Here is a 133476-nt window from a genome sequence, read left to right on the forward strand (position 1 = left end):
AACGCCAGCCGTGGCCATTGAGATAAGAACAATGTGACGAAGCCAGAGAGACGAGAAGCTTCAGCTCTAATGAAGATGTAGTGGGTGTCTTCTCCAGTTCTGCTGCAGTTCATTCAAACTGGGAATCCTCGCCATGTATTTCTCCATTACAGAATAAATGATCCAGTTGTTCTATTAAATGCTTTTTCTGATAATTGCTTTAGAGCTTCAGATATTTTAATTAAGATGCATAATATAAAAAATAATAGATGGCAGATAGTATAATGCCTGACAATTAGGTTTGGTTAGATATACTAATCTGTTATCCATGTACATTAATAACAATGAAATCTAATTTTCTTTAATAGCCTGAGTCACCTTGCTGCCATCATTATGAAGAATGTGGTGTGTATGTATATCAAACACCATATCCAATATATTTTTAAATGCTAGATATTTCTTTAACTTGGTTTGAGTGAAATAAAACACACCTCTTCGACAGGAAGTCGTATCAGCAGCACATTCCTAATCCCATTCTGCTAAACTGATGAGCAACATCAATATAATCAATGATGAACACAAAAATACGATTTTCACTTTTAAACGAGTGAAGAAAACCCCCCCCAAAAAACAGTTTGTAGGTGAAGAATGTGTTGGGCAAACATAACTCCCTCAGAGCGATCATTGCACTGATTGGGTGACAAAGATGAAAAAGGCCTTTTCAATAACTCAGACTAATGTTGTGCCTTTGCTCCGGCCGGCTGTTGCCCTGGGTGCGTGTGAAATGCTTAGAATGGACAAAGTAAACCACGGCCGGTGCCCATGCCCCATTGTCCCCAAAGCCTCCTAAAGAGGTCTCTTCACAGGTCCAGCAAACACACTCTCCAGACTCTTGGCATATCTCTGAAGATCCTCCTTTTGTGTGAGGAAACACATTACTCTCTCAAGGAGAGGAACAGGGGAAACAAGGCAGCACCAGTGAAAAGGCTTAAGTATCTCACCCCCACCCCGGTCGGGCCGCCTCTCCTCCTTGCCAGATGATAATTGGGACTGAAACACTTTTTTTTGGTCCGAGCCTAATTCAGTGAGTAAATTGCAACATGGGAAAAACATGAATGGGGCCCAAACTGTGTGGTGACTCAGCCACAGAGACGCTAAGAGTCGTTCTTTGTGGCCGGCCACAAAAGGGAAATGTTCTGTTAATCAGCATTGTTACAGACGTAAGTGTGCTTCCCTTCAAAACTATGTGATTGAACGCCCCCCCCCCCCCCCCCACCCTGCCCGACGGGACGAATGAGAAATATTGATACTGAGGGACGAGTATGAGCTCTGCAAGTAATCCACGGGCGTAACGTTGGGAAAGTAAACTTCAGGGAACTCCCAGTCGTCACAGCTGTACGTCGGTTCTGTCTCTCGCTCAACGAAAGTCTGTCAAGTTTCCTCGTTTCTCTCGTTTCGAACAGTTTCATGAGTGTGAGGTGCAATTGGATCAATTGGTGATTTCTCACGGCAGTTTAAATCCTTGCTGTTGGCACGGAAAACAAACCACAATGCTGACCTGACCAGCTTATGTTTCTGAATTGTTTCCCCTTTGCTTCTACGAAAAAAAAAAAAAAATGCAAAGCAGATTAAGATGCAACAAGGAATGCAAAAAATGCCTCATGCACGGATCAGCAGCGGTCGAGCCTGCGCTGCTCGGATGTTTACTTCACAACACGGACACACAGAGAGAAGTTAGAGCAACGGACTCACCTTTAGAAAAAGAGAATTTACAAAAGCCTCCACATGAGTCAGTCATATCCAGAGGATTTGGTTAATTTTTTTTTGCAGAGGTCTGACTTTAAATATCTGCACAAAAACATCCATGTGGACGTTTAATTTCATGTTTGGGTGGAAGTCGAGTGTCAGATGCATCGTCCGAGGAAGTGGGAACAGTTCCCATTGTCCAGGATGATTCCCCCCCCTGACACACTGCTGCACAAATTTAAGTTGTCTCCTAGAAACCAGGACAACAGATTTTTTCATGTTTAACTGTTAGAAGTAACCTCCTTTATGGAGAGTTATGGGATATATATCTATATTAAATAGAGTCTTGAAGTTTAAACCTAAAATCCCGGCAGAAAATTGCTGAATATTGTTCGGACAGGGTTTCTTAGCATAAAAAAACTAAATATGATATTCAATTTCAAGTTTTTGAGGACAAATTATATAAATACAGTATTAATAATGTTATAATATAAAAACAACAGTAATATAAAGAATTTTCTTATTCGGGGCCATAACAAATGCTCAATTATACCATTGGAATGAAAACTGAATTCTAGAGTGAATGTGTCAATGAGGCCAAATGATGATTACACAGGAAATCATGAATGAATCTGCCTCATCAGAGTGGAAACCAAACAGGTAAAACGAGCTGCTCATACCAGGAAATCGGTTGAAAATAAGAACACGAATATACAAAAGTGGAGCCTCAGGCAATCTCAGGGGATAATTTTCCAAATTGCTAGTCTCTTCTTTTCTTCTGTCTCACCGTACAAGTTCAAATCCCTCGCTCAGACAGACGACTCTCTCATTAACCGCTCTCGCTGTCCATGTGGTGTGCACGAGTGAACAGTGGCGCTGCGTCGGTGATGGAAAACTGGTGAAGTCACAGCGTTCGTTTGGGACACACAGGGCAGCAAAACTACAAATGTACATTTCCAGATTAACCTCATACCTGAGGCACTTAGCTGTGCCTTAGATTACATAACGTTCTGTTTATGTTTGTGGTTTTTACACAACCGAGGAACATCGGGAGAACACGGTGTTCGTGCAAAGGGGTCCCTGGGAACGTGAGCCGCATTTCCCGGCGCACTCTGTGTATCCTCCGCTCGCGGTGGGCAGCGAACCGAGGGACATAAAGGATGATAATCTCCTTGGAATTCGGCTGCATTTGCTTATAGAGAAGAGGGGAGTGCTGGACAGTGGGGTTGAGAGGTCAACGGGACCAGTTTGCTGAGGCCCATCTGTCGGCCCCTGCTCTGTTTACGCACCATCTCGGGAGTGAAAGGCGAGCGTCTCAAGAGCTATCCTGTTCTCATAACACCACCGTGCTTCATAGTGGTGGAGGAGACACAGAGGGGAGCTTGTGGCTAACGGCAGCGTTCCCCCCTCCTATTCATCATCTGCTCGTCCGAGGAGACCTGCAGACAAAAAGGCTTCGGCTCAAGAGGGCCTTTACTTCACCCATTTCTTTGATGCTGCAGGGTTTTTCGAAGATATTTTCTTTAGCAGCTGAAGGCAAGAAATGCACGAACGCTTTGAGTTTGTTTCCTGTAAAGGTTATTTTTAGCTAAATCATGTCAAAACAGGTGTATTTATAGATCACACTAAGAAACAGGCCTGACACGATTATCTATAGAAACAGAAAGATTAAACAACTCAGTAAATGCCAGGAAAGAGGGTGTGTGTGCGTGTGTGTGTGTGTGTGTGTGTCTGTACTTTTTCTATGTGCTGCTTCCAAAAAAGTAATTACAAATATCACCATCAAAATGAAATTAGCACCGGAGAAATATAAAACGTGGACGATGCAATTAGAGGGCAACGTCTTCCCATTAGCTTCACATCACTTTGTTTATCAACGAGTTTCTTCATATCACAGATCATGTTTCAAGCTCAGACGGCAAAGAGTTCATGCTTTTTAAAATCCACCACGAACACCCGGGGGCTTGCCGGGGTCGCACACACTCATACCTGCCATTTTGACTCCACACTAGAGTCGTTTCATTCACAAAATCTATGATTATGCGTTTTTAATAACACCGTGCCACTCGATGAGAGAAAGCACGGCGGACCATAATATCAAATGGTGATGTATGTGCGAAATGAGATGGTTGCCCCAGCCATTTGAAACTATGATACTGTATTTAGAGCACATTTTGCCTTAACTTGTAAAAAATTACAGCCCTGGCTATGTATTTAAGAAGAGCTGACTACAGTCGGAAGGCGATATATGAACAGCCCATGACCACATTAAACAGCACTTTAATATTTTACTTCAAAGGGGCAGAGTGAGAGCACCGGGAGCAAGAGCTGACGGCAAAAACAATAATTTCACACATCATTATAAATATTAGTTAAAATTCGAATCTACTTTTCGCTGGGATTTTGCTTCGTGCACTTCATGCAACGAGAGGTTTGGATGATGAATGTGTCTGACCAGGGTCTAGATGAGGATTTTGAATAATGAGAATTATATGTAGAATTCTACATTGTGTTTCATGTTACATAAAAAAGTTTTGGTCACAGTCTATCCTTTGGGTAATCTGGGCATCGCTGTCATAATTAATTAGTAAATTTTGCCTATTCTGGCATAAAAACTGTGTTCTGCATCTTTTGGAAAACTTTGACCCTGAAGGCTGAACCGAAATGAAACTGTTTCACTGAGGATTTCTTATATTTGTGTACCACTTGCTCTTAACATTGCTTTGTTAGCCATAAGATGTACAGTTAGGAGGGTTCAGAGGGCTCGAACTACTAACCTAACCAAGGCATTCGCTTTGCAGGCCGAGTCGACCACAAAGGCCAAACTGAAATGTGACAGTCTGGTCCCTCAGTTGTGGCCCACATAGCGAGCTTGAGCCAGCACAATGAATCCTGAGATAGATTGGCTGGAGAAGGACCAACCTGTTGGATCCTTTGTCAGTCCAGATTGGAAGGACGCATTGTTTGCCGTGGATGAAGGAGTCTTTGAATTGAGACGTAGCAAGTGACTGGAGTGTTTAGCCTCGTCCCCACCAACCAATCAACTGTACTCAGATCTGTTTCTACAGATAAACAAACATAATGTAATATCTTCATATAGTTTCCTGTCTGTATGCTAAACCCCGCTAACTGGCCTGTGCTGCTTCATATTCACTGTACAATCAAACTTCTCATCTTACTCATATCCGCATATTTCCCCAAAATGTAACAATTCCTTTGAAGTAGGAAAATTTTTTCTTTTTTTATAGGATCTTGATGGTAGGGTGTCATCTGGAGATTTGCTACATATGTTGTTTTTAAATGGCTGACAGACAAGGCCATAAACCTGTAGTAAAATATATGGCTCCTGTCAAACAAAAAAATTACATTTTCGCAGAATGCATTTCGTTTTTCTCATTCAGTTATTTTTAAATTGAGGCGCACATGAGCCACACCTCCGTACAATGCACAGTATATATTTAGTTTGATGGAGCAGCCCTGTGAGCAATGCTCATTACATTAATCACAGAAGATTAGGTCGTCTTAGCAAATAGATTCTGAAGCAACATCAGTCAAACGCTTCAGCGGCGTGAACCCTTCCAGAAAGGAAACAATGAGGCTGGATCTTCAGAGATAACCTCAGTTTGTGTTTGAGACGTGTAAACTGGGGGAATTCCTATTGTTGGCAGATGTACCAGCAGGCCTCGCACGTCCTCCAGGCATCTACCGTGCAAGTCTTGGCTACACAAGACACAGCCTGAGGAGCTCAGACAAAATATTGAAAAAAAATATGTAATACACAGGAGTGAGAACATAAATTGTCTTGTCACTACGTTTCCTGTAGAAAAAAAAAAAAGCATAATTATGCCACCTTCATTTTATGCCATTCAGTTAGTGGGTAATATGAAATGATAATGGAGATCGTGATAAATAGGAACATTAGAGTTCTGAAACATTTCAACTTAGCTTGGTGTGTCGACAGACTCAAACATGTGTGGACAGGCCTACAGGAACATTTAATAAATCTTACATTGAAGGAGGAAAACCCTTAACAGATTGATGAACTGCTGACAGCTTTACGACAAAATTACTATTGTTGCACTCGGAGCACTCATCATTAGTTAAATCAATGGTGAGGCATGATCATTTATACTGTACCGCACTTCTAGTGTCTCTGTCAGCCCCTTTCATTTGGGCCAAGTCTATCACCAGTCCTCTCCAGTACAACACAGACACTACTAATAACCAGTAGTTATGACAGCAGCTGCCAAGTGACACCTACCAGGCTAAAGGATGGTAAAATAACTTTATACAGGGATTTCAGTTTATTTCAATTAGGCATTCTTGCTTAATTTCGTGTTTTTGTGTGTATTTTATTTATTAACTTTCTATTTAAGTGTCTTGATCCTCTCCTGGTGTCTGGCTGCAGTGTAGGTCATAAGCCTCACCTCCTCCGTGTTGGTTGATGGGACATGGGACAACATAGAAAAACAGAAAGTCAACAAAGGCGTGAAATAAAATGTTCTCAAAGCTGTTTTATATAGTTCTAGTTCATTCAATTGCTCCTGTTTGAGTATGAGATATTATTATTCTCAAAAGTTTATTATTATATTATACTCAAAAGTTTGATGCTATGGGAGAAACTTCATGATTGACAGCTGAGCCTGACTCATTATTGGTCAACCGTGTGTATCGGCAGGTTCTTAATACTGCGGCTCCAAATCCACCATCACTACTGCGCAGATGCCTCCATCTCCATATACAGTCTGTGCTTCCTCTGCTCCTTGGTGCTGAGAAGGTAACTAACACTGCCGGGTAAGACACCGCGATGACAGTGACGAGACTCAACCAAAACAGGAAAGTTGTCGGCCCATGAAACCAAAACAACGACCTTCAAAGATTCAAACATGCTTCATAGAGATGTGGGATCCTTTTCCGTGAGTTCTCTGCCAAGAGTGACAACTTTCATATGTTGATCAAAAGAAATGATTTAAAGATATTGATGGGTGCATGTCAGTCATGTCAGTGTATTTGTGACTTGAGCATAAAGGTGATTGAATTTCCGAGCTGGGTTCAGTTCAGGTTGGCGTACATCAGCAGGTTTTAATGCTAATTATGCAAACCACAGAGTGGAAAAACACCCATAACAATACCAACTTGTTTGAGTGAAATTATTAGGCTTAATCACATTTGTTTGGCCAAAGCAGCTTAAAGCAAGAAACTCCTGGCAGCACAACAGTGACTGACCGGAACAACAAAGGTCTAATGGCCTTGTTGTGTCTTTGTTCAGCGAACTAATCTTTAATATCGGTGTGGAGTTCACATTTATCATTCTGCACAAAGCAATTTACTGATTTAAATATAAGGTTTGAATGAGATATCCAAACGCTGTGTTTTGAACATATACTCATTGCGATGTGACTTGATGTTTGTTATAAAATATCAACCTGCACCATAATTCTCTACCCTCCGCCTCTTATCGTTTGCTCCACCTGAAGTTTGACGACCTGTTGTGAGTGCTCACCTCGCTCGCTGGAACTCACTCCACATGTACCCCTCTTCAAGACGGGGCAATCCAATATGCCCTCAGCCCGGGGTCAGCCCCTTCCTTCAGCAGGCAGCCGCACTGCTCCAGCAGTTAGTAACTTCATCTCGTGCACATCATCTTTCACAAAAGGTGTGTCTGTTTACAAAACGCCGGCGAACGCAACACTTACCTCGTCGGCGGGTACAAAGCTCCAGTCGAGTGATCTGGGCCCGGCAAACGAAAGATGAAAGCTCGGGCCGAGACTGGCGCTCTGAAGCACGTGTCTGCATGATGCTCTCATCAGCCCTCAGATGGACAGGTGGAGGACAGAGACGGCTCCGAGACGAGGACGGGGAACATGGGGGAGGGGGGCTAAGCCGTGGCCAGGATTGGCCTAACTTCATTCCTGTTTGATACACTTTGATATGTGCACTCCACCTGAGCACAGACTGAGTGTGAGGGGCGATGAGCAGGGACTTGTCAGACGCTTTATGGGATGCACCGTTTGTTTATTAATCACTAGGTTCTGTGATGTGTCTCTCATCACCCCAACAGGTATAATTAAGCTTTAAAGGGCATGGGAGGCTTGATGTGTCTGCAATTCATTTTGTTTTATCTCCTTGTTCCTTTTGAAGTCACTTTTGCGTGGGTAAAGTGTGAGTGTACACTGAGTGTGTCTGTGTGTGTGTGTGTGTGCATGTACAGTAGGTGAGTGTGTCTAAATCTCTGTTTGGTCCGAGAGCTTCTCACTGAAGGATTTGTCTGTGGTTCCCATGTTGCATGACCTGAGATGTCTGCTCGCCTGTCAGCTCGTTCAGCCTGACACGTCTTGTTCAGCCTCAGCTGCTCGGAGGAGTGACAGTTCAAAGGTTGTCAGGTTGTGATGGCCAGGTATCGGGCTGCTTGAATGACATCTTGGTTTCCCAGCAGGCAGCTGTGTCGGCCTGTTTTTCAGCACAAGTGTGTGACAAATGTAAGGGGCAAAAATAAACATGGAGCCGTCACGTCAGGACTGATGGCCCGGTCCAAAGGTCAAGCGATTTGGAAAATACGTCAGAGAGATGTTTGAATTTCATGAGCGCCTTCCCACTTCATCTCTCCTAAAGCTGATTTGTGGTGTCAAATGAAAGAGTCGAGTGGGACATCATGTAGGAATGTAAACAAGGCAGAACCGATCCTTCAGATCCCAACGAGTGAACCTGCAAGATTTGACTTGAGAGAAAAAAAAAACTAGCAAACAATTTGACGTAATATTCCAAAGAAAATCGAATGTGTGTTTTGATAAAAGCAGTACAAGCAGTCAAAACCTTGGCTACCTGTAAGTAGGCCAAGCTGTCGTCCGCACTGACTGAAGAGCTTCTGCTTGATTCTCTGTCAGGAGCAGGCAGAGGTGTGAAGAGATGGGAAGTTCACCTGTTTGCTTTGGCAGCAACGCCCGAGCGGGCAGACAGCCAGCAGTCTGTCACTTGTGTCCCCTCAAATGTGAGTGAATCGATGCAACTCATGCAGAAATGTTACCCGGCATTGCACTTAACATGACGGGCACGGGTCAGGGGAGATATCCAGAATCGGTCCCGCCCGGAGGAGCTGACGTCAATTAGAGTCGGTTTTTCTCTGACATAAATCACGTTCATGTGCAATAACTCTAGCTGTCCGTTAGAGAAAACTTGAATTTGGCTTAGAAGTGGATTTAAATATACATTATCTACCACACCTTCTACCTATATTACACAGATTTGGATTTTTTTTTTCCCTTTTCTATAAATGTCCCTACCCTTTCCCATCCTCCTCCAGTTTGGGTACTATCCCTTTAAGTCTTTCTGTGCTCTGCAGAATGCACCATGGGAAATGCAATTAAGTGGTAACAATAAAACTTCAAGTTTACAAATTACAAATTCATTCTGTACCACAGGAAAAAACCTCACATTTACTCTTAAGTGTCCTGTTTACTTCTCATTACTGGAAGGAAACCTCGAAAATAAGTGAGTAGACGGTCGGTTGTTTCAGCTACAGAGGTTTGTGTTATTAGTGTATTGTTTTTTCAGACTCGGTGCCATTAAAGCCGAGAGTCATAAGCAAACATTCACCAGATGATCGGGGGGGGAATGGATCTGACGAGACAGATAGTGGAAACAAAAACATCTGCGGCTGCACCCTTGGCACATTGAGTAACATGTAAATAAGTGTTGCTGCTGCATCTTTCATCACGCACTAAAATTACAACAAGAAACCCAGGGACTGCGCTTGTTTGGCAGAACCTCAGCACGCTTTGAAGTACGCCAGTGATGGTGAATGACTTGCCCTCTGAATGCTGGAGGAACATGCGTCATCTACACGGCTGAGACGTGGTGTTTTTTCTTTTTAGTGATTGGCTCGTTTGGGGTTGTCCAACGTGAAAAAAGGTTTATAACTGAATGAGGTTGATGGTGGTGTATGGTATATCAGCATATGTTTTTTGCTATCATACTTTTGGGCACATTATACAATCATTACTCAATGGAAAGGAGAGAGCTAAATAAGGATTGATGCTGAAAGAATGACGCTATAAAACAAGCTGAAGCGTCATGATTGACAGTTGAGACCAACTCACGATTGCTTAACGTTCATATCTAGAAAAATTGTGGCTTGATTTCAGGATGATGGGAGAAAGTGTAAATGTGTTGTGTGTTATTCAATTCCCCTCACATCGACTCACCCTTTTAAATGTGGAGAATAATCTACGGGGGCCTTAAGGTGATGTAAAAACATGGTAGTGCAACGACTCTGTGGAAGAGGACCTGTCCCAGATGTAGATATATGGACTCATCAAAAATAATCCTCATAGTTTCAGGAGATTACACACTTATGAAGTGTGAACGCACAACATACGCAGATTCCACTTACTGTAGGATTAGCATATAGATTGGGAAACATCCTTTATTATGATCCCGCAGCATAATACCATAAAATGTGGAAATACATACAACATGGTTCCTTTAAAGATGTTTGCTTGTTTTTCTTTTTTTGATTACAGTCTTAAATTGTGTGCGTTGACATGCTAAATATGGCTCTTCCCACCGTTGCTCCCCCGTCATCACCTTAATATGGACTCATCCGTTATAGTACATGTATGGTAGGGGGGGAGGAGACAGCGGGGTCCTGTGCAGACACGGAAAGTCCCCAATTATATGGTAATTCTAGAGAGTGGTTGTGATATTTATTCTTATTGCCCAAAGAACTTGGCATTTATGAGACTCACCACAAACACATTCCCTACAGCAGAGGCAAACTTCAGGCTGTGCACTCGTTCAATCAGATGAAAAAGCTGCTGCGGCTGATTTATGGCAGAGTTTGGAAGGAAATCTCCGGCAGCTCTGCTTATTTAATTCAGGTGCCCCTTTAAAAAAATTAAAAAAGTTAATTGTGTTTACAGTAGCTCGTCTTTGAGGAGGTTGATGGAGTAAGTCTGTCAAACACAGCTCTGTATGTCAAGTCTAAGGACTATACTTCTAAATGTGTTGATTTTAGAAATATAATAAAAAATGTTTTTACCCATTTGAGGAATAACGGATTTGGAAATTACATAACTGCACCTACAAAGGTCAATTGGCTGCATTGTGTACTGAAAAGCTTTGATTTGAGTCTAGTGGATATGTATTGTATGTAATCAGCATGGAGTCAACGTGTGAGGTTGAAAGGTAGCAGGGGGGCGCCAAGATTCTCGGTGCTCATGGCTTCACAGGGAACACTTTATGGCCATTATGCTTTTCTATTTCCAGCTATGGAGACGGATTCTGTACAATTATTGTCCATTAAAGAGAAAGATGGCTGCACAACCACAGCAGAAATGATTGGTTCCTGCCGCAGTGGCCTTACACTGAGATCATCGCGGGAGCCCAAACTGAAATTCTCATATATTGAGAATCAATGTTTTCACCCTATCACAGGTTGTCTGCATGCCATCAGTCAATCAATCAACCAATCTATCTTATTTTTCTATTTATTTAGAAGAAAAACAAAATGTAAACATCTTCAAAAACATCTTAAAAATATAAGAGACTTTTTTGTGTTGGATTTTATTATTGGCTGAGTGATGGAGCCACTCTCATTAGTCTTGGGGTCTATTCTTTGTGTCCCAATAACCCCAAACTTTAGCATGGCTGCTTACTAGCTTAATAGCCTAACCAAGCATTAGTTCCCAAGCGAGGGCGTTTATCTTTTGTTAATAACATTTATTGTTGTTTCATCATGAGCCAGTAACAACAAGACGCCACAGTGTGTTACTTTCTCACTGCACTGACTGGATCAGTGGTCAGACTGACTTTAGCAGTTTACGCTCCGGATCTACGGCCAAACTGCGTTTAAGCTACGAGCCAAATAGGTTTATGTTAGAATGAAACATGAGTTTGAAATCCAATTTTTCTGCGACATATTTTTCATTAGCTTGTGCACCACTGTAATACAAGACCAGTGCTGTGTGTTAATTTCAGTAGGCTGCGTTTTATTTGAGTCATCAAAGTGATTGACACTTTTCCTTTTAATGTTTAGTTTTAACGTCTTTTTGCATGATATCATTTCAAAATGAGCCAAATGAATAAACTATAATCAGGTCCACCGCAGACATGTTTTTAGCCAACTCATTCAGCTAATGTTAGCTTTATTCGCTAGCTAAGTACAACAGATAAAATTTGACCTGGAAAAATGGTAGAAAAGGGAATCAGACTTTTATCTATTCTCTTAAATGGTGGATCCATCGTTTTGAAAACTAAACAACTTTTTTATGGTCAAACAGACAACATTATTGTTATTAATCGGAAATAATCAAACCATTTTCCTTCACGTTGGTGCTGACCGATGCATGTGCCGGCAAATACCGGGATGACTTTGTTTAACTCCTGGCGTCGGGACCAACGCTGCAGTGGCTGTCATCTTGCCAGCGCTCGGGCTGGCAGTCAGCACAAACTGGAGGTAATTGAAAGGGAGAACTCCCAGCCAGTCGCCCACTGGGGCCTCCACAGGTCTGTGAATGCCACCGTAGCCCCCAGTGGACATTAATCAAAATTCTCGATCAATAACTTCTCAAGTGCTAATAAGCGCTGGCACATTTTATGATATGTGAGCCCCTTCATCATTTCAAATACCCGGAGATTTATGGGAAATCCATTGTTAGGTCCAAAGTATGAGGTAATGTAGCACTTAGTAAATGAAGTAAAACCCAAAGCCTGGGGTGATCTGTATTTCATTTACAAAGGACATGTCTAATCATTAGGAGCTCCATCTCTCTGCAGAGCAGCCACACGGCTGTAATGATGGCTGTGTTCTTTTATAGCTTACTTACTCAGCAATGACGCAGGAGATAACAGCAAATAGTAAAGACCCGCTGTCCTCCACTCCCCACTGGTTCACTCCCAGATCGCCATGGGGGACGCCTGTCCGCCGCGGAGTGATTAGAGTCATGTTAGGGAAGCATTATGGGTCAAGTCATAAAATAATTGGATTTCTGTCCCCCTCCACTGTCTCCTATCAAAGTGATTGGTCTCCTGGTCATCTTGCTGGCTGACATAATTGTTAATTAACCATTAAGGGCTGCCCTCTCTCATCTATATCTCACGGCAATTACTCATTTGACAACAAAGCAATATACATCACAGGGTATGATGTAGGGACAAAGACCTGCATTAAGAGTATGAACTGACTCAGTCTCATGGAAGTGTTGTGCCTTTACTCACTTCTAGATGCTTTATTTACACAAGTATTGATTAGTGGCATGTTTGTTTTGCATGATACTAACCGTGGGTTGAGTCATTGCAGGTTGTGCATGAGTACAGAAGAACGCTTGAGTTTTATTCAAGAGGCAGTTCCTCTGCACATTTTCTTTTTTGTTGCACCTTTCATTTAAGTCATCATCTCTTTGCACGTCAAGGTGAGTTGTCTTTTCAGAAATACCTCAGATCAGGTAAAGAGGTCCAGGGGGAAGAAAGTTAAATAAAAAGCTCTTTAAAATGGTATTCATAGAGAAAAAGACAAACAGTGTCCCTGTTGAAAATAAAAGCGCACACTGGAATCCATTCTGATGACAGTTGGAAGAATGCAGGCTTTATGGGGGACTTGAGCCCCATCTTTGCCATATCTTTTAAGCATGATTATTTACTTAAAACAACAAACCAAAGCCCCAAGTCTGGCATTGTGGACGACAGGCCTTTGATTGAGCTCTGAGCTCGAATTCTTAACTAATAAATTGTTCCACGCCTTTGTCTGGGGCATTAACAGCAGTGGTCTGCGTTTTTCTTGCTCTAATCTCAAGAATGCAGCAGCCTCTTGAGAAGCTCAGGGGTTTCCTCCTCTCCCATAGCCAGGTCTTCACTTTGTTTTCTTAGAGGACTCCCTGGATTGACAGGCCTCACCGTTAGCCCTCTCTTCGGCCATCTGTTTTCACTGATTCTGAGTGAACACATCAAAGTCAATCAAGACTGCAAAGCATTTTAAAAGTTGCACCCCCCGCGCCCGGTGTGAGAAATAAAGCGAACTTTTCATCGCGCTCACAAAAAGAGAGACGGTTTGGACTGCGTGTGTTTGTGTGTATGGTTTTTCCATGTAAGGGTGACCTGTGAGGGATCCCTTAGCTCACAGCACAGGTATGAGCAGCTTAGCTTTGTTCAGCGCTACTCTGACGACAGCTCGATGAGTCACAGAGACACACAGACTAACCTCCTTTGGTCAGGTTCCAGCTCTTCACTGACATCCCCCTGACAATAAAATAATCATTAGTAAGATTGAAACATCACATATAGTTTTTCAAAGGGCAAATGTACCTGTGCATGGTGATAGGAGAGTAATAGACATTTTTTGTAAATTAAGTGGTGTTATAACTACAATGGAGTAGTGGAATAGAAGTATAATCAAGAAAATGTATATGCAATGATTGACTTGTACTGAATCACAATCAGTCCTATATTATTATGTGTAACATTATTTGATAAACAATTATATTAAAGATATGTTGGAGGTTTTTACTTTCAAGAGAAAGCAACTGTTGGTAGTTTACATCATATTATTTTAATGGCTTTATACATAATCGAATCTATTAATGGACAAAATAACCAAGAATTTAAGAACTGTAAAGAGTAGAATTCTTATTTTAGTAGTATACTCAAGTATAACATTGAATTTCTCAAGGTAATACTTTAAAATATAGGATTTGTGATTTTTATAATATTTAATATTAGTAAAGATTATATTTTAATTATGTATTTGTGAGTTAGTTGTATAATCATAAAGGTGAAATCCCAGCTCAATAAATCTCGAAATTAAATTAAAATAAAAGTAGGACAGCTTATTTACATTCAACCATTTAAGATCCTGTAAATAAGATTAATAATAATAAATAACATTTAAGCTTCAACATGATTCTTAATCGATACAGTTATTTGAATTGGATTGAATTAGATTCAATTAAAATATGATTGATTTATCTAAATATCACGCGAAGAAATCAAACTCAACTGATTCATTTGCAACCAATCAGCTAACCCAGAGGTGCCCGCTGAGCCAATCAGATGCGGTGCGGTGCGGTGCGGTGCGAGGGGGCGGGGACAACGTTACCAGGTAACCAGTCAAACAGTCCGTTGATAGGATGGCGATGCGGAAGGTTTGAACTTTAGCTTCTTTCTCACTTCTCTTCGCTCATTTACTCTTCAATGAAAACGCGCTCGAACGAGAGACTGAGGCAGAGACACCAGCTGTGTGTCTTCCTGTCTGGACCTCAGTGTTTAGACTGTGTCCTGCGTCGTGGCGCCGAAATGACGTTAAAATGCTCCTTGGTGTTGTTCTGCACCTGCTAGCTTAATGAGCTAGTAGCATAATGAGCCCTGCGTGTTTAGTTCACGGTGAAAACAACCTAAGATACACTTCCTGTTTTTAAAGATACATCAGGAGCAGTTATGTAGGTTTTTAAAAGTATCTAGTAACAAGCGGTGTACTTCATTAGTGGATTTTTAATGGTACTATTCTTTATTTGGCCAAACTAGGGGGTTTATAAAGTCTGGAAAAACTTCATCTATCTTAGTTCACTTGGTTAGTTTCCATCATGATCCACAAGGTTAGTTTCCATCATGATCCTACTGTTTGATCCCAACAATTAACCCAAGATAACCTAATATTTATTTTTGACATTACTCCTCCAAATAGATTAAAAAAAAACGTCAGTCCTATAACGCATTTATTCCAAAGAACTTTATTTGTCCCCAGAGGGATATTCTAAGGCACATAGCATGTCAAGACAGCCGGTAAAAACATGAAAGAAAACCACTATGACATCGGTGCAAATCAATGCAGTTTACTATGATTAATTAATGATAATAATAATAATAATATGATTTAATAAGTATAATTATAAAGTAAGAGTAGTTTGTATGACTGTAAAAGGACAGTGAACAGGAGAACGGCTGTCAAATTGTAGATAAATATAGGATGATTAAAGTAATCAGAGGTCTTTGAGGTGAGTAATGCACATGAATTATGTACAGTGAAGGTGAATGAAGAATTGATCAGATTCTGACTCAAGAGAAATGGGAAAAAATTCCTCCAAACAACTGCATCTCTAAGCTATCTCTGTAACCCACTCCTACAAATTCAGGCTATTAAAATAATTGTTTTCAATTCCATTCACTGAGCCTCTTTGAAAACCGCTTTTACAGGGCTTGAAGTCTAAAGCAAGCAACAAGCTGGTGGTCACCTCCGTTGCCTTTCAAGACCACCTCACAAGGAGCCTGCTGCAGTCAGACTTCTCACTTTCTGACCCTTTGCTGAGATGCAGAAGAAAAGCCGCCACAAACCCACATGCAAGAGGACAAGTGGAAGGTTTGCAGAGGCCGGGTGACTGGCGAGACGAGAGAGAATATGTTCTGGATCCGGCTCCTCCAGCTTTATCATTAGGTAGACAACAAATAACATCTAGGCTTTGGAATGTTTTTAATGTAAGAAAGTCTCAACAGTGTATATGTATATGTTTTAGCTCAGAAGATGGGTTTGGTGGCTTCCCCAGCAGAGAGGCTGATGGAGGACGAATGGATGCAGGTCAAGGCGAGGTCTGTTCACCAGGGGGAATCCGCTCAGCCCTGTGCGATATGCAGGGAGGAGTTCCGCCTGCAGCCTCAGGTATTCACCCACACAGTTCCTACTTTTAATACTTTGTGAGACACCTCTATATATATATATATATATATATCTTTAAGGTTGTTTTCAATGTTCTGTGTCCGTTCTCGAGGGAAACCCTGTGTTTCCACAGAAGCACACAAATACACACACAAGCCCCCACCCCCTCCCTTCCACCTGCAGTTCCTGTATGTTCTAATCTGTGTAGACAACTGTACAAATTTACCCATACTGCCTTGGAACTCAAGTGTGACGTGATGATGTAGCAATCAGTGTGTAACTGTGAGGGTCTTTCAGTCTTTTACACCTTTCCGATCCCCTTTTAAGATGCCAATCTCCTCAAGAATGCGGGACTAGAATAGGCGGCCTCACAAAGCACAGTTGCCATAGATGCGTGTGTAAATATTAGTTTGACTCAGGGGGAGAAAAAAAAAAGTTAATTAGAGGCTGCTAACAAGGGAAAGTGACAAGAGGGAATCTTTGTTGATTTGGCATTTTCATGGAAGCCTTCATATTGTGACAATGCCGCTGTGCCACAGTCTTTCAAGTGTTAAAGGGATTGAACAAATAATGCTTACAACAGCAGATGCTCTGAACCAGTTTGTGTGGACTGGGATCTTGTTATTTCAATATCAACCTGATTTTCTATGTAATAAATCAGGATGTAAACGCTGCTTTCTATTAGATTTCTATTCTATTTCTTTGTGGACCTTAGGCTGTAGCTCGTACCATTAGAATGTTGTGAGAAGTGAAATTTCTCTCTGGACTAATGGCTTGTGGAGCTCTTGGAAATTGTACACTGCAGGGGGCCCTTTCACCGGTGATGGAGTGTGTTGGTCAGGCCAAAAAACAATAGGAAATCAATATGCCTCCCCTCTGCCCTCGAGAGATCTGAGTAAACTGGTTTGTGTGCAAAGCCCCACAGCCGTGGCGGTCTCCTTTCAGACGATAAAAGAGCCCCTCTTGCAGGTAGAAGGAGAGTTTAGTCCAGGTCCCAATCGCCCCACTGGGGGTCATGCTGACTCCCTCTATCCCCTAGACAAATAACACTTAACATCAAATACACACATTCACATATTGGCATGAATACACACTGATTTAAAGTGGCTTAGAGCTCACATACACAGAGGCCGTATACTGTATGAGAGCCTTTCTAAGCACTTAAAGGTAAAACCAATACACATCCTCGGGAGACACGGTAACCTATATAGTCAGTCAACCCATGAAACCTTAACTCGCAGGATCAATTTAGATGCTGCTTCTTGATTTACAGCGTGTGGGATATTATTTTGTGTATTCACATAAACTGATTCATTTGGAGAACTGTCCCTTTGCAGGTGCTGCTGTCTTGCTCTCATGTTTTCCACAGAGCTTGTCTGAAGGCCTTTGAGAGGTTCTCTGGGATGAAGCGCTGCCCGATGTGCAGGAGGAGGCAGTATGAAACACGCGTGATACACGATGCAGCTCAGCTCTTCAGACACCGGAGTGCTACCAGGTAAATGCACTGAGCCAAATACAAAATTTAGGGTTATTGGTTTTAATGTGTCTCCATAAAGAAACGCAAACTAAGAATTGTCCTTCACGCTATCGCAGAAGTAGTTTCTATATATCTCTAGTTGAATTAAATTGAAGTCATCCTCTGATACAAAAACATGTTCTTTTGTTTCTTCTTTTGTGATTGTATTTTGTGCGTGTCCAGAATTCAAGCTTGCTGGCGAGGCTACGTCGCTCGAAAGTGGTACAAGCATACGAGGAAAACAATCTGCCCAAAAGACAAACGGCTGCGACGCAAATTCTTTGAGGCGAAGGTGAGTGTGGACTGTAACTCTGAAGTGATCACATCAGGACGTTGTAGATTAATATGCTTCCTCGGCCACACTGGACATACACAAGGTCACAATACCTAGTGTCTGCCACCTCAGGTCATAGCTGAGGCCACAGGGAGAGCGGGTCATGCTATATAATATAATATAATATCTATTTCCCAGTTCCTTCTGACATTCTTTGACCGTGTAGTCAGTCGAATAGAGGTATTGACGAACATCACATCTTCAGGGTTGAGAAATTGGTCTCAGGGACTTGCTGACCCCACCGCTAACACACACACAGTCACCTGCTGTCACCCTCTCCAGCCTCTTTGATGCTTTGTGAATCATACACTGTTTGTCCACTAATGTGAAGAGAGTTTTGTGTGTTCGTCAAACAGTCTGGACATTCCACGGTCAACACAAAAGCACAATGTCTCCCGGGCATGTTTGGGTCTGGTATTCCTTCATCGATCAGTGTGTGTGTGTGTGTGTGTGTGTGTAGCGTGTGTATGACTTGGCCGGACAGGAAAGGGTGAAGACGAGAAATCGGCCGTGCTGCTTGGATACCTGACGCAGTATCTGGCTTCAGGCTTTGTTCTCTTGTCCCATTTCAAAGCCATAAATCATAGAACCACTGGACACGATGAAGGGAATATTTCAGAGCGGCTGACCGATGGTCTCGAGACCAGCCGGTGGATGGGTCATGTGACTGTGAGGCGTGTTGCTTTCGTGGCGGCTCCCAGGAAAAGGGAACATTGCCACCTAGTGAACCTCCTCCGGCTGAGGCCTGAGATGACCAAAGATGTCGCGGATCATTTCTCACAGCAGGACGCAGATTTGTTTCTCCTACAAATTCATTCATTGGTTCTAATCTGAAATACTAGCGTGCTCTGTATGTCCAGTGTTTCTTAAAGAAGCAGGTATATTTATATTTCTGTGTGGAGTGTTGTAATCACGCAGAGTGCTCCCGTGCCTCAAAGAAGTTGTTTAAACCAAACTGACATATGTATGAGTACCACACTTATAATGTGTTGCAAGGGTCAGAGTGTCCTATGCATGCCCCCCCCCCCCCCCCCCCCGTCACTCTCCATCATCTCGCCTATAATCTCTGCCCCAACATGTCACGTAAACAAAGACACAGCCTTTACTGAACCAATTAACTCTGCTCTGACGCATTAGGCCATGTCCCGGTTCACATGCCCAGGACGGAGTCACCGCCGCTGTCAGACACTTTACATTCAGACTGTGCTTCGGTGGTCGTGGGTGGTCACGAGATTGTCTCATATCTTTTGTCACACCGAGGATGATCTTCAAGAGCTGCGAGCTGTGCAACACGGCGCTGACAGGTGTGATTGACTTGATTTTCAAGGGGAAGACTTATTTGCTTAGCTGACTGTAATGCAAACAGGCGTGTTAGCGCCGGGCTGGAACCTGTGTTAGACAGAGGAACCTTTTCTTTCAGGTTTCCTCATGATAGCAGGAGGCCATAAAGCATCTTTGTACCAGGTGTTGCCTGATGGGGAAAAAAAAGAAGAAAAACTCCAGTTTCTGAAATGTTATCAGCTGATCCCGATGCCCAGCTTTCAATTTTTACTCACTTCGGAGGTCCGACCCTGCGTCAACACATTAAGGGGTTCACTACCGACATCGAGATGGATTACCGTGAGATAACGCCTCTGCGCTCCACCTCCTCTTCCCCTTCTGTGTCCTCCCCTGTCCCCATACTGTGGAGCAATGCAAAGTTCACCAGAGGCTGTACTGTTTGCCCGGCCTGTCGAAAAGTCAGCCAGGCTCATAAAACCCTCCATCCGAATAGTTAACAGTTGTTTAATTAGTGATAAAAGCCGAGCTGTAAAGCAATTCTCATGTCACTGTGGCAGGCTAGGGGCTGTGTGTGTGAGTGTGTGTTTATGTGTGTGTGTGTGTGAGTGTGTGTTTATGTGTGTGTGTGTGTGTGTGTGCGTGTGCGAATGTGCGTGTGTTTTCCAGTAAATAGTTGATTGACAGAAAATTATCGGCAACTGTTTTAATCAACATTTACCTTATTGCCAGCCCCTAAATGATTTTGCTGATAGTGATACAGTTGTTAAAGTGATAGTAAACTATGCAGTATTTACACATTTTAGATCAATTGATTAATCCCGAAAATTATAAATCTGTTGACCTGCTTCAACAATGAATATTTTTTCTGTAATCTCAAGCAGTTATTGAACAAATGAAAAGCTTTGACCGACAAGGTCTGATCACATGACCCACGAGGTCGGTTCATCTCAGTCTAGTTTGTTCAGTTGTCATGGAGATGGTACAGGTCATGTGATCATCGCTGTCCTTCAGCGTCAGCACTCGAAAAATGACTGAACCGATTTCTTTGAAAAATGTGTTGAAGACTAAAGAGGCAAGGTAGAACTCAATGGATATTTGGAGCAGATGTGAATTAACAAGAGGGTTTACATCATTAACATGAAGATATGGGTCATTAGCCCAGTTGTTCGAGCCTCCCTGTTATTGTCATTTGTGTTACATGCAGAAATGTATTTTTATGGCCCTGCTGCACAGTACTGTTGAAAGTTGAAGTATATAAATAGCCTATTGAAATTGAGTTTGATTTTAAATGTTAATATGCATATTAAGGCATTAATTGTTGCCTAGCAACAGCTGTTGTAAATGGGAGCAGACAGATGAGTTATGGGAACACAGACACAGATCTGTAAAATGGTCAATTGAGAATGGAAGACTTGACGGGTTATATCAGATGGACTGTAGAGAGACAGAGATCAAGATCCAGCAATTCCACACATTATTTCACAGGAGAGAAAGTCAATAACTCTGTATTGATTAGTAATCCATTAGTTTTTCCTTCCAACCACTGTGTGCACGGCAGACGAGAGAGAATGCTAATGTGGCCATGTATGAAACAGGAAAACTGTCACAGATGTGTGTGTTTGCATGTTTCCCAGCACAGCCTCCCATTTTTTTCATTGGTTTCCATTAATTCTCCATGTTAGTGGGAGACGTAACTGTATTGATCTGGCTGTTTAACAACTGCACCCTGTCAGCGTGCCTCAGCCATTACAATACACACACACACACAAACACACACACACACAATTAGCCTTTGCCGAAAACACAACTCTATTGTGTCCCTGAATGAAACATGCCTCCTTTGTGCCAATAAAATGGTTTTTCTAATTAGTTGCAGGAGTTGAATGACAGCTTTGTCCGATACTGTCACACGGACACGGAGGCTTTTCTGAGTGATATCGACCGCTCCCTGTCATCAAGCAGACGAGTGTTCCAGCAGCTGGAGAGAAAGAGCGTCTCCGAACCACAGGACAACGACTGGGACCGAATTCAGAGCCAGGTCAGACACACTCTGCGGAATGACCAGGAGCCATTCGCGTCTTTGAATGTGGCCTTGAAATAAAAAAGAATCCCAGTCTGATTCTCCTTCACCCAGCCTTGTGTTTCCTCGACATGTTAACGCTTGCATGGGGACCGCAGCATCACAGCTGCAGTAGATAAAGTACTCCTCTCTCCTGAGGTGATCATTCAATTTAGCAAATGAATGGCAGCGGGCTAATAATCCTCTGTGTTCACAAAACCCTCGAGCTGGTCGGATAATGCACGACATGCTTTTCATCGCCTGGACGGCTGCGGAGGAAGTGAAAGGACGTTAAGATTTGCTTTTCCACAAGGCTCCATTGTTGGCTTTCATAGCAGCCAGTAGCATTTTCCATTGAGACGGAGAGGTGTGTGAGAAGGTTCAACACAATGCACGAGTGGCCCGGCCTTGACACCGGGCATCAAACAGTGAACACAAACCCTGCATCTTTTCCACAGGTGCAAGAGCTTGATATGAAACATGTTAAATCCAGGTAGCTGTGTTCTGTTGATCATTGGCGGAGCCGAGTGTGTTTTGCTTAGTTTTTATCAGGATCACTGGTAAACATGTTGTAAGTAGTTTCCAACAGATTTGGTCCAGGTGGATATCCGCCCATTGGTCTTTTGTTTTGAAGCCTGTAGTTTGGCATTTTGTCCAGCGCCATCTTGGTTGTTTGAAACCAGAATTAACCATATTTGGAAGAGAGGGGATGGAGGCTATGAGAGCTCAAGGACATTGCATGCCCACCTACACCTGCCACCTGCTTTATCATCTATGTAACTCTAAATGAGGCCATTATTTGCAACATGAACATCATGCTGTATTGAAGAAGACTTGAAACTAGTGATTGAGATTTTAAACATCTTATGCAAATGTTTTAAAACCAGTGGATTAGTCCCCTGCTGGTAATTGCAGAGAATACAGGTTTCAGGCACTTTAACATTGGGTTCCCTTTCCAGACCTGGAGTCTCTGTATATTTTTGTTTTCAGTCCATGGGAGGAACTGAAGGTTTTTACCTGCTACATATTCTGCATCTTCCTTTATCCATAGCATGACTAACAGGTGAATTAACATGTGTTGTTTGTTGTTACAGGTTATCCAGAGGGATGTGTGGGACTGTCCCATCTGCCTGACTGCACTGTGCAAACTGAACCTCCCGACACAAGCTGCTACTTCCAACCATCAGCCACCCAGGCGAACCGTGCTCCTGTCCTGTTCCCACGTCTTCCATCAGCTTTGTTTAGAGGCCTTTGAGTCGTTTACAGCCAACAGCAGACCTTCATGTCCCCTGTGCAGATCTGTCTACCACAAAAGACTCATCTAAAGCAGGTACACATTTATGCAAGCTGGCATTTTTGATTGTCCTGTACTTTAATATTTGTTGGGTAAAGTAATGTGTATTCAAAATAGTAGAGCATTGCCCCTGAGATGTTTGTATGAGGTCTGCTATGTGGTTAACTTGCCTGCTCCGTCATTGTGGATTTCCTGTTGACATTTTATTAGGGGGCTGGCAGGAAAAGTTCCAGAAAATGTCTCTGGAGCCACTGACTCGGACATTTGCCCTGCTACATTCAGCCCCTCTAGAAAATAACAGGACGACTTCTTTGTATGTCTGAAGCTGGAGCTGAGAGGCAGTTGTACTGAGATTGAATTTTTTGGTGCAGTGACTTCCTGTAATCATCTTATCACAGGGAGAGAAACCAGCATCCAGCATCCTGTTTGCCAAAACCTACTGCACGCACCTATGAAACCACAAGCTGTAATTTTTGCACCGTTTGTGTTTGGATTAAAGAAGTGAGATTTAATTTGTTAGCGGGATTAAGGGCTGCTGATTTATTTAACCTTTGGTCAGAGCTTCTCGTCTTTATGCTAAGCTAAGCTTATCAGGTCTTGGCTCTTGCACAAAAACACAAGATGTTTTGTTGTTCTTAGCAGCTCAGCAATGAAGTGGTAAATAAGGTGTAAAAATATAAATATTAATTCATAGTAATTTGTCAAGTACCACTAATGTCCTGGATGCTTCAATGAGAAAGGAACAGATGCTGAAGCATTTTCTACTTTTATTTTCAAACACAAACATCAAAAATAACAAAACTTAAATTTAGCAAACTGAGAAATTTGTAAAAAAATACATTCACAAGACATGTACCAAAAATGACATGCAGAGACTGACGGACATAGAGACAGAAATAAAAGCTGCGTCACTTACAGTACACACAAACTCTGGACTTTAGAAACCCCCACAGAAAACACAGATTGACGGTGAGGCCCACCAGTAACGCTGTAATCGAAAACAGACCTGTCGGCTCTCGGGTCAGAAGCGACTGTGAGGAGTGTGATTGTGATGCTTCCCTGCCAGAGTCCAACGCTACCACACTCTGCTGAATAGATGGGATCAAAGCAATTGTGGAAATGTAATAAAAAAAAAAAAATCCCAATAGAGCATTGTTTGTTATTGTAATTCGTCCGGATCAAGTCAGAAAAACCTTTAGTGCAAATTTTTTTTTTACCAATTTACTGTGTTACCAATGGTCAGTGTTGTCCTAAAATGAAAAGCTGACAACACAATATGAGCATGTTAAATGGAGTATTAGGGCCATAATGGAGAAAAGAAAAGAGAATATGGTTGTAATTTTACAAGAATGAGGTCCTAATTTAATGAGAATCCATGTTTCAGCTCCTTATGGATTCGAAACAATTCGATTTTATGAATATCATGCAGATGTACCCGATATTAACCTTCCAGTCGGTCATCACCTCTTCCAAAAAAGAAAATTTCTTCTAAGTCCATGTGGTTCTTTCTTCATATCTGACTCAGTTTATTGAACAAACTTACAATGACATGTTGCAGATGTGCAAAAAGGTTGATAGTTGATGGAAGAGTGATAAATTACCTGTGAACACTTAGCCTAAAGTTAAGACATAAGTTTCGTAATATTACGACCGCAATCACAAGATATTTGTCCCCCCTTAAGTGAGCCCAACACTCGACTGTATGCATGAGACAAACTACAACCTACTACAAAATCTACTGAATGTTGCTGCCAGGAAAGACTTTGTGTAACCTGGACTCCTGGATGGTAAACGCTGTTATATCTTTAAATCCCACTTTCAAAGACATTCTCCCGCCCGATTTACTAATTTGGGAAGCTGGCTTCAGTGTTGGAAATGAATCTTTGTAATGTAGCAACAAACATCGACAGTTTTGATGTAAAACATTTCCTGTCCTGAGAAACCCAAGTTTTAAATGCATATGTGAATTACATTTTTTTTTGCTTCCTCATCTTGTGTCATCATCATCGTGTCGTATCAGTCACGGTGGAAACCCCTGACATCTATAACACCATAAAAACCACACCTTTTGATCGCTCACCCCTTTTCAAACGAGTGCTCGTGTTGTTGAGGGGTCGAGATTCAGCCTCTCACGACACGAGAGCGTCTCACAACATTCGTGGCAAAAACAAAACAAAACGTACATTTCAACGGCGGCTTTGGACTAGAAACTCGGTTGTGTACAGCGGATCACAGTGGAACTGTCTAGAGACAACATGTAAATGTACACACACGTACACGTACACAAACAGACTACACAGAACAGGAAAACAACCTTAACATTAAGCCTGTGAGATGCTCGTCGTCTAAGGCATTTAAGGTGGTTCTGGAGACAGAACATCACAGTTCAGAAGATGATGCAGCAATACGACAACATGTAGACGGGGCCTGAGTCACCAAGTCTTTCGACCACCTGCAAACTCGTGCACTTTGTGTGTGAAGACTGTTACAGGTTTGCATTAGATTTAGGTGCTTTTTTTTTTTATAAACAAATAAAAGATGCTTAGCGAGTCCGACCCTCAGCGGACTCACAGAGAGTCAGGCAATTACATCCAAGTAACGTGGAAGAGGTATGAAACACAATATTATACCTTATGTACATGTCAATACAACATTTAACCAAAGGACAAATCGGATCCTTTCTTCGGTTCGTTTTTTTGGGGGATGAGCAAAATGTGACATATTCTTATCTTGTGCATAAATTTGAGGAAATACAACCAACAGCCTCAATCCTTCTCACTGGAACTGACGTGGATGAAACTCTATAATGTACTTTGCAATTTGTGGAGTAGCTCAAGTTGAATCTAGAGCCCTTAAAAACGTTCTCACCCTACTCCATACAAACTATAATGACATCATCGATAAAGTTAAAGCGCACTGGAATAAAGCCAAATTTATAAAAAAAAGATCAACGAAAGCACGAGTGCTAAAATCTAAGGCCCATCAGTAACGACAGCGCCGATGCATAACCCGTGAACTGTATTGATGCTGTGCACGTTCCCCCCCCCCGGCTGTGATGAGGGGGAACAATTGACTTCTTCTCATGCTTCAACACATTTTCTTATTTTTCACATTTCGAGTTTAAACAAAAAATTACAAATTGACACCGTAATCACGCCTGTATCAGTCCACACAGCGACGAGAGCCCAACGATTAGAGACCAGAAACTGCAACCAGGGACGTGCTGACATTAGAACATTGTGGGGGTCCATTTTAATACACTGAATACAGAGCAGGTTCAGGGTGAAGGTAAAAGAAGTGAGATGTAAGACTTAAAAAAAAAGAAAAAGACAGAAGGTGGCTTGTTTCACCTGCTGTAGCCTCTTGCTTCTGTCTAGTGCAGCTTGAGGAGGTTGTAGAAGAATACCAAGTAGCAATGATGGGGTGGGTTGGGAGGTGGGGTTGGGAGGTGGGGGAGCCTCCTGAAGCAAAGAGAGGGGTGGTTTAAAGTCACAGTCGCAGTTGAGGTCAACACCAAGGTCACTGCAGTGATGCCAGTCTGTTTCGCTCCTCAGTCGCATCCCTGGCTCTGTCCCAGCTTCCATCCGAGACGCAGAGGATGGAATGTCACGAAGCTAAATTGCTCTCAGCCTCCATTTGCAGCATCCGTCAGACACTGCCGGGGTTTATTAAGTTCCCTCCAATCCCTCTCACCTTTCAGCAGTCAGGCAGTACTGTTGAAATCTCCCTTTGGCTATGCTAAGGTTTGTGTGTGTGTGTCTATATATATATTTGTGTGTGTGTGTCTGTGTGTGTGTTGATCTGTCGTCCCTTTCACAGAGTTTTCTGATGCCCGTTGGCCGAGAGCTTCCCAGATTCAGGGTCCGTGGGGCTGTATGACAGTTGCAATTTATCCAGACCTGGGCAGGAGGAGATAAGGGAGAGAAATCTCATTACAAAGCCTCAGACTTTCACTTAGACAGATGTATTGATGTGCTTTTTTTCTCTCCCCCCTCAGTCTGACATTTTCTAACCCTATTCCACCCCGTGTATCAAAAACCCAGGGCCTGTCACCACAAGCCTTAGAGACGAGCCCCATCGTCTGTCACACATCTGTCCAGCAGCTCAGTGGCTCTCGCTGCAAATTCCTCCATTTTGTCACTGCAGGTCGTGATGTCAGAGAAATACACACAATCTCCCTCCAGAGCCACAGTGTAGGTTTGTACTGTCAGTTGAGACTGAAGATATCTGAATTCCAAATTAGGAGGAAATTGAGTAGTCAAATCTTAATACCTCAGAGTTTATGCTTTCAACCCTTTCCATTGGTTTGTTTGTCAGAGGAATTATGCAAAAACTGGGGAACAGATTTCCATGAAACTTGAAGAATGTGAAATTGGCCAAGAGAGAATCACTTTCTTTAACTTTGCGAGATAGGCCAGTTTTTACATTTCCACCAAGTTCTTAGGGCCTTAGTGGATGTATACAAACGTGGTGCACTCTGGAAACAGTGCATTTTAGTAGATTAAAACCCTCTGGATACATGAATATAAAATGATGAAGCAGATCAATTTACCTAAAGCCTTCAGGAGCTCTTCCCGTACTGCTGAGGTGAATTTCCTCACCAGACAAAGTGTTGTCACGACCGCAAACAACAGGTTGTACGAAACGACGATGTAAAAGTTTCCCAGCCAGTTGAATCTCCCAAAGTCTCCCAAGAGGTCGAACCTGGTGATACCTACAAAAAGAGAGAGATCCAAAAAATGATTTGGGTTAGAAAGGACATGGTCCAACTTGATCAACAAGTCAGAAGTTAAATCCAATTGAATTTCTATGTGAAAGAGGCTAAAAGTAATTTATTAAACCATTATTCTTTATGATTGTCAAAGACCAGCCCTGTGTGCTTCATGTCTAAAAAAAGAAAGCCACTCCCAAGTGGACTTTGATTCTTTGAGAGTCAAAGTCACCTGTGCACACATGCACCTGAGTCAGCAACTGAGCCAATGACACATCACATTCAAACAATGAACACATACCATCTTGCAAGTTTCTGTGAAGCTGAGTGTTTCACAATATCTTGCAGATTTTCACCCAGGAATAAAAACACGTCTCTTAAATGCAGATGTTCCCTGATATTGACAGAATATTTAAAAACCAGCTGAAGAAGAAAGGGCAATGCTCATCTTCATCACTTGACTACGTCTTATTAGGAGCTACTGTGTTGTGAGGCCTGCTCCCGGTGGACGGGGAAAGAAAGGGTGACTAAGTATAGCAGCCAAGTGGGTACAAGCTGCAGGTGGACTTCATTTCTCTCTGTCAGGACGGTGGGACAGAGATAAAGTAGCAGTTTCTCCTGCAGACTCCTCTTAGCTCCAACTCGATACAACAATTTCACAGCATCAGTCCAAGCTGATCACGTGAGGCCTGGAAAACCAGCAGCGCCATATTGGTTTCCGTTGTGAAAAATGTCTTACTCTCTAGTATCAGTAACGATATCTTGTCTCCAAAAATCCATATCAGTCCGGCTCTATTTACGTCTTTTTGAGATGTTAATTGCACATCAAACCCTGACCAACCTCATCGATGCATCAACATGTTAAACCCAGCAAAGATTTTCTAGTCACTCATCTAAATGTGGAAATGATATTAGGACGTGTCCGAGTGAAGAAGCCCTCGTCTCCGGACATTCTTCTTCTACTGTTACATCTTCACAACCTCCGTCGTCAATTAGATTGGGCGATCGATTCCGTGTCCTGAGTGATGTATTTACAGCCCCGGTAGGCAGTTCGCAAGCATCAAGGACCTTTAACAGAATTGCCTGCGAAGAGACGGCCAGCGAGATGATGGAGACCCCGGTCAATACAGCTGGCCACCGCGCTCCAGATACATTTATTTCTAATGCCAAAGGTTTTGAACTGCGTTTGGTAATTTGAGAAAATCTAATTGGGGATAAAGACATTCTTGTCATTTGAAATGTCAGGGACTCAGTGGCAGAGATTGAGACATTAGCATGCAGCCAGCAAATGCATCCCACATGCTCATGTCTAATTAATCAGGATTATATGGCACAGATATATTATTCTGTTTTGTTCCTGTAAGTGAATCAAGATGAATACTGTTTTCACAACCGAAGAAAACGATCATGCCTTGATTGCATTTCTTTGTCATAAGGATTAAAAAATTACATCTTAAGAATCATTGCCAGATTTATCGGCATTAGAATTATATTTTTTAAGACACATCGGTTGGTCTCTATTTTAAAAATCATTAGCTTGTTCCAGAAGTTGTGAAGTTCAGCGACTGTACAACATGAAACCACGTTGTCACTACATTGTTAAAACACACAGAATTCAGCTGACTGTTGTGTTGTAGTGTACAGTTCCTCATTCTCCTGTACATTTCCCACACTGACGCACACAAAAACCACCTCACATCCACACAAAACCTTTTCATGTCTCTTAACATCTCACTTCGTCACACTCAGCTCTCCGTGGCCTTTTTTTCTCCGACTCTGTCTCATGCATGTATTCCTTTTCATCTATTCAGCGTCACAAAGCAGAACCTGTTGATATTTTGTAAAGCTTCCAATGAGTCACTGTATGCTCGCTCCGTCCCATTCTCCCTCTCTGTTGGTCTCACACACACAGAGTAGTGCTATTTGAACAGCTGTGCTCTGCACTCTGCATGTTTATTAGTGCCATTGTGACGGCACTATTCCTGTCATTTTTACCCCTTCTCCCCGCGCTTGTTTCTAACGTCACTATGGGAAACTACAGGAGAATTCAACTTGCTAACCTCAATGGTCTGGTGATGGCGGTGGTGCTGAATACGCCGGTGTGGGGGAGGGGCATTTACTCTCTGGCTGTTTGTGGCAAGGTCATTTAAGCTGCTTTCAGACATGTTTTTTCATTAATCTGTGTTTTCTCCGGATGTTCACGTGTGAACGCAAATGTCCGGGTTCTACAGGATTCATCTGCCCGATCCCCTGGTATAAAGTCAGTAGAAATCCAGGGGAATGACATTTCTCACATGCGACAGATGCAAAAATACCCCAAAAATTGAGATAACAAATATCTTTGGGAAAAAGCAGTGTCGGGGTTTAGGCTGGCTGTTGTTTATGCTAAGCTAATCATGCTGACTGTGGATTGGTATTTAAACAGATACTAGCGTTATCAATCTTCTCTATAATCTCTGCAAGGAAGTGAAAATCCATATTTCCTAAAATATCGATCCATTGTCAGTTAATCTCTATCATCTTGCTCGCACTTTCGACATAAAGGCAGACAAACACACTCACCTAGAGTCCTGGACATCACTGGCAGGGCTGAACTCAGGACCAAGATCGACACACAGCAACCAATGATCTACAAAAATCAGAGCAAATAATTGGACTTCAGAACTTAACCTACAGTTTTTTCCTTAAGGAATAAAAACTGTGAGAATTGGGAGGAAAAAGCACCAATTGCACCGACATCCTCAGCCGTGAAATGCCCACACATGCACACACACACACACCACTTGATGTTAAATTAGTTCCACATATTGTACAATTATCTCTGAAGTTGCTCATTACCAGGTTCTCTCCATTGTCCGCTCAAGTCCTTTCACTGGAGCGTCATGGCTAGTTAACAAGCCTCACCACTCCCAAACTCATTACCAAGTGAATAGTTGCCACTGTGGGCCTAACAGAACACCCCCACCCCACCCACCCCAATCCCATACACACCAAAACTCCACTCTCCCTCTGATGTACAAGAAAGGAGCTTGCACTTTGCCAGTGTTTGCGCAACCCACAAACAAATATTGGACAGATCAACTAAAGCCATTGAGGGGCCCTGAAGAAAACATTAGTGAACAGTAGGAGACCGGAGTGGAGAGGAAGGCTGGAGAGATGAAACGCAGGGGGGTCCCAAACACATCAGCAGCTCAGGAGCCATCTCAGCACCCCTTTCCCTTCCTCTACCCCACCCCCTGTCCCTCCATCCCATCCTTACCGTTGTCATGGTTGTGTCATCCTTCCTGGGAGTGAGACCCTCAAAGACCCGCAGGCTATAGAAGCCAACCACAGACGACACCATCAAGTAGCTGTTCAGCAAATCAATCAAGGACCAGAAACACTTTTCTGCTGGGAGCAAAGCAGCTTCATTGAGTTGACGTTTTTGTTTTTAAGTATCCAAGTCTGCACCTTTTCACCTGTGATAAAAGGTGATGAAACAGCCCAACGTGTCTTCCGGGAGGTGTCTGGCTGAAGTATGTCCTGGATAAACAAAGCTGGCCGGACATTGTTGCTCTTTGCCATGGAGCATGCTACTTCGGCCACGGACAAAGAGCAGGGTGGAGGGGGTCACTGAAAGGATACAAGATGAGGAGGATTTCCAGCACCGCCTGAGCCACACCGAACGTGGATAGAGAGGTGGTCGCGATGCCTCGGTCCTGGAAGACGGAGATGCAGACAAAAAAAACTGGGTTACTCAGTGTCATCACACACCAATCTCATATCAACACATCCCAAACACAAAAAGAGGAGCACGAAAAACACATTCCGCGATTTCTATAATTGCGCGCGCGTGTGTGCGCGTGCTGCAGGCACAGTGCGAGCACACACACACACACAACTATAGAAATCCTGCAATGTGCATGAAGAATTTCCCCACTTGAGAAAGACAGAATCAAATTGGCAAAGTAATGAATGGAACAAGATGAAAGAGGCTCTTTTCAAATCACTGTCGATCATACAATATGTGAACAGGTGTTCAAACAAAAACAGCACATTGCTTACGGTAAGAAGAGTGTACAGGCTCAAAGCGCGGCAAAAACATAAAAAAACAACAAAACAAATACTTCAGCAAACATACTGGGCCGCCCCCACACCTCCCACCTGCTGCTGCCACTCACGCACTAACACTCACGCACACACACAATCCCTAACCCCTTTTTAAAAGTGGAGCAGGAGAACACATACCAAGGATCTGTGTTGTCAATTAAGTATTCGCTTTTGTTGTTCCTCTAAAGGACCAGTGTTGTATGGGGCACCTACAATACTGTAAATAATGTCCACAAATGAGAAGTGACCAGACTGTTTACTCTCTGCTGGCACTTATTTACAGCTCAGGGTTTCATGCTTATCACAATTGTTTTAGAAACAACTGTACAGTAATTGTCCAATCGCTATAGTCGACAATAACACTATATAGCCTAGAATACTGCTGTTTAAAATACAGCATATAACTGTCAGGTTGACACATGTTTATTGTTCTTGAAATACAAACATAACTTCACAGTGTATATTCAGATACTGTCGTATGGTCTGTAGTTTTAGTTTAGGATTACGTTTGATTTCTTCCTACACCTTTAGTTCCCTCGTCTTGATTTGTTTTGTAAAAGAACCTGAAGAAAAAAGGAAAGCCTGGCAGGTTGTTTCATGCCTTTTTATGCAACTGTCATCCCTGGGAGCTTACTGCAGAGCCATGGCGCAGTGCTCTTTCTCTCTTACACTGGCAATTAGCAGACAGCATCTGATGTCATTTATTAATGGAGGGCAGGCGAGCATGTATGCATGTATGTGCGCACTCAGGACAGCGAGCTTTCATAGTACACCTCCTTTCAACTCTTTCCTCCTTTTATTCCAGTTGCAGGAAGGGTGATGGAGAGTGTGTGTGTGTCAAAAAGAGACGAGGGGAGAGGGGGGGGGGGGGGGGGGGGGTGTATTCGTCTGTGTTGCCTGCCACGGCTCAGTCAGCAGACGCACTGCATTTGTTTCTTGTAAGATTAACACTGTGCAATACCTGCACATCTGCAAGGTTGTCAGCACCTCGCTTGCTCTCACACACAGAGCTAAGTCTTACGTCGTGAACATTTGACCTCAGGTGTGTCTTGTAAGTAACGCTACCTTTTAACTTGCTTCATTTTAACATACAACCCATACGTTTTTCTCAGCATACGCAGTTGGACATTACAAAAATTCTTCCAGCTGTCACATATATAACAAGCAAAATAGCATCATAAAGACATAATACAGATAAGATATCGGAGGTCTTTTTAACCTAAGGTTCCTCCTTCTGGATGTGCTTTTATGAATCCAGCCAATCTACAGAAATTGCATCCGTTCCAAACTGAATTCTTGCTGTGATGTGAAATTATTGAGTATTTGTCAAAGCAAGAGCAGAAACACAGATAGTCTGAACCTCTTCAATAGATATGTAATTTAAAGATATATATATTAATAGTCTTTTAGGAATGTGTTGCTCAATGTCTTACTTCACTCATGGGAGAGAATCCTACGGGACTTCATCACAAAACCCACAAGACTCATCATATACCGGCTAAACACTGTGATAAATATACTTAATATATTTAATTTTACTTTATCTTATAAAAATGTCATTGTCCTTTTTTTCCAATTCCTAGCTGTTAAGCCACAGACATTAATTGGCCGTCCCAGTGGTACATTCACTCTCACTGTCAGACCATCTTGTCTAATTGTTCTTTGATTTTAGAGTTTCCCATAATTAGAGACATTATCAGCGAGTGAGAACAAAAAGTCATCAGACACGAGTTGAGAAGCCGTAGTTAAGGTGCTTATGTGGAGGTATTTTTATGTGCATTTGAGTGTGTGGAGAGAAGGGCATCTTTAGTGAGGGGAAAATTACAGTCCAGTTGCAGCTAATTGTCCATTTTACAAAATAATGTGTCAAGTGTGGTGGCTGCCAAAGACGAGGGCCTGCAGTTACTATTTTATTGGTTCCTCTTAGTGCTTGTTCATCAAGCTGTAAAACACTGTGTCCTTTGACAGAGGCAGCTTCAGTTTCCCTAAACCTCCTCTTCCACCTTCGTCCTACAGCATCTTTCCATTCTCCTCCTTTACATCCACTCGCTTCTTCTCCCTACTCTTCATCTCTCATTGCCCCTCATCATCCTCCTCCATCCTTTGCTCTGTAAAGCTGAGCGGGGCACTGCTCAGTATGGTAAGAATTACAGAGGGATGCGTATTTGGAGAGGAAGACAAACATTGACAGGGCACTTCTATTGTGCTGCCCCCCCCCCACAACAATCAGCACATCAGGGCCTCATTTGACTTTCCCACAGTCTGAGTCTCCTCCAGACCTCAAACCAGCCGCTCTCTCTACTTCTTTATATTTCCCTCGCCTGTGCTTATCTCCTTTTAGACAGCAAGCAGGGAACTTAAAGGGCATTTCGAAGCTAGAGGGATGGACTTTGACAGCTAGAAGGGCAGGGTTAACAGGTGGATAGATGGATACCATATCAGTATCGATTGTTATGGAAGACGAGTCTCTCTCTCTCTCTCCCCCCCACACTCTTCCCACCCTTCTCCCTGTAGTGCTGTAAGATCAGAGGTGTGGCTTCCATTCGGCTTTACAAACGCATAAACCATTTAGTGGGGCCACACTGTCAGGGAGGACAGCTTCAAGCTGCATGACAAGTGTAATTTGGGGGATTTTCTGCGACGCGTCATGCCAAAGAAAACATCTCTGCTCAATAAAATAATTGGAATGTTGAGGGCAGCTCTGTTAGTTGCCCGCAAGACGTGAAATGAAATGAGGGAGAAATAGGATACATTATGTTGCCCCCTCTCAGACAAGAATGCAACCACAAATGCACACACGCGCATGCAAGCACACGCACCTCTGTCACTGCAGATGAGAAGAGATAGGGAAAGCTTAAAACACATTGCATGTTAGGCAGAGATGTGAATCTCTGGGAGTCGGTGCACACTCAGTTAGTGTGCCTCACAGTGAGAGCCCTTCACCTGGCCCTGTCTGCCTTTGCAGAGCGGCGGAAAAGCAGCTTATTCACCCAGTGTGGACTTGAGACACGTCGCTAGCTCACTGAATCTGCACGCTGCTGTGGAATGACTTTCAATGAGCTTCCAAAACAAAACCAGAGGCACAAGGTTGAGGCCTGATTAACATCTGGTCGGCCCTTTTCTTCCAGCGTGCACCTGAGCATATCCGGAATTTGACTTATGTCTCCACCAGGAACATGGCCTGCTGATAGGAGCGTGTGCGTGTGTGTGTGTGTGGTGATAAAAATAAAGTTCATTTAGACAGCGGGCTTACTGTGGATCCCTTGGGCATGGCAGTCTCATCCACCAGAAGGTAGAGGATGTTCAGCGCCACCATAATAACTGAGATTGTCTGCAGACAGAGAGGAAGATAAAAATTTGTTTACACATGGTATCATTATAAAAAAGATTGATCAAATCCTAAAAGTATCCAGCATCATGACATAATTGAATTGCAGGGCCTTGCTGATCCTTAAGTATGGCCATGCATAATAACCGTCTTGTGATTTTTAACCATTCCAACATTAAGCTTCTCAAAACTTGAACAATGTGGGGGTTGTGTGATGCACGTGCCATGCGTCTCACATGGCCTTTCTAACTTATCTAACAATATCAGGCGGCGTAAACAGTATTCCCACACTATAATCTATTGAAAATCACAGTTGTTGCAGGTGGCTATTCAGCATTGTCTTAAACAGCTATTAAACAAAATTGGTTCCCCCACCCAGACACTGTGGGAAAACTGTCAGAGGACGGAGTTTGAGGTGCAGTGTTATAACCAATGGCCACCAGCCAGGCTGTGTACGCCATGAGTAAACAGTTCAGGCTTAATGATAGGTCAGTCTCAGCACTCACCGTTCCTGCGAGCAGGATCAGCATCACTATGGGATACAACAAGTTCTTCTCCCAACCTGATGCTTTCTTTCTTCTCTCTGAAAAGAAATGAGAGTGAGACCAAGTGCAAGGTTGTTTCTCTTCAGTAATATACGTAGAACCGATTCTTTGGTAGCGAGATACCGTGATGAGCTCAAATCCTCCATTACAAACCACTTTCCACCACTGGTTAATTAATATGTTCATCAAAGACGACGACTGAAACCTCAAACCCCTTCGGCTTTGTTTACAGGGTTTGTACAGCTTGGTTTGATAAAACATATCATGTGTGTGCATATCAAACCTAATCTCAACTCTCATCGAAACCCCCTTTCCCCCTCCAGGTAATATATATATTTCATAACCTTCAAAAAAGATGCTGTTCCTCTTTAATTAGCCACAATCATCATTGCCTTAATTAGTGGAAACAATAATAAATCCTGGATAAAAAGAAATGCAGCAAAATTAATTTTTTGATTTATATTTTGGTCAGTGTGTGTGTATGTGTGTGTGTGTGTGTGAGCAACTAATTTTGAACCATTTCAAGGTTTATATGTTCCATCTTCCTCTTATTTCCACAGCTCATCAGTCATGTGTGTAGAAACAGATGACTGTCTGTACACCACATGGACTGTGTCTTCTGTTATGGACTTCCACAGTCCACTTACAGTATGCATCTTACATCTGACTGCCCTCTAGTTCTTACCATATTGACTTTCTTTCTCTACTTCCAACCTTGTTAGTCCTCCTTATTCTCAAAGTGCACCCACCCTGCCTGCCCGAGAAGTTTGCCAAGTGCACTTTATATGCACCATCCTTCTAAATTAATGACAACACTAAAAGGCTTGCTACAATATAAAGTTTGCATCTTGTCCAATATCCTAAGTGCCTTTGTGCTCACCCCCCCCCCTCTCCCCAAAAGGCTCAAGCCTCATTTATAATATCCTAAAATGGATGGAAAATTATCAGGCAGTTCTGGTCCAAGTCCAAATTAAGAAATTAAGGCAGATGGAGAGAAAGCGGCTGCCTGTCAGCAATAAGCCAAAAGCTAACTTCATTGACATCTACAGAGGGCCGAAAAACTCTGAGACTGGATCCCTCCATATTCCCATCAGCCGTATCTCATAACACAAATACTTACCCAATTTATTCCTTTGGTTTCTGACATTGTCCATTTCTTTGTTGAGCTGGTGAGTAAAGCTTCCTCGGGTGTAAGTGTAAGTGTGCGAGGACGATCCTGCAGAGACAGAAACATTTCAATCAATTACATTTGTTGCGTAATTAAGATTAAGATTAAGATGCATTTATTTGTCCCAAACACATGCACAGACATGCACAGGCACACTCATGCAGGTAGGGAAATTTAACCTCTGCTTTTGACCCATCTGGTGCAGAACACACAGAGCAGTGAGCGACCATGTACAGCGCCCGGGGAGCAGATGTTGGTGAAGTAAGGTGCCTTGCTCAGGGGCACTAGACAGGGTAGGGAGAATTCTCTTGGATTTTTTGGGCAGATCAATCCAGGTTCGTCTTTTGTTGTCTCTCCGTGGAGTCGAACCAGAGACGAACCAGAGACCTTTTTTGCCCATAGTCCAAGTTTCTGCCACTAGACCAGATGCAGCCTTGAGTTTTTTCTTTATTATTTCACTCAATTCAGGTTTAATACAGTATTTCCATACATTTCTCATGCATCAAATCAATCAAAAACCGTAGATGACGCCCTAATTAACTTCTCACTGTGCTCAACTTACCTCAGCTTTTGGTATTTGACTTTATTAAGCAATCCCATCAAAACAAGTAATCCTGCTCAGAACACAACAATGTGATCTCCAACAAGTAAAAATAATCTCTTGTGTCAAGAGCTGTCTAGCACATGCCACAACTGGTTGAGTGGGCTAGAGAAGACAGCTAGGGATTCTCCAGGAAAACCACAAGGCCGGCTCATTTAAGGCTAATTTATCTATTTTACTCTGTTTTCCTTCCAGCTTGACGCACTAGCGCAGAGGCCCCTCAGAGCCAAAGTGGAAGAGTATCCATTTGCATCCCCTGGGGTGACTGGCAGATCAAGACCAATTAGTTCAGTGTTACACTGTTACTAGCGTGCAATAAAAATACCATCTTTCATCTTTGTTACAAGAGTGAAGGACCAATCACTTTGATCAAACCTTTTTTTTCCCTCTGTCATTACGACACGCCCTGTCTGGATGGGTTGAAGTAGGCAAAAGAGGTGAGATAGACGGAGAGAGAGAGTCAACCGTCTTGTCTGTGCCCTTGATGATACCTGTCCTGGGATCTAAGCAGGGGAAAGTTTGAACCCTCCGAGCGAATGCAGTCACAACACAACAGGAAATGTCACGGACAGTTCAACAGCTCTTTTTCTATAGAGACGAACTGAACACTCAGCCTCGGGGAAGCCAAATATGCTCAGCCGCAAGCCAACTAATCTATCACCTATGTGCATAACATATCCAAACACAGCCTTACTCGTCACCCGGCACAGATAAATCATTGATCAAATGAAATCTAGATCCTTAACAAAGATTAAAAGTAGTAGATCTAACTTAAGACAAAGAACAATATCATTACTTGTTCCAAGCAGAAAGGTAAAATGGTGAGAAATTCCACTGCAGTATCTTCAATGACATCATTGCAACTTGAAGTTAAATAAATTCTTCTCCCTCAGCTGGCAGCATTGAGTAGAAGACTGAATTACAGCGAGGCAGAGATGCTGAGTGAGGCTTCTGGCAGCCAGGAAGGCCTGGAGTAATTCAACGTATCCTCTCCAACCTTCACCACAGCCGAAAATTACGTCACCTACAAATATGCTAAACACCATGCTGAGACAACAGAGGCGCTGGCAAGGTCATTGTGCCGCATAGCATCTGGACAGGCGCTCTGTTGCTCTGATATCAGCAGATCAGGGTCTTGAAAGGGCAGCGTGGACAGGAATGTGTGCCACACTGCCCGTGCTGCAGTGAATTTGTCGACTTGAGTTATTAGATTGTACTTTCAGAACACATTCTAAGCCAGAGTGCCTGTTGAAATCATACCTACAGTCATTTAACTAGGTGCAGCTTGCAGGAATTAGGTATGAGCCCCTTTTATCCCCACAGCCGGAATTATTTGAAACACGTACATAGGAAAGTTCTTTCAGTCGGGATAACTCATCTCAAAGATGCTTTACTGTGTTAAGATCAAGTCCCTGATACCATCTTTAGAAGAGGCTTTGAGTATTATTAATCTTCTTTAAGTATTGAGTAAAGACAGCGAGGTCATAAAGAAATGCATCAGATTAGAAACTAGTGCCCTTAAGTTTAATGAGAACTAACTAAAGCCATTTCATTTCTTTATAAATTATTGAGTTATCAAAGCTGTCGCCAGCTCATTTTATGTCAATCATTGCCGATCCAATGGCAACTCAGTGGAGCGCAAACCTCTGCCAAGGCCCAACAGTCCCTTTAAATCCATTTAATCAATGGCAATGTAAAAAAATTGTTTGTAAGTAAAATGTAAAAAAAAAAAAGGAGCTTATCTAGATGTTCGAGGAGCATGATTCTGAACAGTTCACTTTATTAAATTCATCGTGCTCTGCACAAAGAAAACAAACACATGTCCAGTCAGCCAGTTAAAACCACAAGCTTCTGATCAACACAACTAAAAACTGTGTCATTACAAATGGGCAACTGCACGTAGAGGCCGTACAACAAAGGCTCAGACGTGTAAATAAACAACTGCATCAACTGATGTGGCTCAACCGTCCGCATCTACAAACACAAACTGTGTGAGAGGATAATCTGTTCGGGGAGCTGGATGCAGAGAGAGAACACAGGTGAAGCAAGAAGACGGCATTGCTCACCTCTGGAGTGTGTCCTGTGAACTGTCCCTGAACTGCCTCCTAGTCAGTGTTCTCGGCAGATCAAAAGGAACACCACTCTAGCCTTCAGTTTCACCTATGTGTGAGCATGAACGTTGAGTGTGTGTGTGTAGACGTGCATACAGTGTGCGCATAAAAACATTCATGTCGACATCCTCCTTTGCCTTTAATTCCCACCTCTTTAAACGGGACAAAAATGAATTGCAGCTTGGCCTCGGTGCACACATGGACATGTTGACCACTTTTCTTTCTCTTTTTTTGCTGCCTCACAGTGACTTGTAAAGATCAAACAGACTTGCTGATGATAAGGAACAGATTACAATTATTCTATCATTTAGTTCAAAGCATTGCAGTGTGGAATGAGCCCTAAGGAACCATACGCTTAGGTGGCAGTCTATAGCGGTGGCCGGCGTAGCATTTGAAAACAAGCGTTATCAGCGAGGGATCTCCCTTACCTCCCTGGTTTGAAAGGACGCTCATCCTCTTCATTTACTCGCATCTGTACACTTGGTTGCGTGCTTGAGTTAATATTAAAGTAAGTTTTGGAACGTGGCCCAAGTACTTCCTGCTTTTTCAGTAATTCAACGTCAAACAAGGCATCTGGGAACGCGGAGGGGCGCGCATGAAGAGGAAATGCAGGCTGCGAAAATAAAAATCCTCACCATCCTTAAACTCTTTAAACCTTCCCTTTGTTCCCGGTCCAGAGAACAAACAGCACAAGGCTCCTGGTTTCTTTTCAAAAAGTCACCAAAAAAAAAAGTTGCTGCTCTTTAATGTCCACAGGACTGAGCCAAAACTTCTTGTAAAAGATTTAATTTCCATCCTATTACCCAGGCTACCATTCTGGGCCTGACATTAAATGAGGCAATCATTTCCCCGACAGTGACAGTAGCACGGTAATGTCTTAAATGGATGCTTAAAAACTTCCTTCACATAAAATATGGTCCCTGTCATGATGGCTGCTTCGCCCTTAATCAGAAAGTTATGAGAGTAAAACAGTGGTAGACAAAGGCTGGTGTCAAGTGTGTGTGGGTCTTTGTGAATGTCATTTTGTGGGTGTGTGTGTGTGCATGCCTGGCTGAATTTTCAATGCTAATTGATTCCAGTGTGGCATGCTCCATCACACCCAATAGGACAGTCAAACCCCCCCCTCCCTTCCCCTATAATGTGCCAACACGTCTCCCACAGACATACCGTTTAATCTCCTCTGAAGGGCTTCCTCCTGCAAATGGATGCAGTAAATCTGCTCATCCAGGTCCTCCAGGATCTGAAGGGGAGGGAGCAGAGGAGGAAGAGATGAAATGGGTAATAATTAGGCCCAAAGTGGGACTGGAGAGATGGCAGATGAGGGGATGAGTTGGTGATGTATTTGTAGTCGTCTGTCGCGGGTGTAAATGACCGTGAGGAGGAGTAAAGGATTTTCAAGTCGGAGTCATTGTGTTCAAGTTCAACTGGTCTTTTATAGTCCATAAAAAATGTAAAACTATTCAATGAAGTTTTTTTTCTGTTGAAAAAATATTTACACTGTATATTTAAATCTGTCATCAGAAGGATTACTTACTGTTGGCTTTACTAGTAACTGGCCCATGACTGTGAACATCCTGGACAATCCCACTGGAGTGCTCACTAGACACAGGCAGAAAACAGCGTGTTTATTCACAACAAACTGAACTCAATGATAAACACCAGAACAGCTCTGATATTGTCTTTGCTTAAGTATGTGCGTGATTACGTTAAATGACTTACTGAGTAAAAGCAATCCTCCCATTAGAGATATGCAGGAGTAGAGGTATGGAAGGTAGAATTCCCAAAGATCTGAAGAAAAAAATACATTGATTAATTAAAATATACACTATACAAGGACAGGTCAACATTTTGATAAATATGCTAGAAATTGTTCCAGCATGCATTTTTCATGTTTCTCACCCCTGCCACAGGGTTATGTTTTCATTTCTATTTGTCTGTTTTTCTATTAGCAGGATAATGCAAAAACTACTGAACCAATTTTATTGAAACCTGGTGGAGGGATGGGTTATGGGCCATTACCTTTTGGAGCAGATTTGGATATGGGGAAATATTTTTATCTTTCTTCAACATTACGAGATAGGGCGTTGTTTGACATTTTTGTTTATTTCTCTAGGAATAATGCAGAGACCTTGATTTTTATTGATTTAAGGGGATCATTAGGCCTTGGAGGTGGTAATCACTCTGAGCACTAAGCTATGCTCTAGTTAGATTTTCCTAATGGATTTAAGAAGCAAGATATTATTAGTAAATTTGCTAGAGGTGGGCATGTTTGTGAAGAAAGCTTGGCTCAATCCATTCTTCAGGCAGTCTTTTGAGGGACATACATCTTCACAACTAATTAAATAATCCAAATTGAACTATTCCCTTAAAAAAATTACAATAAAGACATTTACAGGCACACATGACTGAGAGACCATTAAAAACATACCATAGAGTGACTCCATACTGGCTGCATCATTGTCAATGAGTGCGGATGCCACCCACACTATACCCAGGATAAGTAGAGCCAGCAGGAAGAGCATCACAAAGGTCTCTAGAATACGTGCCTTGATTCCCTGACAATAAAAAGAAAACTATATTTAGATTTGGATGGTATAGTTGAAATCAGACACACAGAGTTTCATTTAATAAAAAAAACTTTAATCACACACATTTGGTTTTAATTTTACAAGACATCTCCCTCCTCACTCCATCGCTCATACTAAACCACATCATTTCCATTCACGGCACACAAACATGACATCCATGGATTTCTCTGTAAAACAGCTCTTTAATACACACATATTTAGGTCTATAAAGTGGGTCTAATAGGGCCTGTGGTCGCAGAGGTGAAATTAAAAAAGGAGGAGGGGGTGCTATAAGGAGCATAAAGCCTGGCTGGGTCAGCTACTGTCTGCGATCAAGAGCAGGCCTCCCATCTGGGGCTGATTAGGAGCTCCTTAAGCACCACGGTCGCGTCCCAGGCCGGGCAGACAAGAGGGTTTTGGGGTAATTTGGGTTTTCCGGGTCACAAACTGCTGAGTGGTTAATAAAGTCCGTCCTCTACCTGTTCACACAGTTTCCATTTCCCGCCCCGCTGGAGAGCCGAGCTGTCAAGCTCAGTAAGATGGATAGGTGTTCCCATACACATGTCAGGTTGGCAACCAGGCACAGCTAACAAGGGCGCGCTGCTTCTGGAGTGCGGTTTAAATTAGGTACATGTGAGCAATTTGTTACCAGCTAACATAATGTCTTTTGCGGTTGCTGTTCAGTATTTGCCAACAGGTAGATGAAGGGGGGGGGGGGGGGGGGGGGGGTCTGTTAGAAAGTTGCCCCTGTTAATCACGACGCCAGTTAACAGAATGGAATTTAGTTTAATCCTGTAGATTATATGCAGATTGTTTGTATTACAATGTTGGTCCCGGTTTGGCGGCTTTCAAACACCTCGCCGACAAATTCATGGGTAGAAGACATGTTTGATAAATGTAATGTCCACACGATATCTCCGTCCCAATCACTCCGTACGTCGGACATTTATAGACAGGCGTTGAAAATCCCCCTTGGCATCATTCTGCTGTCAGCGATCATTCGTCATGTACATCCCTCTTGGTGATGTTCTGGAAAAGCCTCAGTGAGTGAGGGTAGAATTTTCTAGCACAACAGAGAAGTGGGCAGGGTCTGGAGTGCCCCAGTGTGGCCAATGTGGACACTGCAGCTACTCGACAGGTAACGTTGGAGCAGGTAAATGAGGCCTATGGAACCTTTCATCAAATATTCATCTTTAAAATACAACAATTCTAGATATATCACAGTGATGACATATCTTAAGGGAACCAAGTAGGTGTAAGTGCCAATATGCCAAAAATAAAAAATTTCTCTCTGCCCCATGCCCTTTTTTCCATCTCCAATCAACCACCTCCCATCCCGACTCAACTGGGCAGTGGGGAAAACACTCAACACCCCTGGATTAGAAAAGAGGGATGGAGAACAACAGAGAGAGACTGATGGAGGAGAGGAGTCAACGGCTGAGCGCATCCCATTCCCCTGAGGTAAGAGAGGTGAGAGAGGAATGCTTTCAGGGACTTCAGCCACGTCCCACACGCGCTCTCTTAAGGATGCATCGGGATGAGCAGAAGTCACAGGCAGGACGTGCCTCTGCTCATGTGCACCGGTCCACCTTAACAGGCTGCCCATGCCATGCTGAAGGTGTATTCCCTTTAGATAGATCTCTCAATCATTTATAAGACTCAAATCATTACCCATTCAGATCATTTAGGGCAAAGGCAATGCTTGTCACCTCCCTTACTATCATCCCTGGCTCCTGCCTTGCTGGAGGAGCAATCCACAGTGTCAGACATGATTCGACGAGAGAAAGAGGACACTGCACCGATTGGTTTCACTGATCCATCCACATGCATGACACTGCACATTGAAATTCCTGTCTATCCTCATCTATTTGTGCATCATTTGTTCCTCATCACAAGGCTTTTGATAAAAAAAAAATGATGGTTTAAAAATAAAATAAATCCAAGTAAGCCATCACCATTGATCAAAGCTAAAACTGTCGACTGATGAAGAACGAGAGGGGAGAAAAAAAAGAAAAACGACCTGTGCTTTGGCATTGAGAGCGCCTGCTGAAAGTTTCTATTCTTGCCATTCTAAATGTGTAACTACCTCTAAATATAGCAGCTCTGAAATATTCAGCATCCCCCGATCCTCACACTGACATCGAGTGAGGGCCTGGTTAACTGCAGCTATGTTGTACAAGACTGGAGAGACTTCCAAGAAATGCATGTGGTGGCCAGAGAGGAAAGTAACCGCTTCATATGCACAAGCAAACAAACAAACATGCATGACTTCACACTGCTCCGACACACACACACACGCAGCTCGAAAGCTAGACACACAAGCGGTCAAATCCATCAACCTGCAAATCCAGCCGATTACACAAAGCCACAGAGGGCTTGGAAACAGTTCAAAAGCTTTGTGCCTGTCCTGTGCTGCAGAAAAACAAAAATACAATCTGTGATACAGAGTCAGGGGTGATACTTGGGAAGGTGCAAGGCTGTGCTGGATGAAGGGGGACTAATAGAACAAAAACCGACAAAGGAAGAGTTAGGTGGTGCAGGAGCTTCCTTGTTGCTGCCATCAATCCTTAGCAGGTCAGCAGGCGGTGGCAGGGATCATCCCGCGGCCCATCCTTCTGCTCACCGTCATGGACGTGTGGAACAAGGGCAGAGGATCTAATAAGCGAGGGAGGGGGGGCAGGGTCCTTTTTTCTTTTTTGCTCCCCAGCAGAAAAAAAGACTGCCCTCTCTGCTAAAGACATGCCAGATGCCCAGGACCTTATTAGTGTATCCTTCAACCGGTCGGCTGCAGCCGCGCAGTGACCGTGTCAAAGACAGAAAGCAGAGGAGAGGGACACTCCCCTGTAAAGCTGCAGAATGAACTTCTAAAGACTCTTAATAAGACTTAATAAGCACCAATGGCACGAGAGCATGGAAAATGATCGGCATCACGTCGTATTGTTCAAACCCTCGGGGTGTGGGGAAGGGAGGGGACGACTTTCAGTAATATTGTGATATGAATGAACTTTGAAAAGGCCGCTCTGTATTTTCAGTTAAGTTTTATTTGCCGTCCTACAATGGATGACGAAATGTTCCAACTACAGAAAAGTTAGTGGCCATCTACATAATCCTCTACCCTTCTTAGAGCGCTTGTGTTATTTTCACATGTATGATAGAAGACAAGCAGAGAAAACGGGGGGGGGGGGGGGGGGGGGGCTCATAAAAATCAGCAAAGACCACTAAGAACCTTGTGCAGAATCAGTCCAGCTTCAGAACTCATTCCTTAGTTTAGAAAAACTGAGTCACGAGAGGAGGGGAGAAATCCTGAGCAACTCGCTTGTTCTTTTTTAAATTCCCAGCTCGAACTAATATGTTGCCATGGAAACGAACATTGTAACAGGCAGCTTTAGGGAGACATTGTGACCTTAAAGGAAGGTATGTAAACACCACTTTATATTCTCCGGCCGGCCCTGCCCGAAAGAAGGCCTGGGAAAAATGTCTGCATGTGCAGGAGATTTGAAATAAATATCCAGGCCCCATTGTGGAGCTCCAACAAAGACGAGTATCTTAGTAACACCACGCGGGTTTGCTTGGCGAGACGTTTTCTCTCCCTCTCTCTCTCCCCTCTCCTCCCCCCCTCCTCCTCTCCCTCCACAATAAACACACTTCTCATCATCGGCGGGTTAGGGCTTAGGATGAGATTGATGAGGAGTTTCTTTAACTACCAGATGAAACCTGTTGGCCCTTCGCTGGGTCAGTCAGGGGGTCAGACTCGTTCCAACTCGTTTCAGGATCAAACACATTTCAATACTGTGGGTAAGACCAAGAGACTATTCACTGCAACGCATACTTTACGTAATTCACACATTTCTCCATGCAAAGATCTACGTCTGGGGTAAAATTAAACAGGCATTAAAACATGATCAGGATAACTTTACAATAGGTTAAATGGTCTGTATGTGCTAAGAAGATTGTAAATAAAAGAATAACTGTTTTTTCACTATGATCTCACTGTTAATAATAAAAATAATAAATTATAGCTTCAAAATATGAAACAAAACGTGTATAATTATGATAATCATTTAAGTGGCTTGCTTTACATTTTCAGTGATGTTATAGTCCTTGTAAAGAGAACTGTTATTAACATGATCAGAACACTGATCTTCTCAATAGCACAGATGGCTCTCATCAATATAATGCCATCTACTGGTGGTCCGGAGACACCAGAACAGACAAGTGACAGAAATGCTATAGTTGGAAATAAAAAGCCCCACAATTGGATACAGTCTGTCCCTATGTAGTCAAAACACCCCAACAACAAGAAGAGGTACTGCATGTGGAATACAGCTAATGTGCACAATTTAAAAAGGCAGAAATACTCCACAGCAGAGAGGAGTGATAAACCTGATCAGAACCTCAAACCCTGAACTACACAAGGACCTTTAGTGGCCTCAGTGATGCAGCTCTTCTGCAAAGATTTCAGAACCCAGCCGTAAAGTGGGAGACATTTTACAGCAACAAATAAAGCAAGATCATAACATCTGACATCAAAGCCCTAAGTCACTCCGATTCATCCACAATTTGGACAATTTGGCAAACTATTAATCATTCAGGTGACAGAGCCTCTGAAGAGCTGAACAGTTAACATTAAAAAAAAAAACATCCACATTTCCATCTTTATTCTGGTGGCGTCTTTTAGTACATCGTCAAACATAAACACAGCCACATGAAAAAGCCTGACTAACAACGTTAGTAGTGAAATTCATCATTCACTTCATTTCCGCAGTCAAAAAGACCTCGTAGTGCCATTACATTAGCCCAGGAGGTTAAAATACCACATTAAAACTTATGACATTGTGGTCTAATGCTGTTGTTGATGGGGAAAGGGATAATATCACATTATAAAACCTAGAATCTGTGTTTTACATTCTCCTCGCAGCTGGCCGCATGATTGACTCTGCAGGCGGCTCAGGCTTTTTCTTTTTAACCGCAACACGGGTGTCACCTCCACCCCTTCCTCTGCACACACGCAATATATACCTGGACGTGCAGCTCAACATTGAACAGCGATTCCTCTGCGCAAATTTATGGACGAGCAGAAGCAAGAAAACAGTCTCGCTAAAATAAAAAATTAAAAGAACAAAAAAAATGAGACACGTGAAAGAGGCCCTCGTCTTGGTGCCTACACATCAGGGCCGGCCCTCTGCTGAAGAAATCCAACCGAAACAAATTAGTGGAGCTGGGAAAGAAAAGAACTGCCTATACACTACAGTACAGACTAATTTTTATGTGCTTTAGCCAGGAGGGACATAAACCAGAGAGGTTTCAAACTGTGACACAGGATAGAGGTGTATTAAAAGTAAATCTTTCCCCCTCCATTTTGCGAGGCTCTATTGTGCTGTCATGTTGCTGCGACTTTATGGACTTTTGGAACACGAGCCCCCAGCCTCTTTTTTTGGGGGGTAATCAATTAAACGAGGAAGTTCGCTGAGCCTTACAACTCGATTATTAGCCTGTCCTTTTGAAGTTTTATTTTAGGGGGCTGGGGAGGGGGTGACAAGGAATCAGGCTTTAAATCAGTGGGGCCGATGCAGCCGTGTTGAAGCGTTTGCAGTCTATGGCCTTATTGGAAGGGTTTGTCAGGATGTGGCGCTGGGCGAAGACCAGATTCAGACTTTCCTGGTTAATGAGGTTTCTGCGGTGGCAGTTACGGTCAGTGGCATGAGTCAGGCAGAGGGCAAGGACTAGGCACCTGCTGCTGCTGCTGCTGACAGGGAAACTCTTGCTTGAATAGCAAAGCATTCGAATACAGAAGGAGATAAACTAATAAAAAAATGTCAGACCTTACATTTTCTTATATTTTGCAGTCTCATCATTTCTGGTATTTGGTAACCATGCATCCCATACAAGGAAATAAACAAATATAAGAACGATAGATATAAATATAACAAATAAGGCAAGTTACCTTTTTCGATCCCGCAAATCCCTCAGACTCCAGGAAGAAATAAGCGAAGGGCATCAGGACGAAGAGGCAGAGATTGGAGAACAGTGACACCAGATTCCACAGCCCTGTATAAACCAGAGTGTGTATGCATACAGTCATAAATCATACATCCAAAATCAATATTAAGTTCTATTTTTAATGTGACATTAGTGTTTTCCCTTGAATATTATTGTACAGTGGTTGTAAAGTGGGTCTGGCAAATGTCTCTTTGTCATGGTATAAGTCTCTGATGCCCTCTGGTGGCAATTGGAAGATCCAACAGCCTAAATTACACCGGTGGTGATACTGTCAATCTGCACTGGTGATTGTGACGCTAAAGACAAAACGTAATCTGATCAATTGTGATACCGCAAATGAAACAGACTTCTGGTTTTAAGGAGTTAAATAAATTCACTATCTATGTCCATCTACCAGAAAACAAAGTCAAATTTGTTGTATGCTTCATTTACCTTAATCACAACTAACATTCATTCTACAAGATTCTATATCTTTTCTACAAATTTTAGAAATCAGGAAAATCTGTTAAGTATAAAATCGATGGGTTAAGCAGACACATATAGTTATTTTATCTTTAAACATTTTTTTGTTGATTTCCCAAAATACTTACATAAATGTATTATGAATTAGTAATATTACCTCTACGAAGAAACCCTCAAGCTTGAAACTGCAACAATGCAGTTATTATGCAACTATTATTACAAGTTTTATATATTATTATCAGTTATAATGTAATTAGTATATGTTTACATACAACAGCAAGACAGACATAGGGGTTAGGGCTGGCATTTACACGTAACGTCTAATTTAAAACAATTTGGACATGTTAATCACAACATCTACTGAATTTGATAAAAGTGTATGAAGTTGATTATAATTGCAATGAATGTTAATGCAACTACGTTACAAGACATTTGCTTCATTTGCAAACAAATACATCATGCGTGACAGTAAAGTGAGAGAAGATGAGTTAATGAAACTGAAAAGACACGTGAACTGTGTGATCCACTGACCGTGGATGAGGGAGCCATTGAGCCACTCAATGTAATAGTTTTTGGGGAAGGAGAGGAGGATCTCGCTACTAATGATTGAGAAAGGCAGGAGAAAGACGGCACCACCCGACACTGCCAGGGTGAAGGTGCACAAGTACAATCTGCAAATAGAATCAAACACACACGTAAACAGACAAAAAACACACAAACACACACAGCATTAGGGCCAGTCGGGATAAAAACGAACATATGCAGAATAACAACACGGTAATAAAGTTTTTTTTCTTGTTAAAATCCGATTATATTTTAGAAGCTTGGTTACTTGGTTACTGAGGGATTACTTTTGGATTTTGTGTTATATTAAACAAGAGTCACTTGATTTACAGTGTGATAGGAATTAATAAGCTGAAGAAAAGTGCAGATTTAACTTATTTGTTGACCACTGTAATTGCACTAGATTTAACAGGCAGCAGGCTCATTGTCAATCTGTTCTTTCAATCATCCTTCTGCTCTTCACTTAATAAGCCCCTGCCCTGGTCCTGAAACAAAGGACATGGATTGGCTCTGATTTGTAGGCTCTAGGTTTCTACATTGGACCCAGGGGAGGGACCATCTGCTCAAAGGAACACATTTTTCTGAAATGCTTTGCATTATTTTGATGCACCTAGAGCACCTAATTATCTATTATAATTACTATACACTAATGTATACTTTCATTTATTTCAATTTTCCTTCTTCCATCAGCTCACTAACTTTCGTGGCTTATATGCATTTCCTTGCATACGTTCACTTTAATTAAACAGACCTAATTTACTTGTCTCTGCATTGAACAAAAATCTGCTTGTTCATCTGAAAAGTTATCAAATTTTCCAAATCACATGAAAAAGAAAGTTAACTCACGAGATTCTGTTGACCACAGCATCTTCATCCTCTTGGTCATCTGTGAAGGAACCAAACAGCTTTAATCACATAGTAGGACACTAACAAGGCTGAAACGCTGTGTACAGTCTGTAGTTTTATACCTTGCATCATATTTAAGATAGAAAAGAACACAGTATTTGAATTTTATTATTATTTGTTAGGGGCATACTGATGTGTCTGCACAATACAGGTTTCTTATATTTTCCCAGGCATACTATCTACTAACAATCTATTGCTAATTTGACAGATATATTGATAATTTCATTAAAATCAAAACCTAGAACCAACTAGTAGGTGTAAAAACAAGAGCAGCCTAGATTACTGCTGGACAAAACTCCAGAAGGAATTTGTGGTACAAAGTGTTCTACTTTCAAAATGAGACGAGGGAAGAACAGGTGACCTCCACATACTATATTTGTCCTGAGGAAATAGGATACAGTTCATAAAGCCTGCTTCATATCTTGGTTCAAAAGATCAAAACCTGCGTGAAAGGCATTCCAGAAGAATAAAAAAATACCATCTTACCCGGAGTCTCACCTCCCTTAAGTCTTGCATTAGTGATTTTCATTACAGAAGACAGGTTATATCACTATTAAGCCTCTCTGTCAGAATGAAGCCCATTGTGTCCATGCGGCCACAGCCCTAAAAGCAATTTTGGGCGTTTACAGTTTACTCTTTTACAGAGGTGACTTGTGGGTGAGGTCAATCCTACAAACACCTAATGCATTCTTGGTATTGACTCTCTTTCAGACCACGTACAATGACAGGCTCTGTCTCTGCACAAACAAGCAGTAACACTGATAACCAGACTTCTACAATGTTAACTGTGAAAATAGTTCCGCCACAGACACGCTGCATTAAACCGTTGTTATAAGACGTGTGACCGTCTCACGACAGAGACACTTGGGAAATAACTGTTCTCACAGAGCGGGAGATCGTATTCTGAGAGAGCACTTACCAGTCTTCCTCTTGTATCTGGTTATGATGCAGTAGGACACGATGTAAAGGACTGCAAACAGGAGGAAACAAATCTGAAACGACAACATAATTAGAATCTTAGTACGGGGTTTATTATGACTGACACCAACAGTATTTATGTTTGTGTCCCGTTGTGTGCCATTGTTTAATATAGCAAACATGTGCAGATTATTTATCCGTCCAATTATGTATCTGAAAGAATTTGGTTTAGCCCACAATCAATTACCAATTTATACTAATGAGAACTAAAATTGAGGTTCTGCATCATGTGAGCACATTGATGCCTCAGTACTTAACTTCCCCATGACTTACAGCGATCAGGTAGATTCAATGGCACTTGAGTGGAAAAGTAGTGTCTATAATGCATTTTCTACAGCATAGACAGCTGTGGAAAGTATACCATTTCCTCCATGCCCTACTCGATTGGTGTAGAACATGTTGTCTCTTGGTGTTTGTAAATAACCATATTGGAGCATAGATTTGTTATAACAACCTTAATAAGAAACATTTCCTCTCGCTGTAGCACTAATCTAATCAACGATACAGTTAACTATTAAGAGCAAAACATTGCGATGCGTCATTGTTTATCTAACATTCAATGACTGATTAAACCAAAGCTACAAGCAAAGTGGTGCCCATGTCACTGATGCAGTTTATTAAGTAACACCTGGCTCCAAACAAGATGGATAGTCTTACAGAAAGAATCCTGTTCCACATTCTCTGCTTCTACTATGACAGTGACTTGGATGCAACTAATGTTAGAACCTAGCACTTCAGCACTTTACACTCTGTCAACACCGCAAGACTCATCATGGCAAAGATCGGATCATGAAAATGACTCAGCCAGAAACCAGACAGCCAACACATTGCAGACAGACACAATATTATTAAAAAATAATAATAACAATAAAATCTGCTCCCTATCACTTGCAGTTCCATTTCAAGTGAAAAAGATGAATGCAAGGTACAAACTCTCTTTTGACATTGGCTCAAGCAAAACATGTGTGTCCACAAGGGGACAAACCCAGAATAACATGCATGTCAGGTGCACAGAGCTGATAAACTGGCACAGACACATAGACACAACACTCTGAGGGAAGATAACAGCAAGTTTCAAGCACACCAGTAAATGCTTCTTGTAAGTGCCTTCAACTTACTAAGCAATTCACACCTTTGTGACATATGAACTCAAACTGGAGGAAAGGTCAGATAATAACCCTTTTTCTGAGTGAGGTCCAGTCAGCACTAATGACTTGAATATCTCTTCAAGCATGTGCTGACCAGCATGTTTCACTGATAAGTCACTTTCAGCAGTAATTTAATTTTAAAGAAACCTGCTTGATCATGCAATATATCTCGGCTTAAGCTCATGGAAAAGGTGGATAGAACCAATACATTGATGTTTGGAAAGTTTGTATTTTAGTTTAGAAAACCATTGCACTGTCTGTATATTATAATCATTTCAACAGCACAGGGTGGCTGCCCAGGCTGCAACATAACACTTTACAATTTATCCAGCACAACATGTGAAAGGCTGATAAGCGTATTGGAGGCTTTTTGGAGATGGCATTGGTCAATGTTATTACTGAAAGTACCACATGTGTATACGCTGTGTTAACCTGGTAACTCACATAACACGGTTTTCTGTGTTCTATGTAATCAGGCATGGGATTCTTTAATCATTTTTCACAGTGTGGCCCTCTGTGGAAGAGAAACTCTCCCACATTGAAAAGTTCTATAAAAAGTGCACCGTCTTCCCACAGAGTCATGTTTACTCACTTTAAACTTGGCACAGAATAACATTGACTGCAAAAAGTAAACAACAAAAAACATGAATCCGCGAGTGCCAGTGGAAATCAATCCTTAAGCCGACTCATACACATTAAGTTTAAATGACACAGAGACATCAGAACATTATGCAAGGCTGAAGCCTGCTGATATGGGATACTGGGAGGCAGATGAAGAGAGACGCTGAGGACAAGATGTGCCAGCTCAAGCTGCGATCTGGAACTGGCCTACTTGTGAGACATTTGATAGTTTCTGTATTTCAAAGTGTCTGCCAGGAATAATCAACAAGACTAACTCCAGACAATACGCCCCCCTCTATCTAGTTGATCTATATGTGAAATCTGAATAAACACCAAGATGCTAACAATATAATGGTTTGTGGCAAAGGGAGATCAATGGCAATGTTCAGGGCTTTCCTTGGTTAGAGTTTGTTAAGTTGTTTACTTTATCACGGTTTTTCAAGTGGGCAGCCAACAAGGACCTGCTGTGTCTGACACCAGAAGTATAGCTGCAATGGATAAACACTTGTCTGACAAGAACACAACTTGTTAGTATTAAACAACAAATAAAGATTTGTATCCTGATATTATCAATATTATTCCAAAGACTCGAACCATTGAATCTATTAAAATGTATGAAAACCAACATTAAATTGAGTTCAAACGTCCATTGCAAACAAATCTCTTCATGTTTTCATGTTAGTGGTAGAAATGAGCACAAACAGACCTTTGACCTCAATATATAAATGTTCTTACATTGGATCTTAACCAGGCTTCAAGACAAAATGTCAATACACAATGTCAGTACAAATATAAAACAATTTGCAGGGAGAACTATTCACCAAGATGATATAAATCCCTCCAGATAAGTGTCGCCTCTCTCTATCTCATACACTTGTATTGCTGATTATTGGGACATGTTGTCAATGTATGATCTTATATAAAATATATACATACAAAACCAAGGTCTCCTATCTAGTATACCTGTATTACTGATAACTGGGACATTCAAAGTAAAGGTTATCTCTCTAGTACACTGAATATATGAAGGTCTCCTCTCTAGTACACTTGTATTACTGATTATCGGGACATGTTATCAATGCATGATGTAATAATACTACATATACATACAAGAGAAAGGTCTTCTCTCTAGTACACGTGCATTACTGAATACTGTTATCCATGCATGATGTTATAATACTATAAACACATACAAATTAAGGGTTTCCTCAGTGTAGTACATTTGTATTACTGATTGTGACATGTTATCTATGCAGGTTTTTACAATGCTATATACACATACACAACACAAGTCTACTCAGTGTAGTATTGATAACTACGCCATGTTATCTACGCCCCTGTCAAATATCTCCCTGGTGTATTTCTAAACGTCCCAGAAACAAACCATTAGCCCCAAGTTAAACCAGTGTTATCAACTGGTTCGTGGTAGCCAACGTTGTCGTCCGCTCACTTTTAAATTAACACGCTGGCTCGTCGCTTTCCACTTGACACCACAAGTGTGTCGCAGGTGAATTCGCGACCTAAGTCAAAACACCCGACATGTTTTCAGCCCCGGTCAATGTTGCCGGGTCAGACCCAACGAGCGATGCTAACGCTAGCTGCCCGTCAGCGTGCGGCGGCGGCGGAGGAAGAGGAGCAGGAGGAGGAGGAGGTCGTTAGCCTGCTGCTAGCCTCGACTAGCCGCTCCGTGCTACTACTTACGATGTACTCTCGAACTTGGCTGTGGAAATTCTGCTCTCGGATAGAAACATCGTCTTCTTCCATTCTTCATATTGCAAAATACGAAAAGGCGGCTTCAGACTCGCTACATGCTAACGCGGGCACCTGCGGCACCGTGGACAGCGACAACTCCAGCGTCTCCTCCGCTGGACCCTTCAGCCCGAGACGCTTCACATCCGAGAGCACAAGCACCGCTTCGTCCTGACAGAAAAAAAAAAAGAAAAAGACGCCCCAAAATAAAAAACGTCATTATCCGGCGTCAGCGGAGCAACGTGACCCGGAAGTAAACCGTCACGTGTCTGCGGGTCACAGCAACAACATTGTCCTCATGGAGACACATGTGCCGGTATTTGAATGTCTCCTGCTTCAGACTCTGAAGTTAGCTTAGCCGTGTGTTTTTAAACGCAGTTAGCCCGGTTGAGGTGACTTAGATAGCGGGTGTCTCCAGGTTGGCTTGCAGAGATGAAGGGGAAATGGAAGCCGAGAAGCAAGAGCAACCAGGCGACAGTGAAGAAGAAGAAGGGGAATATAGTGTTGCACAGATACATGCTGGCGGTGGATGAGTTTGTTCAGAGCAAGACTGGCACGGAAGAAACCGAGCCTGAGCCCGAGGCCGAGCCCGAGTTGAGATCCGTCAAGAGGAAAAGCCGGAAGGAGCTGCGCAAGGAGAAGAGGAAGATGAAAAAGGCAAAAATGAAAAGTCACTACGAGGGGAACAAGACGCTCATTTTGCCCGCAGGTGATGAGGACACCTCGGGGGAGAAACAGCCACCTGAGAAGGAGAAGAAAACCGAGAGAGCGGGTAAAGAGGTGTCAAAACCCAATGCAAGTCGACCTGCTGGAGCTGACAAGGGGAAATCAGGGAAGTCTGACAAGCCAGCGTCTTCCAAGAAAGGCAAGAAAGTGAATAAGCTCCAAGAATCGAGAAAGATGGCGCTCATGGAAGCAAATGAGCAAGAGGACAGAGAGATAAAGAAGCTGGAGAAACAACTGGGAATGAACAAGAGGAAGAACAAAAAAACTCTGCCTCAGTCCTTTGTCGCTGATGGACTTGATTACATCCTGGGTGTGCTTGACTCCAGCTCTTCGGCCATGGGGGTGTACGATGAAGACGTGGACGTGGACATGGCCAAAGCAAAATTTGAAAAGCTGGAAGAGAGTGACTCTGCTTCGTCGGATGAGGATGGGGAGCCTGGAGATGCGATGGCAAGTGAAGGCAGTGATGAAGACATGTCGTCCCTAGATGATGAGAAGGATGAGGATATTGAGGAGGAAGCAGAGGATGAGGAGGAGGTAGCAGAGGATGAGGAGGAGGAGGAGGAAGAAGAAATGGAGGAGGACGAAGAAGAGATGGATGAGAGTGATGAAAATGAAGGAGACGCAGAGGAAGAAGCAGTTGCTCCTGACACTGAGACATCAGCGTCCGTCCCAGAAAACGTGAGACCACAAACCTTGAATATATGTTTCTTACCCACTGACATTTTAAATACTATACAACAGATCTGATCCTATTTTTTACATCCTTTATTGTCCAGACTTCCTCCACAACCGGAAAGTACGTGCCGCCTCACTTACGCGTCATTGGAGATGACAAACGCAGAGCTGAGCTCGTGAAGCTAAAGAGGAATGTGAAAGGTCTGCTCAACAGGTACGTCTCACCACAGAGCTACATTTAAAACATATCCCACACACATTAAATCTTCTATTAGATGCCAACAAAATTAAGATCCTCATACAAACATTGATATATTTGACATATCTAAAGATTCCACCCTGTAAACTATGATCCATTTATCCCTTTGATGTGTTGTATACCAAATATTCTGTAGTTGGTTTCTCTATGTATTAGCGGTGAAGTTAATTAAAAAGTAATGATTCACCTGTAATTCACTGACTCTCTCAGGCTGAGTGAGGCCAACATGGCGTCTATCTGTGGTCAGCTGGAGGAGATCTACATGAACAGCAGCAGGAAGGACATGAATGACACCCTGACTGAGGTGCTACTAGCAGCCTGCGTCACCCCGGCCCTGATGCCCGACAGGCTGCTGATGGAGCACGTCATGCTGGTCAGCGTCCTCCATAACTCCGTCGGTATAGAGGTAAAGAACCCTTAATGTGGGGTTTATACACATTCAGAGTTTCTGGAGAGATTTCCCTTTAGTAGACCTTCATTTCATTGTCTCATATTTAACCTATATTCACCTCTCGCTGCACAAGAATCTGAATTGTTCACATTTCATCATTTTCCAGGTGGGGGCCCAATTTCTCGAGACAGTTGTGCGTAAGTTCGACGAGATGTACAAGAACCCCAGTGAAGGCAAAGAGTGTGACAACCTGGTGGCCATCGTGGCTCACCTCTACAACTTCCAGGTGGTGCACTCCGTCCTCATCTTCGACATCCTCAAACTTCTAGTGGGAGCTTTTACAGAGAAAGACATTGAACTAGTTCTGTTCGTGCTGAGAAACGTCGGCTTCGCCCTGAGGAAGGACGACGCCATGTCTTTGAAGGAGCTCATCACTGATGCCCAACGCAAGGCCAGCGATTTGGGGTCGAAGTTTCAGGATCAAACCAGGGTAGGGAATTCCTTTTACTTTATCCGTCATGAAACAGATATTCTTAAATATGTCAAATCAATCCTTAACGACTCTGTTGTGTATTGATTTCTCAGCTATGTGTCTGTTTTGGAAGCTTATCTTGAATTAAATGATGTGTAAACTTGTACTCAGGTGCGCTTCATGTTGGAGACCATGATGGCTCTGAAGAACAACGATATGCGGAAGATCCCGGGCTACGATCCTGAACCTCTGGAGAAGCTGAGGAAGTTACAGAGGACTCTGGTGGGTGATTTCTACAACATGACCATATTTGGTTTAAAATAATCTTATTTCCCTAGATTAGTGGAAATATTCAATTTTAAATGTGGACTGATAGTTAAACAGCAGCTTCCAGCCTTACCACTAGATGGCACCAGAGTACCACCTATACAGATTCCAAAGTGTTGCTAATTCCTTTCGCCTGATCAATAGCCTGACTGCCTTAATATCAGGATTGCAGGTATTTCTATTATAGAACCAGTGTTTTTACCTCCTGTGTGACTGATTTACCTGTGCATGTGTGAAACTCAGATCCAACGCAGTGCAGCAGGCAGTGACATGAAGCTGAGGGTCTCTCTGGACAACCTCCTGGCTGCAGAGCAAGTCGGCCGCTGGTGGATCGTCGGCTCCTCGTGGAGCGGAGCGCCCATGATAAGCGACCCAGGCAACACAAGCACAAAACAGAGTACTGCTGAAGGACAGGTAGAGATGTAACAGTTTCCAAAACAGCAACAAAAAAACTAGCACATCATAGAAATGTGTGTTTGGCTTCAGCAACATCTGTCACTTAACGTTGTGCTCTGTTTTATTTGTCTCAGTTTAGTGCCAAAGTCTTAGAACTGGCTCGGAAACAGCGAATGAACACTGAAGTCAGAAGAAACATCTTTTGTGTTATCATGACCAGCGAAGATTACCTGGATGCATTTGAGAAATTGCTGAGGTTTGTAATTGTTTTTGTTTTTTTTTCTACGTGGCCCAACTAGAAGATGTGTGTTTCAGTTGCTTTTCTCTGTTGTGTGTTGCAGGATGGGACTGAAGGACAAGCAGGAGAGAGAGATTGTTCATGTTCTGATGGACTGCTGTCTGCAGGAAAAAACCTTCAACGCCTTCTACGCTGTACTGGGAGAGAAATTCTGCTCTCACGATCGCCGCTTCCAGGTACCGCAGCTAAATCTCAACATGACACAAGTATCCGCTCTTCATTCACATGCAAGCTTAACTAAACAGAGCCTAATGCAATTCTCCTGCACTTAACATTATTAAATACACTTGTCCCTCAGGTCCACAAAAGCTTAATGAACTACCAACCCATACAGATTGGGATACTGAATAAACAACTAATTTCCCAAGTTTTTTTTAATTAAACATATTAAATTGTTACCTTGAAATCTGTTAGAAGATATATGCATAATATTACATGTGTTACATTTTAATTCTTTAAAAAACCTTTCAAGATATATTAAAGATACTTAAAATGTCAACTATAAATGTTGTTTCTTCAGTCTTTAAATCGATTAAAGGTTCGGTGTTTTCTTCTGTACTTCTCAGAATTATCATTTACATTTATGTACAAAACAATACAAATCTGAAATAAAAATAACTTTATATTAAATAATGCACACTTGTGTAATCTGTATTTTAATACAGCACATGAAGGGGTTGGGTGTCAACGTCACTGTACACAAGTTGTGAATTTGTGTTTTAATGTTAGATAAGTTAATGTAGATTGTATCAAGAGAAACTGAATAGGTTGATTAACCCATAGTGTGTGTGTGTGTGTGTGTGTGTGCGCGACCACCCAGTATCTTAAATCTCTGTGTGACCTGCCTGTGGCCTGCAGTTCACCTCTGCAGTGTGGGAGTCTCACACCTCTCTCACCTCTTACATTATTTGACCCAAACTGTGACGACAAACAATGGGGGGCAAGACCACACTTCCTACTTTGCTGCCATGTCGTCCCCCGGTGTCTGCATCAGAAACTGATGACCATTGTCCTCATCAAAGAGCTCGTACCCGGGCTGCTGGGAATGTTTGCTTTTCTCATGTAAACTGAATCGGGAGGAGATGATTACCTGTGCTCCTTACCTTGATGGTTAGAATAGAATTATCTCTGTGCTGGGTGTCCTTGAATGCTGTCATACTATCACTCAGATTGATGTCCTGTGTTCTCCTAGATGACTTTCCAGTTCAGCCTATGGGACAAGTTCAGGGAGATGCCCAACCTTCCCTCCAAAACCTTAAACAATCTGGTCCAACTGGTCTTCCTCTTTCTCCAGAGAAAGTGCCTCTCGCTCTCCATACTTAAAGTAAGAGACGTCCAGCCTTAGCTTTATTACTTTGATATATTTGATGATGTAGAGTGAATTTAATCATATTAATAAGTCACCTCTGTGGTTTTCTGTGTAGGTAATCGAGTTTGGGGAACTGGATAAGCCCACAGTGCGATTCTTACGTCAGGTTCTAACCAAACTACTAAAAGAATGTGAGCCGGAGGATCTAGCCATCATATTTGGAAGGTGAGATTCATTGTGCTTTCAGTTAACTCTTAGAAGTTCAAACCTGTAATTAATACAAAATAAGACCAATAGATAGAACGATCAACAAGCATTAATTATTCCCTGGGAATTTTTTGAAAAATCCCTTATCTTGCAATGTTTAAGAAAGTGAAAAATAATTTCCTGCTTTCCACCCTTTACTCCAAATCCTGCCCACAATGTTATGTGTTCTTTCTTGACTCATGTTCCATCCTTCCATCAAGTTTCATGGAACTCAGTTTGGTACTTTTTTAGTTATCCTGCTGAAAAGCACTCCTTGGTGGAGGTAGAGCCAAAACTGACATCCACAGAGCCACTGTGCTAACATGGCTGAAAAGTCCATTTAAACTTTTGAGCAATGTTAACCTCTACTAACCCACATCTAGTAAAAAGTCTCCTCTTGGTGCTTCGGACTATGTGAACGTCTGAAAATCAATGTCCCTCATTGTTTTCCATCTGCCAGGATCTCAGGAATTCCCAAACTCGGAATGCTGCGGGAGGGCTTGAAGCTTTTCATCAGCCACTTCTTGCTGAAGAATGCCCAGTCACAGGAACCAGCTGAGCAAGCAGCGATGCTGTCGGAGCGCGCTCAGGTCGCCACCAAGGCCATGGAGGCTAAAGAGGCCAAGCTCAAACTGTAAAACACACAACAGACTTACTTTCAAACCAGAACTGTGCAACACAAGACGGCTTGTTGCAGTGAAATGCATCCATATTCACAGACCAGGATCCTACACTTTATTTTACACAAGAAAAAAATATGATTTTGATATTAAATCAACGTTCTTGACGTTTTTTTTTCATGAAGGTTTTAAGTATGGTTGATCACAAATATACTTTTTTAGCATAAATGAGTTCATCTTTGAATTGTAGATTAGAATATGACAGATTTAGCATATGTTCAATTATCTTATAGCATTGCATTGGATATTTTGTATATTTCAACTCCCAGTTACATCGTTTATGTTGGTGCTTTTACATGGGTGAAATATCACAAGGTATTATATCTTAACAAATTCATTTGAAATCTTGGCACTGGAAAATATTTATATAATTAGTTAAACATGAATCCAAAAGCTTTGATTTGTTGTTTAGAGAAAGATTTTTTTTAAGCTGCTTTGATTTCCTCTGTATTTCTTTAATGTTCTTTTCTGATTCTGTCCTCATGGAGGCAGTGTACAGCAAGAGTTAATATCACAAGGTTCAGACACCCAAAATAAAATATATTACACAAAATAAAATGCATTATAATAGATTTCAGCCTTGGACACAACTGATTAGTGAACATTTCTATCTTTTTATTAATTAATTAATTGATATTTCCACTGTGAGTGCGACATCAACAAGAGCCGTCAGAACAGAGGGACGGCGGCGTTGTTCATTCCGTGTTTTCACGCCCTGATGAAATGACCCCGGGCGAATGAGTCTAGTCTTTTCTGTTGCTCGCTGACACCAGTATCTGCCCGCGTGGTTAGCATAGCAGAGTCGCTCTGTTACATTTGATACTTGCTCCTATTAATTAGCTCCATTGGTGCGGCCGGCATCAGAGCGCGGTCTGAGGTCAGGAATGGGCCACCAAGGTCAACCAGAGGAAATGTCCTCTGGTTAGCTCACGTCATGGGAAGTAAAAAGGGGTTTTAAACACAGGTATGACCCAGTGTTTTTGAGGAAGAGCAGAGCATCCCTCCATCCACAAAAAGGCCCATGTGGACTGACGGGGTTTTGGGTGAGAAATGGAAGGTACTTGTGAGGAAAACTCCCCAGTTAAAAAGTGGAGATAGTGGGATCAATGGTCTCACTGTGCCGTCCATACACTGGCCATTGTCTGCAGCCGTGAGCCCGTGAGCTGCCACCAGCGCTACCTGGTGAACTCTTGCTTTGGCTTGACCCTCGGCTGAACTTTGATTTAGTCTGCTGAAGCTAAAGCAAACAGCTGAAGATAACCAGCAGATCCCACAGTAATCCTGTTACAAATGGCACATAATCAGTCAACCTCTGCTATAGTTTCACACTGATGACAGCAGGAACAAAGATAACAAGCAAGACCATTTTATGCACAGAGAAAAAGGTTTCCTAGAAAATATCTGTTGCATAATAAGCACACAAAGAGTTAAGGTGTTAAATTGTCTAAATAGCTCAGTCACAGTAGGAGATATTGCAAAATTTCATATTAAATAAAGAATATTTAAAGATGTTGGATTTAGGATAGCAGATGATAACGCAACTTAAATACATAAATGTTTGTGTAGAATGGAAGTGATGCTAACTGTGCATTTGCAGGAATACTTATTTATTTTCTTGTTTTTTTATTTTAATGGCCAATTTCTAAAAGTTTATGCTATGTCATACTTTTTCTTTTAGGTTATAATTAAAGGGAGGTCATCTTGAATCAAATCCTACCTATGTTTTCCAATAAGACCCTTCAAAATGAATGAATAATAAATAAATGAAATATAAAATACCACAATGTTATTGTATAGTGACATTTGAATCACTCTTGATAAGTAGACGTCAACATTTAAACTATTTCTGGAGTTGTGAGTCATTTCGCGATGATTTCACTCCTGAACATAGTGCCTGAGCAGCCAAGTTGCCGCTTAACACGCCATTTAAAAGGCTTTAATAAAACAAGCCCCATTGCTAGTGTGGTGTGAAATGTTTCCTCCGTCTGCCGGGCTGCTCGCTGTTTGCTCTCACTGCCCGTTTGCACGGATCCGACAGCGCTATTAACAGTAATTCCCATGACCCCACCTGTCAGAGCGAGGAGACAAGTCTCTGTGCTCACCAGGGCCCGAAACTCCGCAAACTGTGCGTCATAAATCAAAGGAAGAAAAAAAGACTTGCGTCAAAATACCAACTGCGTGAGTTTTATATAAAAAGCATTTTTATTTCACAGTTTCCACCGAGAGAGACGCTAAACTAAAAATAATTTAGCATGCACTGGTATGACCACTTTATAAATACAGTATAGAAAAATAAACATAACACTTTTTTTAGCGTGACACGACACACTACTCGGAAGTATAACACCACAAAGAACAAATAAGGCCAAATCAAGAGGAATGGCAGCAGACTATGGGCTGTGTGTCTTATTGAACTAATCACAACAAGTACATATCGCAGAGTCCGGATCCGGTGTACAGCGTTTTGTATATGTCACAGTTTATCTATATGCTGAGTGATGTGTGTGCGTTATAAAATCTAAATATCCACTTTTTATTGCTTGTTTATTATGACATTATGGGCATTTATATTTGACCTAATTTCTATTCTTTTTTTCTTCTTTTCTTTTGACAAAATGCTCATTTCTTCCATGTAGGTGATTAGAGATTGGATAACATGCAACTGCATTTTAAAGCGAGAATCCCCCACAGTCTTTACAAATGGAGATCTTCATCCCTTATTCTTTTTTCTCCAGCTTCAGGGCTGGGGACTGATGTCACTGGCGCGATTCCTCTCGTCGTCCGAGGAGCAGTCGGACGAGTTGTACATGAAACTCTCGCCCTCGTCGTCGTCACTGTCCCGGAAGTCTTTTATTCTGCCATTTTTTGAGTCTGTCTTGCTGCGATAATCCGACTTTTCGAGTCCGTCAGATTTCTCCTGGCCGCTCTTGCTGCCCTTTTGCTTCTCAGCATCCTGCGCGGCCTGCTCTTTGGCCTTCTTGCTCCTTTTCCATTTCATTCGTCTGTTCTGGAACCAGATTTTGACCTGAAGAATGAGGAGAAACAATTGGAGTTTATTCGATTTAGACATATTCGCACTGTAGAACAAGAGGCTGGTGGCCACTGCGACAGAAGCTTCCCCTTTATTGCACATTGCCCTGTCTAATTTCTATACCCGTTAGCTATCTAGTGTGCACTACCAGGTTCCTTAAAATACTTCAGAAATAACACAAAAAGAAAAAAATATATCTGTGCGTAATTATGCGTAAAGTTTGCGTAAAGGTCACCATTCCATCTGACATTGACCTCTAGGGTGTTACTATTTTCTTACATCGAAATCAGGACTTAAATGTTATCTATCTTTAAATATTTTTTTTTTTTTTTACAATTAATCTGTATCACGTTAAATATGAAATTGATGCAATGGCTGAACTGACATTTACCATTGTAATTTAGATACAAGTGGAGAGATGGGACTGGGATTTTTCAGAAACAAAACACTAAACAGGAATTTCACTTTCATTTCTCGATTCTATTTTACATAAATTGATGTTTCATGTATTGTTTTAATATGAAAACCCATAAAAAACTTGGTGGCCATTTTCTTGAGGCCATGGAAAATGTTTTAATACAACCAATTTCATTTTAATATAAACGCTCTGTGTGCAGACGTGGTTTACCTGTGTTTCTGTCAGCATGAGGGACGTGGCCACCTCAAAACGCTTCGGTCTGGACAGGTACTTGTTCAGTTTGAACTGATGCTCCAGCTCCAGCAGCTGCTGACTTGTGAAGGCAGTTCTGGGTCTTCTGCACTTCCCGAGCAAGTTGGACTGCGCCTGAGCTGCAGGAGGAAAACAACATCAATCTCACATTTTCATTCAGTTTTCCCGCAGTAATCTGGGTCTAATAACGGTTGTAACAAGAAGATTGCCATGTCTTGGTGGTTATGTTGTAATTTCCCACATCCCTAACCCCCCTGTTCAGGCAGCAAGGTCGTCCACTTATGAATATGTCCATAGAGAAACTATTTGCCATCGCGTTTTGAACAAATCTGTTAAAACGAGCGAAACAAAAAGGCAGTATCTGTTGAGCAAACAGCATGTGGACTGTGGGTTTCACACCCCTCCGCCACTTTCCCACTGTCCATTATCTGACAATTTTAGTTCCTGTCTGAAAACCCATCACACTGTGACAGCCTGTTCATTCAGACATCTTCATATCTGAGGGAGAATGTGCACCAAAAACCACTTTATATTGAAATATAAGATATTAAGGCCCATGCAGGCAAGAATGTATATCTATACAAGGATGCATGACAATCTGTATTCGCTCAGGATCACACACTATGTTCGTGCAGCATCACCACGGCCTGCGTTATTTTAGGGTTATTTATCATTCATATTTATCAGATAAATTGCCACATGGACCATATCTTTTTGCTTTAGATAATCCTGCCTCTTTTTTTTCTAGCTGCAGGTAAATTGTCATAACACTCTGTAGAGAAACAGCTACTCACCATTGAAGTCAGACATTTTGGGCAGCATCATCCCGGCTGTAGAGACCCGGAGCCAGTGGTCCAGCTGGAAGGTGCTGGCTGTCAGTTTGATGGGATCACTGGCGTGGTGGTGATGGGAGCCGTGTGGATAGGAGTAGGACAGGGCAGGGTGTTGGCCAGTGAGCGCAGCAGCGGAGTAGGTGTACATGGGGTGGCCGTAGAGAGCCTGTGCGGGGATGCCTGCGGTGCTCTGCGGATGTAATCCAAGCATGCTGTGCGGGCTGTTGAGGAAGCCCGGTTTGGGGATCAGCCCGCAAGAGGACATCCTCGGCGGGGATGGCGTCTCGTTGCGCAGAGACTCGATGCTGCTGATGTGCTCCTGGGACGCCACGCTCCCGGACGACGGGATGGAGGAGGAGGACAGGGAAGTGACCAGCGCCAGCGGGGAGGTCTGCACCCTGGGTGTATCGACTGCCAGAAGCGCGTCGATGCGAAAGTTTTTGGACTTCTCCATTTGAGTCCCTTCGGTGCGCGTCCGTGTCGCTTGAGCTGCTGTTGAACGACGGAGGAGTCAGAGCCGCTTTCCCACCTCTCAAAAGTTATGATGTGGCCCGGAGTGTGAGGGAGCAGCTCCGTGTCACACTTAATCCTCGTCACATGGAGGCGATTGGTGCACCCGTCTGCAGGGGGCTGGTCCAAGCTGCGTGTGGGACCCAACACCGCCACTCTGCTGTAATCACTGTAAAGCACCGTGCTGCATGCCTGGCAGATTTCATAAGATATTACTGTTATAGGAAAACAACAAGGATCAGAAATATTTCATAAAACGACATGTTTTTTTATTATAGACAACAATATGCATTGCATCAGATGGTCAAAGTTTCCAAGGTTAATATCCTAATAATGGGGGAGGAATTAATTAGCTTTCATAGGAATACAGGTGCTGCACATTTCTGAGGATTGATTGACACTATGCAATTATATACAACAATAAATACGTCACCAATTTAACCAAGGTCAGGAGAAGGTAGAGCAGCATCATATTTAGTATTCATACAAACATACCAATAACTTAAAACATAATATAACAGTCGATGTATTCATTTTTTAATCTTTCATTTTCTTTAAATCCAAAGAAATTCTAATCATTTTTTATAATCATTCAATTATTTTACTCCAGATTTTTTAAATTCCCTTTTCTTGCTGACACGTGTCTTTTCTCTTCTTCATGGTTCATCTCAGGAGAGAAGAGGATTAAGCAAACGTTTTCTCAAATTTGAAATCATACAACAGAGGAAACATAATAACAATTATTAAACGACACAACTGGTATTTGTTTCTATAGTATTTCTAACATATTTTGATAGCAAATCAAATTAATATACAAGCTGCTGCAATTGAAAGACCAATGCGTAAAACCCGAACATCTTGGGCCGGGGCTCTTTGAGAGGCCAACTGGGAAATTTAAGTAAAAGCCTCCGTCTGTCGCTCCCCAAACCTGGAGGTGACAGACGCTCACTGACTGGTTCTAATGGAGCCGTACAACCAAATCAATCAACTGGCACCCCTGTGCTTCTATCATGATATTATCAGCAAAACAGACTTGTGGATGATGCAGAAAAAAATCTGTAAAATCGTACAATTGTTTTGACCCTGTTATAATGAAATATTGTTGGTGTTTTTCATATTGAATACAGAATATTACGAAATTTTTACCCTAGATAAAAAGCCGGTTAGCAGTCAAAATAAGTCGAATTTTGGCACAATCTGCCACCGAATTTTTGGTAATTGAAACCCTTCATGTGTGATGAGGCGAGGGACGTAATTGGCCCGTGGCTCCTGGTGACTTGGGTCTAATAAGCCACTTAAAGTTAATGGAAGAGGAGGTCAAAATGAGAATTATTGACACCCCATGCCCTTAACCTGTCTACCAATAAAGCTGATTAGTTTTTGTCAATTCATCAGCCAGCCGCGGGACGTTTATTTGCTCGGGGGAAATCAACAAGTCACCGGGTAGTTTTCAAGTAAAGGATCGCCATTTAATTGTGGCCCTTGATGATCATGACCAATTACAGGATGATAACGGGGAGATTGATGTGGGTGCGGGATGTGGCCGCGCATGGACACGTGGACAAAATGGGTAGAGAGAGAGGGAGACAATTCACCGATGTGGACACCAAACACCCAAACCATGCATGGTCTTTGAGGGGAAATTGCACAATGACCCAAGATGTGAGACTGAGGGGTCTCCGGTGTTGTTGGCACTTTGTCCTCGTGTGCCACTTTCTTTTACGCAAATTTAAATCTGATTATTCTGCTTTTAATCACAAGGATAACTGAAATGCAACCACTGGAGAGCGTTATTGATCATGACCAATTTCAGAATAATAACGAGGAGATTGATGGGGGGGAGTGGGGGGTAATGGGTTCGCAAGGAAACTTATAGAAAATAGAACAAGAGAGGGAGACCTACAGAAACCAAACATCCAAACCTGTTAGTGAGTTGAACTGGCACAATGACGCACGACGAGGGGTCTCAAATCCTTTTGCCACTCTGTCCCCATGTGCCTTTTTCTTTTAAGCAAATTTGTTTTTGATCATTTTGGTTTAAATCATTGGGAAAAATAAAATACATCCACATGAGAGAAAAGCTGAGAGAGTTATTATGATATTGCGAAGGGCTAAATAACCACCCTCACCCCTGGACACACAGCAGAACCGAGGGAGTCTTATTTTGTAGTTTTCCCATTGATTAAATGTATTTTATCAGCCATCTTGCATCATAATAATAATTATTATTCTAACAGTCGGACTCTTGGTCGCCGTGCGCCCGAGCCGCGCGCCCTGTCCCCACCTCGGGTTTAATTTCATTAAGGGGCCTCGCATGAATATTTCTATTAAAGCAGCGGTGAAATATGGAGCCATTTAGTATTGGCCTTCACCGATCAGCAGATTTATCGCTCCTTTTCATCACATCTAGGGGAGAGAAAATTAATAAGGCGCCCAAGATGGAACCGGACCCTAAAACCTCGGTCTCTCCTGAAAGCTGTTAATTTGCTCCGTAATTACTTCCACAATTAACTAAAATACAAATCACACTGACAAATCGGGAAAGCTTATATATTAATTACGTTCGGCAAACGTGTTCATTATGAAAAGGCAATTCCGAGGGACCTGCACTGTCTCTTTTTAATGCAACAAATACCTTTAGGTGAAAGTGGCACGAGTGGTCGAATTCCATGAAATGTGTGGAAGTGCTTATGGCTCGTGGTCTGATTTGTCTTCCTCATTACTGTCAGATGAAAGCCCCTTAATGTCAATGTCAATATGAGACAATCACCATTTATCCACAGCTACAATAAAGACTGAAAGTGACATCAAACTCTTCGTGGAATCCAATATCATCGTTAATTTGTCTCAGACAGTACATTGTGAATATGGAGAGGAAACGTGCTCACTGTTTTATATAGAGGCCCGATCACATCTTATTGATGAAGCCATTTGCCTGCAAGGGTCTGGTTCTCGTGCTTTTAAAGCCTTTATTCGTTCAGGCTATAAAAAAGCCAGACGAAATATGTCATCAGCTTGTTGACGAGATAAAGGCTGCAATAACAATGATGATAGCAACACTAATATTGTTATAAGACTAAAAGTGAATTGCATCCAATTTAAAACATGCATGCTCCAAATTATGAATGTAAGACAGTGATAATATTATGGCAGCTTAAATTCACCTGCTCTGGAGAAAATACCTTTAGTTTATTATAAGAAAATGTTATAAAAAGCAATAACATTATAATAATAAAGGCAGGTAAATCATAAATATGGTGCAGATACTTGTCTCCCGATTTTAATATTGTATATGTAACATGAACACTATTATATTCGGAGTGGAAGCCTCATTGTTGACTTCCATCATGTTCACATTTTATGGGCTGTATTCTCTTGCAGCTTATTAAAGTGATCGGATGAGGGAGGTTTTTGCTCTTTGCTCATTACAACAAGCATCATTTCACCTCTGATGCTGTGTCAGGTGCTGGTGTTGGAAAGATGGAGGGTCGTGAGGTAAAGCTTTTAATTTTCATTTCTTGCTGACTGTCGGAGAGTCATTGCATCTTTGGGGTAGGTATGTATTGGGCATGTAAACAATTCCTCTAGAAACTATTCGCTCTATTGTATTGGATTCAATTTTATTAGACATGTGAAATTGCTTGTAGATAAAAACTGACATAATGAAGCACAGTCTTGCGGCTAAGAGAATATCTGTGAATATTGGCTTATTGCATGAGGTCACACAGGTTATTCATCATGTATTATCTTTATAAATATAATATAAACATCATAGACCTACTTTTCTGATAAAATGTACATGCTGCAAAATCCAGATGGATTAAAATGAAATAACAAAAGGGCAAAATGCAATAGTCTGTAAAAAATGCAGAATAGTATAACACCAGCATGACAAATACCAGCAATACCCCAACTAATCTTAAGTAATTAGGCACTTATAGTCTTTTATGAGGAAGAGTAATATATATACAGCAACATTATACCAGTAAAAACATAATTGTGATAAGAGAATGTATGGAGAAAATTTCACGGTTTCAGCCGTGGGCCAACAGGGACAGTTTTTTTAGCTGATTGACCTGTGATCACTTCATTGGGATAAATACCAGAATCCCTATATCCAATTGTAATGTATTTTTTTTTTTTTTTTTTCAGATAAGAATATCATCATGGGAACATGTTGAGAGTTTTTTGTGTGGCTGTTTACAAGGTCAACCATGAAGTCTCTATCTCAATCCTTTGAGCGGACATGGGCGAAAAAACCCTGGACGTGTAATGATTCAAACAACTACAGTTCAATGACAACATGGTCAAAGCCATAAATTCTGTGATACTCAGAGAAACTGTACATTTGAATGCTTCAGAGCAGGAGTCCTGCAGCAGATGGTGTGGTCCGCATGGAGCCCTGTTTCTCAGATCATCAAGTTGGTCTGGAAATCACACAAAGACAAAAAAGACTCAAAGATCCTTGATCCAGAGAGGCACTATTGCAAGTTGCCCTAAATGTTAAAAAAAAAACGTGTGCCTTAGAGATCGGTGCCGTTTCAAGGGCAAAATGTGACTTTTCATGGCTCTTTTTGAAAGCATCTTTAAGTTCATGATAAATTACTCTATTTACATAATCCCAAATCTATTAGTGAACCGTTTACAGTATGTTAACCTTCATCTGCCGTATAGGAACCCAAACATGTGAATATATGTGGTTTATGTTTTAAAGATGACAAAACATATAATAGGTTATCTGTAAACAGAACGTTACAAGGTCACACACAGCTAAATGCTGTATTTATATTAATATATTTACAGATTCATATCATATTCATCTTTTGTCAAGGGACAAGATTTGGCCCACAGACCACAATTTGTCCACCACTGATGTAGTGTGTGTGGGATTAAATATGTGCGTATAATGCAAATTAATAAATACAGAAACAAGCAAATGACAAAAGGGATGTAGAGACTATGTCTAACCTTAAATGTACTAAACTACTAATAATACCTCTATTACTACAAATAATAATAATTTCCATATTTAACATATCTTGTTACACACGCACAAGCACACACACACACACACACACACACACACAGGTTCACAGAAGCTTCTCAATGGATCTAGTTTAGAGGCGGGTTTAACCCGTTATTATTGACGTTACTTCTGTCCAATCAGCGACCGGGGCTTTAGCCGGAAGCGGATGCAGTGACTCAGGCTCTTCCCGGTTGTGTGTTGATGTCTGTAGAGGAGGAGGAGAAGCAGAAGACGAGTGGATTAACACCTGAGCTGCTCCTCAGAGTTGTTGTGTGTCTGTCTTAACTGACCTGTCTCAGGTAAACGATTCGCAGGTTGTTGGTTCACGGCTCTCAGATGAGTTTCCTGTAATAAGAGCGGAGTAGGAAGAGAAAGAAGGACCCCCCCCTGTAAAGTCAGCCTGTGTGAGTGCTTCGCTGCTGTGCTAGCTAGCTGCGAGTGCTAACGTCAACAAAAATCATGCTACGTACACATGTGTGAGCCGACGCTGCGACTTTGTCACGAATAAATGTGTGATGCGGTGTTCCCAGTGTTGTCCGGAGTCCAGCGGCGTAAACAGCGAAGTGTATTACCTGACAGCTGCTGAGTCATTAGCTAGCTAAGTTGACCGGCTAGCTAACTATTGTTGTGTCCAAACAGAAGCTGTTAGCCGTCGGAGTAGCTCACGTTGACCTCTCTGTCTTCTCCATAAGCACTCACACACGTTGAGGTACATGTGTTATATATTTCCCTACACGAACCACCAACGGAAACGTATCACCGTGGTGTAACAGTTTGAGAACACGGTAGCCCCTAAGTTAAAGCTAAGTCACGACCCGTCAGGACATTGTTGTCTCATGTTGTCACTGGTGTGTGTTTGCCCTGCCACCGAGTTCACTTCATACTCTCTCTCTCTCTCTCTGTAGAAATAAGCTGCGACCTCTGGGTCAGTCCATGGGAAAAATCTAACAATGTTCAGCTTTGAGGGAGATTTCAAGACAAGACCCAATGTGTCACTCGGGGGAGCCAGTAAAAAGGTTGGTGTCCTTTGTCAGGGAGGAGATGGAGGGGCAGGTTTCATCTCCTTCCCTGTTCCTCACGTCGATGATAAAGTATTGATGATACAGTATGTTTATAATGTTACTGATTAGGTCTTCTGTTTTGTTATTTCCAGGAGGAGAAAGCTTCTCTGCTGCATCGCACCCAAGAGGAAAGAAGAAAAAGAGAGGTAAACTAACAGCCAGTTCAGGCACCAAAATAAGTTCGGAGATCAGACAACTCCGACCCCATCTGGACGTGGTCTCAGATGTATATGGCCATGCTATTTAGGCCATGTGAAGGCAAACCTGCCCCGGGCCTCAATTAACTGACCACCTACTCAGCTGACTTTATTTGTGATACTCTACTTAAATTTCTTTCTTCATAGTAGATCTTCATGCAGCTCATTGATTCATTCAGTCCTTCTTGACTTTTCTTGCCGCTCTCTCTCTTTAATGCTTGCTTGCTAGCGCAAAAACGCACACACTCAAACATTGTCACACACATCTGTAAACTCAGACTGGGTAAACACAACATCATTTTGTCTTAGTAAACACAAATTTCGTGCGTGATTCTTTTGAATATAGAGCCGAGAAGTTCGATCTGATCACAACTCTGGTCGGGTTAAGTCTCTTTGTCACTGTATGGGTTTGTGCGCTCTCTTTGAAAGATCCATTGTGTCTCTGGGGAGGAATTTCCACAATTATGTTGCACTACTTTGCATATAACCCATATGAGTAAAATGAGTAAAAGAGTCTGGTAATTTCATCAGGTCTAAATTCTGTTCTTTAACCTGTTAGGATGAAAGAAGACGTCTGAAGAATGCTATCATCATTCAGTCCTACATACGTGGATACCAGGACTTGAAACGCCAGGTAAGTCTGCAAGACGTCCTTTTAAGTTTTCAAATATATCTTCCCTGTTTTTCTTAAGTCAAAAACCAAGTTTTCAAATTGAGTAAAAGTAGGTGTAGGAGCCATATATATGGCTTCCTCATATTCACTGAGGAAGTCATTGTTGTAATATTTTAGGTTTGTTACGGTGTGGTTCTTTATTGACTATATGACTGTGATTGATAAAGGTGCATCAGTAAAACTCTATAACAGGCAGGTGGCTTATGAATGGAGCTAACAGTGTGATGGTTTTGCAGACATAACACATGTCTGTTTATTTGTTAATAAAGTTGGTATGATCTCCATGTTTTGATTTCACTTCACATGTATACTTTTCATAACAGGTCTGCTTAAATAAAGTTTTTGCAATATTTTACCTGTGTTCTTTTTCTACCAGTATGCCATCCAGAGGGCCAGGTTTGATGAGTGTGTCAGTAAGACGCATGCAGGTGGTGCTCAGCATGTCTTGGACGGTCCTCGTCTTTGCCTCCTATCAAGAGAACTCATATTTTTTTACAGACAGAGGGTGGATGCACATCGATTGGTGAGGATGCAAAATGTGTTTAATTCTTAAGTGATTGTTGCAGGGATGTATTTTCTAGCTAGAGGCCAACATGCATACCATACAAATTTGTCTCCGTGTGTCTGTTTCTAAAGATATGGTTATGCCAGAATCTGGTGAAACACAACAGTCAGTTTGTGAAGCTGTTGGCGGGGCCACAGAAGCAGACGTGTACGTTTCAGATCAAGACAATCTTAGGCTTCTGCTGCAGGTATAGTCCTTAAAATTTATTATGAATTGATATATTAAGCTGCATAAAGACACAGCAAGCTGTTTGGAACTTTTCATAATCCTCACTGTGTTACTCTTTCCTCTTTTCATCTCCCAGACTCCTGCAGAACTGCAAGGACGACAGTTTAAATGTGGCGGTTCCCATGCGGATGCTAGAAATATTTTCTTCAGAGAGAACCTATCTTCCTGCTATTCCAGATCCTAACTATGTAGCTTCATTACTCGAGCAGATTTTGCACTATATGGTACAGAAAGGTATGTTAAGAGAGGAATTCACTGGCTTATTATTAAATGAGGGTATTTATATGCCTTGATATTACAGGTTTTAATGTAATAGTTAAGTTTGCTGTAAATCTTTTGGGAGGATGCAAAATGTTACTATTACAGACACTTATCTTATTCCACTGTTGCTACCACACAGACAGAAATAAACAAACACTTTAAAGCCGACTGCAACGCGGATGGGTGTATGGAGATGTTAAATTTCTGGTGGTATCATTTGATCTGAAGTGTTTGAACACTTTAATCTGTACTTGGGCAGTTCCCGCTCTAACTGGCGCCTGGTCAAGTACATCTCATTGTATTTACAATTTCCCAGAAGTATGACTCATTTTCAACAGTACTGTTCAAGATAATTCACACTTGTCAACATAATACATTTTGACTGATTACTAGCACTATGTCGGCTGCAGAGAGAGCCGGTCCTAGAGCCTAATTAGCCAGGAAAAGTAGCTTGCTGTTCGTTTACAGCTAAAACTACGAAAGTTAGGAGAGTAGTCTTTTTTGTCGATTTCTGTTTCTACTTTTCCCACTCTGTTTATTTAATACTTCAGCTGCTTTTTGAAAGTTCACTTACACGGAAAAAAGTTCAGTCAATTGACTTCCTTAAATTTTGGACTGACTACTGCAAACACAAACATTTACTACTTTTAATATTGATGTAATGCTGTAGTATGTCTGTGGTAGATGTTTGTTGAAGTCATACGGATGTCTAGTATTCTGTTTGAATCTTATACCCGTTTGTGTCTTTTGTTTAGGATACTACAGGTCGCTGTACATCCTTGTGAATCACAGGCTCCCTTCCAGTCTTGAGTACAGCGACGCTCCCTCTATCCCTCTCGCAAGCACATTGTTGGAGCACATCCTCAAACCCCTGCACTTTACCTACTCCTCCTGCACAATAGGCGCAAGGTACGGTATCAGTGTGAAATCTGGACTGTTACAACAAGTAGTGGATGGAGTTTGGTGCTTCGGTACGAGTGAAATTTAACTGTAGCATTTCAGAGTGGCAGGACAGGAACATGACGAGCAGTGGCTTCAGAATAAATATGCTGAAGAACTGAAGTGGCATTATATGGTCAGAAAAAAGAACTCAGTGAACTCTAAAATAATTTTGTTAATTCTTCTTGGAGTGGGTCCACAAACTTATTGGTTATGACCAAATGTGGGGGAAAAAAGGGTTGATAATGGCAACGGCTAGTGGTGACTTGTGTCTGATGGTAAAATTACTCACCATGATTCTTTGACTAACAAACAAACTGAACTTTTTTCGGAGTTCCTTGTGCCGTATTTGTATCATTACTCTGTTGGAGAAGGTGAATCTCCCATCTTTACAAATAAGTCTTCACACTGTATGTTCATCTGTTGAGACACTTATAAAGTGCAGACCTCCCAAGTAGCTGCTATTTAGGCGAAGAGAAATATAACCTAATGTTTTCAGGAAGGAAAATTGTTTGCCCCTGGTGAATTCTTTTGGAATCATCCATTAAACTGATCGGACAAACCACAGCAGTTTTTTGTCCCCTCCAGTCAGTGGTGAAGCAGTAATTGCTTCAGAGACCAATTTACAACAAGCCATAAAATGCCCCCAGACTTGCTCGCTCGCCAAAGTGCAGAATATCAGGTTGTTTGCCCTCAGTTTGAGACATTCTTAATAACACACAACAAGAGGACTCCTTTTCTTCTTTGAAGAAAAGCAAGGCGGGAGTGAGAGAAACTTGTGTACACACCGACTCCAACAGCTAATTATCTGACTTGACTCACCAGATGTGTGTGACTCAGCCACACAAAGCCACTCTGTTTGGAGAGACAACACCGAAGTACTCACGAAGTAGAAAGAGCAGGGTGGTGTTAGAACAGCCCCCTCCCCCTCGCTAGTTTCTTCATGAACATACTGCATTTTGTTCATATCAGTATTCATCTAATGTGTTAACTGGTCCAATGCCCACCTGTCTAATCTTTTTGCTTCTCTGTGGCCTTGTAGGCAGTTTGTATTTTCAGCCTTTACTAAGGAGTTCATCTCGGCACCATTTACTGAGCAGATCTTTCACTTCTTTATCCCGGCGCTATCGGACCTCCGTCTCTCATTCCCGTTCGAGGCCTTCCTGAGCTCCCTCCAGGGAACCATCGCCTCCTCCTCAGCAGCACAGAGCCAGGCACCGTGGATATTTTACTTTGTCCTCTCTGCAGGGGAGAACTGCTTAGGTAGGTGCACACACACTCAACTGTTTGTACTGTACACTCCTTGTATCATATTAAATAAATATGACTCATTTAAGGCATAAAATCAGTGTGAGACTAATTTATAGAGGTGAAGATAGAATTGTTATGTACAGTAATAAAGATGGGTGTGTGTTTGCAGGTTCTCTCTCAGAGGAGGGCCTCCACCTGTACCTCCGGGCCCTACAGACGCTGCTGCCGCTGCTGCCCGTGTCGGAGGGCAGCACCAGGCCTGAGGTGAGCAGCGACTCGGAGGACGAGGATAACGCTGGAATCCATCCATCATCAATGCAGGTATGATGCATTTATTTATTGGATATCAAATAGAATGTGCACAGGCCTTAAAAGAATGATGTTGTTTAAAGAAGTTATGCTTTTCGTATTTTCAATCTATGTTTGATTTGTACTTGTTACTAGCAGATTCCCTGAGTATAGATGTTTGAATCAGTTTCAAGAATCTGCTTTGTCATGTAATTTGGTTCATCACGTCAGGATTTGCTTTCAAAAATGTCTGACAAAAAAAACATACACACAAAAACCAGTGAATTTCCTGTTAAACAGGATGAAATGGGACACAAATATGGAATTGGAATTGATTAACCACATGATAAACTAAATCGTATAGTGATTTAATTCTTTAAACTTTAAAGTTAATTCCTGTCTTTCTTATCACACCTGTCTCCTTCTCTTTCAGGATGACAGTCGGATATCTGTGCAGTTGATCACTGAAGAGTGCGTCCACAAGCTGGACACCAAGCATCAGACAAACGCTCTTCTGAACCTGGTGTGGAGGGATTCAGCCAGCGAGGAGGTTTTCACAATGATGGCGTCCATCTGTCACACACTAATGGTGCAGCATCGCCTCATGGTGCCAAAAGTCAGGTAAGAATACAAAAACCCTGTTGATTCTTTTTTAAACAGCTCAGACACACTTTGCTTTCTCATGCAAACAACAAAAAAAAACATAATGTATAATCATCAGACCATAACAAAGGTTAACCAGGCAGTGAAAACCTGATATGAAAATAAATGTAAAGCCTTTTTCATTTTTATTGAATACCATAACATTTTATAAATCTTGTTGAGATCAGCTTTGCTTTCAGCGGGCTTGTTTACACACCTGCCTGATTGAGTGGAAAACTGTGTCTTTATGTGTTTCTGCGCTGTAAGCAGTAATGTAAATAACGGTGAGATGCGGCAGGCAGTTATCTGTGGTCCGCACCCACTGGCATTTACAACCGGCAGAGGAAGCGGGGATGTCAGGGAAGCTGTCACTCTTGGATGGGGGTAATTACCCCTTCTCAGGTTGATTACATTAGGGCCAGGATGTCAGAGGTGGCGTGGGGCGGTGGGGCGGATGGTGCATTGACTGACGGGAGGTGATCCAGACTGAGCTTCAAGCATGGTCAACCTGCTCTAGTTAATTATTGGTGGAGCCCGTTGCTGCCAGTTGATTTGTATGTGTGGGCGGGGATGTGTATGTATAAAGATTCGTACCATGTTAGCAACTGTTTTACTACATATCTGTTCAGCTTACCTCAACATGAATACATGCATATAGGGACAAGTGATAAAACACACACACACGGAGCTGGAGTCTGGTCAGCGAGTACTGTTGTGCCGTAGACTTGAGAAATAAGACGGTCTTCAGTTTATCCCCCCCGCCCCATCGTTTCCTTAAATTTTTTACGGCTTCCTCCTTCCTTTCGCTTTTATCATAAATCCTGCCCTTCGTCTTCCATCATTATTGGATATCTGTACAAAATAATTAGCTCACTGAGAAAGATTAATCACTGCAGAAGTGGACGGGATAGCTTTACAAGAGGCTAAGGGGAGCAAATTGCATCCCAGCCTTGATTTACTGCACTTACAGCAAAAAAAGAAAAAGAAAAGTGGGGCTGGCCAGTTGTCCAGTCGGCCCGGCAAGCTGAGTTTTTTAATAAATATGTAAAATATCTCATGTACCTGCTCTCTGCCTTTTTTCAGAGGACATTGAAGAAGCTGTAAAATAATTTGGGGCAAAAATTTAGATTTAATTGTTTTTACAAATTGTTCTCAGCCCAGGTTTGTTCTGGTGGCCTTGCTGTAATTTGACTTTAATTGTTTAGACTTGGATATTTGGTGTAATGTCCCTTTGATGGTTTGGTTTCACCTGGTGTAGCACCCTGTCGCTAACGGAGCTCGCTGTGATAGAAGTGAGCACAGATGAGCTTTGGTCCTTCATTTACTTTTGAAGACTTGCTGTGATTTTCCCGTGTGTTGGCCATGAGATAATGATGTTGATCTTGTTTATACAAGAAAAACACATTTTTATTCAGGCAGAAAATCGGTTCAGTCATCATGGTATCAAATCTGACCCGAGCACGCCTGTTTTTTCTGCTGAACAGATTCTTTCATTACTGCGAAATGAAATGATCCTGGCATGATTCATCAAGCTGCTTTTCTCACTCACACACACACACACAGAAACACACACACACACACACGCAACCCCTTTTGATGTCTTGACTTTGTTTATTAGTGGTTCATTCCATGATTGAAATGGGGGTTTGGGTTCTCTCAGGCCGTAAATCAGCATGTCAGCTGGCATTTAGTGCTTTGTTTCCCATTTCAATCAAACACCCGCATCACTTGTTATGAGCCCACTGCACTACTCCCCGCTTCTCTCCTGAGCCTTGTTGCACTGACAGATGGCGCACGCTCGGCTCAAACCATTTTTCAAGCCGCACCGAGGGCCGTGTGACACTCTGCTCCGGACGCTCATTTCCATTTTGGAATTTTTTGAATGGGTTTTTGTAGATTGAATGCGGGGATGGGAATTTGAGCGTTGACATTGAGATGAGAAAGTTCGGGAAATGCAGAATTCCCTTTTCCCTTCTCTTCCCTCCTTTTCCTCTGTTGACCTCTAGTCCTCTTCTCCACTATGAATACATGACACTGCCCTATTAAAGGCAAGCATCCTTATAGGTGTCAGTACTGCCACCCTTCAGACAAGGGCCTATTATATGCAGGGGCTACTTTATTTTGCCTTTTAGCTTACTTACCACATTATTGTCACCTGTACTTACCCTCTGTGTGAAAAGCCATGCAATTTAGGAGTATACACAAACACACACACACTTGAACAAAGAGCAGCTTCACACCTTGGTGCCACAGCCCGTTGAGTGCAACGCGACTATAGCGAGGTATGTGGGCCCTCCTCAGTGTTATCATGTAATTCACCGAGAGTGTGGAAGCATGCTGGCGCTGCGGGGTCACAGCGAGGAGCAGGCTTCCCCTCCTCCTCTGCCCTCCATTGTCCTGCTCCCCTGGCCATTAAGTTAAATGGGCCTCCAGCAGGAAGCCAGAGGGCTGTTTATGACCCGAGCTGGGCACCCTCGCCAGCAACTAGTTTACTAATGGAAGGTGCCTCGCCTAAATAAAGCTTAATGGCTCATTTAATATCTTTTCGGCCCTCACAAGGTATATAAGGGGAGAGAAAGGCCAAGAAAATTCTATGAGGAAAACGTTGGATAACGCGGTCATTTATTTTGTTCCCCTCCTTTTACTTGTATCCTCTGGTTAACGGGGCAAAGTTAACAATCAGAGCATAGCAGACATATCGGCAGAAAGTAATTTAACTGTTCTTCACACTGATTGTGTCATCTGACTGAAATAGTTCTTTAATCCATTCTGCTTTCATCTCTTTAATGTGTGTCCTCTCCCTGTTTGTTCTCTGCAGACTTCTGTACAGTTTAGCCTTCAACGCACGTTTCCTGAGGCATCTCTGGTACCTGATCACCTCCATGACAACTAAAATGATCACTGGGTGAGCTAATGCTGTTTTTATATATCTTTGTAAGAAGATACTTATGAATGCAGCATATTTATGCTTGCATCTATACTTTGTGCCTGGTACTTAGTCCCGTACTCTGTGTGTGTTTCCCCTCAGCTCCATGGTGTCGCTGCTCCAGCTGATCTCACGAGGTTCTCCCATGTCATTCGAGGCCTCGAACCGCATCATTCCCCTCTTCTATCTCTTCAGCTCCCTCTTCAGCCACTCGCTTATCTCCGTGCATGATAGCGAGTTTTTCGGGCATGAACTGGAAGGTAATAAACACAAAAAAGTCCTCATGTCTCTTATAAGTGCCATATGTTATATGTTCTTTCAGAACTTTGTTGGACTAATAGATATAGTGTCTGTGGTTTCTGGGATCTTTAAAGTCCGATGTCGACTAGGGTGGTCCACTAATTTCAGACTCTTAAAAGACTGAAAGGCTAAAGCAATGCATATTATATATAAAATACTTGTCTGCAGAGTATTTTTATGAGTATTAAATACTGCTAAATACTACTTTTTTATATATATATTTTATATATATATACATATATATATATATATAAAAAAAGTAGTATTTAGCAGTATTTATTACTCATAAAAATACTCTGCAGACAAGTATTTTCCCGGTCAACTTTTCTCTTTCGTCTTGTCTTTACCCCCAGAAGGAGATAATGGCCGACTCTTCAATGTCATCCATATATATATATATATATATATTTAAAGATGAAGTGTTTTGTGCGGTAAAATTTTCATTTGCAATGTCTTCACAATGGACAATAATGATTGATAAACAAACTCTATTCAGGGCACACCTCACCCTAGATGTCTTTATTGTTTGACACGTTTGCTGTTCTTTGCAATATAATGTCTCATTAATGACTGTTGCTTTCATCTGTTGAATTTTGTCTTGCCGCCATGGTAATGTGAAAATCAATATCTGTAAAAGAAATTGAATACGTTCTCCTTCTCAACAGTTCCGACGCAGTCCTCCATGATGCCCTTCACACTGACGGAGCTGGTCACTTTGTCTCGTTGTCTGAGAGATGCATGTCTGGGAATCATCAAGCTGGCCTACCCTGAGACCAAAACGGAGCACAGAGAGGAGTACATGGTGGCCTTCCGCAGCGTAGGCGTGAAGACCAACTCTGAGGTTCAGCAGCGTATCCTGGCCGAACAGAAACGCTGGGTGCAGCTCTTCAAGGTAGGGTATAGCAAATTACTCGCATATATATGTTAAATAATATCACATCTGCCCTGTAACTCCATTTATTTTCTTCACTCAAATCCTGATGTGAATGCAGAAATCGTAAATATGTTGCTCGAACTCTTCGCCTATCGTCCTCTTGCTCTCTTTGTTGTGTCTCTCACTCTCATTGTTGACTTTAAATAGAGCACAGGAAATAAAGTGAGGGGTGTCGAGAAACTGCTGCCACTCTGTGTATTTCCGTGTTTGCACTCTCACACATGTACACACAGACTCACACAACAAACATGCTAAGCATCTTGACCTCAGTGATTTAGAAAAGTCAGCTCAAAGTAACCAACCAGCTAACCAGTGTGTTGTTATTTTATGTTAATTTCAGACACTAAGCAGTACTGACATTACATTGTATTGTTCTTAATAAAATGACATAGTGAAAAATATGAGTCCAGAACTGTGTCAAGAAACAAATCGTGTCCTTAGAATTGGACTGTTATAAATCTATTACACCTGTAGCATAGACCATTCCTCATGTCTTATCTTTGCTATTGGCGGCTCATTCATCTTGTCTGTCAGTGATGATGTCACCTCTGAATGGATTTCCTCGTGGAGGAGAATTTTAAATCAAATTCCTCTTTGCTCGGAGTGTAAACCCTGATCTGCGGCACATTAACATGAAGCTTAATAGTTGTGTGGCCTGTCTGTGTGGTCAAGCAGAGTGGCCTAATGCTTCCCTGTGTTGGATGGAAATCGAGCATGTGTGCATGAGCAGGCAAAGACAAGGTGGAGCGCTGCCATGGAGGTCATCCATTGGTTATTTACCCAGAGGAAATGAGGCAGAAGACAGCATTAACTTCATTCTCCTCGGCTCTTTTTCTCATTCCACGTCCCACGTTTCATTTCTCCTTTCTCCTCTCCTCCATTCTCTGTCAAGGAAACGGTAATTAAGCGACTCTGTTCTTGGCTGTCAGTCTTTGACAGAAGGATTTAAAAGGGAACACTGGTGTTTCTGGGAGAAGGTGGCAAATACGCAAAGAGCATGTCAGTGTCTTTCATAAAGGATCTGCTCAAAGGCCTCTTGTCAGCTAAAACGACCCATTAAAGAAGTGAGAAGCAGGGAAAATGCATTTTCCAAATTGAACGGTGGGATTTACAGTCCGTTTAACGCTGCTGACCCCTAACACGCTAATGTTTGGTTCGTGTCATCAGCCGTCCCTCCCCATCTTTTATCACCTCCATTGTCGAGCTATCTATTTAATTGAAAGAAGTTAATTGAATGAAAATGATCAACTAAGCTTGTATTAATATTGCTAATGGAACTTTCTTCTTGGCCATGTTTGGAGAACGATGTCACGCCGGAGTTTGGGAAAGGCCCATTAAGGCTTGCACTTAACCCGATGGGCTAATTAAGGAATGCTTATTCATTCCCGGAGTCAGGGGGTAGGCCTCCTCCAAACCCATCGCCACGCGTCTTTTACAGCATTTTGCACTTGCCATTATTGCGGACTCCAGTTGCCTCCCAGTGATTGGCCGAGATTGATTGTCACTCTATGAAAATGGCATGCTTTGGAAAAGAAAACTTCGATTGAAATAATCTAGCTGGGGGATTATATGGAAATTGAGTGGCTGTAACTGTTATGGCAGAGCAGACGTAATGAATTGTCGTGCACTGGCACTCATGGGGTTATACGGTGGGTGTCACAGCACCCACTCTATAAGTAGACCCGTTCAGTCCAAATACGACTGAAATTTTTGGTCTCAATGCTGAACTTCTGACTGAAATCCTAATTCTGAAAAATTTACATTTATCATCAACTGTACCCAGCAGACAGTGTTAATGAATAAAACAGATTCTGAACAGATTGTGTTGGCAGTTGCCTGAAATTGCTCTGTGAACGTTACAAAGTGACATCAGGGTGAAATATTGTTGTAACCCTGAACCTTCTGCAGACGAGGCGAGAGCCACGCTTCTGCATGCAGCACTGTGAACCGCTGCTGTGTCTTTTGAATTCTCTGTCCAGTGGCTGATGTCAGCAGACCTCGCCAGTAATTAACAGGGCTGGACATTGAGGGACGGAGTAGGTCGTTTTTCTTTTATACTCCCCATAAATGGCGCACTAATGGCTGAAGTCTCAAATTGCTTTTTTTTTCTCTAAGACAAGGCACCTGTTTGTCAATCTTGTGTTCTCTCCTCTGAAATGTACTTGAATCGTACGTTTTGTTGTCTAACAACGAGTTTGATTTAGCGTGGCAACAATTGACGGAGTTCGAGGTGCTAATGTGTGTATTGCTGTGCTTGTCTGTGTGTTTGATCTACTACACAGGTCATCACTAACTTGGTGAAGATGGTGAAAGCTCGCGACATTAGACGACCTTTCTGTCCCGCAGGTCATTGGCTTTCGTCGGAGGTCAACATCCGCGCTGATAAGGTACTTTACTGTCGTCACACCTGTTTGGAGTTAACCAGGCAGATCATTGTTGCATGTGGCCGTGAACAGCGGTGAGGCTCACATGTGTGTAGTTATTAGCTCTCGGTTTTCAAAGTAATAATAATGGTCTTGAATATCAAACATATTTCATAGAGACCAAATTAAAAAAAAAATCATGTTGGTATCAGAATGGTGCCAAACAACGTTAACTTGCAAAACAAATAAAAACTACAACTGTGAAGCTCCAGCTGACTGAGAAACTTAAGCTTAGAAAAGTGTGATTGCAAAAGTTACTTGACAGAAATTGAATTGCTCATTGAAGTTCGTGTCTAAGTATGTTCAAGGTGAGCACCTATAATTAACTACATAATATACAGTAGATATGTAAACTGAGGCCCATACCTATATTCCCAGGTTGGTTTGACAGGTTGAACTGACCGCTGTTTTTCACCTCCAGGTCACACAGCTGTACGTCCCCTCTGCAAGACACGTGTGGAGAACGAGACGGATGGGTCGCATCGGTCCACTCCAGTCAACACTCGATGGTACTGTAATCTGTGTTAATGTTTTTGTTTTGTCACGCCACATTAAGAAAACCCTTTTTTGTTCGTCGTGCTTTCATTTTAAAATGGAGCTGTACATGTACATGTTAGTGTGTCTCCTTATGCCCTGAAAACATGAACCCTTACAGTGATCCTGCCCCATAGTTGTCTTTGAATAGCCTGTTAATGTTATTTCTCCTCAGCCCGAACAACTACACACTCAGCTTGTTATTCACTTTGCTGTACTTAATGCACAGCACTGAGCAGCTCCACAGGCAATGGCTGGAAATTTAGAGTTGTATAATGCTTGTGTCAGCTTGATACATTGCCCAGAAAATCATCCTAATTGCTGTCCAAAGTCACCTTCTGTGTTTGCTGCTCTTATTCTACAGAGCTGTGCATTGAAATGCATGACAAAAAAAAAAGGAATCACTTCACTAGTTTATCTCTATACTAGACAAAAGGATGAAGGTGCATGACTAGGATATATATATAATAGATTCCCCCCCTTTCAAGTTATAGTTTAGCTTGGAGCAAATGCTTCTAAGTGTAAAGTCTTCTCTCATTTCACAGGGGCTGAGTAAAACCTCGGAAAAAGTCAGTAACCTTCTCTGTTTTCAACAAAGATATATCCCCACATTTTCTCTTAATTCACTCAATTAGGCACTCAGAGGAAAGCACAGTGATGCAGACAGGGCTTCAGCTTGCTCACCCGGGTTTCTGTGAAGTATGGTGTGAAAACAAGCTGATAACAATGTGTGTATGATCTACCTAATGCCACTCAGAGGCTGCATGGGATAAATTCAATTAGTGTGAAAGTACCTGATGAGCTCAGCCACATCTGGTCCATGTGTTTGTCTGGCCTTTTCTCATTTCCTTAAATGGACAGGCCCGAGGCTGATGAACGAGCAACGTATTGACCACTCCGCGGCCATATTTCTCCTCAAAGATGGAAACCTGATGGCAAAATGCAGATCAGATTGACTAATTGGGCAGAATAATTGAGCTGCGGTGGACGCAAAGTGAGGAGGGGGAAGAGCGGTTTAGCTATTGTGGCATTTTCTTCGTGGACTAAACGACCTAAACCCCGAGTTTAATACAAAACAAACATCAGCTTAATGGATTTAGCACAACATGTGGACGTTCAGCTTACAGTTGGGTTAATTAAAAGGCTGAAGGATGGCAAATGTCTTTAATGGCAGTGCTGTAAGCTGTGCACTGGATCTTAACTACTGAACTAAGCACCGTGAATGGTAATGATACTGTCAGATGAGTGTTATACACAGAGGAGCGCTGGATGTTGGGAATCACAAGCTAAACTTTAAACTAATCAAGACTGTGAATTGAGCAGATACAGTCCTGGAGAAGTCAAAATAATTGTTCTCCTTTTTATCATTAGTTTATCGTCCAGTTATTTAATGCTTAACTTGTATATATTTTAGAAGCATGTAACCTTTATTTTCACAGTTTGTGGAGTGAGTTTTACAATCATCTCATTCAAGCTGACAATTGCATAAAAAAGATGCTCTGCAATTCAGCCGTGCCGCATTGATAGAGGACAGTGACGGGAACTGAAGATTGACTTGGAAATGTCATCGACCTAAATGCATGGATAGTTTTTTTTAAATGTTCTAAGTACAAAGTTATAGTGCAGTGGAATTGGAGTAGCTACAAGGGTTTGGATGCCAGCTATAAAAATACACTTTGACTGGATCTCTTAGTTCTGGATAAAAGGGTTAAGAACAAATACTTAAAACTAAATATCACATAAACTCAACTGTCATCAGTATTGGTGGGATCATCCCAAAGAGGTTTAAGGAAGAAAGATCCGAGACGGGAGTTATAAATTGATAGATCCAACGAAATACAGTGGATTTAAATTACTAAATTATTACCAGAAAAGATAAATGTCAATTTTCTTACTCAACGACCTCTTGTCACCCATTGCTGGGACTTTAATTTCTCACTCGTCCTTATATTGTGTTAATCTGTCTTTCTGCAGTCGGCATGGAGCCCGCACAGCTGTCTGTGTCCGAAGAGAGACACCTGGCCATCCTCACAGAGCTCCCGTTCGTGGTTCCCTTCGAGGAGCGAGTCAAGGTGCTGCAGCGTTGTCCCAACGTCAAGCAAAAAAATTCACATTTTGTGTGCAGTAATAGAACAGAACTGTGCTTTTGCTTTGTGTATAATGTTGCTGTAAATTATAACCGTTGTTTATATAAATATATGATATAAGCAATGTTTATAGTTATATTGTTAAATTATATTCTATTATATTTCACATCATGTTTTTGAAGGGAAAAATTAGTGTTTATTGATGTGGCAAATTTTTTGCATAAAAAGCCAAGTTCATGTTAATTCATTTTTTTGTATGCTGAGTTGAAACTACACACGGCTGTGTCAGTGTAATAGGATCATGGACAGGAATGAACAATCTGCTTTTTTATTGCATTTAATACAATTACCTTCCTCCTTTCTGTGACTTTTCACCCTGAAAAAACTAAAATATAGGGTGATAAAGTATAAATGACAGAATGCAGTTAAAGCCTAGTGTTGAACATTTAAACCTTTTCACTGACCCTGCCGCCTGGTTCACGTCTTTTTAGATCTTCCAGAGGTTAATCTATGCCGACAAACGGGACGTTCAGGGGGACGGGCCATTCCCTGATGGTATCAATGTCACCATCAGACGCAACTACATCTATGAAGACGCCTACGATAAACTTTCGCCAGAAAACGGTAGGGCTGGTATCGCTGTTTGAACAAAAGCACTATTTTACGTCTGCATTATTATGTTGTGTCGAACGCATAAGGCCGACGTACTTAATCATCGCATTGTCTGGAAAATGTGCTGTAGTTGTTGTATTAGGTCCCTCATTCATTTTCAATGTGACAAGTACAAGAGGAGAGGAAGTGCGGTGCTGTAAATGTTTGACGCTGTCACTGAAACTCTTGTTATGGTCTATAAAAGCTTAATATTGAGGATCGAGGGTCCAGTTTGCATTAAAGATGAAGGTTCGCTCTCTCCTTGTGCTGAATTTCGGTAAAGCGTAATTGTGGTTCTGATTATTATAATGGATCACATAAAAAGCAGAATCAATTATTTTAAGTCACCTCTTTTGTGTTTGAATTTGAAAGGGCACTTCAGTGGGGCCACTCTGATTAAAAAGAGTAGTATGAGACCTGGGCTGAAGACATGATCTATATCATTTATGTGTCTATAAGTTATAGCCACCTTGATTTATCACTGTACATTAATTATTCTGAAAGATGACCTCTTATAGAATTTGATTTGAATATTCTAAGGTCAAAAATAGCTTTCTTGGTAAATATGTAAGGGCAGACAACAATGCTGTACGGTATATTTAAGGAACACACGGTTTTTAAGCTTTGTCTTTGTTTACAAGACTATTAAGGTCATTCTTGACAAGTTTGCTTATTGGTAATTATAATAATCTATAAATTTAAAGCAAATGGTATCCAGACTTTTTTTAGGCATACGTATGTTTTTTTCTTCAGTATTCGTCTGCTGCTTTAACAATGACTGCTTTGAAGATTGAAAGATGAAATTTCAAATTCATTGTATAGCGTCCACTCTTAGCACTTTGTAAGTGTAGCAGAAAGAAAAAGCCCCAAAATGTCGGCCTGTATCTAAAATCCCTCTCTTGTCCACTCAGTCATTCCCATATAGTTCTACTCTATAGTGAGCAGTAAATTGTGATTACGGATATTAATTATCTTTGTCGTTTTGTGTAATCACTGCCCATCAGTCATTTTCACATCTGTAAAATGCTGAGACTTCAACTGTGTGATTGTTAGCAGAAAGTATTAATCACATAAAAATCTGCTTGTGGAGGCTATTGGTCACATTTATGAGCAGAAAATATGGCCACAATTTATCCTATCCGTGAATATTATTGTCGAACGTCTCCGAAATCTTCTTTCTTTAAACCTCCTCTGCTCTGTGGTCTCTTAGAACCGGACCTGAAGAAAAGAGTCAGAGTCCATCTCCTGAATGCTCACGGTCTGGATGAGGCGGGCATCGACGGTGGCGGCATCTTCCGGGAGTTCCTCAACGAACTCCTCAAGTCGGGCTTCAATCCAAACCAAGGTTTCTTCAAGACCACCAACGACAGCCTGCTGTATCCCAGCCCCACTGCTGAGATGCTGGTGGGAGCCTCCTTCACGCGACACTACTACTTCTTGGGCAGGATTCTCGGAAAGGTGAGATATTAAAGTAAAATCTAGTAAAAAATAATAGTGATGTGAGCTATTTCCATGCCCTCACATTAAAAATGCAAAGTAACATAGCATAGCCCTTAAAACAAGGAGGGATAATGGAAGATAATGAAGCTCTTCACATAAAGAGAATTGTAATATGAAATCACTGATGGCCTTAACTTAATGACCAAGATGTCAATTAATAACAGTCATAGTCGGTGTCAATGCTTCCCTCGCTGTTGATGTAAATTCAGAGGTTGTTCTGTGTTTGCTCTGGACACTGACAGCGTTTAAGAGAAATTGCCGTCATTTGTTTCATAAAGGGATTTTAGGGTTGGGGTGAGAACTTGAACCTCGCACTCCTGCAAGCCTTAGTTTTCTTAATTGGCTTTATGCGTAATCTGTTGACAGTGTTGTTTTCCCCGTCTAGTCCTTCTTCCGATGGCACTATTTATTAGAGCCTAATGTTTCTAAATCATCCTTAATGCATGTGGTAGTGATTGTTTATCAAGATGCCTTCCTCTTAGGGGGGGGGGGGCGGGGGGGCTGGCTGGCTGGCTGGCTATCATCTCAACCTGGAGAAGAATTACCTCATGACAAGCGGTCGCCTCTCAATTAGGGCTTCCATTAGCCGATGATTCCTACCTCTTGTTTGTGTAGTGATTGCATTTGGCCGGCACTAAATCAGTGGGCCCACACAGACAGGACATAAATAAGGGTTCAAAGCATGTGGTAATAGCATTTTGATCTGTTTTACAGTCAAGAATGTCCAGGTCTCTTCTCTCTTGCTAAGCCCGAGATGGTTCAGTCCACTTCTTCTCTGTGCTCTATGCAAGTGAGAAATGACCAATCAGCAGCCCCCAGCGCTCCGTCACCCCACCCCCTCAATATTGTGCTCTCCATAGCTAATGGTTCAGGCAATTAGGTGGGGGGAAATTAATTTGAATTTGACTTTCAATTAACCCTATCTTAAGTTCCTCTTTCTCCATAAAAATGGACGTTTGAGTGGCCATTTGAGGGGCGTATTGATATTTGTTTAGTGCCGTTACTGCCTGGGTAAAAGGCACTCGTTTATATAGATTGGGATTGCATCACTGCTGCCGCAATGTGCACAGTGCACGTTGCGGCTCAAAGGACACAGGAGATTAATACTGTTAATTAATGTCCAAGGCGTGCCATTGTTGTGGAGGTGATGTATTACAGGCAGGAGTGGCTTGTCTAGGGTACTCACTGAAATGGGATTGAACATCAGAATAGAGGCCAGTCATCATCCTTCTTCCTCACTTGTCCACCCCGCTGGCAAGCTGAAAGATTTAAGCCACAAATGGGGAAACATGAAAACAGGTTCCTTTTGCTTTTGTGTCTCAAACCTTTCAGCCTAGAGATCAAAAAAGTTAATTTAATTGCGATGGGAGTGTTTACTGATGTCGATTTGTCAAAATCCCATTTCTCATTATGTAATATGACCCATGGGAGGTCCCTGTTGTGCTTCATTCATCTCTCATTGGTGCAAAACCTCCAACCTCATCAGCAGTGGCCTCACCACTCTGTAAACTATCAGGGGTGAAGAAAGTTTCATCCTCCTCCCTTCTTCAACAGCACACTCCGGCACAGTCTCTCCTCACTAATCTTCAGCAAGTGACGGTGTAGAGGTGTGTGAGGTTGGCCTCTCTGATTGATAGAGATGTGTTTGAAAGGCATTATAATTTTATTGATTCTTAATGCTGTAAATTAAGGAATTTATTTGGCAGCTAACAGAATGCACCTGCAATGTTGCTGGCATTTATTTCACCTGATGGCGCCGCGATCTGTATTAATTGCGTTGCCACTGCACTCACTTATATTAAAAGGCCTGGGCCATAATAATTAATTCTTTCCAGCCCAAGTCATTTTGGCACAATTTCTGGCAATAAACACTCATAAATAAAGTAAGTGGCATTGAAAAAATAGGGCTACAGGTTTTTTCCATATACTTATTGCTGCCTCTTCCCGGCACAAGTGTTATTGATAGGTTTCAAGGGGCCACGCAGCCCATATGGTCTGAAACGAGCTCCGGCCACTAGAGAAATACTAAGTGGATTATTTTGCATAAAAAATAGACAATGTTTGAAGTTGTGCAATTAACCTGTGTTTAGAAAATAGCTGTGATTTATGTGCGCGTGTGTGTTTTAGATGCATGCATTATGGAAATCCCCTAGATTTATAATCCATTTAGCTGATGCGGTCAGGGTTTTTAGTGCGATCATTTATAAAGACCTGTATATTTTAATGCCTCCTACCGGCTCTTTTTCGGACTATTCCAGTACATTAGCTTTGGGTTTTATGAGTCACCTGCCTGGCTGTGGTTCTTAATGGCACTTTAGGTCAAGGTGAGAATTGGCATTTATAAAGTTTGAGATGGGTGAAACAGAAGCCGGTGTGCTTGAGATAGATTGTGTTCCGTGTTTTGCTCTGTGTCACCATGATGTGACCAGATTTACTGTCTTATCACTTGATATCTTGATCACTTTCTTTGATATAAGAGCAAAAGGCAAATCTAATGTTGCCTAATGTCCCTTGTAATCCGATTTTTGTTGTATATGTACCTGCTACTTAATGCAGGTCCAGTGGTTAATCTTATCTAATCATCATGTTTTATTCAGTGACACCCAAGTAATAAACAGTTCCTGCTCTGAGCATTTCCTCATTTATACCAGCTGACTGATGTCTGTAGGTGAATCTGTCAGGATGTCCCTTGTCTTGCTGTTGTCCTCCCGTTGACATCCATATTTCACCCACAGGCGCTTTATGAGAACATGCTGGTGGAGTTGCCCTTTGCCAGTTTCTTCCTTTCCAAACTTCTGGGAACCAGTGCAGATGTGGACATCCACCACCTGGCCTCACTGGACCCGGAGATGTACCGCAACCTTCTCTTCCTCAAGAGCTATGAGGGGGACACGGAGGAGCTGGGCCTCAACTTCACCGTGGTCAACAACGATCTGGGAGAAGCTCAGGTGAACAGGGTCGGGTTCAGGGTGGGATGGAGAATGTTCGTTCATCCACATGTTCATTTTTTTTCCCATCTCTCTATCCTGGTCAGTAAGTCTCGTTCAGCCATCTTTCCCTCCTCATGTTTGAGTCCTCTCGTGTGGCGTTAATAATTAATTTCCTCCGTGATGTACCACTTTTCAGCTCTGGAAGAGATAAAGCACGTTGCCACTGTTGCCCTAAGCTCTGCTGCAGTGCAGGGAACACAGCGGCTCTGTTGACCATTCCACCTGCCTTTCCCCCAGAAATGATCTCAGAACACGCCTGACAGAAGCAACTAGCTGCTCTTAAGCACGTCCCCTCCAAAGCTCAAGGCTGCGGAGATGAGCGGCCGTCATTACACTGCATCACCTGGGCCGAGACCTGCACTCTGCCCCGACCCCCTGTTTGCTCAGGGCCTTCACGCGTCTTATTAGCTCTTCTCAAACAACACCTGAAATGGCCGAGTCACTATGCCTTCCTGGTGGCAAATAGGGCATCGCAAACACGATAGGGAAAACAATTTGTGAAAGATTAGGCACACACCCGGGAGCAGTCTGCCCTGCATTTGCCCTCATGAGATAGCTAAAGTAAGCAAGATAACGACAGTAATTCTCTTACATTAGCACATAATCAGAATCCAACATGGGGGAAGAAAAAAAAGCAGATCAGTGCAGCCTCATGCGGTTACGCAGCGATTAGGGGATGGACAAAGTAAAAGTGGATACTGTGGATTATAATACAATCTGGTTGCAATTGAACGCCTTTGTTTACTTATCAATCAGTTCTTGTTGAGACTGCGTCACAGAGATTCTGATTCATGTCTATTGTCCTTTTTGACTGTAGTTTGTGTTGTTGTTAAACAAACATCCTGTTGAGGGACAGTCAGTTCTTTTCTGAGTGTGACCACTGTTGCTCAAATGTTCATGTTTGGTGTGTGTTGGGATGAATTCAGGGAAAAGTTGAGAAACTCACCTTGTTTCTGTGATAGAGTTTTTTAAGGTTTATTATCTATTTTTTTAAATCTTAATTTGAAAGGAACTAAAGCTATACAAATATATGTAATGGAGTATAAAATACAAGAATTCTCTCAGAAAAGTCGTGTTACGTTCACTCTTTTATATTAATATTTTTTGGGCATTAAACCTTTTCTGGATTGATGGAGTTTTAAGCATTGAAGGGGAGAGTGAGAGGGAAAGATATGCCGGCAAAGGGCCAGGTTGGAACCGAACCTGCGCCCACTTCAGAGGACTCGCACAGGATGCCCGCAGATTTACACTTTTTGTCGTTGGGTTTATCAGTGGTGGTCAAAATGTTAAAAAACAAAACAGTGAAGATGGTACCTAAAGTCACTGAATCCCTGTTTTTAAAAATGAAGTTGTTAAACATTTACGACACAAGATCACATTCACCGAATGCAGGAGAACTGCGGCAGAAAAAATGAACATTAAATTTTGTCCCACCGTGGCTGTTATGATGTCATCATACACTCGGCTTTATGAAGAGAGATAAGCACATCCTATCAAGTGCTAACTGCTCTAAAGCTAATGAAAAGAGAACCTGGGGCCAAATTGTATTGGACCAGATGTTCATTGGACGTGCTATATTTAGAAACACTGCCATGCACTTAAACTCACACGTACACACACACACACACACACACACACACACATATCAAGCCTCACCTTTAATCAGAGTGCTGTTGGAAAATATTTAATTACCTTTCTGTGATTGAATGAAATCCACCTGGCACAATTAAAGCACTTACATTGTTTGTTGGTCATCTGGCAGGAGAGGCCGGCTTAGTGATCTGCATAATGAAGTATGCATATGGCTGCCTGACAGTAATATTACTCAGAAACAGAAGGAACGATCCATCTCCTATAAACATGAAATATTTTAACTAAACCTAAATCTGTTTTGGATGCAGGTGGTTGAACTGAAGCTGGGAGGCAAAGACATTCCTGTGACCACAGCCAACCGGATCGCTTACATCCATTTGGTGGCTGACTACAGACTGAACAAGCAGATCCGGCCTCACTGCCTCGCCTTCAGACAGGGCCTGGCCAATGTGGTCAACCTGGAGTGGCTGCGTATGTTTGACCAGCAGGAGATCCAGGTAATCCACACATGAACAAATCAAACACACAGAGCACAATCGTGGGGCCCAAAAACATATTTATGTTCTCATGCTTTTTAACAGGTGCTGGTATCTGGGGCTCACGTGCCAATTTGTCTAGATGACCTGAAGAAATTCACAAACTACTCAGGTACGAGCGAATACCATTTTTTATGCTCTGTATGTGTAAGTTGCTTAGAATCTCAAGCTGCTTTCAAGATACAGAACTTATGAAAGTGGCTTATGGGATATCTTCTTGTCGATCATTATCTCCTTCAGGCGGGTACACGCCCACTCACCCTGTCATCACGATCTTCTGGGAGGTGGTCGACGGCTTCACAGACGACGAAAAGCGCAAACTGCTGAGGTTCGTCACCAGCTGCTCCAGACCTCCTCTGCTGGGCTTCAAGGTGAGGCTTTACCCGACTCAAACTTCCACTCCATCTTACTCAAATCTGCAGACTGTGTATTACCTGTATTATCGCCAAGTTTACCAAGCCCTACAGAAGGGAGTGCTCCCTCTTAATGGGCTTGTGATGAAAAGACCTTGTCTGATAACAGCCCTGAAAATGATCATTTTCCAATTAAGCAGCGATAAGAGCGAGCCAGTGCGGTGAAGCCTTATCTCCACGTCCACTGTTGTTTTGTAGTTCATGACCTTTGTGTGTGTGTGTGTGTGTGTGTGTGTGGTGGGGGCTTGGTCAGAGATCTTGACTAGACAAATATTACCATTCAGAACTCGGTAGCGGGTTGAACCTTTGAACTTTTCCTCTCTGTGTGACACAGCAGCGATTCCCTGTCTAATGAAAACATGTAATGCTTCTAAACATTGTTTCAGCCTCCTCATTACTGCTTCCCTCCTCTTTCTGAAATGATTTCCTTCCTTATTGGAAACCATTTGACTTTCTTATTGACCTGATTTGTGGGACACTTAAGTAGTTTGAGATAGGGGGAGAAAAGAGCAGAAAGTGTTGCTCGGGACCATTAAAGTGTTTTTTATGCGTCTTACTTCATCTTAACCAGAAGCTGTAATTATCATATGATTGGTTTTATGACTGTCATTAGTTAAGAAAATCTAAATGCGTGCGACAGCAGGGCGAGGGAACAAAACTCTTCCTCAAATCCCTACGCCGTCCCTCCTCTTGAGGGTTTAATAGTTGCCTTCCCTCCACATTTAATCAATTTGACTTTGGCCGGCGTGTGGATGCTCCCTCCTCCCACCCATCTCTTCTCCAGGGCCGGAAAGGGGCAGTAATTCGTAGGGGGAGCGGCCCCTGACCCGGCCCTCAGCCTGAGCCAGCTAAGCCTTAATTAGCTGTCGTGAAACGGTCCAGGATTCATTAGAGGAGAAATAGCTCTGTCAGGAGAAGCCATTTAAAAAAGATGATTGAAACTCTCTTTTTTTCCCAGAATGATAGCCGCTGTAATGACACTTTCTCAATAAGCAACGATAGTTTAATACGGTAATTGTCAGAAAAATGGGGTCATTACAGCTAAGCCCCCAAAGAGCCATTTAATCGGGCGAGTGTGGCCGCTGAGCCGTATTCGCTAACTTTAAATAGCGGGATGAAATCAGGGTGGAGGCTAATTCGGCGGCCCGGCTTGTGATGGAAACGCTCAGTGTCACCATCTGCAGATGAGGTGGCCTCATCACACGGAGGCTTGATTTAAAAAATGCCAGATAGACAACATGAAATGAACATTCCTCCAGACTCTCATCCAAGGGTCAAGCCGAGGGCCGGGTTCCCGCTCTGAGCCTTTCAAGCACTAATCAGATTTCCTAAATTTATCCTTTCACTGTATTAGCTTAGCGCTTAATGACTGTCTTTTAACATTTATCCCCTTGTGGAATTTGACATTTATTGCCTAATTGGGATTGCTTTGGACACGGCGATCAGCGCTGACTCGATTTCCCCTCTGTCTTTAAACACCTCATGATGAGCAAAGTCTTTTGAGCTTTAATCTGCAACCGCTGCCAATTTGTCATGTGCTAACAAAGTATGTTCGCACACAGGAGCTGTACCCGGCCTTCTGCATCCACCACGGCGGCACAGACCTGGAGCGCCTGCCCACGGCCAGCACCTGCATGAACCTGCTCAAGCTGCCGGAGTTCTGCGACGAGCACCTGATGAAGAACAAGCTGCTGTACGCCATCGAGTCGTCTGCCGGGTTCGAGCTGAGCTGAGCTGAGGGGGGGTGGGACGGGACGGCCTCTCCGGCCCTGCATCCATGGACTCTGTGTCGTAGTAGTGGGAAGACAAGGGTTGGGACAGAGCGAAGGAAACAAGAACAGGGAAAGAAAATGATGCACTGACCTGCCTGATTTACTGTGTGTTTGTGTGTGTGTGTGTGTGATTGTGTGTGTGCCAAGTGAAAGGGTGGGGGGGGTGATCTCCCACAGACTGAAAGGAAAGGGATGAAGCGCAGTAGGAAGCCTTTTTTTTTTTTTTTAAATCCTTGTTGCTTTTAAGAAATTTAAATGTTTAATCGCTCGTCAGAACACTTCAGTCGAGTTTTGCAGGAAATATAATGCGCCGAAAATAAAATCAAGAAACCAACGGTAGCAGCTGCTCTCTTGTGTAATCTAACATGAACGGACAGTTATTTTTCACCAAAGATTAAGTGGCATCATATTAAATAAAAAAAATTAAAATAAAAAGGCAATATAAGAACAGAAGGGCAGACTGGAGGACTCTGAGGCCACCTTGTGATGAGCCAAGGGCTGCGGAGGAGCTTTGTGTACAGCCATCATTTATTTTCACACAGAGGTCATCAGAGCATCAATTTTTGTGATTTCTCATATGATTATTATGACCAGTAGTAACTATCGTGTCCGATAACCATGCACACGCCATCAGTGGAAATGACTCGTACTGCTGGACTAACTGGGGGGGGTGGGAGGGTTATATGATGACGGATTTGTGAATATGTACATGTTTACAACGACTCTTGTATTATTCATTTATTCAGTATTTGTACAGGTTGTTTTTTTCTTTTCCTTCTGTGTGCGAGTGGAGGCTTCGTGTTTTCACACATGCTCGCTAAAGGTGAACAATCTCCTCCCTGGTCGGTGCCTGAGAGTTTGCTCTTAGGGAGCAAAACCGCAGCGTCACGTCGATAAGACTCACAACTGATCAGTGTACTAACCGGGTGAAGACGAACAGAAACAAGAGTGTATGGAAATGAATAAACCCACTTTTTTTTCCTTTTTGCAGTTTCTCCCCACAAGTCTCTCTCCCTGTTGCTTGTAATTTACAGTAATGAGCGAGACATAAAACAGTGCTTTGTGGGAAAATCTCCTCCTGAGTTTTATGGCCTCTGACATATAATTAAAGAAACATCCAGTTAAGAAACACTGAGCAGAAGTATTCTGGCCTCGCATTATCGGGCTGAGCACAAATTAAGATTGTGTGCGTTTGTCATAAATCTACCTGCCCTCTGATGCAGCCCGGCGAGGTATCCATCGCTCCTTGGATGGAGTCCATCTCCCCGTCCCCCTTCCTCGCTGCTGCTGCCCCCTCTCCTCCACTCAGAGCCCGAACCCGGAGCAGCCGCCGGGCCGGGGAGTGCCGAGTGGTAATTGGGTCTTAAAAACCAGACTTGTCATTGAAATGAGGGATTCATCTCAATTACTATGAGATTTATTTAAGACTATTACCTCGTGATGGATTATAACTGACAAAGTTAATGCAGGTTATTATGAATCATCCTCGCTGCGCAATTTACTTTAGCTTCCTCGCAGGCCTTTTAGGGGCTAATTGAAGCTTTTAGCCTTGTTTATCTTGCTGCAGAGCGAGGAAACATCAAAAATCACTCCAGGGTGATTGTGGATCGTAGCCTACTTTGCACAATATTACTCCAGGAGTGCTGTCAACAAGGAAACGGTGCATTAACGCATGATGAGTGGGAGGTGTATCTGAGACGTTAATCATACCTGAACAACAAATACTGAGACACAACTGCAACTCACACACCTGCAGGTTCTTCAAATCTTCCCCCTCTCACTTCTCCCATTTGTTGTGGCTGATTGCCACCTAGTGGTTGCCTAATAATACTGCATTGAGAAAGGTAAAAGGCTTGATTTTGTTAAAACTACAGAACAATTCATGTTGTTAAAGCAAGCACCTTCTTCTTGTTAGTGTAAAGTGACACTTTGGCTGCAGCAGGATATAAGAGACAGGAGTGTGACTGCATGAGCTCCTTGAATATGCATCTGTAAACAACGCAGATGTATGTGTGCGGGTGCTGCTACTTCCTGCCTGTCTCAACACGAACAGAGATATGCCGACTTTATTGCTGGGATTTAAAAAAAATCCTCTATGTGAGCAGTTTACAATGTTTGGCCTCAACTGCAAAGAGTTATTTTGGTCTCATGTATGAATCCCTTCTACACTGAAGCTGGAGGATCAATGAAATGCAGACAAGTCTATGTGAATGCGTTTAGAGACCGTATAATATATATAATGACCTGTGCGCGGTATCAATTGCTGCGATTCCTCCCGCCCGAAGAGTTTAATTAGATACTGACCGCTCATAATGTTCATTATAATTAATAGCGATCTGTCATTTTCATTGGGTCGCTCCCTCGCTGGCAGGAGCTGCAGCCGCTTTTAACTGCGAGAACGTCCTTCATTTTCCATTTCAAATCAATGCAAGGCTGTCGTTTCAGGATCAATTCGGTTCAAAAACTCTAATAACCTGATCTGATTCGTTCCCCTGCTTCGGGTTCCAAAAGTGGAAAAACATGAGAATGTGTTGCTGGGTAAATGTTTGAGCAGATTGGCTTCATGTAGTGTGTAGAATGACACTGCTTTACATTTACTCATTTACATTTACACTTTCCCAACCCATTCATAGTTCATTAGTGTTTAACCCAAGCAGGCATCCATATACATCATCTTTTAAAATAAGCCTGTATTTCATGTTTACAGAAACACTTTTGATTTTATTCATGTAATTCCTATTTTTAGCTTGGTTTCCATGCTCATAGGATGCCTGTTCCCAAACTGCACGACAGATGGCGCAGCAGGCCTTCAGTCTGGTCCCTGGCACCTGAACGCAGCACGGCTGTCGTAAAACGTTGCAGGACAGATTCAGTCAGTGTGTGTGTAGAGTTTATATATCTACAGCAGAGGCAGACATGTCTCTTCTGTGTCTCTCAGTTTCTATCTGTGTCTCTTAGTTTATCTATGTGTCTCTCAGTTTCTGTCTGTTTCTCTCTGTGTCTCTTAGTTTCGCTATGTGTCTCTCAGTTTCTCTCAGTGTGTCTCTTAGTTTATCTCAGTGTGTCTCTCTGTGTCTCTCTGTGTCTCTTAGTTATCTCTGTGTCTCTCTGTCTCTCTGTTTCTCTCTCTGTCTCTTAGTTTCGCTATGTGTCTCTCTGTGTCTCTCAGTTTCTCTCAGTGTGTCTCTCTGTGTCTCTTAGTTTATCTCAGTGTGTCTATCTGTGTCTCTCTGTGTCTCTTAGTTATCTCTGTGTCTCTCTGTCTCTCTGTTTCTCTCTCTGTCTCTTAGTTTCGCTATGTGTCTCTCTGTGTCTCAGTTTCTCTCAGTTTGTCTCTCTGTGTCTCTCGGTGTTTATCTTACTTTCTATCTGAGTCTCTCTCTGTCTCTCAGTTTCTTTGTGTCTCTCGGTGTCTTTCTGTGAGACATGGGACCTTCAAGGACCTCTTGTAAAAAATACAACTCAGGCTCTGGGTAACAGGCAGGTTTAATGCCTAGAAGGTTATTGAATGAAATTCACGTTGGTGTATTGATGGGTGCATTACAATTATCATTGATTAGAAAATAATAATAAATATATTTATACAACATCTTTCGAAACAGCCCCCTCGGAAATTGACCTGTTACAGCGGCTGAATGAAGGAGAGTTCTCTGCGGGATGATTGAACGAGGATACTGACACAAGTACTATAAATACTCTACTTGTGTATTTGTATAGGGAGATGTTGAACTAAACATACAAAACATTTTATTCTAGTATATAGGCAGGAATGTAAAAAAAGAACGAGAATAACATATATAAATGTGTATAAATAAATTCAGTCGTTTACATGCAAATGGGTATAAATTCACAATGGTCTACAATTTGATAAGAATATAAATCTTAAAAGTTTAAGGTATAAAACGTGTCTCCTTTCATTAATCCCGTTTTTCCACATATGGTGGCTTCATTTCTAAACAGTGAGAGGAGGCGGAGACGTGTCGTCCATCTTCACACAGTCTGTGGGCAGTAACTCACGGAGGCAGCAGGTCACGAGGATCAGATGTACTTAGTGCGCTTTGGTCTTTTTATGGCACTTCCTTCTTCCACCGGGTCTGGAACAAACTAACTTTGATCAAACCCTTTAGTCCAAACCATAGACTGACCAAGCACGCGTGCATATGGGGGGTCCCCAGTTGATGTGGCAGTTATCCGGCGTCCTACAGTCCCTGAAGGCAGCAGTGGCAGCAGCAGCAGCAGTACCAGCAGATCACGCTCAGTTTCCGCACTGAGACCTAGAGGACAGAGACCAGAGGACCCAGGAGACAGGAGGGACAGGACAGGAGGGACAGACAGGAGCCAGAGGACAGACGCCCGGAGCGGTCACCTCCCCCCCACACAGGTGAGCCGAGACGAGCCGAGCCGAGCCACCGTCTGAAGCGGCTCTTAATCTGATCGCTTGTCTCCATTTAGCTCGACTCGCTTCCCCCGGTCGCATCGCCTTCCTTCGGCACATGTGTGGATGCTGTGGTGTCGCTGTCTCTCCCCCGCTCGCTGCCGGGTCGTAAACGAACCAGAAACAAATTATCGTCGTTATCTTTTCAACGGCGACGCTCGTAGTCAGCTGAGTTGGCGTGAATTAGCCTGGGAGCGTTAAGCTAGCTTAAAAGCGCTATAATCAGCGAGCGGAGCTTTTCATTGTGGCTCCAGCAGCTACAGCTAGCATTCGTGCTAGCTTAAAATACTCCAAGGAGAGAAAAATTATATTAACCGAGCTTCTTGTGGCTAAAAATGAATAGCGAGAGAAAATGTAGTTGTTCTATTTTTATTGAAATCTTCGTAATGTGTCGTTGGTGAATCTCTTGAATGTTCTGGAAGTTTCCTGAAGTTAAAGCTGAATGCTATGTTGTTAAAGAGGAAGCTATCGTCTCCTCGCGCCGTTGCCATTGGATACAGATGACCGGAAGTTCAGCACACCACGAAATTCAATATTTACCGCTGTCATCGTTATACTGGCGGCAGAGTAGCAACTAATAACAGCGACATTTTAACGTTATGATCATAGGTTGTATTAAAGGTGGACGGCGTGCATCCACTTCCTTTTGTATAGAAATGAAGCCAAAATATCCTGGGTACGAATGCTGCCATCTTGTGCCACTGAAGCTAGTTTGCGTAGCTGCGATTTTGGGAATTGAGTCATAATATCGAAGGTGCCAGTGATGTTTGAGCTCGACCAATCACTAGTCTGTCTCAGCTAGGGCTGGGCGACAAAACGATAGACGAGAATAGATAATAAATTAACGCGATTTAACTTTTCCAGTACGTCCGTGTGATAGGAGCTATTTTAAATGACAGAAAAAAACATCTTTGAGCAAACTTTATATGACTTTTTAGTTTGGTTCATGTCCCATCTGCTAACATGGAGGATGCAGGGTTTGTGACCCACCAGGGATCGATGGAGATGCTTTGGCTTCACTTTTGGGGAACGTCACGTCGTCCATCTTTATAAACTGTCTATGGTTATGATGTGCACTTTAGAAAAAGAAAAGTAAATGTTACTTATGTGAGGCCATGGTCGATCATTTTAAAAGCTGATCATTTTACTATTCAATCAAGTAATTTATCTAAACTGTATTTACTGCAGGAAATACCAACGGGTCAGCATTTCCTGTCCAACCAGTGTTGTGTATCATACAAGAGTAAGAATATACAAACGCACATTCATTTTGTCTCTTATCTTTTGTGAGTAACTGGTTTGGCAACTCTTATAAATAAATTATTCTGACTTGACTTGTGGTTACCCAACAGGCTTATAAAGTGAGTGTAATGAGAACAGCACTTATATTGTTATTGTAGATTCAACATTATAAACTAGAGCTTTACAGCTTGATAGCCTTTGTAATAAGGAAAGTAAAAGCTTCCTAGTTTATTTGATCTTATCTGAGCTAACAGAAGCGACTTTGGTTTCATGTTTTATTATTGAGATTTGGCCAGTAAAAAACCCTCCTTCATATGTAAATCTTTAGTTTCTATTTATTTCTGATGAATTCTGTGCTTTTTAAACTATTGTATGCTGTCATTATAGAAATTATGTTTTTTTGCTATAATCTGCTCTATAAATTCTGTTCCTGTAAGTCAACACATCTCTTTTTTTTGGCCGGATCTTGTGCAGACTTCTGTAAGAGTTCATTTGCATGTACAATACCAATTTTATAGTTTAAACATGTTATTTTTCCTGGATTATATCTCACACACTTTGATTTGTGAATGGTTTCCTTGTCCAAGTAGAAAAAGCTTACTTCTGTTTACAGTAAATGCGATCTTCTTTAGTAGAAAGAGGATGAGCTGCCTCACATGTTCACACTCTGCTGTGTTTAAAGAACAAACACTTGTTGTTATGAAATCTTTGACTTAAGGAGCTGTCTTATTATTGTGTTGCGTGTAGCTGTCATCAGTGTCTATGCTCTGTCAGCTTTGATTTGTGTTAGCCGTTGGTTTCTTGCTGCTCTAGCTGTTTTGCCCGGTGCTCTTGTCTTGTCAGTGTCAGAATTGTGGTGGTGTTTGCATGTCCTTTGACATTGACACACAACTGTGCACTCAGTTTTCAGTTTGTAACCAGACGAGGGTCTAAAACGAAGCTAATTTGTAATCTAGGACAGTTGCACGTTGGTTTTTGCAGGAGTGCTTTGATGTCAAAAAGAGAAATACTGAAGTCTAATCAGAGATTTAAATCAACAGATTAACGGAGAGCTGCTCCCCTGGTAAATAACTTGGGAGTTGTGTGCATATGGAAATTGTTACAGCTTTTACATGGCAGATGCATGTTTATGAGCCAATGAAATGAACATGATATTGTGCACAGCAAGTGTGTCGTTTCTATATCATTGTTAGGGAAATTCCAGTCACATTCTGGCCTCTGGTCCTGATCTGTGTCCTATTACAATGAGCTCCTCCTGAAACTGAGTCTTATCTGACATCCAGGTTTATTAGGGCCGGAGTACCAGTGTCTATCAGCAATAAAATACTCACCTAGCACTTTCTAAATAATGACAGAGTTCATGTTTGTCTGACTGATTTTATTAATTGATGAAAAAGCAGCCCTGTGCAGTAATACAGAAAATTGTGTATGTGATAATGGAGATTCATCGTTGTGAATCAAATCGGTGACTGCTGAATCGTAATTGAATCGAGATGCTAGTGAAGTTTCACACCTCTAGTGTAAAATGGCCAAATGAACCGTAAATCCAAAATGGCAGACTTTCTTCCCGTCGGGTCATGATACATGTGTGTACCGAGTTTCAGGAAATTCTGTTAAACCAGACATAATTGTTGCGTTTTTAGGGCGCGCTGTCGCACCATTTTGTATTTGTTTACTATTTACCTCCACAAAGGCTTTATATAAAGTCAATGTCAGTGATGTTACTATTTCAAAGGTGAAAGCTTTCTATGATCTGAAGAGAAGCAAGAGTGTTTTTGACCTTAACAGATGTATAAGACTCTATGTAGAGACAGTGATAGCGCCAACTAACGTCAAAAGGAGGTAACCTTTGTTTTATAACTTTAATTAAATTTACATAACATTGTTCACCGTGTAGTCTACACTTGATGGTTACTTTATGGTTGACTGCAATGCGTGATTTTTCTTTTCTAGAGTGTGAACTAATTACTCAACTTCAACTAAAGGCCAATAATTCAACAGGCTGTTGTTGTTTAGCCAATATCAACTTTTCATAAATGTATATATGTGTGTATATATATCATTATTATTTATATTTATTTATTTTCTGACCTTATTTTTCTTTAGTCCATTTCATTTTATGACAAATCGTCTAATGTGTTTTCAAAACTTGTTCTAACCTGTTCACCAAGCCTTGACTCTACTGATGCATTGTAATGTAATTCAACTGAATTATTATTAATTATTTCATATATTATGACAAAAATGTAACAAATTAATAACTGTTGCACCAAAAACCTTAACAATTTTAGTCCATATAAATACAGTAGTAACTACATGAAATAACTGAGCATCTTTCACTTTTTATCTATTCTATCCACTGTTAAAGAATATTACACCTTCAAGGGAAATTTCATTTGCCGAATCATGACAGCACAGCCAAAGACCAGATGTTGTTGTAATCTCCTACTGCTCAATTTGTCTGGAAGTTTTCTCTCTAAAATCCTTTGTAGATTTAACTCTTGAAAAAAATCCTGAGTTCCAGGATTACCTTTACTGTTTGTTGACTTCTGTTTACAAGCCATGTGTAGACCCCTGAACTCACTATCTTTCCAATCACTCATAATCTTTCCCCTCGGTAAACTCCTTTTGAAATCTTTGAATGATCCCTCATTTATCTATCCATTGATTTTTGAATGGTCATATCGGGTTTCTGGGAATCTTTTGTTCCAAAGCCAGCTGGAAGATGTTTCCTCTCCAAAAAACGCCCTGAGGTATCCACACAGAGATTCATGCTCAGTTCACCTGTCAGAGGATGAGGTGCTTGGGTGAGATCCTTTACTTAAAATCCATGGCCCCTCAGCTGACTCCTTTGAAACACTGGAGCAGGAGCTCATCAGTGAAGTCTTCACCTCATCACTGACCGGATAATAAAACCATGTGATCCGAAGAGAGGTTTCATCTAGGCTGCTTATACACGTGGTTGAGATTCATTAGTTGGGAGCTTGTGTCTTACACCAGGGTCAGATTAAAGGTCGACTAGTACATTTAGAGAATTGCTCTGTGAATCAGCTGTTGCCTCAACACCAACGCTCGACACACTGCTCACATACTGCTCTTAACTGGTGCTCAGATCCAAGACAAAAAAAAAAAACGTTACTCATGAAAAAGAATAAATGTTCTACTTCTGCAAGTAATGGTTTGAAATTATCTGATTATTTCTCAATTAATTAATACATTTTTTTGATAGTAGTGAAGAAGTAGATGGTCGACATGTTCATTTCGTCCGGTTGTAGAAAAAAACACTAAAATATCCCAGATGTAGGAAGGAGATGGAGTTAATTACCTATCCTACAGCCAGCAACCAGGGGCATATCAAGAGGATTTGGCTTCACTTTTGAGGAGCTGTCATGTCATCCATCTTTATGTACAGTCAATGAAGGCGAAACAGTGAAATAACTTAATTTGTCCAACAACTTCGATTTCCATCATATTGGACTAAAAACCCCAAGAAGATTCTAACCAGGCAGCTCATTAATCACAACAAACCATGACAGTAAAAGATGAGTAATTACTGTAACTTCCTCTTAAAAATAGATCTGGGAAAACCACTAAATGCACTGAAGCTTGTGGGAACAGATGTTCCCATCGTCAATTTGCTTAAAAAATGAATGAAGTCATTTAGCTAAAGACTGGTCAGGGATTGCTGCACAGCACAAATCAATTGATCAAAATAATGATAAAAAACGTTTCTCTCTGGCTGTGCTCTAATTAGCTTTGTCTTTCAATTGACTTTACAATTGCTTAGTTTTTGTGAGCTGACAACAAGTATAGCTGTCACCTCTGGTTCAGCGAGCCATCATGGGATTGACTGACCCACATCTGCTTCTCACTCTGTGGCCTGGTTCACGCCGAGTGGAGCAGAAGTACATCATATCGGGGTTTGCTGTGTAACGCTAACCTAATAAAAGGCTGATATGAGGGGGATAAAAGAAGCTACATTTAATATGATGAGTGAAGATATTGGACTTGGTTTTCAGAAAGTCCCAGAGGACAATGAGAACTTTGTGGGTAACATCTCTTTATATTTAGGTTGTGGTTTATAAGAGGAAGTACTACACACACACACACACACACACACACACACACACACACACACACACACACACACACACACACACACACACACACACACACACACACACACACACACACACACACACACACACACACACACACACACACACACACACACACACACACACACACACACACACACACACGAGAGAGAGAGACTCTCTAATAGTTTTTAGAATCAGCGAAATTGAACACAAAATGAGGGCGTGTTGGACCATGGAGAGTTGAAGGGGAAGACTGTCACGAGTTCACTGCCCTGTCCCAACCAGGAGTCTCTTGCAACACCCCCAGCCCCCCACATGCTCACAACACACAAACACAATCTAACTGCAAAGGCCACAGGTTAAAAATAGCAAACAAACAGGACACAGCGGACTCCCAGTGTAAGTAGTCTTCACTGGTTTGTTTATCAATTTTGTGTAATTGCTCAGGTCCCTCTTTACCCTCGCCTCTAGGTTTGCTTGGCATTTCGTCATTGTTTACGCGGTCAGTTGCAGTCTTATGTATTATTTTGACTGTCAACGATGTATAAGTGTATGTTGATGTATTAATGTAAAACAGGTTAAATTTATTTTAACGTTAAAGAAGGTTCGATTAATGGCTTCTGTTGATTGTTCTCTAAGCCCCAAACCTCCTCAGTTACCGTTGTAATGGCTTTTCCAGTTTTCCTTTCTCACACACCTCAAAATGCTATTTACAATTGAAACACAGGCAGATTTAATTATAAAAGTCTTCTGTAATTTATCAAACATTTACAAAACAGAAACTTCAAATTTCTTAAATCTTAAAAATATGTTTAAGAGAAAGACACGGTGGCTACAAAGAAGATATTTTGGGGTTTAAAACTCGTCCAAATCCAACAACGCTTTTATTTGTAGGATATTTATATGTACCTGTCACTAGATTTAGATTCAATATGTTGGCAGCTGTTTTTACTATACATCAAGTCAGCTAGGAGCAGTGTTCGGGAGATATTTTAACTTTAACTGGTTCGAAAGCTTGACAACTTGAATACCTTCTGATATTTCCATTTCATAAGACTTGTTCTGTCTTGTTTTCAAGAGTCTGGGCTTCATAACTTGAGCATTGCATCATCAAAAAAAATACTTTGTGATCTTTTATAGTGATATCTGAAATTGAAAAGAGAAACAGGATTCACATTTTCTCTTATTCAGCTTTAGGCTATGAGATGATCACCTATTTATTATGTTACTTTACTGGGCTTGTATTAACTTAGCTGTCCTCCCCCCTGCATCTATCTCTATTTCAGTGCAGTTGATTACATTGTTGAGTATTGCCACCCTGTTTGATGCCACGGCCCCCTCCCTCCCCTTATCAAATTTAGCCCTCTTCTGTGGAGAGAGGATATCGTGCCCGTCACACATGGCTACGCTCAGTGGAAGTTTGTTTGGCGTTATCTCCTCCGGCTAACATGTCTTAACAGAACTCAACTTTCTCTCCACAGAGGCGACTTTGTGAATCTTCACACGAGACAGCAGTCACAAACACACAAAGACAGAGCCATGGCGGAATACTACGACATGTTAGGCGTCCAGAGAAATGCAACGCAAGACGAAATCAAAAAAGCGTAAGTGCCCCTGAGTGTTTTCTGCCCCAATTTTTCCCCCCGGTGTTGTTGAACATGCCCACTCAGAGTGGTGTAATAGGTTAATTATAACCACCTCCGGCTGTACAAACTGACACACGGGGTGAGAGAGAGAGAGAGAGAGAGAGCAATGAAGAAAGTTTCCACTCTTGTTCCTGTAACCTTGCTGCTGTCAAATACCTTCCCTCTACGCTCACCCGCCACTCACAGTCAAACCACGAAACAGGCCAGTTCCAGTTAATTCCATTTCCTCACAGATTTCCCACTGACACCTTTTGCTTTGACAAATAAATGAAGGTGTCTATTTAAATATAAATATTTAGGCAATATTTGTATTTTCAACTCTTAAATATCATTATCGCTATTTGCCTCAATTATCCTGAATCATTTATGGCCATGTTCGCATCCCAATGTTAGCATTTAGCTCTAGGCACCATTGTTCCTAAGTACAGGCTCCCAGTGCTGCTAGCATGGCTGTTAACTCTTACTTTTGTTTATTGATTAAATGCTATAGGTTGTAGGTTACAGTCAGGTGAGCACGTTTTAATACTGAGATCAGTGATGATTATTCAGATTACAGGCAAATATAGAGTGTGCTGTTGCTCTTACTTTTGAATACAGGCTATAATGACCACATAAACTTAAATGTTATACAATGGAGCATTGTTCAGCTCAGTCTGTCAGGTTGACCAGTGACCAGGCTTTGGATACAGTCACAGATTACAACACAGATATGGACTACAAAGGCTATTCACCTTAGATCCATAACCCTCAATCTCTAGATTGTGAAGCCTTTTTGTTTGCTGGCATTTTGACTTTCAGTCGTGGGTCGCGTCCACAGCATCTGTGTTTCTGCTGCTGGGGCTGCTGCTGGGCTCAGAAACAGCTGATGCAGCGTAAGCTGCTGAGCAAGGCCCACATTGTACGTCAATAGAGTTCAGACTGTCTTTGTTATTTCAGCTTGGGTGGGAAGAAAGAAGACTGTCTGTGTGGTCATGTTAACCACTTTAATAAACTTGCATGTGGATATGAATTTCTGACATCCATACACTTTGCATCTATCTATCATTATAACTAAGACTAGGTTGTCATTGCTATATCTATATAGGATATGCAATTAATTTGGCTGTATGTTTTATATCTGCTTGTATTAATGCAGTACTGTATTTCTGCTCCAGTTACAGAAAATTGGCATTGAAGTGGCATCCAGACAAGAACCCAGACTACAAGGAGGAAGCAGAGAGAAAATTCAAAGAGCTGTCAGAGGCGTATGAAGTGCTCTCAGATGGTAAGATCTTTTTTTTCACTGCTTGTACTGATGTGACAGTTTGAGCTCTATTTGAAATAATCTTTTTCAAAAAGACACATATTGTGTTTGACACCTCAGTTATGATATTAGAAGAGTTTGTTATACTCGTTCAAGACTTACTGTTCATAGTAAGCCCTTCTTTTAGCACAAATCATTTGCATTGCAACTTTTTATTGCTATTATTATTATTATTGTTTTAATTCATTGCCCAGCACTAGTATTCTATATGAAGGACAATTTTTGATTGGTAACAAAACAATATTTGAGGTTCAGTAACTCAGTTCAGTAACTAGTCCTGCTGATAAGTTATAAATTGATCTTGAATTAGATTTATAAACCATCAAGTACATTTCTGTATCTGGAGGGGATGACCATAATGTCTGGTTTTTAAATGTAGGTTTGAAAAAGACGAATGTAACATTTTACTGATCTCTGTTAAATACCACACAGCCTGTCACAAACTGTGTGTATTTAGACTGTGCAGTGTCAGGAATGTTTATGACGGAATGTGAACCTCTCCTTCTTTTTATTCATCTGGTAAGGTGAGTTTAGTTTTACTTACTGTTTGTCACATTGTAGTTCAGTCTGTGAGTGTGTCAGGTGCTGATGGTTGTGTCTTTTTGTGGCTGAACAGCAGCATTGTGTTGTTTGAAAAGCTCACAGAATAAATTCAAGCTGCTGAATAAGAAAGAAGATGTATTTGATGGATGTAATGAGGAAAATGTTAACACAGTTTTGACATGGCAAATTAAGTCTTGGCCTGAAGTCAACAGTAGCTCTCCAAATTTAGCTGGGGTGGTTTTTCACTGCAGTTTTGTAAACCTACCCAAACATTGTATGTGTGTTTGTGTCTTCTGAAAACGTGATTGGTCCTTTGTGTTTCGGTTCCTTTTTTAAACTCATTAAATCAACCACTAGACTAGACTTCATGGAACAAACTGGCCTTCGTCCAATTGTTAAGCTATGGGTTTTATGTTACAGCCGGGTTAGCAACGATCTTTTACTGAGTCACCTTCAGGACTCATCCCTCAGGCATTTAAAGCCATTTATCAGAGCACGCCAGGTTTCAGTATTCAGTGGAAAAAGACACATTTATGTTGGTACTAAACCATCTTGTAAAAGTTGAAAACAAGAAAAACGATTATTTGTATCTTGAGTGGGTGATAATAACCGTGTAAATATAGTTGTAAATGTTTGAGAACACAGCAGAAGCTTGTCACATTTGGTCCTTCGTCGCTAAGCACCACACACTCAGTCACAAGATGCAGGCAGTTTCAGCTTTTAAACTACTCAATGTCACCCTCTGTTTGTCACCTGATGCCTGAGACGATTATCAGTTTAGTGTGTAGATGTGTCTTTAGTTGCTGCTGATAGTTTACTGCTCAACAGCAGCTTTGCCGAATTTAAAATGGTCACGGCACCGAGCTGAGTTGGTAAATTCAATAAACGATATTATGATGCCTCTTTTGAATGAAATGTAGAAATTCTGAACTCTTTCTGATGTTTTGAAATAAGTATGAGGGAAATGGAAATGTTGCGTGGGGCTCTTATTTTGACGTCAACACTTTATTTGCTGGGTGAAGACAAATAAATAAGGTATATGAGACAACAGAAGATGAATTTTATAGTGTGTATTTGTGTGTCTTTCAATCTCATCAGTCCTTCTCTTCCCTCCACAGAAAGTAAGAGGAGTATTTATGACAGATACGGCAAAGACGGCCTTTCAGCAGGAGGAAGAGGAGGAGGAGGTAAGGAGATGACCTTTAAAGTAAATGATAAATATTTATGTTGGTGGCAGATGTTTGATTTCAGTTGGTAATTCTAATAAGGACATATGATAATTTATTCATTCATATATGGCACCGCCTGGCTTTGTATTGATATTTTTGTAACCTGTAATGATAGTGTGTAATCCTGCCTTTTAATCCCTTGTTCATGAGCCCTGTTGTTGTTTTTTGTTTTCCAGAAGGCCATTACAATCACTATGACGGTGGCAGCTTCACATTCCGTAATCCTGAGGACGTTTTCAGGGAATTCTTTGGTGGCAGAGATCCTTTTGCAGATTTGTTTGGTAAGTCCGTCTCATTTCTGCTGAGGCAGTGGTGAGATTTCTTGTTTTTCGCAGAGCAGGAGGAGCGAAGCACTAAATAGTGTCCTAAGAGTGTGGAGTATGCAATGGCTATTATTAACTTGATAATTTTATCTGGTCAAAGATATACATGGATAGCCTGGGAAGGCTCAAGAGAGACTGAGAGAGTAGTACATCCTGTCCGCCTCAGTTTTATGTATGTATATACTCTGGTATAGTTATTTTGGCTTCTAACACAAAGCTAGCAGCTCCTGCTCTGTGGAAATTTGAAAGATGGAGCATCGGTACCTAGAAAACCTTCTGTAAATCCTGGTGCTAATCTCTCACAGTGCTGCAAAGTGCATGTCCAAATCCAATACACTAAGTACTGCTCCCCGCAGGGGGTTATCTGCCATTAAATGTCACACGCTGAAGTATCTCTGCTGGATGTCAACTAATGTCAACTTCATTATGTATCATCATCTCATTACCAGAATTTACTCCCGCTTTTTTAAAAAAGGTCTTATTTGACATCACCCTTACAATCAGTTCAAAAGCAGCAGCATGAATACAGAATGTTTTTTCAGTCGCTGAAAGGTGCCATCTGGTTACAATAGATAAATGACAAGACGAAGATTAAGTACATGTCTAGACTGACACTCAGTGAAGCACAACAGGTCCTGTTATTTCAGTCAAGCTGCACCAAATTACACATGCATAGATTTCAGCCCCTTAACATGCCTGATTTTCCTCATCGAAGTGCATGAATTTCCCCTGCGAAATCATCCAAAGGGTAATAAAAATCTCACAATGTTAAAGAAAGTGATAAAGAAAAAGTCCTGCAGCTGCAACTTTGTTTGTATGAGAGCCAAAACTTATTGGGTTCTTTCCTGGTCCAAGTTTCGTTTAACAATGTTCTCAAGATTTTGTGTAATCTTGTAAAAAATCAAACAAACAAATGCACAAAGGGCGAAATCGTAAAGAGAAACGTTGGTTCTGCTCTTGACCAGTGGCGTCTCATTAGTTGTAATGTCATCGTCTTGTCATGCAACAGCTGATTGTGTCAGAAATGTGGATCGTTGAATTAAGGATTCAAGAGCTACAGGAGTTTTAGTGCCTGCCGTTGGTTGTCTGGGTTCAACAGGGGGCTGATTGGAAGGCCTGTGTATTTCACCCCGCGTAGCTCTAAATATGGAGCTCAGACACAGCCAGTGGATGGATATGAACGTCTACATCACTCAACTGGAATGCTTTCAAAAATAGCTTCCGTATTAAAACAAAAGCAGATGTAATAATGCCAAGTGTGTGTGCCGTGTGCTCTGTGTGCGTATACATGATATGATTTTAGCTTCCAAACAATATCCGTGCAAAACAAATCCTGGAAAAACGAATATTATGAGTTATTAGAGCTGCTTACAAATAAGAACTTGTAAAGAACGCAGTCGTCATCCTCCCAACCGTTATATGTTTTTATAATGTGTAGACAATGACATGCACTACTGTTCTTATTTCCATGGATAAGATAAAGTGAAAGTGGCAGCTGTTGCTGTTTACTCATCTCGGTAAACAGAGACTGTTTATAAAAAGCCAAACCATAAAGCTGTCTGCGCTGTCGCACAGGAGTGTAAAGTTCAAGATCTATTTTGACTGAGAGAAAACCTTGATTATGTTCACTTATGACTCTGGCAGAACATCCATCTTCAGCAAGTTTATCTCAAGTGTATGTTGAAGTATTTTTTCCCCCTTAAAAGAACCATATTGTTTTTTTGAGACGTTCGTTGAAATGGCAGGATTCAGTTGTGTCCAGTTTCCAGTCCAGAGTGTCCTGCAGCTCGTCACAGCGAGCAGCAGCTGGTCTTGTGGATCTGTCACTCAGCCACCGAGCGCATCCAGCAGACTGGGGGTGGGGGGGTAGGGGTTGAGACAAATTCAGATTCACACGATGAGAAGCACTCAGTCGTCTGCCAAGTACAGCCCACACTATCTCAAATTAACTTTTGAAGAAGTACTCATCAGCAGATCAACTATTATACATTTGAAGGCATATGTTTTGCCTTTGTGCATTTTCACAAGATAGTGAAGAAGAGAGACAGGAAATGTGGGGGGCGGGGCTTATCTGACCAGCTTGGAGTCCTATTGCTTGGGGCATGAATACCCATTTGGTAAACGCCCAGACCATTCAGCTATCGGGTCGCACACATACTGTGAAAATTACTGTAAATATTTCCACCATGTCTCCCTGGGCAGCTTCTCTAACAACCTGTTGTTTGGTTTGTTTGTCAACAGGATGACACAAAAACAAATTTCAACTTAACTTGTTAGAACGATGGGACACGAGGCGAGAAAGAGCCTATTCAATTTATTTGTAGTTATGAAGTCATTAACGTTTCCCTCAGCTTTCGAATACATCCTGAAAACCTACTGTCCTTTGAATTTGCCCTGAGCTCACACTCTGCGGTGCTGAGCAGGCGTGGCACATTCTTCTCTGAATTAATCTCAATCTTTATGCTTCACAGGTCTTTAAAAGTTATGTCAGAGTACACAAGCCATAGAGGGCTGTGCTCTCCCTCAGAGAACAGCTCAGCTCTTCTTCTAAACCACCTCTTACTGAACAGACATGGAATGGAAGCAACGTTTTGATGTTTTTATTACTCTTACTCTTTCCTACCCTGATGTCTGCCGTCTCACAGGCAGCTTCCTAAGAGCTCCACTAGCTTGTCTAACGTCTTCTAGGTAAATGGACAGTAATGCAGTTACAGCAGTGGTCAGGGGATACTTTTATTTTAAGCTTTCTGTCTGAGAAAGCTCTGTACATTCAAGGTTGAGGGGCGAGTCTTCTTTCAGCGAACGGTGCCAGTGATCCAGTCGTAGCCTGCTGGGATGACCCAGATTGGCAGCACGCAATTAGTAGCACGTCTTTAGGCTTTAGGAGGAGAATTAGTGACTGGCACTTAGACAGTTTAAAGTTAAGATTGTTGAAGAAATTACAAACCAGTGCCTTAATGTCCATTACAGGGGTTTTGTTTCAGGTACTGGAACTCGATGCAATGACTTCTAACTTAAAGTATCAGCTTTGAGTGACTGTTCTTGCTTTAGATCATTTAAAAAGTCTAAGAAGTTTATTCAAAAGCTGCGTTTATCTCCAATATTCAGTGAGGACACTTTTAGAATATGAAGAATTCTAAACAGATTTGGGTGGATTTGATACAACAGGTCTTCTGGTTCAAATAAGCCAGGACTTATGGGTTATATCCATCCTTTAGTCGTGTTTCAGTTCAGTGAGTGGGTCCACACAGTCTTCACATTGATGGGCTTTGTTTTTGCTCTACATGAAAACCCCTTAATCGTTTGGACACATAGCCCAACAGAATCACTACTTGTGGCTACAGGGGGCGCTGTTGCTCAGTAAAAGACACAGTTTTGCTTCAAATCTTTTGGAAACTAGAATCAGCCTTAAAGCTGCTATAATCCATATGATTTCAACAGCGGATTAAAACACTGTTAAATGAGAAAGTGGTCACATATTGAGTTACTCATCCCCCAACTCTTCTCAGGTCTTGAAGTGTTGAGTGTTTAAGTGTCTGTCAGCTCATTGTTTAGGTTTCCTCTGCTGCCTCTTCACTACATCTGTTCACTCTCACAAGCCTTGCTTTGGTCGCAGCAGCTATTTCCAGCAAAAAGCTTTAAAAACTACACATGGTCCACTGCCTGCTCGGCACCCCACAGCCGACGGATGGACTTAGCGACTTGCTGGTAAACAGAGAGGAATATTCAGCAGCTAAAAGAGACCGATGTTTCCCTGAGGAGCCGGGTGGAGACTAAAAATAGACAAATAGAAGCTACAGAGAGAGAATATTGGACTTAAACTCATCAAACAGTCCAAATGAAGAACATGAAATATATTGCTCTGCCTCTGCTCTGTGTGTTAACACGCAATTTACACACAGAGCTAATAAGTTCACCATACTTTACATCTTTAAAGTGATAATGCATCAATGCTGTGTTCGGGGTTTTACAAATGTTTCTCACCCCCAAACCACCAACTCATAATCTACGATTGTGTTTTACAGCCGAAGACCCTTTTGATTTCTACAGAGGAAACTGCGGTCGCCAGGGAGGCGCAAGTCACAACAGGATGGGCGGCCCGATCTTTGCTTTTGGGGGCTTCCCAGCTTTCGGGCACGGCTTCCCAGCGTTCGATCAAGGTGAGTCCATCCCGACAATTATCTCTGACCTTTAGTAAGACGCCTGTGTCATTGAGAATTTACAATGCTTTCATATTTTAATACTGTTTCTTTTTGCTCTTCCACAGGTTTTAGCTCGTTTGGAGGAATGGGTGGAGGAGGCGTCACCTCTTTCTCTTCTTCGTCCTTTGGTGGCGGCGGAGGAGGAGGAGGGATGGGTAATTTCAAATCAGTGTCGACCTCCACAAAGTTCATCAACGGCAGAAGAATTACAACAAAACGGTAACGTACATTTCCGACTCGGCAGCATCTGCATCAGCCTGAATCTTTGCTCTCTAAATGTTTATTTTTTTTTATTGTTTTGAAACAGGATTGTGGAGAACGGCCAAGAGCGAGTGGAGGTGGAGGAAGATGGCCAGTTAAAATCTCTTACAGTTAATGGTAAGGAGCAGGTCCTAAGACTGGATAACCGTTAAATATCGCGCCACCAGATTTGATCAACACTCTGTTTTCACACCTGGAAAAAAACAAAACTGGCCGAGTGACGATGTTTGCTAGCGATGGGTCGGTCTCTCCTCGCTCTCGCTTCCTGCGTCTCATTCCTGCAAGAACAGTTTTCTCATTCCGGCTTTAGCTGCAGGCGGAGGCACGAGACATGTTCAGTGTTTGTATTTGTTCCATCATCACGGGGGGCCATCTTTGCTGCGATTTGTGTTTTTTGTTTCCTACAATAATTGAATTGTACTTTTACCTCCGCCACATGCACAAAGCTGTGTATGTGCTCGATGTAGATATAATATTTTTTTTCCCCTGTTGAGGTGGATATTACTTTTGGTAGCAGGAGACGTACACATGGACCTCCACATCATTCCTGCTCTTCTCACTTGACCAGATTCACAAGTGAACGTTAAAAGCTTTACCCCTCTGACCCAATTTTCTTTAACTTGAACCTCACCTTGCTAACCTGTTCACTTTTTACCATGACCATGTGTGTGTAACATGAATGACACATTATTAATAAATTAATCTGTTTGCATATTGAGAGAGTTTTTTTTGCATGATTGCTGATTCCAGGAGGCTGCTGCGTAGTTTCACTGTAACTCTGTCAGCAGAACGTGCACTTTCACTTTAATACTGTCACCGGAGACACAGGGAACAACTTTTTGCCCCTTTGTTGAAAGAAAAGAGGAAACAATAAATAAAGATTTATTCCGATTTTCATCAATAAACTTGAGTGTGATGTTGTGAAAATGCTTCTGCAGTCACCTGGTGTCTGTGTGGTGTTTTCCTTCCGCCTGAGTGACTTTGCATCGTCTCACTCTAACTGGAAATATGAAGTTTGTGTGTTTGTGTGTGTGTGTGTGCACATGTGCCTGATCACACTTTCAACCTGCTTCACTCAATAAAGGAAACCACAGTGGCTGCTTGTTGTGTACACTCACCCGTCATACAACTCACCGTGTGCATCATTTTTAACCTACTAATGTCACTGATAACACAGCACAGTGGTAAAGTCCTGGGGGGAAAAAATGAGGGAAAAGATATGAAAAAAATATTTTTTCCACCGCAAACCCCGAGGTGTGTTTTATTTCTCCTCCGTGTGGTAGGTATGCTTTACCTTTACAGACCAGGTGAGCGTGGGGCAACACCCTCTTCCATGATTCATCCACTCCTCTTTCTTCATTTTATCTCTCTGCCCCTCCCATAGGCACATTTTCATGGGCTTTTATAAATACTGATACTGCAACTCTTAGATGTGCCCAACAGAACCTGAGCTCTGCAGAGACCCTGAGGCAAACCGGTGACCTTAACTTATCTTTAATATTTGCTGGAAAAATCGAACATTACACAAATTGTTCTTGCTTGGGGCTTTAAATGACTCAGAGTGGGATTGTCAGCTCTCACGGAAGACAATCCTCTCTGACTCAAACCTCGACTGTTGTAGTGGGAAGAATTGCAGTTGGCTCAGAGGTCACTGTGCACTGACAGAAGAGGAGTGTGTGTCTTTGTGGAGGAATGTGCTTGGGGCTGGTTTATTTACACATGACCCAGTGCATATCTTTTGTGAGACAGGAGAGGGAGGAAGAGAGAGAGAGCACCCTGAAGCAGCCTGTGGACTCTGGGCTGAAGTGTGACATCTGCGTAAAATACCAGAATTATGAACATGTTGATTGGCTCCATCAGTAGTGGAAGCCATGTTTTATGTGTTTGTTGCGTCCTCTCGAGTTCTTATCACCAGTTCTGGTTTGAGCAGTGGTTACGCCTGCGCTGACAACGCAGCTTTGCGCCAGGCACTATTTAGATTTACTCATCCTGTGTTCGAGCATAAGAAGCGCTCAGCAGATTAGGGAGAGATGTCAATATCGATTATTACAGAAAACAGCAAGCACATATACAAAGTGATAAAATCCATATAATTTCCACGTGTTTATTTATATTTAATTTCCTGGTAGTTGTAAATAATCATGAGTCAATCTTCAACATAAGACAATTATGGAAACAAGGAGGTGGACAAGAGACGGGGGTTATATTTATGGTGCAATTGCGCCCTCTGCAGGACCAACAGAGTTTCGCAATCTGTGACTTCATATTTAGGCCAACTGGCTCCAAACCTTTGCCGATTGAGTCTTTTGCAGTTCCGTATAACAATGTGTCCATGTGTGTACAAACACACTGAATCACTTTGATCTTTTGGTCTTTTTTCCTCGTCATAGCCGTTTCTGGCTCTGTGACTTTATATTTTAACAAACTTGAACCGCCGATTTAGCTATTTGCAGTTTCTGTTTATAATGTGTCCGTAGATGTGCATATTAATATCACTGCATCACTTTGATACTGAAGAAAACTTAAAACCTGGAAAAATCTCAGGTGAGTTCAGGAGCGTCTTTTTTCTTCTACTTTATAATCGGTATTCTGCTGTTTATCTGTGATTGACATCAGAAATAAAGATTCATTAAAATTATACCTTTCTATTTTAAGAAATATATATATATATATACATTTTCAATAGCATTTTGTTAAAGAGAAGCAGAAAAAAAAAAAAAACGTCATAATTGAGATTTTTTATAAACCCTGTAGGGAACCACTTCTTAAAAAAACCACATAGTTTAAGAAATGAGGTAAAATAAGAAGTTGAAGAAAAATACAACAATCGGATAAAAATTCATTGTCAGATAATTTTATTTTTTTATCATATATTTTAGATTTTATGTTGTACTCTCGTGTGGCCACTAGATGGCACTGTTCGTATACAAAGGACCTTGTTCCCCAGTAATCGAAAAACTAGCAGCTGAAGAATAAATGGAGCAACATGTGAGAATTGCATCAATGTTGATATGTCAGCACACTTTTTGTTATTTACAATTTGATAAGACCGGCTCCTTGTGTCCATGGAGGAATTTCCTCTCAACAAAAACAGCATCCATCAACTCCAACATGACACATAATACTGTGATTTCCTGTCTCAGAGCCTCCCCCCCCCATATTGTGGAGTATGACTTCCTGTCTGCAGGGAGCGACATCCGGTCTTGTCCACTGTTCCATCCCTCCTCCACCTCGTCGTGAAGCCTCAGCTCGGCCTCTCACTTTATGAACGATGGCAGAGATAAGCCTGCCGGGTTTCTCCTCGGCTGAGAGTGTATCTCTCTGTGCTCGGCTGTAAAGTCTCATCAGCACGACACCAGGCGACTCGAGGTTGACTGCAGAAAGAAATCTGATCGATGGTTTTCACGAAGCCTCGTCCTGAACACTGACTCATTTGAAACGTCCACTGGGAGCCCGTCCTGCCGAGGCCGACCCTATCCGTCACACGTGTTCTGCCTGTGTGTGTGTTCACAGGGTCAACCCGTGTGTTTGTGCCTGTGCACACGCTCTCCTGCTGCAGTCTAGACAGCGGGATGCAAACAGCCTGCAGAGACGCACGCAGCATTGTTTAGCCCGGAGACGAATGACAGGCACTCTGGAGACAATGGCTGCAAATGAAAGCGTCCAGGAGCTCGACAGTGTTCACTCTGCTTTTTCAAATTAAGTCCTTGATCCAGAAAATAAAAGGGCCACCGTTATGAGCAGTAGAAGATCTCATTATCATCGCTGCTCTTTGATATTGTTTTTGTCGGGAATTAATTAACTGATGATGGAATATTGCCGCTCGATGGGATTCTTATCGCCCAGGTGACCGGGGCCCGTAATAGACGCAAATGATTGGTCCTCTGGAGTAAATGAAACAAAGTGAGCAACCTTGAAGTAACTTTTAGGCTCAATCCAGCCGGTTTGACTTCACCTGAGATCACCAGACACATGCAGGAGCAGCTGCAGCCACGAGAGCAAAAGCACCAATTGTCCTGTTTTCTGCTGATCCACTGGGAGTCCGCCTCTCTCTCTCTCTCTCTCTCTCTCTCTCTCTCTCTCTCTCTCTCTCTCTCTCTCTCTCTCTGCAGGGTCACCTCTGTGTTTTTAAAGCGGCGTTTGATTAAAAAAGGTAATTTGAAATGTACGAAATCCAAGTCTGGGCCCTAAAATACACACAAATCACATTTAAATTGAGTGTTTTCAGCAAGTAAAAACGCGCCGTACAAAAAGTACTCGGGACCATTTTGACCTTAAGAGGCTCCAGAGACAAAGAAATTGGACTCAGGTCAAAATGGACGACCTACAGTAATAAGATGCCCGTTCAAAGAGAATTGGAATCCGGGAACGTCTTTGTCCTTCCTCGAAAACCAGATAGCTTGTCCTGACGGACTCGAAAGAGAAGACTAAGCCATTTCACGTAAATAAAAATATACCGCGGATGGAGTATGAGTTGACGTCAGTGATTAAAGCGACTGTGTGTTTGTGTTTCGATGGCACACGCAGCCACAGGTACACGTCACCCAAAGCTGCCGCGGCCCTAATGACCCCCCCCCCCCGCCGGTGCGTTCCCGGGGATTTTGTAAAAAAGCGCTGCCGCAGACCCTCCTCTAAATGGGACCAGGTTCGGCACAGTGAGCATCTGGCCTCTTTTCTTCTCCTCCTCTCTGCCTTAATTACACAACACAATGGCCATGAGATCTGCCTGTAATCTCGCAGCATAATAAGCCCCCCCCAGCCCCCCTGCCCCCCCCCCACACCCTCTACGCCCCTGCCTGCCACTAATTCAATATAAATGTAAATTACCCAGAGAAAAGAATAACCAAATCTCATTTTATTTACATGACTAATCACAATAAAGTCGGGCAGATGAAATATGAATGAAATATATGTTTGGCGTTAGGAGAGGAAGGGAAGGTTTCTGCCGCGGCGCCCCGGGGACTCTTTGAACTTCTCGCTTTTATATCATCTTTGTTGTTTCCTGTTGGTCACATCAATATACCTTTTTTACACTTGTGCTCAACTTGATGCACCAGATGTGTGTATCTGCTTTCCCCCCCCTCATGTCTGATTGTGTTCACACTGCCGAGGGCACCGCGAGGTAATATGTTTTCCTTTCAGCTCTTTCCCTGCGCCGCACATCTCACGTCAGAGGGCTGGAATTCATATAGGAGCTGCATGGGGGAGGATAAAAAAATAAAAATAAGGTTTAATGTTGGTTTGAACACCTCAGGCGACGCATCCAGACGAGAGAGAACAGGGTTGAGCCGTGATTCATTCCCGCTCTGCTCTGCTGTGCTCACACCCACAGACATGGCAGCCGAAGAGGAGGAAGAGGGTCCTCGCCGCAGACAGAACGCACTCCCTGGCCTCGGCTTGCACCCGCGCTACCTGAGGAACTCCACCCAAACCCCCGCAGAGGAAGAGGAGGACCACGGCCTGCAGTGCCTAACGAGAGGTCCGCCCACTGTCCCACCGCGCCAGGCTGATTAATCACCGGCACACTGAGCTCCCCTTTAAAGACCCCGAGTCTTAACAAGCACAGCTAATTGTCTTCTTTTGTGTCTGACGGCCACACAAAGCCGAGGCGAGGACGAGCGGCGTGCCTGACTGGCAGGTGTAAACACGGAGGACAGAGGTGTTCATTAGGCGCCTCTGTTCTACATCCTCGTAACGACCGGGGGTCAAAGGTCGCCCTCTGTTTCCCCCTCACGGGGTCGGGAAGTCACGCACAAAAGCCCAGCCATTACATGCAGCACGCAGCCCCTGAAGTTTCATAACAGCAGCTTCATCCGTTAAAGGAGGGAACCTTTAACTTCTCCGTGCTCGGCTCCCGCTGCGACGCAAACAAAGGCCTCAACTCTGTTTCTGAGATAATGACACAAACTGAGAGAGAGAGAGAGAGAGAGAAACAGAGAGACAGAGTTTCCTAACTACAACTAGAAGCCTTTTAAATGTGAGAAGAGTTCGACCAAGTTCCTCCTGCGACTGTTCTCACAAGCCGTGACTCAGACATGCATTAATAGTTCATGAAGGATTTACTTATGCTTTACAGATACTGTGTTTATCTGTCGAATGCATGGAGGAGACTCCTCCAGTGAACCGCTTGACCTCTGACCCTCTGGCTGCACTCACACCACAGGGTTTTAACAAATTAATAAAATGAATCATGTGTTTAACTGCGTTCAAGATTTACGCTAGGAAATATATAAGAGATTAATAGTGATTAAGTGATACTGATATACGCAGATACATTTTCACACACAGTTTATAAACCCTTAACAAATTCTGGCTTGTTACAGAGTGGTAGTAAACGATTGAGATGTTTAATGATGACTCTTTTTCATTTTTGTAGGACACATGGACTCCAAGAGGAAGAAACTGTGGCCAAAGGAGGAGTCCAAAAAGAAAAGAGCTCCTCGACTCTTCCCACGATTCGGTGGACTCGGCTCCTTTTTTTAAACGCACACACACACACACACACACACACACACACACACACACACACACACACACACACACACACACACACACACACACACACGGCATTATTTCATCTGTGCTACCTATCTGAGGCCCGACATCCCCACTGTGCCGTCTCTTCTCTTGTCCATCAGCTGCAGTGCAGATTATAGCCCCTGTACACGTTCATCAGCTGATCTCCAGCCTGCAGAGACCTCACGTCCATGTTTTGTTTTGTCCAAGGTGCTTTTTTCTTTTTGTAGTTAAGCTTTTGCATTCTGCTGTATTTATTAGGGGGTGGGGGGGGGGGTGGTAGTGGATGTACAGTGAGCGGTCAGAACCCTAATTAATCTCCTACGTTTGGACTTCTCCACGTTTTGGCAGCGTGTGTTTGCATTTGAACGGGTTCTGGTGGAAGGAGAAGTAATGTTCTTTACTTGTTTGTGATAAGCGTGAGAATCACTGAACTAACGCTGTAAAGCAAGTGAGAATAAATGAAGGTCATGCTGCTCAGTGAATCCTTTCTCCGATAGAGAGAATAGAGAACTCAATGAAAGCAAGAGTCGACATTTTTTTTTTATAGAAAGACACAAACATATTCTTCACTCTCCTGCGTCATATATGAAAACTGACCATCAACACTGTAGGCAGTATTATTATCCACAATACACCACGACTCCCACATGGTGAGAGAAACAGAAAAACATTAATTTCCTGGATTCAAGTGTTTCACAGTAGGTTCCATAGACGAACACGACAGCTTCCCTCGTCTGACTCGTCCTTGACGGTTTGTTCTCACGATCGGCGAGTGGAAAAGTGGAAATGTCAAAGAAATGTTTTTTTATGGACTCTTGCAAATAAACGCGTAAAGAAAAACGTGCGGCTCCGAGTGTCTCATTGTGTCCTGACCTTTTACATCCACCGAAAACGGAGAAACAGAAAAAGCATCGCAAGTCTCCTCGGATGTCGAGACGTTGACTAGAGGAGCTTTTTATCAAACTGCTTCCTAACCTCAGCATCAGCAGCATATTTGACTTCATTTAAACACAAGCGAGGCCTTTGAACTAATGCAAAAACAAACCAGCGTCACCGTCAAGTCTTAATCAACCGAATTTGTTCTTTGTGACGTTGCCAAGTCACTTGATCTGCAGTGCCCCCCCCACTGTCTGTGCCTCCCGCCAGCTGCTCTCCTGCAGCCGCGGTAATTGAACAGAGGCGGCAACAAAATACCCTGGATTTCCCCCGTCACAAGGTCCGAGCTCTGGAAGGAGCGGTGCTCTTAGATTATTCTGAATCAGCCTGCAGTGTTTTGTATTATTCATGTGGCAGAGCGCGTGCACATGACCCAGCAGCTCATTTGGCCCTTGTTCCCATGCAGCCGGTAGTCTCCAAGGGTTTAATTAAACAGTGTCAAGGCAGTGGCCCATCTCCCTCCATTGCCCTCATTTTTCTTTTTTTTTATGCCTCCTCCATCCAAAGTCATTACACAACAGTTTCTCACTGGGTTTAAAAAAAAGAAAACACAGAAAATCCTGCGATTGACTTCCACTCCGAGGACGTCTGCCTCCCGAGGAGCCGAGTGCAGAGCGACAGACATCAGCCGCCATCTGTCACCTCAAGAAGAAGAAAACACCTCCTCCTGAAGAGTATCCATGATGTTCAGAGTAATTATCTACAAGTGAGAGGAGAGAAACACACAGTGTGGGACAGGTGAGATAGACAGATGGATAGATAGATAGATAGATAGATAGATAGAAAGATATATATATATATATATATATATATATACAGATAGCTAGCTAGATAGATTGATAGATAGATAGATAGATAGATAGATAGATAGATTGATAGACAGATAGACAGATAGACAGATAGACAGATAGATAGATAGATAGATAGATAGACTGATAGACAGATAGACAGATAGATAGATAGATAGATAGATAGATAGATAGATAGATAGATAGTTAGAGAGATAGATAGATAGATAGATAGATAGATAGATAGATAGATAGATAGATAGATAGATAGATAGATAGATAGATAGAAAGATAGAAATATAGAAATATATATATATATATGATGATGATGTAAGATAATGATGAAAACATAGATAGATAAATTGATGGAAAAAAAGAAAGAAAGATATCTAGATAAATACATAGATAAATATTCATACATTTATAAATGCTTTTCATCTTGTTTATTGTGTAAAACTCATGTTATCACTGCAGGTTATCTTACATGAAATGTTGTAATCTGCCTGGTCACAAGTTGCCTCATCGCTGATTTGATATCGTTCAGAAAGCATGTAAGTGTGTATTGTTCAGCTGAATCAGCAAAGATGCCTTTTTATTGTTGCTATAACAAAAAAACTACAGCAGCCGCTCGTACAGGAGGTCACAAATGTATAGTGTTGTTGAAATTAATAAACGTAATTGCGTTCATAGCAAACCCTGATTGGATTAAATCAACATGAAACAGAACAAGACCTGAAACACAGATGCTTGCCCCCCCCCCCCATACCACAAGCAGCAGCAGCAGCTAATTGGTTTGTTACAGAAATTGCTCATAAATCCCTTGTATGTCAGACAAGCTTTGAACAGTCGTCACCGCCGAGGCAATTTGTTTCTCATCCGCTCATCAGACGGCTTCTGTTAAAACAGGGCCGGAGTCAAAGGAGCTCCATGCAGGAAGATTTAAAAAAAATCTGTTAAGCAGAATGGTTTGGTGACCGGACGGCGCTGAGAGGAGCTGGAGACAGGACCTGGAAGTACACAGCCACCTGGGCGAGCTTCACTTTGGAACAGCTGTCAGATGGAGATGGAGATGGAGCTAAATTGGACTGAGATTTGTTTTGTTTGTCTCAGACAATCAGGGAGGAGGAAGCATTGTGGCACGTGTCCTTTAAGGAGAGCAGAGATCCACACCTCTGCCTACAGAACAATCATCCACACAAAACCACAACATGAGTCTTTCTCAAGAAGGTGAAACAGTGTTTTTAACATAATGCTGGAGACACGTGGGCGGTTTCCTCTTTCTCTTTCTTTGACTCTCGTCCAAGTGAAACATAATAAATCTCCAAATTGTGCAGTGATTGATTCTTCGTGCCTCGTTTGTGTGTCTGCCTGCGCTGCTTATTATTGCATTAGAGGCTCTAATGCCGCTTTGTCTTGGGAATAGAGGAAGGATTTACGAGTCTAAACGAAAGCCTGAAGTTTTGTGATTGAGTACGAGTTGGATCACGGGCACAATAACTACAAATCCAGTTTGGTTGCGAGAAAAGGACGGTTGGGAGAAGTGCGGCGTGCCAAACAGCCAGTGGGAAGTGTTAGAGCGAAACTACAGCCTGTGAAGTTCGTGTCTGACTCAGGTGGCGGTTTGGTGACGGGGATGTGAAGCTGTCTGGACCGCCTGAGTAATCCTGGGATAGAGGAGCTCAGTGAGGAGCGGCATGTGTAGCGTGAAACTGTAAACGGGTGAAAAGCCCCGAGGAGACACTAGGAGAAGTTTGGATGAACTCTCACAAGCCTATTCTCAAAAAACAGGAGAATTCAGAAACATGATATCTGTTTTGAAACTGGACTAAGAGCGTTCAGGACTTGGGCTGTGAAGCAGTGACCACATGATCACTGGGGGAATTAGACCAGTGCTTTTACAGCTCTACTTTCTGAAGGAAAACATCATCATCTTTAATGTCTGCAGCCGACGAGTTAAACTACGTGTGAAGGGGCGGACTAATAACTTGATTTAATAATGGATGACATCATCTTGATCACCCCCTGGTGGCTGGCTGTATAGGTCAGAAACCTGGACTCCTCCATGTTATGCTCGTTACACAAATGTTTAAATTTCGGATCATAAACTGACTCGATAATTTCAAATTGAAATCTGGAAGGCTCCATTAAAATAATCTTTTCAGATCAATGCCCTGAGTCGGACCAGTAATCAAGCCGATAATCCTCTCGTGCTCAGCAGTACACGCAAAATTCAAAGTACACACCAAATACATTTTGCATAAAAATGGTTTTAGGTTGTTCTTATCACACTGTCACACATCTCCGACTGACTCACAGTGATTGGTCGGGTGTGTTTATCAGTGGGCCCTTGACACACAGTCACTACTGTGCACACTGGCTGCTGTTCATTGGTATTCAGGGTGTTTTGGTTTTATTTGTCTAAAGTGATGGACTTCAAATCAGTCAATCAGGATTCCTCCTCTGCGGATCATGAATGTCTGTATGAACATTTTAATGGCACCCCCCTCCAGTAGTTGAGATACAGAGTCCGGCACACGATCTCTATCAGCCTTCTTATTTTCTTCTTTCTTATTTTTCTGCAAATCTCCTCCAGTCCATCTCGGATGTTTCCAGCCTCCTGTTTCCCCAGAGGCGGCGCGATAGCATCTGTGTGGTGATGACATTGTTCGGTCTTCTCCTCATGTGTGACCCCCTCCGAGTCGTCTCCACCTCCTCTTCTCCTTCTTCAGCTCTGTGTCTTACAGCTCCTGTTTGATGGATTTCCAGAAATATCTCACTCAGGACTCTCGGCGAGTGCAGCGCAGCAGCTTCAAATGAAATCCAGCAGCCGAGGAGGTGCGGAAGAGACAGAAACCGACGCTATGTGGATTTATTTTAGTGTTTCCTGAGTGACACATCGTTGGTGCTCAGACGCAGACCCACGCATTCCCACGGAAATGAAAACATACGGATATGTTTTAAAGAAAATAGGCTTTTTAAGTAATGTCTTGAAACATATATAGACGCAGATTGTCATTCATTTGTTGATCTACTGAGAATCTGAGAAAGATGAATCTGGTATTGAGCCCACATATCTGCAGTTTATCCTAATGAAGCAAACCAGCGGAGAAACTTTACAGTCCTTTAAAGATTAAAGCAGTTTCCTGTTCAGGCAGATTGTGACGGGAAAGTTCATAAAGAGAAGGGTAAGGGTTAAGATTCTGGGTTAAGTGGTTGGTATCTAGATTGTACGGCTATTTGGCAAAACTGCACAGATGCCGTCCCTCTCTGTGAGTTCCTCTCTTTCTGGTTTGTGCTGCGGAGACGAGACCCACTCTGTAAACTCCACAGCACAAAGAGACAGTCCCTCCAAAGTGGTGAAAACACACGAGCGTGCGGTATAATCACAGTGAATAGAATCAGACCAGCAATGAGAAATCTCCCTTTGAGGAGAAGATCGGGCTCATCTGACATCAGATGACGGTCAAAGCGCCCTGAGATGAATGATTACAGAGCGTCCCACACTCCTGCGTCTGTTGCATGTGAGAGGAGGAAGCTGTCGCCGCAGAAACGTCTGAGTTGAGAAAAAGTGAGAAGCTACAGTGTCTGATTCATAACTTTTAAGTTTTCAAAGCAAAGAAATGGATTCATCTAACACTGAATAATTAGGTTTATGCTCATATTCCCCACTATATTATAAAGGTACTCTGGTAAAACCAAAAGGAACATCCATAGGCTCAGATCTTCACGTGGAAACAAATCAATACTTCTTTAAGTTTCACCTGCAGAAAATCCACTGGAGTGTAAGTGTATCCTTTGCTGTGGTTGTGCCTGTGTTATATCAGTGATAAGTTGATAATAACCATGCAGCTAGTAACAAGCACAGAGAAAAATTAACCCATAGACAGACTGGGGACTAATCAATATCAATATTTGTCCACTTTATCCCATTATTTGCAACTTTGGTTTATATCAGGGAGTGAGGTTGTGTTATTTCTACATGAATTATGAATCAATACAGTTGTGTGTGTGTGTGTATGTGTGTGTGTGTGTGAGAGAGTGTGTGTTCACAGTATATACCCTAGGTTTTATTGTCAGATTTATAAACATGGATCCAGAATGTTGTTTTATAGGGCCTACTAGTATTTCTTTATTAGTAATATTTGATTGTCATTCATAACGTGGATATGAGGAAAGTTTTGCCTTTATGTAGATTTAAATATTTTTAAATTACCTTAATAACATCATCCAATAATAGAAACATAGAAAAAGATGAACCTCTTCCATCAGAAAATCCCTCCATTCATAAAAAGGATGAATATGAATATGAATATTTACACACTACACACATGAGAACGGATAAACCAGCAGAGTTCCGAGCCCCAGTCTGACCAGCAGCAGGAGGAACCACATCATCCCGCTCTGTGCCCGTCCTCCCTGTTGATTGGCTCAAATTTTCCTCCGGCTCCAGAGCTTCTGATTGGCTGCTGCCACGGCGGCGGCAGAGAGTTGTTGCTGTTGCTAGGATCCTGTTGCTAGGACGGTTGCCATCTCGGCGGCTCGGCAGGAAACATGTAATGAATCATGGATGGTTGATTTCTCTCTAAGCACCTTAATCTGTGATGCAGATGAGGCCCCCCCCCCCCATGCCCCCCCACCCCCGTCCCCACCCTCCTCCTCCCAAATGTATTACCACACCCCCACTACCACCACCACCACCTCTGGTTGGTTCATTAAAAATATAAAATAAAGAAAGAAGTATGGAATTGGGGAGGCTGGTTTTTCAAATGGTCCTGAGGTCGCTACAGAAGGGGTGGGGTGGGGGGGCTGGGGGTGGGGGGAGTGAGGAATACTGATGTCAATTCTCATGCAAAAACAGGGAGGTCAAAGGTCATTATCAGTTGTTTGTTGAAGGAGCGGCAGAAGGGAGAGTGTGGACGACCCCTCCTGACCCCCCCCCCCCCCCCCCCCCCCCGACACTATTCTTAATGGTGTGACTTCTGATTGTCGGACAGGCTCCCCCCTCCTGAAAGCAGCCGGACGATATTCAAATCAATCCATCAAATCAGTCCGGTTTTATTTGTACAGCCGTTATGAACACATTACAATTTGAAAAAAGGAAAATGTAGAAAACCTCAGAGAGAGCTTCAAGTGAGGGACAGAAGAGCAGTAGATGAGCACATCAACAAATAACTATATTGATAACGTTCATGATAAAAAGACATTGTAAATTGATGCGTTTCCAAATACGTTGATAAATGTATCAATGTTTTCAAGTATTTATACAAAAATAAAGTCTGACAGAGATGAAGACGACATTTGTAAAGAGGTATTTAAAATATATATCGAAGCAGTAATCTACCTTCAACTGCCACCACAAGTAAAATCCATGATAATCAAACCACAGTTCACAAAACACAACTTCAGAACATTTGAGATAAACTCGACAATTGTACTTGCAGTCGGAAAATGAGAAATAAGAGGCTTCCAGGGGCGACTGCCCACCGATATAGAAAACTGTGATTTCATTTTCTGCTGCTCTCTTAAAAAAACGTTTAACTGACGAGACTCTTCACGCGGCGGCCATTATCACACGTGCTACAGTATGTTTTGCTTTTGAAAGCAATGAAAGAAGCCTCATTAGGATTCACAAAAGGTCATCCATCCTGGGGAAAATGCGCCACTGTGACTTAACAATCGCTGTGGGCCATTTTAATATCAGGCTATTATACAGTGCAGAGGGAGGGTACGCGGGCCGGTGTTTTGCTGGGGGAACACTGGGAGGGCATCTCAACCCCCAGTTGAACCATGGCTTATTTATCCCTGTCCTGTAAAAGAAGAGTGCAGCTGCCTCGTATAAAATGGCAAACAGTTAAACTACTGGTACAAATCACTTCTCGTGTGGACGCTGAACATTAGCCACAGAGGGTGAGACGGTGTAAAAAGTGGTAATTACAGTGAGGGACAGACAATATGGGCGTGACTCTGCTGTGTGGAAACATCTGTGCGGGTTCCGATTGGCTTAGACTTTCTTTAACGTAGATATATTTCCAAGTTGAAACCCCTTTGAGGGCTTTTTGTGATTTGTGTTTTTGTTATTTCACATTTTTTCGTCAGCAGCGTTTCGTGTGTGGTTCAGACGAACATTTCTAGTCTCGACGGGGCATCCTGGTTAAACAAAGACTTGTACACACAATATCACACTCCTCTGTATTTCCATCCTCGGCCCTTTAATTAACCCCTTCCCTCCTCGCTAAAGTGCATCCCTTGACAGTGGTGCTCTCCAGACTCGCTCCTCCTCCCCTCTGCCCTCGCCTTTCCTCTCGGCGCGTCACTAAACAGATCCTTTAGAATCCAGTTGTATGCGTGACGCTAATACCTCCTGACACATTTGTTCACCGACTCTTTATCATTAATAATTATGCAAAAGAGGCGCGTTCGCAGCCGAGCAAAAGAAAGCAATCTCGGTATGCAAATGGCTGAGGTCCCGGCGGAGTGTGGGCGATTAGATGCGTGTTGATAAACTCACTTATGATGAGTGACAGTGAGCAGGATTGAAGTCGCGCTGGTCAGCACGGCCGCAGACAATGATGGAAACCAATGCAGTCCAAATGCCAGGGTATCCCCAGAAGCATGATGGGACAGGGATGAAACGCTGTAAAATGTCACCGCGGCTGCTGCGCGCCCATTAATAACCAGAGAGAAGGAAGCGAGGGGGTAACCAGAGGAGATGTGCTCCCTGATTGAAGGCTTTTCCTTTTTCTGCTCAGCCAGATGTCGGCCCTCGCTGCGACCTTATACCTTCTGATGGTCACATCCCAGAACCTCTTCAACGAGCTCGACCGGACCGGAACTACGACAGCTGACTTTACGCGTGAGCTGTGTGAGTTCTTAATAACATACAACAGTCTCCCAGTCTCAGCTGTCAATCATGAGGTTTTCTCACCATTAAAGATAAACTGACACCAGTGTGATAAAAAACGGACTAAAATGACAGCAAACATTTATTTGACATCCATGTCTTATCGACTAACGCGGAGGAGGCTGACGACCTATACTGCAGTCAGCCACCAGAGGGCGAGCAAGATGATTTGGCTTCACTTTTGGGAGCTGTCATGTCGTCCATCTGTATTTACAGTCCAATGATTGTACAATTGAGAAAGTTCTCAGCGAGGAAAACTTTAGTTCTGGAGAAATGTTCAAAAAGAGCAGTGCACCAAATGAGAAATCCCTCAGCATGTTAGAACATAATTCATTTATTATTAATTAAATGATCTTTCTAAATGCATTTGTGACTTTTCTATAGTCAGATATGAAAATGTGAAGAACCTGATTAAACAGTTTTGAGTTCTGGGCTCAGCAGTTTGTGGAAAGACAAGAAGAAACAATCACTTGTTGTTATTTATTCCAATGGGAGCTCCGATGTTGTGCTGAGTTAAGACGCTGTAAAATCACATCAGTTTTTTATCTTGTGTGTATTGTGTGGAGTCACACATCACATTGGATCTGGCTTCCATGTTGAGATTCAATAAAACGTGCATCAAGCCACGTTTTTGCGACAACGTGGTGGGAGCCCGCGTTTCAAACCTCAAATCACAGCACAGGCACGAGGACGCGGAACTCTTCAGGCGAGATCAATTTTCTCAGGATCAGCATTTTGATGAACACAGACAGAAGAAGAGGAACAGAGACACCAGCCGCGAGTGCCAAGTTAAAAAGCCTGTTTGTTTCTCGAGGAGATCAAAGGTGCGGAGGCCTTGGACAGACATGAGAGACGCAGCCTCTGCAATCTGCTCTCCATTCACTCCCAACAACACCAGCGGAAAGAAAAACAAGGCCTTTCTCTTTGGGGAAATCCTGGAAACCGTCCCAGACAGTTTTTCCAACAAGCAAACACTCTGGGATCTCCCAACCCTCTCCACGGGGAAAGGACATGTTTGTCAGCAAGTTGAGCGCTAGCATTGAAAAGTTCAGCGATCAGCAGGTGCCTTTCTTGGTTTTTCTTCGAGTGCCAAAGTACTGAAGCACCAAAGCACCTCTTGAACCCGGATCCAGAAACTGGACGTGAGCAGAACGGCTAAGCAGCTACTTTATTTGGTTTTAATGGACCGGGCAATTATTTTTTGAAGCAAACAAGTAGATCTGATTAAAGCTACATTCAAGTGCACTCACACAATCCACCATGACATGATTTTATAATGAAAATGAATTATACTTGTTGAGTTAGCCACAATATATGAAAGGGATGTTTCACCCATGAGGCTGTTAGAGGGAGAATGTATACTCAACAACTTCTTTGTTCTACCTCTTAGATGGAATGTTTGCCTTTGTACTCTAACCACTAGCTTCACTTTTAGATATCTGTTTGTGTTAAGACTCCTCCGCCATAGCTATGGGTTAATGCTAGGCTAACTAGCCGCTGGCTCCAACTTCATATTGGACATTCACATGCAAGGTATGAGTATTATTTTCTAACTCTCTGCAAGAATTAACACATGTCCCAAAAAGTAGTTAGCAGTTAGTCTTTTGTCTCTGTTTTGTTAATTATTGTCCCAAAAGTTGCGATCTACAGTTTGTTATACAACCTCTGAACTAAACTTTCATTTTTCTTTTTGGCTAAATCTAATCTCTGTTTACTGAACACAACAGATCTTTATTAATCCACATCCCCCTGGTGGCTGCCGCCGGGGCTACGAGATCTCCGCAGACGAGCTTCTGGCTTGGCTTGAGATGCATCTCCTTTACGAGACTTGCATGAATGTACGAGTGCGTCGGCAGGAGCGCGAGCCAGCAGTGATGACAATGAGCCACAGGGAGATCATCAGAGAGTGGGCAGGAGCTGTAAGACTCACTGAGGTCCGGGGCTGAAAAGGCCCACTCAACGTTCTTGGCGGCATGAAGGGCCCCAGTGAGGGCCCTGCACTGTGGGCGCTTTAATCCGCTTGTTTCAGGATTCACGGGCTTTGAGGCGGCCGCACGTCACAACTCTCTCTCATCAGGTGTTTTGTCATTTCATGCTTGTGACTTTTAACTTTTGTGTCGCTCCCGCTGTTCCCCCCGATTTTTTCCAAGTTTGGCCGTGGAGATTTGGTCTCGGCGACGGCAGGCGGTGGTTTTGTTTGTCGTGTTTTCTGGTGGCATCGTGATTACAACAAGGCGTCTGGCTCCTTTGCAGTCATTTATATCCCTGTGATACGCCTGCGCTCGCTAACAACACCCAGATATGCTGATTTTGACGGATCTCGCTCGAGAGACTTATCTGAGCTTAAGCAGTAATTTAGAAATCCCTAAATTAAAAATCACTTTGAGTTAAACCAAGCATCCAAAGGAGGCAATACACAGTGTCTAATTTTGTGACTTTCTCAGAATGCATTAATCCTCCCAAATGGGAGCTGACAGGATATCACGTGGTATTGTGGCGCACCAGATACCTCAGGAAGCAATTACCATGAATACATTTTCTAATAAACTTGTACCCATCAGATGATAAGCAATTAAACATGCGTAATTATAGTTTCCATACAGTCATTTCTAAGCTGATTAGGTTTGTGTGCTTTACAACCTGAATGGGGGAATATTAATAGGGCTTTGGTTTGGTGTTGCTGGTTAGCGGTGGCAGCTCATCAGTGAATCATATGCAAATGAGAACTCAGGAAGTGCATGAAGCCTCATTCCCGGCTATTAGAACTGTCAGGGGAGGGAGGGGCATGTCAATGGGGCGTGCGCACACACACACACACAGACACACACACACAGAGAAACACACACACGACTTAGCATTCACAATAAATGTTTAGGAAATAATATATTCTCTATACATACCATGTGTATTCATGTGTGTGCACCTCTCTGTTTTCTGATAATTGAATTTTAAATTTTTATACTTTCTCTCAAATCCATCAAATGTTTATTTCTCCTTCTGTTACAGCATCTTACATTTTACTATAAACCAAAAATATCTCTGGTTGCAGCAACTACATCGTAGGCTGACGTACAGATGTTTTCAGTTTAATTACAATATTTATTTTGGTCCCATTTCTATAATATGGTCATGTCCATAGTTGAGATTATTAATGATTTCTAAATAATTCATTTATCTATTATATATCAGCCATTAATAGCACTTTTTTTTGTAATTAATAGGATTAAACCTAGGGCGTCCAGGTGGTGAAAAACCTCTTCATCATTCTTCTCACCTGCTGATTAATAATGGGCACTTATACACTTTAGCACTTATTTATAACTACGTCTTTTAATAAATGATTATTTATCATCAATTATAAGTCATATGTCACAAACAGAGGCTGATGCATGAATAGAAAATAAAGGAAAAGGAAGTTAAACAGTTGTAATAATGTCAAATATGACAGATGACTTCAAAACGTCCTTTTATCTGCAAACAACTACATGTGTTGTAAATCATACATGGAAATTCTGTACAATGCTTATTAAAGATAAAAAGGGTAAATTAAAGCAAAGTGTTGCTGATTATTGTTTGAACCATTTTATTAATGACTTCTTCAGGTTGCTAAAAGAAGGTGTCAGGCTTCGTGGTAAACCCACATGTTTAGATTCCCTATAACACATTTTTAAAGCATATGTAAACTATGTATAAAATGACTTATTTCACATGATCATGAAACAAATGAGCTCCATGATGTATACGTATTCCTGGAAAGCATTATTAATATCCAATGTTAACTTCCAGGTGATATTCAAATACTTGGGTATGCATATTTTAAATATCCCAAAAAGCTTTACTTCAAGAAGCTGACGTTACTTCAAGTGACAAATGCATTAAAAATAAAAAAAAACACACATTTTTTGAGGAGTCATTGCAACAAGTAAGCTGCCCATCACATCCTTCAGCAGGCCCTGATCAAATTGGACTGTGCAGCCTCTAGAGCCTCCCCCTATCTCTCTCTCTCTGTCTGTGATATTGCGAGAGGACCTCAGTGG

General features: G+C 42.2%; 6 protein-coding genes across 8 annotated transcripts; 4 read left to right on the forward strand and 2 right to left on the reverse strand.

The window, feature by feature from the left end:
• Positions 1–15891: 15891 nt before the first annotated feature.
• Positions 15892–23463, forward strand: rnf32 (ring finger protein 32; the record flags this gene model as incomplete). The annotated part of the gene is made up of 7 exons (XM_062380001.1): positions 15892–16144; positions 16224–16366; positions 17701–17858; positions 18063–18171; positions 21365–21532; positions 22648–22883; positions 23058–23463. Coding segments are annotated over 6 exons (1062 nt in total), but the record flags the coding sequence as incomplete, so codon positions are not given.
• Positions 23464–23594: 131 nt separating this feature from the next.
• lmbr1 (limb development membrane protein 1) lies at positions 23595–54558 on the reverse strand. Its single transcript, XM_062379310.1, has 17 exons — positions 54348–54558; positions 50819–50891; positions 49840–49879; positions 48961–49100; positions 47912–48015; positions 41829–41955; positions 41120–41188; positions 40935–40999; positions 40568–40640; positions 36641–36736; positions 35482–35558; positions 34901–34978; positions 31183–31256; positions 30818–30908; positions 30121–30187; positions 27400–27561; positions 23595–26746 (listed from the first exon to the last, which is right to left on the reverse strand). Exons 1-17 carry the CDS (start codon positions 54408–54410, stop codon positions 26661–26663), a joined length of 1485 nt encoding a protein of 494 aa, XP_062235294.1. The 5' UTR covers positions 54411–54558; the 3' UTR covers positions 23595–26660.
• A 112-nt stretch (positions 54559–54670) lies between these two features.
• On the forward strand, positions 54671–60745 carry nom1 (nucleolar protein with MIF4G domain 1). The gene is made up of 11 exons (XM_062379309.1): positions 54671–55802; positions 55901–56013; positions 56269–56464; positions 56616–56939; positions 57093–57203; positions 57492–57662; positions 57779–57900; positions 57986–58118; positions 59135–59266; positions 59367–59476; positions 59958–60745. The coding sequence occupies exons 1-11, from the start codon at positions 54828–54830 to the stop codon at positions 60133–60135; spliced, it is 2565 nt and encodes an 854-aa protein (XP_062235293.1). The 5' UTR covers positions 54671–54827; the 3' UTR covers positions 60136–60745.
• Positions 60746–62362: 1617 nt separating this feature from the next.
• Positions 62363–65243, reverse strand: mnx1 (motor neuron and pancreas homeobox 1). Its single transcript, XM_062379742.1, has 3 exons — positions 64673–65243; positions 63837–63997; positions 62363–63202 (listed from the first exon to the last, which is right to left on the reverse strand). Exons 1-3 carry the CDS (start codon positions 65163–65165, stop codon positions 62915–62917), a joined length of 942 nt encoding a protein of 313 aa, XP_062235726.1. The 5' UTR covers positions 65166–65243; the 3' UTR covers positions 62363–62914.
• Positions 65244–70412: 5169 nt separating this feature from the next.
• ube3c (ubiquitin protein ligase E3C) lies at positions 70413–96015 on the forward strand. Its single transcript, XM_062379526.1, has 24 exons — positions 70413–70546; positions 71153–71263; positions 71401–71454; positions 72065–72139; positions 72555–72701; positions 72815–72930; positions 73048–73205; positions 73988–74141; positions 75214–75434; positions 75592–75743; positions 76144–76331; positions 79171–79257; positions 79381–79538; positions 80244–80470; positions 82795–82899; positions 83357–83444; positions 85444–85541; positions 86048–86180; positions 87418–87665; positions 90443–90655; positions 92599–92787; positions 92872–92938; positions 93067–93197; positions 94802–96015. Exons 2-24 carry the CDS (start codon positions 71198–71200, stop codon positions 94970–94972), a joined length of 3246 nt encoding a protein of 1081 aa, XP_062235510.1. The 5' UTR covers positions 70413–70546; positions 71153–71197; the 3' UTR covers positions 94973–96015.
• Positions 96016–99037: 3022 nt separating this feature from the next.
• Positions 99038–120859, forward strand: dnajb6b (DnaJ heat shock protein family (Hsp40) member B6b). 3 transcript variants are annotated; one of them, XM_062379711.1, is made up of 10 exons: positions 99043–99392; positions 106270–106392; positions 107589–107698; positions 109399–109467; positions 109686–109790; positions 113858–113992; positions 114100–114253; positions 114342–114412; positions 119628–119774; positions 120672–120859. In XM_062379711.1, exons 2-10 carry the CDS (start codon positions 106328–106330, stop codon positions 120776–120778), a joined length of 963 nt encoding a protein of 320 aa, XP_062235695.1. In that variant the 5' UTR covers positions 99043–99392; positions 106270–106327; the 3' UTR covers positions 120779–120859. The 3 variants fall into 3 exon arrangements, with proteins under 3 accessions (XP_062235697.1, XP_062235695.1, XP_062235696.1); XM_062379712.1 differs by lacking the exon at positions 99043–99392 and adding an exon at positions 105062–105187; XM_062379713.1 differs by lacking the exon at positions 119628–119774 and having other exon boundaries at positions 99038–99392.
• The last annotated feature ends 12617 nt before the right edge of the window (positions 120860–133476 follow it).

The sequence above is a fragment of the Platichthys flesus genome, chromosome 21, assembly GCF_949316205.1.
Source record: "Platichthys flesus chromosome 21, fPlaFle2.1, whole genome shotgun sequence".
Classification (NCBI taxonomy): domain Eukaryota; kingdom Metazoa; phylum Chordata; class Actinopteri; order Pleuronectiformes; family Pleuronectidae; genus Platichthys; species Platichthys flesus.

Excerpts from the sequence above, each read along its gene's own strand:
- ube3c (XM_062379526.1), top strand. The coding sequence starts at position 71,198 with ATGTTCAGCTTTGAGGGAGATTTCAAGACAAGACCCAATGTGTCACTC. Across the intron at positions 72,140-72,554 it reads ACCAGGACTTGAAACGCCAG|TATGCCATCCAGAGGGCCAG; the intron begins GTAAGTCTGCAA and ends TTTTTCTACCAG. Across the intron at positions 75,744-76,143 it reads TCCATCCATCATCAATGCAG|GATGACAGTCGGATATCTGT; the intron begins GTATGATGCATT and ends CTTCTCTTTCAG.
- mnx1 (XM_062379742.1), bottom strand. The coding sequence starts at position 65,165 with ATGGAGAAGTCCAAAAACTTTCGCATCGACGCGCTTCTGGCAGTCGAT. Across the intron at positions 63,998-64,672 it reads CAAAATGTCTGACTTCAATG|CTCAGGCGCAGTCCAACTTG; the intron begins GTGAGTAGCTGT and ends TTCCTCCTGCAG. Across the intron at positions 63,203-63,836 it reads TCATGCTGACAGAAACACAG|GTCAAAATCTGGTTCCAGAA; the intron begins GTAAACCACGTC and ends CTCATTCTTCAG.
- lmbr1 (XM_062379310.1), bottom strand. The coding sequence starts at position 54,410 with ATGGAAGAAGACGATGTTTCTATCCGAGAGCAGAATTTCCACAGCCAA. Across the intron at positions 49,880-50,818 it reads CAGATACAAGAGGAAGACTG|ATGACCAAGAGGATGAAGAT; the intron begins GTAAGTGCTCTC and ends GTTCCTTCACAG. Across the intron at positions 35,559-36,640 it reads AAACCAAAGGAATAAATTGG|AGAGAAGAAAGAAAGCATCA; the intron begins GTAAGTATTTGT and ends ATTTCTTTTCAG.
- nom1 (XM_062379309.1), top strand. The coding sequence starts at position 54,828 with ATGAAGGGGAAATGGAAGCCGAGAAGCAAGAGCAACCAGGCGACAGTG. Across the intron at positions 55,803-55,900 it reads CAGCGTCCGTCCCAGAAAAC|ACTTCCTCCACAACCGGAAA; the intron begins GTGAGACCACAA and ends TTTATTGTCCAG. Across the intron at positions 56,465-56,615 it reads ATAACTCCGTCGGTATAGAG|GTGGGGGCCCAATTTCTCGA; the intron begins GTAAAGAACCCT and ends ATCATTTTCCAG.
- dnajb6b (XM_062379711.1), top strand. The coding sequence starts at position 106,328 with ATGGCGGAATACTACGACATGTTAGGCGTCCAGAGAAATGCAACGCAA. Across the intron at positions 114,413-119,627 it reads AAAATCTCTTACAGTTAATG|ACATGGCAGCCGAAGAGGAG; the intron begins GTAAGGAGCAGG and ends TCACACCCACAG. Across the intron at positions 119,775-120,671 it reads CCTGCAGTGCCTAACGAGAG|GACACATGGACTCCAAGAGG; the intron begins GTCCGCCCACTG and ends TCATTTTTGTAG.